We start from the raw sequence: 144,179 nt of genomic DNA, 5'->3' as shown, positions 1-144,179 counted from the left end.
TTATAACTAGATATTTTTATTCTATACATTATGTGTAAGTAGGCCTTTAAAAGGCATAGCCTATGGGGTGTTATGGTAAAAATCACTAAAAACAGTTTCCTATCTTTCCCTTATCTCCCTGTGCTGACCTGGTCACCCCAAATGGGGCTGTGCTTACAGGTGTCAGTGTCCTTGGTGTTTGTTATAGGTGTCAGTGTCCTCTGAGGACATGACCATGGACTTCAGCAGAGAGGAGTGGCAGCACCTGGACTCTGCTCAGAGGTTCCTGTACCAGGACATGATGCTGAAAACTACAGCCACCTCCTCTCACTGGGTAGGCACAGCTACCCTGTGAATCTATGAGGACCCTGTTATGAGTAAAATTGTGTCCGTCCAAGAAAATATGTTGACGTCCTAACCCCCACTATTTCTGAATGTTGCCTTAATTAAAAATAGGGCCTGAGATGGTAACAGGTAAGAAGGCCAGAAGTCCCAGAGCGGCAGGAGAAAATAAAGTGCAATTGGCAGAAGTTTCTTCCTCTTCTCTATATGTGTTGATGACACCTAGTTCTGTCTTGAGCTAACCAATAAGTTTTTCTTATGGAAACGTTTTTCTTAAGCTATGTTAATGAAACCATGTATTTGCTTTGGAACCTGCCTTTCTTCAAAATGGTTCTGCCTAAGACTAACTTTTTTTTTTTTTTCCCTTTTCTCAATCCTTGGGCTGATAATGGCTCAATAAAACAGTATTCATGTCAATTGTTTTATGGCAGGGGGATGATACACCTTGGGCCATTCTATCTCAAAAATGCATATTGTGGGAGAGGGGCCTGGTGAAACTCCCTCAGCCTGAGGTGTCACTCTTATCTGATTAATAAACTTGCTAACAGACATAAAACACCTTGCCAGAAACTAGCAAAGGGGCATTCTTTCTGCCCCTTTCTGATGTCCATGTCAGCAGCTTTCTCTATCTCTCTTATACTTTAATAAAATTCTGTTACCCAAAATGTTCCAGTGGGCAAGCCTCGTCTCTTGCCCTGGATCAAAGTCCTCTCCTCCAGAGGCCACGAATCCCGGCGTAGCACACGGCTCACAGCAGTAACCTTTCAGGTCTTTCCAGAAGTAATCAATCTAGAACGAGGTTGTTAGGTGGGCCCTAATCCAATATGCCTGGCATTCTTACAAAAAAGGGAAGGGTAGACACAGAGACACACAAACACACGGGAGAGACTGTGCAGAGGCACACAAGGAATAGATGACTGTGTGATTGGAGTGATGCATCTATAGGACAAAAGATGCCTGAGGCCCCCAGGAACCAGGAGAGAGGCATGGAACACACCCCTCCCTAGCACCTTCAACAAGAGCATGACCTGGCTGACACCTTGATTTTAGACCTCTGGCCCCCAGAACTGCAAGGCAAGAAATTCTTGTTGTTCTGAGCCACACGGTTTGTGATACTCTGTTACAACAGTCCTAGGAAACAACAGCTTTCTGTACTTGGGAGTGGAGTGCTATTGTAAGAAACACCTAAAAAGACATGGAAGTGGCTTTGCAATTGGGCAGTGGGGAGAGGCTGGAAAAATTTGTAGATGCTTGACAGAAAAAGTCTAGATTGCCTCAAGGAAACTGGTGGGGGAAATAGGAATAACTGTGTTTTTGCTGAGGTCTCAGATAGGCTTCCCAGGTGACGCTAGTGGTAAAGAATCCTCCTGCCGATGCCGGAGACTCCGGTTCCATCCCTGGGTCAAGAAGATCCCTCAGAGAAGGAAAGGGCAACCCACTCCAGTTTTCTTGCCTGGAGAATCTCACGGACAGAGGAGCCTGGCAGGCTACAGTTCATAGGGTTACAAAGAGTCGGGACAGGACTGAAGCCAATTAGCACACAGCACTGGCCAAAGAACCTAGCATGTCTGGTACCTACCTGTTTGAGAAATGAATTCTAGGTATTTCCTAAAAGAACTAGAAGATTTAGAAAAGCTAATTTAATCTTAATTTCTGAGTAATGATTTACTGATTGAATTTAACACATGATGAATAAGAGACATGAATAGCTTTAGATATTTCCACCCTGCACAATGTTAGGTATAACTAGGTGTTTAATAAGCATAGCGTATCATGGCGAAAATCATTAAAGACAACTAACTTCCTAGTTCTCTTCCATCCAACCCCCAGTGCTGACCATGTCACCTTGAACGGGACTGTATTGTAACAGGGGTCACCGAGGACGTCACTGTGGACTTCAGCAGAGAGGAGTGGTAGCACTTGGACCCTGTACAGAGGTGCCTGCACCAGGATGTGACACTGGAGACCTACAGCCAACTGTGCGCAATGGGTCAGTAAGCACAGCTGCCCTCTGCACCTTCCAGGGGCCTCAGAGAGGCTGCTTCCGTTCTCAGCTGCTGAATGCTCTGGGGCATCTGAAGTGTGTAATGGTGTCCGAGATACTTCAGTCCTTTTACACTTCTTTGATTACTACTCTATTCCCAGGGAAATGGGATTACTTTCCTGAAGAGCAAATAGGAGCGTGGTTGAAAGGCCCTGAAACCCAATTTAGTGGACCCAATCCTGTATCGTGTCCTGTTCACAGGGAACCAAGCTCCCAAACCAGAGGTCATCTTCAAGCTGGAGAAAGGAGACGGCGCATGGACACTGGAGGAGGAAAGCCCACATCACGGCTGCTCAGATGTGTGACCTGAGTAGCTGGGGGACGTGGAGTAGATCTGTTTTTCTAGGACAGGCTGATGCCTTTGAAAGGCTCTGAAGGTAATCTGTCTGGAAGGTTCTAAGAGCGCCCGTGATTCCTTTCCCAGAGTTCTCCGCGCCACGAAGCGCCCGCCTGGAGCTCGGGGCACTTTGTGTTGGCTGCAGCCGTTATAACAAGATGGCAGCGCCGGCGGAGTGACCAGGGGTTCCTCCTGGCGGGAGCCGGTGGCACTGGTGGCAGTGGTATCGCCGCCATAACTTCACGGCTCCCCTTTACCAGCCCCCGAAGTCGCCGCAGAAGCGAGGCCGCGGCCGCCGCCAGAAGCCAGAGGCTCAGCCGGCTAACGGTGAGAACCCCCTCAACGGTCGGTGGGCTGGTGAAAAGAAACCAGACAGTAGCGGTGGTCAGGGTCCCCTTGGCGGATTCTGGGCCCTGTAACGCTGAGAAACAGCCAGCATTCTCTGTTTCCTGCCTGCCTTCACGGCCTTGCTCCGTGGACGAGCCCGAGGGGCGTCCATCGTCCCCTTAGAGGTGTCGGAGCTTAACCCCAACCCCGTCTTTGTCTCTCAGGATGGCGAGCAGCAGCGGACCCAAGGCCGATTTCATTGTCGGAGGGAGATACAAACTGGTACGGGAGATCGGGTGTGGCTCCTTCGGGGACGTTTATTTGGCGATAGACCTCACCAACCACGAGGAAGTGGCAGTGAAACTAGAGTCACAGGATGCGAGGCAGCCCCGGTTGGTACATGAGAAGGAGCTCTATAATGTTCTTCAAGGTGGGGTTGGCATCCCCCAGATACGGTGGTTTGGTCAGGAAGCGGACTCTAATGTGCTCGTCATGGATCTTCTGGGACCCAGCCTTGAAGACCTCTTCAATTTCTGTTCAAGGAGGTTCACAATGAAAACTGTACTTATGTTAGCTGAACAGATGATCAGTAGACTCGAATATGTGCACACACAGAATCTGATACACAGAGACATTAAACCGGATAACTTCCTAATGGGTACTGGGCAGCAGTGGAAGAAGTTATTCCTTATTGATTTTGGTTTGGCTAAGAAGTACAGAGACAGCAGGACAGGGCAACACATATCGTACAGAAAGGGTAAAAGTCTCACTGGCACGCCTCCCTATGCTAGCATCCGTGCACATCTTGGTATTGAACAGAGTCGCCGAGATGACATGGAATCATTAGGATATGTCTTGATGTATTTTAATAGAGCCAGCCTGCCATGGCAAGGACTAAAGGCTGCAACGATGAAGCAAAGATGTGAAAAGATTAGCGAAATGAAGATGGCCACACCTGTTGATGTTTTATGTAACGGATTTCCTGTAGAATTTGCCATGTACTTTAAGCATTGTCGTGGGCTGTCCTTTGAGGAAGCCCCGGATTACACATACCTGAGGCAGCTATTCCGCATTCTTTTCAGGACCCTGAATTACCAACATGACTATGCATTTGATTGGATAGTGCTACAGCAGAAAGCAGCACAGCAGGCTGCCTCTTCAAGTGGGCAGGGTCAGCAGGCCCAAACACCTACAGGCAATCAGACTGACAAAACCAAAAGTGAAGTGAAAGGTTCATAAGCAGGAATCAAGGAACAGAGGACACAGAACAGGAGACTCGAGCAGCAAATTCATTTCCCTCTAAACTGGCTCTGGTCAGCAGAGATGGTCTCCTCTGGGCTGAAGGCTCTGTCATTAGTGAAACATGGTATCCAGTTTTCTATTTCACTTTTTCAAGTGGAAAAGTTCACTAAACGCTTGACACACACAAAATTGGTGGGAAAATTGTGCCTATGCCAATTTTAATTAAACTCTTTTATTTTGAACTATACTGCTTTGAGAGATCTCATTTCAGAAGAATAGCCTGTACAGTTGCTATGGTTGTTAATGCATTCTGAAGGTTTATCCATCCCTGGGGTTTGCAGGTTGTTCACTTAAAACATTCTTAACATGGTTGACTTCTTGTTTGCAAGCCAGCTGATATGGTCGTAATCAAGATTCCAAGTTTGAGCATATGAACAACTCTGCTTGCTTACTTGAGCTGGAAATAACAGCCTCTGAAGTGAAGACTTAAGAAAAACTTAGGGACTACTAGGTTATCCTTAGGACTCAGCGTCAACTCTATAATGTTCTTGGTATTTAAAAAACGCGTGTTTGTCACAGAATTTTAGTTAACATCTTAAACTGAACATGTATATATGTTGCTTACATAAACGTAGTCACTGTAAACATCAACATGACCTGGGATTTGTTTTTATTTTGAAATGGAAGCTTTTTGGTTTACAGATTCATTAAAAACTGTTAACTATTTCTTTAAAAACAAAAAACAAGCTCTAAACTTTTAGAATTGCTTGGACAGGGTTAACAGAAGCCCCTTTGATACTTAAATGCCATCTCCTAGTATGACCCTTGCCAATATCCACTGTCTTCTTTGCCTGGCTTTTCTGGCAGGAGAGCTATCTGCCCTTCCCCCATCCCTGTAGTTTCGATCAAGGTGCTACCGTCTCAAGCACCTTGCTTTCTTAGTTATTTTTTTCCTTCCCTAATATTTTGTGCTTCTTCTGTCCTGCCTGCCCCTCCCCCGCCATAGATTTTGTCCTTATGCAATGGGAATCCATGTATCTGCTTCCTTTCAAAACCACCAATTCCTGCTCTTGCTCCTGCCAATCCCTTTCCATTTCCTCCTCAGCTTCTCACCTGTCATCTAGAACCAGTCTCATTTTATTTCACACATGTCAAGAGTGACATCAGATTCTATACTCTTTGCTCATCACCCTATGTCTCATCCTCAGTTGCTAACTTCCTGGTGTTTGTGCTTCAGTTTCTCTTATAATCAGCTACTTTGAATGTTAATTGTCTTTGTTGTCCATGTGGCATTCCATTCTTTGAGGTGCTTGTTCTTATTGTTCTATCTACTTGTAACTGTAGAGTTTTTGTGTTTTCCTTGTTGATGAATACCTTGTTTTCTTTTTACAAGCTTTTTTCCTTCCATTCCCTCTAACTGAAGGGCCCTGTCTTCTGTCCTCTGCTCTTCCCTTCCTTAAGGGAATCTTCCATCCATTCTGAACACGTTCTATTTTCCTATTCTACTGACTCATATAGTGATCCCCTCAGTCCTTGCATTACGACTGTACCCTAGCACCAGAATTTACCTGTGTAGAGTGACAGTTCTCACAGCTGTGCAGTTCCTTCATTCTCAATATATTAATGACTGCAATCATCGTTGCCCAAATCAGATATTTTTCTCCAATATTCTTCACCCTGCAATTCCTCCTTTTTTCCTCTTTTTGAAATTATTTAAATACCCCCCGCTTTTTAAGTTTCATCTATGTCACCACAAAGCAAGTCCATGTTTTATCCTGGATGATTCTGTTCCTAATGGGATTAACTGATTCCATTTTTTAACAAGTTCACTTTAGGTGTTCATTACCTAAACCATGACATTTGTCTTGTACTCGCCTTATGAAATGAAATTGCAGTTACTCCCAGTTATGTAGTACATGATAATGAAACTTTCCTCTTAATGACAACAGGCCCGTTGTTTCCAAAAGAAACTTATCTTCCAACACTCATGTTTAACTCCAGTTTTCTTAATGCTTCCTACATAGGAAATTTCTGTGTCTAGGCTATTGATTATTTAGGGCTCTATTTAGATACAGGCTTCACCTGTTCTGTAAAATCGGGCCCTTAATCTCTCCAGTATCTAATATTCTTTTCCTTTTCTCACCCCCACCATCCCATAGAAACTCAGAACAAATAAAAACTTTTCCCCCCTTTATTTTAATTTTTAATTGAAAACGTTTGGAGAGATGATACATTCACAAAGATTGAAATTCAGAAAGTGTGAAAGAGTACACAGTAAAAAAAATCTCACTCTCACATCTACTCCCCAGTTCTCTTCCCTGGGGACTGCCAATGTTAATCATTTTTTACTTTCTTTCCAGACGTATTTCTTTACAAGTAATGCTTTTAGATTGTCTGGTATATGATTATTTTCCATCCCATATCTATGAAAAATCTTTAAGAATAGAAAAATAATAGTTTATTCTTAAATTTTCTAGTGGAAACATGGAGAAACCAGGTCAAGTACTGACATTAATAGTTTTGTGTAGATGTTTCAGTGGGTTTTTTTTTTAAAGTGTGTCAAAGAGAGTTCAAAGAATCAGATTGTTAGTAGGAAGGGGTGAAATGGCTTGAGAACAAAACAGAAATTCAGCCTTGTCCATTAATCACTCTAGTGAGGCAGACAGCTCTCACTCAGAAAGCATCAAGGTGGGCAGCATAGTGTCTTCTTTCAAAATTCAGAGAAAACTACGTCTCCCTAAAGTTGTGGTGAGACTGGACTAATTTTCAGAGCAGAGTGCGCTTAACGGATCTATGAATCACATATATATTTTGAACTGGCACAACAGAGCAGAAAGAGCCAAATTGATGGAAGAAGTGTATGTGGATAATTATTGGATTGGGGAATATGCTGGATCTTTTTTGAGGACATGTTCATGACTAGCAGAATGCAAACTCACATCCATAGCTATGGTTCCAGACTGATGACTCTATTTATGTGCTGATAAGGAAGTCTGTGGGCTCAGAAATGTTAAAGATAATTATTTTCAGCACAGGCATTAACTGTTTACATTGAATAGTGGTAGCTGTAACTAAATATTATTGGCTGTAGTGAATTTTGTACACATATACTAAATGAAGTAGAAAGTTGGAAGAAGTTCTCAATCCATGCCTATGAATCAGGATGCTTAAGACCTATAGAATAAATGAAATGAGGCTTGTGGATGTACAGAGCATAGCATAGGAGTGAAAGAATAGTGAAGTCTGGCAGAGATAAGGCAAAGTTCTAGATTTCACTATTTTAGCCTAACCAAAAGAAGAAAACAAACTGGATTTCATGATCTGATCAGGCTCAGTATTTTAAAATTTGGTATAATGGGATAATAGCATAGCTTATTCGTTCTACTTAGTATTATAAACCTATTGTATTTCATCTTCTGTACAAAGCATCAGTGGTTTCCCCTTCCAGCTGAGTTGGTACATTACTTAGGGTAAAGATGAGCTGCTGGAGGAACTAAATGGGTACCAGATCGTCTATGTAAGTGGAGACATGCCGTCTTGTTTTAATCTCTCCTGCATATGACCCATTCCATCTTGGGAAAATTATACACCTGTTCTGGGCTTTAGTTTCTCTTTTAAAAATAGGTATAACAGTATCTAGCACATATGGTTTCTGGGAGAATTAAATGAGTTTGTATGTGTGTACATACTTCTGTGTCACTTAGAACAGTGCCTGGCATGTCCTAAAAGCTATTTAAGTACATAGCATGTAGTAAGAACCATACCAGTGTTTTCTGTCGTCGTCATCGTCATCGTCGTCTCATCATCTGGTTTGCCTGTGTCCAACCTGGATCAGGTGCATGTAACTCCTCTATATTTGGCTAACTGTTTTAAATGTGAATTTTGCCTCCTTTTTCTCCTTTTAAGAGAGAAACATGGGATTGAAATCATACACTCGATAACTACTGTAAAAGCTTCATTTCACAATGAAAAACTGGATGAATTCAAGAGGAATTATTCATTGTTTCTTTTAATTAAAATGATTACTCATTTTAAATAAAAAACTGTGACAATGTGATAACCAGATAAACATAAGGAAAGCCAAAATAGACCTTTGTGTCATGTTGCTTTCATCAATAAGAACACATTGAATAAGTATAGAGATTGTGAACATAGGTACACTGGAGAAATAACTCACAGGATCCCATAGTTAGTTCATAAGAACAACCCCTTAAAAGTGATTCATTTGGGAATGGTTTGAAGTAAACCTTAAACTTACAAGGTCTGATATAAGTAACATAGGGAAACCTTGAGAAGATGATTGGTTGTAGTCAAATTCTACTTATTCCTTTTTCTATACCGTGTCAATTCTCATCTAAATGAGAAATTCTGTGAACCTAATCGGTGTGGGAAAGCCCTCAGCCAGAAACAAGAACACATTGCTCACTGAAAATTTCTTCCTGGGAAGGTAGCCTGTGTATGCAGTGAATGTGGAAAGGTCCTCACTCAGAAGCCACACCTCTTTGTCCATCCGATTAGTCGTGCTGTGGAAAAACCCTATGAATGCAATGAATGTGGTGAAACTTTGATTCATCAGCCAGTAGTGAGGTTGCATCAGAGAATTCATTCAGGAGAGAAACCCTGCATATGCACTGGATGTAGGCAGGCTTTTATCCCAAAGACCCACTTGGTTGCACATCAAAGAATTCATAGTGGACAGAAGCCATATGAATGCAGTGACTATGGGACATCTTTCCCTTCCAAATCAAATGCATGAGCATAGAAAAACTCACACAGGGAAAAAACCCATACCTGTACAAGATGTGGGAAGGTCTTCACCAAAAGATCAAACCTCCTTATATACCAGAAGACTCGGACTGGACAAAGAGCTTATGTTTATACTGAATGTGGAAGGGCCTTCACTTACAAGTCAGTCTTGGTGACACATCAGAGAATTCATACCGGTGAAAAATCTTATGAATGCAGTGACTGTAGTAAAATCTCTACACAGAAGTCACACCTCACTGTACACCTGAATGTTCATACTGGAGGGAAACCTTCTGTATGGACTGAATGAGAAACATCCTGAACTCCCTCATGACCACTCTAGTAACACCTCCCCACTCTTCTCTAATGCTGCCTTACCTTTGGTACCTTGTGAACCTTCCTGACTTCCCCATTCCTGCAGTGGTATATCTCAGAAGAGGGCTGTTCCAGCCTGAATTATCACCCTCTCACGTAATTGTATCTCTTAGTAGATAATTTCTCTCTTGCTCCCATGCCATATACTGCGGGCACCACTGTGGCACTGTAAATATCCCAGAACTCTATGTATCTCAGATCCAAACACTCTCCTATCCTACACTGGGAATCTTTCTGGACCAGGGATCAAACCTGTGTCCCCTGCCTTGGCAAGTGGATTCTTATCCACTGTGCAACCAGCGAAGTCCTTAATGAGTTTTAATCCTAGTAGTATAAAACATAGCATGCCTATTACTAAATACCTAACATAAAATCACATTTTGTAGAAGAACATATAATGAAAATTTCTGCTGTTCACTGTGTTCATGCAGTAATAGTCATTGTTTACTAAAAATGAGGACTACATAGACAGATGAATGGATAGAAAAGATGTGATATATACGCTTCCCGGGTGGCACTAGTGGTAAAGAACCCGCTTGCCAATGCAGAAGACGTAAGAGACGTGGGTTTGATCCCTGAATTGGGAAGATCCCCTGGAGTAGGCAGTGGCAACCTAGTCCGGTATTCTTGCCTGGAGAATCCCCATGGACAGAGAAGTCTGGCCTGCTACAGTCCATGGGGTTGCAAAGAGTCGGACATGACTGAAGCGACTGAGTATACTCAGCCATCAAAAAAGAATGAAATAATTCCATTTGCAGCAACGTGGATGGACCTAGAGTTTATTACACTAAATGAAATAGAGGAGGACAACTAGCGCATGATGTCACTTATATGTGGGGTCTAGAACATGAGAGTCCCTTGCACTGCAAGGAGATCCAAACAGTCCATCCTAAAGGAAATCAGTCCTGAATATTCATTGGAAGGACTGATGCTGAAGCTGAAACTCCAATACTTTGGCCACCTGATGCGAAGAGCTGACTCATTTGAAAAGACCCTGATGCTGGGAAAGATTGAGTGAGGGCAGGAGGAGAAGGGGACGACAGAGGATGAGATGGTTGGATAGCATCACAGACTCGATGGACATAAATTTGAGTAAACTCCAGGAGTTGGTGATGGACAGGGAGGCCTGGCGTGCTGCAGTCCACGGGGTCGCAACGAGTCAGACATGACTGAGTGACTGAATTGAACTGAAGTGAGAACATGACACAAACGAACTATTTCTACAAAATAGAAACAGACTCACAGAGAGACTTAGAGGACAGTCTTGTCTTAGGCAAGGGAGAGGGATGGATTGGGAATTTGGGATTAGCAAATACAAACTAGTATATATCCAATGAACTACCAACAAGGTCCTACTTCATAGCGCAGGGAACACTATTCAATATCCTGTGACAAACTATAATGGGAAAGAATACTTTAAAAATGGCATACAGCAGAAATTAGCACAATATTATATTAATAAATCAACTATACTTCAATAAAAATATTGATAAATATGAATCAATTTATCAGTGAAAATATTGATCAATATTGATAAAAATGAGGACTAAGTTAAGCCCTCTTAAGTCCTCCAGCTAGTTTGAGAACCACTAGAAACACCTTTCCCAGGCAGTAGAGTACCAGATGTTATGCTGGGAACTGAGTAGGGAGAACTATATCATACACACACACACTTGGCCCTGTAGCAACCCTGAAATGTGAAAAGCAAATACAGGTATAGGTAGGAAAGGTAAATTCTCCATAGGGGTGGGGGGCAGTTTAGCAGTGTTGGAGAAGCTTAAATTGGATGACAAGGAATGTAATGAAAAGTGCAAAAGTGTAGAAGTTTAAAAAACAAATGATGTCAAAGATGTGACATTCAGGGAAGCAAAATGAATTAAAAATCTGAGGACAAATGCCAGATTCCATCATAGAAAAAGTAAGCATTGTTTCCTTGATCTAATGGATCACCATGGAGGGATTATATATGCAGGGAAGATATATGAACTAAGTTTTGTACCTTTGAAGAATTATACTCACTGTTGCAATTGTATTTTATATTTCATCATAACATATTTTAAATGGAGATTTCTAAAAACAACATTAAAAGAGGAGCTGACCATAAACTGAGTCCTTGCACAGAATGTTAATTCCAGACTGAAAATGGCATATTCTAAGACCAATTTTTAAACATTTAAAAAAAATTTCCAGTTTTAGGCAGGAGTGGCTGAGAAATTAAAAATTATATATACTTAAAGTGTACAATGGTGTTGTTTTGATATAAATATAGTTTTTTCACTTTGACCTACCTAAGGCCCAAGTAGTGTCAAAAGTTCCAGAGGAAAATTCAAATGTAGGATGGTTTGCACCTATATGAAATGAAATCGTCAGTGAGGTGTGCACATGAAGAACCGTATCCACTGAGATCTGCTTTGGCCCTATGTCCTCAGCACTTTTGGCTGGTCCCAAGCCAGCGGTTCTCAAACTTGAACAGGTATCAGAATCACCTAGAGGGTGCGTCAGCACACATATTGCTAAACCTCATACCCAAAAGTCTGGTGTAGGACCTGAGAATTTGCGTTTCTGCCAATCTCTCAAATGACGCTGCCTCTGCTAATCCAAGGAACACACTGTGAGAACCATTATCAAAAAGACGGCTTTTTGTGTCAAGCCCTACTATAATACAGTTATGACAAGATTACTATCGACAACACTCTGTCTTTTTCATTAGGGCGACCCCTTGTCCAGTTTACACCTGTTATTCGGTATAACCATTATTACTACTATTAATGGCTGCAATGCACAGCTTGCGAGATCTTAGTTCCCTGATCAGAAATTGAACCCGGATCCTCAGCAGTGAGACCACAGAGTCCTAACTACTGGACCTCCAGGAAGGAAGTCCCCCAGCATAATGGTTAATGATGCCTCTTTCCCATTCTAAAGTGTCCTGATTTAGATGATAAAGTATAAGGTTAACACATCTACACTCCATAAGGAGATCAAACATGTTTTTGAAATTCAATTAGCATAAAACATTGACCTTGGAAGAATTGGCATATTTTATACCTGTGACCAATGCAAATCTTACAAAGGACTGTGTATCTTTTCCAGCTGCAGGTAAGAAAGAAACTTATAGCTCAATTTTAATTACTCTGCAGGACTATCAGGCACCAATGTCTACAGTCAAAATAGATGCTGGTGCTGACTTTGTTCATTCTCTCTATATCTCCTCTGACCTAAATTTATAGAGTCACACCTGGACATTTTGCTTCAGGGATTCTTAAAGGCCCCCTAAAGACACTGAGAAAGCAATGGGTGCAAAAGAAACAAATACAGGAATTAATGATAACTCATTAAAAATTTGGTTACTTCCCGCTTTCATTGGGAAGGAGCTTGGGTCTGTGAAGTCAGGAGCGTTGTAGAGATCAGACCCACCAGCCTGGAAACACCCACACTTCAGCTGGGGGTCGCATCCTGTGGGAGACCCAAGGAGCACCACATTTCTATGGCCACAAGCTGTGTATCTGTAACTGATATGATTGTGTGACACTTAGAAAAGGCAGGTTTCTCGCTGGGACCAAGTGTACAACTATCCGCTCCTAAGTTGTTAGGTATCTGTCCTTACACCCTGATCCACGACTTCAATTTCTATAAAACAGTCATGTATATGCACACATTTTAAACGCAGAAATGTCGCGACAGTGGTGTTAATTGTCAAAACCAAAACTATCCTTCATACATGTTTACTAACAGTATCTTGGTATTAAGAATTGTGCTACATGCAAAAACTCAATATTAAGAAACGGTTAAACTTGTACACAAAAGTATTTGCTGACAGAGAAATATTTAAGTTACAGTAAAGAGGAAAAAAAAGGTAAACAATTCCAGTTTCCATTTAAAGTGTGTGCATACATTAAAAACTCATGAGCAGAAACACTGAAACCCACACCCAGAAAAAAATGCCTGAAAGCATAAACATAAAAATGTTAGTAGAACTGATAGTTAGGAGGTAATAGAGTTAGTTCAATTCAGTTCAGTCAGTTCAGTCGTTCAGTCATGTCCGACTCCTTGCCACCCCATGGACTGCAACATGCCAGGACCCCTTGTCCATCACCAACTCCTGGAGTTGACTCAAACTCGCGTCCATGAGTCGATGATGCCATCCAACCATCTCATCCTCTGTCGTCCCCTTCTCCTCCTGCCCTCACTCAATCTTTCCCAGCATCAGGGTCTTTTCAAATGAGTCAGTTCTTCCCATCAGGTGGCCAAAGTGTTGGAGTTTCAGCTTCAGCATCAGTCCTTCTAATGAACGTTCAGGACTGATTTCTTTTAGGATAGACTGGTTGGATCTCCTTGCTACCCAAGGGACTCTCAAGAGTCTTCTCCAACACCACAGTTCAGAAGCATCAATTCTTTGGCACTCAGCTTTTTTATAGTCCCAACTCTCACATCCATACATGACTACTGGAAAAACCGTAGCTTTGACTAGACGGACCTTTGTTGGCAAAGTAATGTCTCTGCTTTTTAATATGCTGTCTAGGTTGGTCATAACTTTTCTTCCGAGGAGCAAGTGTCTTTTAATTTCATGGCTGTAGCCACCATCTGCAGTGATTTTGGCCACAGTTTCCACTGTTTCCCCATCTATTTGCCGTGAAGTGGAAACAGTGGCTGACTTTATTTTTCCTGATGTATGGATGTGAGACTTGGACTACAGAGAAAGCTGAGCGCCGAAGAATTGATGCTTTTGAACTGTGTTGTTGGAGAAGACTCTTGAGAGTCCCTTGCACTGCAAGGAGATCCAACCAGTCCATCCTAAAGGAGATCAGTCCTGGGTGTTCATTGGAAGGACTGATGTTGAAGCTGAAACCCCAATACTTTGGCCACCTGATGTGGAGAGCTGATTCATTTGAAAAGACCCTGATGCTGGGAAAGATTGAGTGAGGGCAGGAGGAGAAGGGGACGACAGAGGATGAGATGGTTGGATGGCATCATCGACACAATGGACATGGGTTTGGGTGGACTCCGGGAGTTGGGGATGGAGATGGAGGCCTGGCGTGCTGTGGTCGCAAAGAGTCAGACACGACTGAGCGACTGAACTGAACTGAACTGATGGGACCAGGTGCCATGATCTTAGTTTTCTGAATGTGGAATTTTAGGCCAAAGTTTTTTCACTGTCCTCTTTCACTTTCATCAAGAGGCTCTTTAATTCTTCTCTGCTTTCTGCCATAAGGGTGGTGTCATCTGTGTATCTGAGGTTATTGATGTTTTTCTCCCGGAAATCTTGATTCCAGCTTGTGCTTCATTCTCATGATGAATCTTCATTCCAGCATTTCTCATGATGTACTCTGCATATAAGTTAAATAAGCAGGGTGACAATATACAGCCCTGACATACTCCTTTTCCTATTTGGAACCAGTCTGTTGTTCTATGTCCGGTTCTAACTGTTGCTTCCTGACCTGCATACAGATTTCTCAGGAGGCAGGTCAGGTGTTCTGGTATTCCCATCCCTTGGAGAATTTTCCTCAGTTTGTTTTGATCCACACAGTGAAAGGCTTTGGCATAATCAATAAAGCAGAAGTAGGTGTTTTTCTGGAACTCTCTTGCTTTTTCGATGATCCAGAAGATGTTGGCAATTTGATCTCTGGTTCGTCTGCCTTGTCTAAATCCAACTTGAACATCTGGAAGTTCACGGTTGAAGCCTGGCTTGGAGAATTTTTAGCATAACTTTGCTAGCATGTGAAATGAGTGCAATTGTGCGGTAGTTTGAGCATTCTTCGGCATTGCCTTTCTTTGGAATGAAAACTGATCTTTTCCAGTCCTGTGGGGACTGCTGAGTTTTCCAAATGTGCTGGCATATTGAGTGCAGCACTTTCACAGCATCATCTTTCAGGATTTGAAATAGCTCAACTGGAATTCCATCACCTCCATCAGCTTTGTTCGTAGCGATGCTTCCTAAGGCCCACTTGCCTTCGCATTCCAGGATGTCTGGCTCTGGGTGAGTGATCACACCATCGTGGTTATCTGGGTCATGAAGATCTTTTTTGTATAGTTCTTCTGTGTATTCTTGCCACCTCTTCTTAATACCTTCTGCTTCTGTTCGGTCCATACCATTTCTGTCCTTTATTGTGCCCATCTTTGCATGAAATGTTCCCTTGGTAGCTCTAATTTTCTTGAAGGGATCTCTCGTCTTTCCCATTCTGTTGTTTTCCTTTATTTCTTTACATTGATCACTGAGGAAGGCTTTCTTATCTCTCCTTGCTATTCTTTGGAATTCTGCATTCAAATGGGTATATCTTTCCTTTTCTCCTTTGCCTTTAGCGTCTCTTTGTTTTCTCAGCTATTTGTAATGCCTCCTCAGGCTACCATTTTGCCTTTTTGCATTTCTTTTACTTGGGGATGGTCTTGATCAGTGCCTCCTGGACAATGTCACGAACCTCCGTCCATAGTTCTTCAGTCACTCTGTCTACCAGATTTAATCCCTTGAAGCTATTTGTCACTTCCACTGTATAATCATAGGGGATTTGATTTAGGTCAAACCTGAATAGTCTAGTGGTTTTCCCTACTTTCTTCAATTTAAGTCTGAATTTGGCAATAAGGAGTTCATGATCTGAGCCACAGTCAGCTACAGGTCTTGTCTTTGCTGACTGTATAGAGCTTCTCCATCTTTGGCTGCAAAGAATATAATCAATCTGATTTCAGTATTGACCATCTGGTGAGGTCCATGTGTAGAGTCTTCTCTTGTGTTGCTGGAGGAAGGTGCTTGCTATGACCAATGCGTTCTCTTGGCAAAACTCTATTAGCCTTTTCCCTGCTTCATTCTGTACTCCAAGGCCAAATTTGCCTGTTACTCCAGGTATCTCTTGACTTCCTACTTTTGCATTCCAGTCCCCTATAATGAAAAGGACGTATTTTGGGGGTGTTCGTTCTAGAGTTAGAGGTCATTTTAAGTTTCTTCTTTCTACTTAGAGCAGAGAACTTTACACTCTAAGTTACAAATGTTACACTCTATGTTACAAATATAAAACTTCTTAATATATCCATATATACAAATAAACATTTTATATATTTATATACATATATGATTCTATATAAAAATATAAAACACATTTAACTACTCCATATCCGTATAGTAAACAAAACTAACGTAATACAGTTTTGTAATACATACTCTCTCACTGAGCTGAGCCCCTGTGACAATCGCCTGTGTCTGGCGTTGAGCAGACTCAGGACCGTCAGCAGAGGGAGCTGTGGGGCAGGGGCAGTCTCCCTCGTCTTCCTCTGTCTACAGAATTTCAAGGGGAACTTCTAGCGGGAAAGCTGGTCTTGGCTGGAGTGTGGGGAGGGTGGAGGACACAGTCAGGAGACCTGGCTCCTGTCCACTACTGTTACAACCCCAGAAACCTTGCCAACTCATGTACCTTCTGAGGCCATTTAATTCATTTTTAGGAGGACGAGGAAGAACTAGAAGGGCCCTAGAGACTGTGCTCACCCTACTACCCTGCCATCCTCTAAGTTCCCCAAAATGGGATTTTTCTGCCCTAGATCAGGGTAGAGGGGAAGTCAGCAAATCCCCAAGGATCAGGAAAAAGGAAGCTCTGGTGGCGATCAGCTGAGCATGTGCACAGAGCCAGTGGGGAGTGCTGGACGTCAGGGGGCAAAAACGGTATGAAACTAAACACACATACACAAATGAATACATGTAAAAATGGGAAAATAAGAATAAGAGCAGTGTTTTCTATCAATGTCAATATGTTGGTTGTGATCATAGTTTGACAAGATGTTACCACTGGGGTGAAACTGGGTACTATGCCCTGAATGTCTGTGTCTCCCCCTCCCCAGATTTCATAGATTGAAATCCTTACCCTCAGGGTGATGGTCTAGGAGATGGGACCTTTGGGAGGTAATTAGGTCATGAGGTTGGAGTCCTCATGAATAGAGTTAGTGCCCTTATAGGAAAAGACATGAAATGGATGTGGGACACCAGCCATGTGTTTCTCACCCTCAGCAGGGGGACGGTGATGAATCTCAGGGGCAGCAAGTCTGGAATCTGCCCCACCTGCCCTTGCCCTGAGTCCCTAGTGCCAGGTCAGGGTCATCTCCTTACAGAATTCCTGTCGCTGGAGCCCTCTCCCTCCTCACCCCACACACACTGCCTTGTCCCTCTGTAGCCAGGGCTGGGGACCACTGGGGACTGCTCCAGTTGGCTGGCATCTTCTTGCTGGGCTCCAGGCCCCAGGCTCTCTTGCTGACAACTCTGGGAACCCCAGGTCAGGTGGGCACCTGTGTTTTCAACCAGAACTGCTGGGGCCAGAAGGGAGATTCTGCAGCCTTCACCATGAGGTCTGGCCTAGGGGCTCTGCAGAGACCCCAAGAAACCTGGAGAGACAGTGCACACATGCTCAGCTATTTAACATTCACCCCACAAACACTTCGTGCAGGCACTAAGGAGTAGCTAACTAGATTGGATACTATTGAAGAGAAAATTTGAGAAAAAAACCACTCTGCTTTATAGTCAAGGTGGAATACAGGGAAGATTATAAAATTTGGACAAAACTTAGTGAAGGTTTGAATCCCAAGACTCTCACATGTTAGCTGGGAGACTATGAAGAAGTTACTTGTTGACACAAGTTCTAAAGCCAAGAAAACATGCATATCTTAAGGAGTGAAATAAAGTACATGGGGGGCTTCCCTGGTAATCCAGTGGTTGTGATTTCACCTTCCAGTGCAGGGGTGTGGGTTCAATCCCTGGTCAGAGAGTTAAAATCCCAGGTGCTTTGCAACCAAAAAATATAAAACAGAAGCAAGGGCTTCCCTGATGGTCCAGTGGTTAAGAATCTGCCTTGCAATGTGAGGGACACCGGTTCAATCCCTGGTCGGGGAAGATCCCATATGCCTTGGAGAGACTAAGCCCGCGTGCCACAACTACTGAGCCTGTGCTCTAGAGTCTGAGAACCGCAACTCCTGAGCCCACCATGCAACTGCTGAAGCCCATGCACCTAGAGCCTGTGCTCCACAACAAGCGAAGCCACTGCAATGAGAAGCTGTCACACCACAGCTGGAGAGTAGCCCCCAGTCACCACCACTAGAGAAAGTCTGCATGCAGCAATGAAGACCCACCACAGCCAAATAAGAAAATGAGTAAATCTTTTTAAAGAACAGAGGCAATATGGAAACACATTCAACAAAGACTTCAATGGTGGTCTACATCAAAACAAAATTTTTTTAAGTACATGAAATGTACTTAATGGGTACTTAATGGGTGTGGTGTTATTCATGTCATGTCATGTCCGACTCCTTGTGACCCCATGGACTGCAGCATGCCAGGCTTCCCTATCCTTCACTATCTCCCAGAGTTTGCTCAAACTCATGTCCATTGAGTTGGTTATGCCATCCAACCATCTTATCCTGTCACCCTCTTCTTTTGCCTTGAATGTTTCCCAGCATCAGGGTCTTTTCCAATGAGTCAGCTCTTTGCATCAGGTGGCCAAAGTATTGGGACTTCAGCTTCAGCATCAGTCCTTCCAATGAACATTCAAGGTTCATTTCCTTTAGGATTGACTGGTTTGATCTCCTTGCAGTCCAAGGGATTCTCAAGAGTCTTTTTCAGCACCACATATCAAAAGCATCAATTCTTCAGTGCTCAGCCTTCTTGATGGTCCAACTCTCACATCTGTATATGACTACTGGAAAAAACCACAGCTTAGACTATATGGACCTTTGGCAACAAAGTGATGTCTCTGCTTTCTAATACACTTTCTAGGTTTGTCATGGGCTTCCCTTGTGACTCAGCTGGTAAGTAATCTACCTGCAATGTGGGAGACCTGGATTCGATTCCTGGGTTGGGAAGATCCCCTGGAGAAGGGAAAGGCTACCCACTCCAGTATTCTGGCCTGGAGAATTCCATGGACTGTACAGTCCATGGGGTCGCAAAGAGTCGGACACGACTGAGTGACTTTCACTTCACTTCACTTCTAGATTTGTCAAAGTTTTTCTTCCAAGGAGCTAGTGTCTTTTAATTTCATGGCTGCAGTCATCCTCTGCAGTCATTTTTGAGCTCAAGAAACTAAAGTCTGTCACTGTTTACATTGTTTCCCAATCTATTTGCCATGAAATGATGGGACCAGGTGCCGTGATCTTAGTTTTTTGAGTGTAGAGTTTTAAGCCAGCTTTTTCACTCCCTTCTTTCACCCTCATCAAGAGGCTCTTTAGTTCCTCTTCGCTTTCTGCCATTAGGGTGGTATCATGTGCACATCTGAGGTTGTTGATATTTCTCCTGGGGAAGAAATGAGCAGGGTGACAATATACAGCCTTGTCGAACTCCTTTCCCAATTTGGAGCCAGTGTGTTGTTCCATGTCCAGTTCTAACTGTTGCTTCTTGACCTGCATACAGGTTTCTCAGGAGGCAGGTAAGGTGGTCTGATATTCCCATCTCTTTAAGAACTTTCCAGAGTTTGTTGTGCTTCACACAGTCAAAGTTAAGCATTGACTAAATATTAGCAATTACTGGTCAATTGAATTACAATTAAAAGGCACATATCAAGGCAACTCATTTAACTTTCACAATTCTGACAATTAGTTCCAACTATTATTATTCTACCCATTTTACAGATAAGAAAATAGAGACTTAGTGATTTTAAAGTCATGTGCACTGCTGCTGCTGCTGCTGCTAAGTTGCTTCATTCATGTCTGACTCTGTGCGACCCTGTAGATGGCAGCCCACCAGGCTCCCCCGTCCCTGGGATTCTCCAGGCAAGAACACTGGACTGGGTTGCCATTTCCTTCTCCAATGCATGAAAGTGAAAAGTGAAAGTGAAGTCGCTTAGTCGAGTCCGACTCTTAGCAACCCCATGGACTGCAGACCACCAGGCTCCCTGTCCATGGGATTTTTCCAGGCAAGAGTACTGGAGTGGGGTGCCATTGCCTTCTCTGCATGTGCACTAACATCGCAAAACACGTGGAAAGACAGGATGCAAGCCAGATCTGTTCCAAAGTTCACAGTCTCAGCCACTATGTAATACTGCATCAAATGTCCAGTCCCTCACCTGCTCTCATCTATTGATAATTGGTTACCTGAGGTCCCAGATCCCTGAGAGCATGTCACTGTTACCTCTGGCTGATAGCACAAGCCACCAGTGACTGACTGAACCACATCAAATGCAGAGTGCTACTGAAAATCTAACAAAACTAACCAAACATCACCAGGGCCTAGGCTCTTAATATTAATTCATGTGGATTGTAAATTTCTTTTGCAAGTGGGAAATTAGCCTGGCGTTCAAAGGCCCCTCAAATAATCCCCAGCACACGATTCCAATAACATACTCCCACCAGGAATCCAATCATTGGTCTGTCTAGACAGCCCATAACTCATCCTTACAGTATCTGAAATGGACTCAAGGAGAGGCCAGATGCTGATCTTCCAAGCCCCAATTAACTTCCTCCACATGGTCACAATTCCTGATACCGATAGGACCCCAAATCACTGATCCCAGGTATTTTCAAAATAAGGCCCCTCAGAAGTCTCCAGTTGCTAAAGCTCCAAAACTCTTAGTTACTCGCTGACCACATCAGCCCTTCAATCATTATCTTGCAGAGGCCTTAATCACTAACTTCTACAATCAACAATTCCAAAGAGACGTCATTACTTCCCTGCCAAAATGCCCAAGTATTGTTTGCTAAGAGTTCCCTCAAATGCAAATTGACTGGTGACAAATTAGTAACCCAGCAGGACTTCCCATTACTGACACCATTAGGCCTGAAATCAGTGGTTCCTAACTGTGCCTACACATCAGTATCAAGCTAGGATCTTCTTCTTCTTTTTTTTTTTTTTTATTTTATTCTTTTCTTTTTTTTGCTAGGATCTTCTAAGAATGCTTATGCAGAGTTCCGCTCCTGAACAAGTGTAACTGAGTATCTGCGGGCCCAGGCATCTTTGTTTGTAAAAACTCCAGAAGAGATTCTGATGCATTGAGAGGAGTGGGAGCCATTCTTTTTGTCATTATCAAGCCATTATTGAATTCCTATGTTCAATAGGAGTATTAGAATGGTGGTTGTGGCTCAGCTGGTAAAGAATCCGCCTGCAATGCAGGAGACCTGGGTTCGATCCCTGGGTTGGGAAGATCCCCTGGAGAAGGGAAAGGCTACCCACTCCAGTATTCTGGCCTGGAGAATTCAATGGACTGTATAGTCCATGGGGTCGCAAAGAATTGGACACGACTGAGTGACTTTCACTTCCGCTTTCATTATTATTCTACAATTTTGGTTTCCTTAATGTTGGGTAACCTTATCCTCCACTCTCAGATGATTAATTTATCTTAAATTTTATTTTTGGCTGTTCTGGGTCTTCGCTGCTGCTTGGGCTTTTCTCTAGTTGTGGTGTGAGGGTTTCTGCAGTGGTTTCTCTTGTTTCAGAGCATGGACTGTAGGGCGCTCTGGCTTCAGTAGTTGTGGCTCCCGGGCTCTAGAACACAGGCTCAACAGTTGTGGCACATGGGGTTTATGGCATGTGGGATCTTTCCGGACCAAGGATCAAACCTACATCTCATGCACTGGCAGGAGGATTCTTTACCACTGAACCTCCAGTGAAGCCCAGGATCCAGTCTTAAATTTGATTTTCTCTTGCATGCATCTTCTCAGTATCAGACTTCTCTTACAACACTGGAATCCAGAGTCATTTAACATTTATGGACCATGGAGAGAAAAGGAATTCAATGTTAGCAGCCTATATCCTTCCCAAAGATACCCCATTTCTCAGCCAGAGTCAAAGAAGGTTAGTTTTAGACGTGAAATAATTTGAAGTGTTTCATCGATTTACCATATTGAAAGAAAACATTCAAGGAAGCTTTTAAATAAAAAGAAAATTGAATCAGAAGTGAGATCTCAAAAGAACAAAACAATGGGTATATATATATATACACACACAGACACGAGTTCACTTTGTCATCATGAGATCTTTGAAAACAACAGGAAACATATATATGTAAGTGTGTGTATAATCATAACAGAGGAAGAAAACATGACTGGGAATTTTAAATTAAAAATACTAGGTGTCTTTTTAAGCAGAAACCTAAAGAAAATATAAATGGCCCATAATAAAAAATTATCTTGAAAGGTCAAGAAGTATAACTGTTTGTCTTGCTGAAGAAAACTAAAAGGAGAGGGCATGTCTCTAAAGGAATAATAGAGATAATATTAACATTTTTATTTTAATATAATTGCTTTACAATGTTGTATTAGTTTCTGCTGTACAATGAATCGAATCAGCTATACGTATACATCTATCCCCTCCCTCTTGGGCCTCCCTCCCACCCCCTAATCCCACCCATCTACGTCATCACAGAGAACCAAGCTGAGGTTTCTCTGCTTTATAGCAGGTTCCCATTAACCATCTATAGCTATGGCTGAGAACCTGCTATAAAACACAGGAACCTTAGCTTGGTGCTCTATGATGACCAAGATGAGCAGGAAATAGCAACCCACTCCAGTATTCTTGCCTGGAAGATCCCATGGATAGAGGAGCCTGGTAGGCTACAGTCCATGGGGTCACAGTCAGACATGACTGATCGCATGCACGTGTTCACACACTCATGCATACACACACACACACACACACACACACACACGGTGTGTATATATCTAAATCATAATCTCCCAATTTGTCCCACCCTCCCTTCCCCCCTATCCACATGTCCATTCTCTATGTTTATTTCCAGGGCAAGAATAGAGATGCATATGAAGAAAATATAAATTTAATCATGCTTGATAGAAAAGGGAAGATATACCTTTAAAGATTTTATACAAGTTAAAATTCCCTGACTTAAAAAGTAAGTGGATTGGGGAGAAAGGGTAGGAATGATCATACCTGCATTAACTCATCAAAACTAAGAACAGAAAAAAAGAAAGTAGAAACTAATATAAATAGTAAACATGAAATAATAAGGCATAGAATTAGCATAGAATTGGTATAAGGTCAAGATTCTACGGGTTTCAGGAACGTTCATGACACAAACCATATTATCTAACCGCTGAGAAATTAGGTTAGAAATCAATTTTTTAAAAAGGATTCACTTTTTATTGCAAAGTAGAAAAGTGCTTCAAAGTGGTTACACAGGTGAAATGAAAAAAATAATCATAACTGAAATTTTAAAATACTTATTAATGAACAATAATGATAATACAATACAACATATCTTGTGGGTCTTAGATGGAAATGTTTAACCTTAAGGCTTAAATTAGAAAAGGAGGGGTTGACTAATAATTCACGGGGCATCTGATGTAAAAAAAATCCCATCATTGAATCCACAGTAGCCCTGACACCAAGGTAGATTCCCCCCATCACTCAGCTCAGAGTAGCCAACCAAACCCTCTCAAAATCACCCCGGACTGGCGCTAACCTGCAACCCCTGACAACTCCTTTGCTTCTGAGTTCCAACCTCTAACACCCTGGTATTTAGTGGAGAGGCAGGGTAAGGCGAAGGCTCATGCTCAAGAGCACTTGGGAAGCCATGTTCCCCAGTCAACAGGCCGCTTTCATGCAGAGTCCACTAGAGTTCCTTTACCCTTTGCAGATTTGCTGGGCTTCTAATATGACCGCACTCAAGTGTCATTGCTTCTTAGGGACCGCCATCATGGAAGGGTGTCCTTGCACTACAGTGGAAGAAGCTGTTGCCTCCAGTCTCACCCAGCAGGCCAGTGGGGCTGCCCTGGGAGAAGGTACTCTACCCTTATTTGGGTAGACTTCCTGGTGCAGGAAGGTCTTTGGGGATAGGCTCTGAGGGGCTGCTAAAGGCAATCCATGGGTGAGAGGGGCGCCATTACTAATGAAAAGAGTAAGAATAACCCAGAATAAGTCCAGGAGATACTATTATAGCAGAAACTGATAAAGGCTGCTTCTAATATGCTAGGTCTTATTCTTTTAAGCCCACTCAGCCATTTTCTCGGAAATGTTTCTGTTTTTCACTTAATTACATTTTTTGAAAATGATTATTTCTAACCAGAGCTGTACATTGCAGCTGGTGTTTGCTTCTCTGAGAAAGCACTCCCTTCTTTTGTAAGCATTCTTTATTCCAGAAAGAAAGTCACAGTGTGATAGCTTCAGTTCAGTTCAGTCCAGTCGCTCAGTCGTGTCCGACTCTCTGCGACCCCATGAATCGCAGCACGCCAGGCCTCCCTGTCCATCACCAACTCCCGGAGTTCACCCAAACCCATGTCCATTGAGTCGGTGATGCCATCCAACCATCTCCTCCTCTGTCGTCCCCTTCTCCTCCTGCCCCCAATCCTTCCCAGCATTAGGGTCTTTTGCAATGAGTCAACACTTTGCATGAGGTGGGCAAAGTATTGGAGTTTCAGCTTCAACATGAGTCCTTCCAATGAAAACCCAGGACTGATCTCCTTTAGGATGGACTGGTTGGATCTCCTTGCAGTCCAAGGGACTCTCAAGAGTCTTCTCCAACAACACAGTTTAAAAGCATCAATTCTTCAGCGCTCAGCTTTCTTCACCGTCCAACTCTCACATCCATACATGACCACTGGAAAAACCATAGCCTTGACTAGACGGAGCTTTATTGGCAAATTAATGTCTCTGCTTTTTAATATGCTCTCTAGGTTGGCCATAACTTTCCTTCCAAGGAGTAAGCATCTTTTGATTTCATGGCTGCAATCACCATCTGCCATGATTTTGGAGCCCCCCCAAAATAAATCTGACACTGTTTCCACTGTTTCCCCATCTATTTCAATAAACTGTGGAAAATTCTTAAAGAGATGGGAATACCAGACCATCTGACCTGTCTCTTGAGAAACCTGTATGCAGGTCAGGAAGAAACAGTTAGAACTGGACATGGAACAACAGGCTGGTTCCAAATAGGAAAAGGAGTACGTCAAGGCTGTATATTGTCACCCTACTTATTTAACTTATATGCAGAGTACATCATGAGAAACGCCGGGCTGGAAGAAGCACAAGCTGGAAAGAAGATTGCTGGGAGATATATCAATAACCTCAGATATGCAGATGACACCACCCTTGTGGCAGAAAGCGAAGAAGAACTAAAGAGCCTCTTGATGAAAGTGAAGGAGGAGAGTGAAAAAGTTGGCTTAAAGCTCAACATTCAGAAAACTAAGATCATGGCAGCTGGTCCCATCGCTTCATGGGGAAATAGATGGGGAAAACAGTGGCAACAGTGATAGCTTCAAGGTGTACCAAAACCCACCCAAGACTGCCTGACACCAACTTTGACCATGAAGAAGTTTTCCAAGAGGAAAGAAGAATGCAAGCTTGCATCTGCCCTACTCCTTGCCTGCAGCACTCCCTTCCCCTCCTGAACTATAAGACCCCCTTTCTATTTTTCCCAAGGGAGGGCACAGTCCTGAGGGCACTAGGCTACTGTGGCCTCCTTTGCCTGGCAAAGCAATAAAAGCTACTCTTTTCTACTTCACTCAAAAGCCTTTCTTTGCATTTCTATTCGGCATTGGAGAACGTGATAGCTTATGGTGAACGGTGTCGGATTCTTGATCTCCAAAGAAGTTTTAGCTTCGGGACCAGGGACCAGCTTGATCACTCAAGGGCCTTTGTGTAGCAGAGTTTCATTAAAGTATGAAAAGGGACAGAGAAAGCTTCTGACATAGACATCAGAAGGGGGAGTGCAGAGAGTGGCCCCCTGCTAGTGTTAGCAAGGGAGTTATATAGTTTTTAAACTAGTTATTACAATAAATCAAAAGAATCTCTCCAGGTTGTAAAGATCTTACTATACCCACTCCCGTAATTTACATTTTAAGATAACAGGATTAGCCAGAAGGTTTTCAGGAAGGAGAAACTGTCCTCAAGCAGGATACATTGTTATCATACAATCCTTAGCACAGAGTTTGAACCGAGTTGTTGTTGTGCAATCATCAGTTCTGGGCTTAAGGGAAAAAAACGTTTTATGTGACTAAGGAATGTAGAGAGAGGAAAAAAAAAGGTGTTTGTCCTTTCCTCCTCCTTGAGAATTCCAGACCCCTATCTCCACTTTGAGAGCCCCAGGCCCCTTTCTCCTCCTTGTGGACCCCAGACTTACCTGCCTAGGAATTGACCCTCTCATTCCCCCCCTTTTCCCTTAGGAGAATTATGTTGCCAAGGGAAAGGGGCATCGTTTTCATTCCATAACTACTTCCTGCTGTTGAGGGGCACGGTCCCTAAATTGTTGAGGCAACATATTCTCCTAACCCTAATATTGAGGGTTTCTGATCCAGGGACTCCAAGTAGTAGTTGGAGGAGGCTGTGGCACTGGTAGGAGCCTGGGCAATCATTTGTAATGTAAAAGCTTTCAAACAGTTAGAAACATATCCAGTTACACAGTTACAGATGCAGGGAGCAAACAGGAAAAACAGAACAATTAGAATGATTATGATTAAGATTGTTTTCCACCATGCGGAGCTAGTTAACGTTTCCCAAAGTGAGGTGACTGAGGCTTCGGGAGAATCCATAGCCTGAATCATCTTGTTCATGTGTTTAGTAAAGTGAGTAACATTAGTACTCATATCTGATATATATGTACAACATTGGGTATGAATAATGGCTCAAGTTCCTCCTTGTGCAGCCGTCGGAATATCTAAGGCCAATCTGTTTTGAAAAACCACCTTTCTAATTTGTATTTGTTCAGTATTAAGGGCTGAAAGTTAGTCAAAGCATCAGCTGATTGTAACATCTGATCTGTAGTTCCCAGAGAGGAAACGAATATTGTAGCCAGATAATCATACCAGTGAAATACAGATCTTGCCCAGTGAGTTTTAAGGTGTAGCAAATTAGTAGGCTTCTCTGAAAACTGAAGTGAAGTGACTCAGTTGTGTCCGACTCTTTGAGAGCCCATGGACTGTAGCCTACCAGGCTCCTCTGTCCATGGGATTTTCCAGGCGAGAGTACTGGAGTGGGTTGCCATTTCCTTCCCTCATAGCTCAGTTGGTAAAGAATCCGCCTGCAATGGAAGAGACCCCGGTTCCATTCCTGAGTCAGGAAGATACCCTGGAGAAGGGAAAGGCTACCCACTCCAGTATTCTGGCCTGGAGAATTCCATGGACTATACAGTGATTATACAGATGTGACGTTCACCTTCACTGAAAACTGAAGCCGTGGGTAAAAGTTAGACCTAGGGTACATCTTCCTATCCAGCCAGGGGGAAGCCACACCCACAGGTAAGAGCCACATATCCAGTAGGTCCCATTTGGAGTAAACCAGTGTGACTGAGGGATCCAATCCCAATCAGTTCCTGGCCAGGCAAAAGGAGGACCTAAGCTAGGATTGGAAAACACAGGAATGATTGTGCTGTATATTTCTTGAGGCAAACATCCCAGTTGCGTCCAATCATTATAATTAAGTTGTCGGCGAACTTCTGGGGATGGCTCTATTTTTGCCCCAGCATATGGGAGCATTAGATAGTAGGTATCCCTTTTTAGGAGTTAGCCATATGACCTCATCCCGTATCTGATCAACATCAGGTAGAAAACCACCAGATCTAGACCCACTTACCTTCTTATGTGCAATGAAATAGTCTAAACCAAGTTAAAACATAATCAAAATTAAAAGTTACGTTATGTCCATAGTTACATCCGTCCATCTTAGGATTGTTAGATGTCATCTGATCAAGAAGAGGGGTCACATATGATTATTGTTGGTCAAAGTATTCTCAGAGTTGAAGAAAGTCCTTTCCTTGAAGTGGAGAAACCCACCATGGGAAGTCTTCAATTGATGAGGAGGGGAGTGCTCAGCAGACCCAGCAATTAGACTGATTGTGGAATGCAACGTAGGGATGAGTCCAGGACAGGAAGACACTCTCTTGAAAATCAAACGGCAGACTCAGGACTTTTGGAGTCAGCAGAAGCAAGTCCATCTGCATTCTCGGGCCCATCTCGGTTCCTGGCTCAAACAGGGGCTTGATGGACTCAAAGGCTGGGTCAGGAGTCAACCTCCTGGTAATGTCTGTTGAAAAGCTAAACGCTGAGTCACATAGTTAATTTTAAGGCTTCAGGATCTATCACGATATCTGTGCACAAAAACAGTCTGTCATAGGGACAGATCAGATGTTACAGTCTCTTCTTCTTAGGGGCAGTTTGCATCCTCATTAAAGCTACGGGTAAAGCTTTAAACCAATTGTCTTGTGTTTCCTGAGTTAGCTTATGCATTAGCTTTTTTTTCTACTTTTCCCGAAGATTAGGGTCTCCAGGAACAGTGTAAGTGATATTCTATTCCTAGAGCTTTCAACACCCCTTGAGTTATACAGCAGCTTTAAAGGTGGAGCATGGCTGCTCTGCACTTTAGAGTTTAAGATCCCACTTACATCATGAGGAGTCAGTGCAGTAAGATTTTGCCCATTCAGTAACCTCCAGCTTTAGTGGATACTGCTTTTGATGTGAAAATAGGTGAGGGTCATTGAGCTTGATAAAGACAGGAACAGCATTTTGTGCTCGACCCACAGTTTTTGCATCAGTTCACACTCTAGGATTTACAGTTTGTTCCATTAAAAAGAGCTGGTTCTATATCCATGAGAACAGAGGCCTGGACCGGGAGACTCTGGCACGATTAGAAACTCGTGAGAAAACAGCACAGAGTCCTAGCTGCCACTTAAAGGATGACTGACATAATAATGTTTGGCTCACCCAGACAGTCCCAAGTGGGCCAGGGGTTTCAGTGAGCACAGAGAAAGTTGCCCCAGTGTCTAAAAGGAGTCAACTGATTGACCCACCAGTTATTAATACCCAGGGTTCCTCAGGTGTAATTAGGATGGTAGCTTGTGTGGGGACCCCCTGGCACCTTCAGTCCAGATTGTCTTTAGAGTCCGACCCCTAGGGCCTACACCTCGGAGGGCAGTCTCTTCTCTAGTATGGTCCTTTACAGACCAGACCTGGAGCCAGGGGCTGCTTGGATGCCTGAGGGCAATCCAGCTTGAGATGCCCTTCCTTTCCACAGTAATAACAAGTCTTCCCCTTTTCACCTGGGTTCCTCTGGGCATTTTTCTTCAGGCTGTCTCAGAGCAGATCTAACAGCCATTGTTGGGGCTTCAGTCTTTTGCCTGGTTCTTTTTTGCCTCTTATTTTCCCCCTTATATTCTCTACCATAATATACCGTCTGAGCCAGCTGTAACAGTTTTTCTAAAGACTGATTTGATCCAAACACCTGTTTTTGTAACTTATGTCAGATATCTGGAGCTGACTGAGTGAGAAATCTATCTTTTAAGATCATTCCTCCTTCTGTACTTTCAAGATTGACACCAGTAAACTTGTGGAGAGCCTCCCATGGTCTAAACTAGGAGTTTATCAGGAGTTTCCTTCTCTCCCTGGTCTATGTCAGCAAACTCAGCATAGTTTAAAGTCTTAGCAATCCCTCCAGTTCATTTCCACAGATTCCACAAAAGAATATCTAAGGAGTTGAGACAAAAGCCACCAGAGAGCCTCCTCTGGTCTACTAAGAGCTAGAGCTACCAAAGGAAGAAGCCCACTGTACTTCCCATCTGAACAGATCCTGCAGTTCCGAATCTGTGCCCTCAAAAACCTCATGGTCACCAACAGTGCTTCTATCCATATAGATAGGAGGCACAGCCATGACAAAGACTCACTTTCAGGTCGCTGGCCCCTGGGGCAGGCAGCCAAACTAGTAATCTCCAGCCTGAAAGACATTCCTGGAGCTAGAGTTCCACCTCGCTCCATACATGCTCCTGGTACCTTTCTAGCAAGGCTTGCCTAGTCTAGCAAGGCTAAGCGCTTCCATACATGGGGTCTAAGTAAAAGTACACAATAACAGCATGGATCACAAGTCCCTTGAAAGTCTACGGTCTGACAGATTAGCTTAGTAGTTCTAATTCCCCACGCAATTATGAAGTGGTCAAAGAGACCAGGAAAAGCTGACGAAGCAAGGAAAATTTGGTCCACATGCTTCGCCCATTTCTGCCTGCTCCCCTCGCAGGGATGTTGGGTGTCTCTTTGCATTGGCAGGTCGGTTAAAACCCCGATAAGTCTCCCCTTTGGGGTGCTGCCTTCAGTCATTACGAGGCCTTGTGAAACTGTAGAGCAAGGCTCAATGCTCGCTTCACACAGGGAGTGTCATTCATTCACTCAAGCACACCGTTGAGTTAGTAAAACAGAACACGTGTGTACTGAGAAAGCAGAGAGGCTAGAACTCTGAGTGTTCTTACCTTGTCCTGAAGATCCTGGACGAGCCCCCGAGATGATAGCTTATGGTGAATGGTGTGGGATTCTTGATCTCTGAAGAAGATTTAGCTTCGGGACCAGGAACCAGGCTTGATCAGTCAAGAGATTTCGTGTAGCAGAGATTTATTCAAGTATTGTCGACTACAAATTGGCACTTACCAAGAGCATTGCCAATGATTGAACAACAAACGCATTTGCCATCTGCCTCTACAGAGATTGAACCCGGTGCTGCTTATAGCTTTTGACCTTCAACAACCCCTGAGGGAGTTCAGGGTGGAGTGAGGCACTGTGCTCCAGGGAATCTGGTGGGACAGGTCTTTAGATAGTTGGATGTTTTTAGGAACAGACTTTATGATCTCAATCCTTACATCTCCTCATATCTAGAGAAGCAGTAAATCCCTTCATGGTGACATCAGATCCTCATGACTAACAAAAACCTTTCGTAAAATGAGTGCCTCACGGCACTGAACTGCCCCTTCACCAAAACCTTATGGATTGACTTTCCCCCACTGCCGCTTTGGAGCAGTCTCTCAGAGCTATCTGAAATGCTGCCTCCCAGGCTGTGGTGCTCATTTTGCCCCAGATAAAACTTAACTCACAACCCTCAAGTTGTGCACCTTTTTTTTTCTCTTGGTCGACAGTATGAGAAGGGACAGAGAAATCTTCTGACACAGACATCAGAAGGGGGACAGAGTGCCCCCCTCGCTAGTGTTAGCAAGGGAGTTATATACTTTTAAAATTAGTTATTCCAATAAATCAAAAGAATCTCTCCAGGTTGTAAAGATCTTACTAGACCCACCAGGAAGGAGAAACTGTCCTCAAGCAGGATACATTGTTGTTATATAATCCTTAGTACAGAGTTTAAACTGAGTTGTTTGTTGTGTAATCATCAGTTCCGGGCTTAAAGAAAAAAAAAAAAAGTTTTATGTGACTAAAGACTAAGGAATGTAGAGAAAAAAACAAGTGTTTGTCCTTTCCTCCTCCTTGAGAATTCCAGACCCCTATCTCCACTTTGAGAGCCCCAGACCCCTTTCTCCTCCTCGGGGACCCGGGACTTCTTATCAATCTGCCTAGGAATCGACTCTCTCAAACAGAGGCTGGGATTTTGGCAACAATACCACTGGAGTTAAGGGGAAATATGTCAGGATGGTATCCTCCCCTGGGCTATACTATGGAGTGTTGTAGAAGGGATAGTAGGAGCAGTACTGTGGCCTTCCCCCACCCCCATATCAAGAAGGGAGAGGAGAGAAGTCAGGGTGGGAGCATTGGCATTGATCTCAATTTGCCCCCACACTGAAGTAGGAGATTTGAGGTAGGAGATTGATGCGCACCAGGTTGGAAATTCACATTCAGCCAGTCTCTTCTTTGCGTTTCCTGATGCAAGAGTTAGGTGGGCTCCAGTTGAGGACTATACAATCAGTCCCCTGTTGGCTCTGAGAAAAGGAAGTAACAGAAACGGGGTAAACAGCCAGTCTTTGTCTCCTGTAAACATCTCCAGGGAACAATCATGGCAAGGACAGTTCAGTTCAGTTCAGTCCCTCAGTCGTGTCCGACTCCTTGCGACCCCATGAACCACAGCACACCACACCTCCCTGTCCATCACCAACTCCCGGAGTCCACCCAAACCCATGTCCATTGAGTCGGTGATGCCACCCAACCATCTCATCCTCCGTCGTCCCCTTCTCCTGCCCTCAATCCTTCCCAGCATCAGGGTCTTTTCAAATGAGTCAGCTTTTCGCATCAGGAGGCCAAAGTATTGGAGTTTCAGCTTCAGCATCAGTCCTTCCAATGACTATTCAGGACTCATTTCCTTTAGGATGGACTGGTTGGATCTCCTTGCAGTCCAAGGGACTCTCAAGCGTCTTCTCCAACACCACAGTTCAAAAGCATCAATTCTTCGGCGCTCAGCTTTCTTTATAGTTCAACTCTCACATCCATACATGACCACTGGAAAAACCATAGCCTTGACTAGACAGACCTTTGTTGACAAAGTAATGTCTCTGCTTTTTAATATGCTCTCTAGGTTGGCCATAACTTTCCTTCCAAGGAGTAAGCGTCTTCTGATTTCAGGACTGCAATCACCATCTGCAGTGATTTTGGAGTCCCCCAAAATAAAGTCAGCCACTGTTTCCCCATCTATTTGCCATGGGACAAATGGGACCGGATGCCATGATCTTAGTTTTTCTGAATGTTGAGCTTCAAGCCAACTTTTTTCCCCTCTCCTCTTTCACTTTCATCAAGAGGCTCTTTTGTTCTTCTTCACTTTCTGCCATAAGCGTGGGATCATCTGCATATCTGAGGTTATTGATATTTCTCCTGGCAATCTTGATTCCAGCTTGTGCTTCCTCCAGGCCAGCGTTTCTCATGAAAAACTTTGGCAAGGACAAAGTGAGGCAAAATCCCTTTCTGAGTAAAGGATAAGGGAGACACTGCACATGCGCAGAAAGGCTCCTTGAAGTCAAAAGTCAGGGGGATAACTACAGGCCATAATGAGTCTTGCTCCTTCCAGAAGCCTTCACTTCAAGATCCATCTTGGCTGAGGGGTATGTGCACACCCCAGAAGAGGGTTCCAGGGTACCTCAGGTGTGAAAAAAGGAACCAGGTAATTGGCCTGAAGGAAGACCAAGGACCCAGAAGAACTGACCTATATAAATGACTTAGCCACCTCTTTACTGTGCTTCTCCTCACTAGGGGGGACACCCACACCCTTTCTCTCCAGGTATGCATCTCTGCCTTGCTTCTAGCTCAAATAAACAAACTGTTTCTCTATGTGCTCTCCCACTTGTTGTTGTGCTATGTCTCTAATAATAAGCTTTACACCTGCATTTACAGTTTCTGCCTCCGTGATAAACGTGTTTTCCACTGGGGACAAAGATCCAGGGAAAATTAGCTTCTAGCCTCTAGCCCTTGCTGGTTTGGTGGCTAGGATTCCTGGTTTTCATCCAGGCTACCCAGGTTCAATTCGTGGGCAGGGAATTAAGATCTCACTTCATGCCACCGTTCTCTTCTGCCTTGCCAAGATCAACACCAGTCCCTCCAAACAAAATAGTTAAGTGCTATCAACAAAAATTAGTTTATTTATTTATGTTTTGGCCCCGCTGTGTGGCTTGTGGGATCTCAGTTCCCCAAGCAGTGATTGAACCTGGGCTATGGCAGCTAAAGCCTGGAATTCTGACCACAAGACCACCAGGGAACTCCCCCAAAATTAGTTATAAATTGATACGACCAATGGATGTTTTCTCTGTCTAATGTAATGTGTCAATAAAAACATCTTCTAGGACATTTTATTATTCATAATTCCTCATAAAATGAAATCTAATAATTATCCTATTTGAAATGATCTGGCCCTGCGCTCTGGTGTTCTTTATATCTTTGTGCCCTGAGATCAGTCACATCTGTTTTGGGCCCCAGTTCTACATTCTGGGCAGTAGAGGGCTGGACTTTGTGACTACCCAATAATAGTGTGAAATTTTTCCATTAGAAATCTGGATGTAAATTAAATAAACTATCATTGCTTTGTATCTACTGACACATGTAAATAATCGTAGCTGTTGGTTCAGAGGTCCCTGCTCAGTGGTTGTGGTTTAGTTGTTAAGTCGTATCTGACTCTTTGCTACCCCATGAAATATAGTCTGCCAGGCTCCTCTGTCCATGGGGTTCCCCATCAAGAATACTGGCCTGGGTTGCCACTTCCTGCTCCAGGGGACCTTTCCAACCCAAGGATCAAATCCAGGTCTCCCACACTGCAGGCGTTCTCCTGCAATGCAGGTGGATATTTGACCAACTGAGCCACCAGGAAACCCTGCTCAGTAAATACTGTAAAATATTTTCCACCTACTAAAGGAAGGCATGCAAGACAAGACTGATCAGAAGACTGGGTATTACTCCTTGCGTGTGTGTGTGTGTGTGTGTGTGTGTGTGTGTGTGTGTACTCAGTCACTCAGTTGTGTCTGAGTCTTTGTGACCCCATGGACTGTAGCCCACCAGGTTCCTCTGTCCGTGGGATTCTCCAGGCAAGAATACTGGAGTGGGTTGCCATTTCCTCCTCCAGGGGATCTTCCTGACCCAGGGATCGAACCCAAGTCTCCTTCGTCTCCTGCACTGCAGGTGGATTTTTCACCACTGAGTCATTGGATAAGCCCACTCCTTGCATCTACTGTAGGACAAAAAGGTACTCATTGTTACATCCTTAGCTGCAGATGTGAAAATATTCTGACCTTGTATTCGTCCTTGTTTTCAACTAGATACCCACATACTCGTGAAGATTTGAGACTGGCCTGCTCCAGAATGCAGGGCAGCCGGTGGTAGAGTTTAAGAGGAGACTGCTCTTCCTATTTAAAGTGGCAGTTCTCCAGCACTTTCAAGTCACATCACTCTGCCCCATCCAACTCTCTTTAGAAGTTATCACCTTTTAACAATGTTTATTGCCTTTCTTCTACATCAGAATGTCAGGTCCAGGAAGTTAGGAGTTTGGGGGTTGCTTTGTTCAACCAAACATTAAGTATCAAGAGCAGTGACTGGTGATCAACAGATTATTGTTGAATGAATAAATAGGGTCCTATATACTCAGAAGTTCTCCATCTCTAGTATTTTCTGCATTACTCTACAAAATCAAATTTATAACTAGTCGTGTCATCCAGAGATGCTCGCAGAGTCTTTTAGAGGGAATAATTAATCTTTTAACAAAATGAATACAGCACATACAGAGTTTTGTTGCACTCTACATGTGTGGTAAAGATACTAAAAATAAAGCATCTGAATACATATGTGAGAAGCAGAAATCACTGCAGTATCAGCATGAACAGAAATGAGCAAACAGGAAATGAATAAGATAATGTCTGATAAAAAGGAAGGCTATGAAGAAAACAAATGCATAGTGAGGAGTTAGAGAGTTGTGGGGTAGGTCAGGGAAGAAAAACATCTGAGGAAAATGCATTTGAGTGATAATATCTTTTATGTGGATTTTAAAAACATGATACAAATGAACTTATTTACAAAACAGAAATAAACTTACAGAGGTAGAAAACAAATTTATGGTTACCAAAGGGAGGTGGGGAAGAGGGTTAAATTGGAAGTTTGAGATTAAATTATACACAAAGCATAAGTGAAATAAAGAACAAAGCTCTACTATATTAATCAGGAAAATTAAACTGTTAGATGGTGAGATGGACAGGTAAGCCTGGTGTGTGGCAGTCTATGGGGTAGTAAAGACTTGGACACGACTTGGTGACTGAACAATGACAACTGTTAGATAAATATCTAAATGTAAAAAGAAAAAGTCTGCATGGAGAAAAGTACAGTCCTGTCCTTGAATGGGCTAAGAAAATCTTTGGGCCCAGCCCAGATACTCCACCCACTAGTGGGATGATCAAGAAGGCAGGTGCTCCGTGGCCTTGACAGTTTCTTTCTCTGTTTTCCTCTTCTTTTTTTTTTTTTTTTTTTTTACCAATAAAGACAGCTTTTATTTCTTAATAGAGGAAGGCAATTGAGAAAAGTAAGGCCTTGACGCTTTCTGTGGCCTCTGTCAAAGGTGCTCTGCCTCCAAGGCTCACCCCGTCACACCACTCATGCACCTGCTCAAATGTCTTTTATTTTCTTTTTAAAAAAAATTATTGAAATGCAGTTGATTAGCCATGTTGTTTTAGTTTCAAGTGCACAGTAAAGTGATTCAGTTATATAGTCATTATTCTTACATTCTCTTCCATTGTATGTTATTACAAGATGCAGGGATGGTGGTTCCACTACATCCTCATTCAATGTGCCTATTTGTCACGTTGCGCAGAAGACAAACGGATCTTGGAGAAGGACAGTGGATTATCAAAAACTTAACCAGGTAGTGTCTCCAACAGCAGCTGCTATACCAGATACAGTTTTGTTGCTTGACCAAATGAACACATCCTTTGGTACTTGGCATGTAGATACTTACCTGGTAAATGCCTTTTTAAAAATCAGTACTGTTAGTAAAGACCAGCAAAAGCAGTTTTCTTCCACTGGCAAGGCCAGCTATATACCTTCACTGTCCTACCTCAGAGGTAGATCAACTCTCCAGGCCTATGTCATAATTTAGTTTGTAGGGATTTTGGTCCACTTTCCCTTCCACAAGACATCACATCACATGTCTTCATGCTCAGTCACTTTAATCATGTCTGGCTCTTTGTGACACTATGGACTGTAGCCTGCCAGGCTCCTCTGTCCATGGGATTCTCCAGGTAAGAATATTGGAGCGGGTTGCTGTGACCTCCTCCAGGGGATCTTCCCAACCCAGGGATCGAACCCACGTCCCTTACATCTGTTGCATTGGCAGGCAGGTTCTTTACCACTGGGGCCACCTGGGAACCCCACATTGGTCCATTACATGGATATTATGCTGATTAGACCTAACGGACAAGAGTGAGCGACTACTCTAGACTTGTGGATAAGATATTTGTGTGTCAGAAGACGGGAAATGAATCTGAAAATAAACGTAGGGGCCTTCTATCTCAGTGAGATTACTAGGGGTCCAGTGGTGGGGGGGGGGCTTGTGGAGATACTCCTTCTAACCTCTTGAAGAATAAGTTTTGCATCTGGCTCGTCCATAAGCAAAAAGGAGGGACAACACCTAGGGCCTCTTTGGACATCAGAAGCAACACAGTCCTCATCTGGATGAGCTACTCTGGCCTATTTACCAGGTGATTCAAAATTAATGGCTACCAAAGTGGGAGGGCTTCCCTTGTGGCTCAGCTGGTAAAGAATCCGCCTGCAATGCAGGAGACGTGGGTTTGATCCCTGGGTTGGGATGATCCCCTGGAGAAGGCAAAGGCTACCCACTCCAGTATTCTGGCCTGGAGAATTTCATGGACTGTATAGTCTGTGGGGTCGCAAAGAGTTGGCGCCACTGAGTGACTTTCACTTTCACTTTTGAAGTGGGAGGGATTAATTGGGAGTATGGGATTAACAGATGCACATTACCATACATAAAATAGATAAACAACAGGCACCTACTGTATAGATAGCACAGAGAACTAACTATATTCAGTATCTTGTAATAACCTGTAATAGAAGAGAATGTAAAAATAATGACTGTATAACTGAATCACTTTACTGTGCACTTGAAACTAATACAACATTGCTAATCAACTGCATTTCAATATAAATTGTTTAAAAAGAAAAAAAGACATTTGAGCAAGTACATGAGTGGTGTGACGGGGTGAGCCTTAGAGGCAGAGCACCTTTGGCAGGGGCCACAGTAAGTGTCAAGGCCATGGAGTACCTGCCTTCTTGGTCATCCCACCACTGGGTGGCGTCTCTGGGCTGGGGCCAAAGATTTTCTTAGCCCATTCAAGGACAGGACTGTACTTTTCTCCATTTCTTTTTACATTTAGATATTTATCTAAGTTTGTTGTTGTTGTTCAGTCACCAAGTCATGCCTGAGTCTTCACGACCCCATAGACTGCAGCATGGCCGGCTTCCCTGTCCATCTCACCATCCACAGTTTAATTTTCCAGACTAACTGAAACATTAAGTTAGTTTTAATATGATTAGCACTGATGGCACCTACCACCCAAAAGAAAAGGTATGGCCTTAACAATAATTCCATCTAACCACGTGTTTCCTCAATTCCTGGCCCTGCCTGTCCTCAACTGAGGTAAACATCATCCTAAATACCAAGTTCACTGATTTTTTATTTCCTTTTAATATAATTTTATCACAACTATACAACATGCTAAATAATTCTTTTTAATTTTATAGAAGTGTGTTACGCTTTTTATACTATTTCGGGAATCACAGTTTCTTTTTTTTTCCCCTTAAATTCATCCCTATTGTTGGGTACTGTTCTGGTTCATTCATTTTGACTCCATTCACTTTTGTTTCCAGGTTTTGCTATCGTGAACAAGATACCAAGCATATTCTATGTTTCATGTGCAAGTGGTTCTCTTAGATATATTCCTGAGCACGGACAGGATAGAATGTGAGGACTGTAAATATTCACTGCAGGAGGAAATGCCAACTATTTTCTGAAGTGGTCACACTGATTTATATTCCTTCAACAGGGCAAGAAGATCCTGTATTTATATATCCTCTCCAACAGTCTGTTTTGTCAGACATAATTTTTGCAAGTTGAATGGGTGTTAAATGTTACCTCATTATTTGTATTTCCCTGATCACTAATGACTTTGAACATCTCTTCATATGATTATTGGCTCCGTCTTTCTTCTCTGAAATAGTCTAATAGACTTAGCTTTTTAAAAACATAACCATAGTACTATTATCACACTGACATTAACAATGATTCCTGGTGCTGTGATTAGACTAGTATGCATACCAAACATGCTTCCACTGATTCCATTTCTTCTTTCATGTATTCATTCAACAAACACCCAGACCAGGACTATAGGGGCAGAAAGAGAATCTGGGATAATCAGAGACTCTAACCATCTAAGAAAGTAAAAATTAGCTAAGAATGTAAAAGTATGCTCTGCCATTCGTAAGGCTGGGGGAACAGACACAGATAAAGTCAGATGAAAATTAATAGGAAACATTATTTCTTTCAAGGATGTCCTGTATCTGTAATGCCATAAAGAACTCCTGCTTTGAGGGACTGCTGCTTTTTCACTCACTGAGAAACTTTGTTCTGTACAATCATAAAGTATCAGAAACTGTTTGATATCAGTATAGATAAAACATCCCACTCTTGCTGAAGATTTTAAGTCACTTACACACAAAAGAGCAGCTAAGGTTTCCAACCCCAGTGCAGAGACAGGGGGTATCTAGATAGAAAATTCCATATCTATCTTAACTTTATGGTTTCCAAGGAAACAGGATTCTCAATTCACTTTATAGTCCACATACAGCCCTGCTTTGCTTTGAGTTTACCAAAACACTGCTTCATTCACATTTCATCTGAACTTCACCATTCCTCAGAATTTCATAACTCCATTTTTTCTTTTGTTCAGTGAACCACTCCTTGGTTCCTCTGGTGTGTGGTCTCCCTCACTGACTGATAAATTTGTCAGACTACAGATTAATCCCAGATGTTCTTAGGATAATTGGAATAGGACACCCGTATACTCCAGATTGTTAAACCGAGGCCCAGATGGAATGTCACTAGACTGAGCGCATCCAGCAAGTTCACACCTGAGCTCCTCCAAACACCTTCCTTACTTGAGGATTCAGAAGGGCCTGCAGTGGGATACAGAGCCCTCTACCTCTGTCAGGAGGATTCCATGAAGGAGATATTGGAACTTGGTTTTGAAAAATATGTAGGCATTCCCAGGAGAAAGGCAGCATGACTTCTTCTTCATCTGCCCCAGTGACATCTCCCAGAGGGCAAGGGCATCTCCAGGATTTCCTTACTGGAAGTGACAAGGGGCAACAAACAGGTTCAACGGCAGAAGCGGTCTTGTCTTATTTTTTAATTTTTTTATTTTCCATTTATTTTTATTAGTTGGAGGCTAATTACTTTACAATATTGAAGTGGTTTTTGTCATACATTGACATGAATCAGCCATGGATTTACAAGTATTCCCCATCCCGATCCCCCCCCTCCCACCTCCCTCTCCACCCGACGGTCTTGTCTTAAAGCTACATTTGCAAAGTAAGGGCACTATTGCTATATACATTTTATTTTATGAAAAAATAAAAGCAATTTTTCCTAAAATATTTTTATTGACATATTGTATTAGAGTAAGGGAAAATTTTTTAAAAATTGGTATAAACTTCTTTTAGCTGGGGTGGCTGGAGTGGGTATGTCGACAATGTCGATTTGGGAGCATCCAAATCCCACAGCCAACCCCACAAGCCCAGCAGAGGGGAAGCTTACACTGACTCCTTCCCCTTTTCCTCCAGTGCTGTATCCTAGGAGGGCCTGTAGGTCCCTGATTTCTTCCCTTTCGCCCCTCGTGGTATGTTCCAGGAGGAGCCTGCAAGCAGTCCGACTTCTCATCCCCTGTTATCTGCCAGGAGACAATAGCCACTGGCATCTCCGTGTCTTTCCAGAGGCCTCTCAGCTTCTCTGAACATCATTACACAGATCCATAGAGTTCAGAGCCAAAGACCCTTTCTCCAAGAAGCCCGCCAGAGAAACGCCCCCATTCTTGCTCCCCACCACCTGTGAGACAGGGCCACCGCTCCGCAACGTGAGTAGAGGCTTCCTCATCCTCTGTACGGAATGGACACTCCTCCAACATGGCGTACCCCACGGGGAATCGCAACTCTGGCGCGGCCACGTTCCCCGCCTGACCACGCTGCCGATGGGCACTGAAGGCCCCAGAACTTCGACTCCGTAACATGGCGATGTTGACTGTTGGTTGACTGCGGCTTCGAACGCGGTTTTGCGCCTGTGCAGAGCCACGCCCCTTCGTGTGTGAACCTCCCACCCAAACCCCGAGAAGGGGCGGTGCTAGGGGTGGTGACCGGAAGCGCCTGCAGTTTTCGGCCGCGGGTTAATAGTTGTTGTGAAGAGGATCCCGGTGCTCTGTGTCCGAGCGGTGTGAAGGTAAAGGGGACCCGGGGAGGGTGAGTGTTGGGGAATTCTGTCTGGTCAGTGATGGAGTCGGTTGTCTGGATATAGCTGGGTGATTCGCCTTTTATTTTTCAGGCTTTCCTCTTTTCTCATATCAATGTTAAGATCTTAAAGTTCACTCAGAGACCCACAGGGTTGGGTGCTTTATATTTTAAGTGTTTTCTAAGAGTGGATTTTTTTTTTTTTTTTTTGGGTCCATGAGTTATTTAGAAGTGTGCTTTCATTTTGCAAAAGTTTATCTTTTTACTAGACTTCTAAGTTTTCTTTGGTTAGAAAAATGTCTGCATGAAGCTCATTTCTTGAAATCTGAGGGGACTCATGGCCTAGTCCTTGGTGAATTTTTAATGAATGTTCCATGTATAATTCGAAAATAATATTTAATTGTTTAGCTATCACTTGTGTTGTACAAAATTTGTACTTTTTTGTTTGCTTATTCTCTTACAGAGAAGGGAGAGATTAAGTCTTCACTGTGATAAGGATTTTATTCATTTCTTCTTCCGCTGTCCATGATCCAGTTTGAATTGTTTGGTATGAAGTGGTGAGTCTTAGATCGAGGTGCATATATTTGATGCTCAGTTCCTTAAGCACTGTTTGTTAAAAAGACTGCAGTTCCTCCACTGACTCCTCTGGTACCTTTGTCAAAAATAAATTTGCCATACTTTTGTGCAGCTACTTCTAGATTCTTTGTTATGTTCCATTTGTCTATGTGTCTGTTTGCTTTTATCGTGAATGTACGTTGAATTTTGTCAATACCATGTGAATTTATATGGTTTTTCTTCTTCAGCCCGTTAATATGGGGGAATCCCCTTATTGAGTTTTGAATATTGAACCAGCCTTACATTCCTGGAATAAACTTCACTTGCCTGTGGTGTATAATTCTTTTTTATATATATTGCAGGAATTATTAATTAATGCTTTTTTTGAGGATTTTTGTGTCCAAGTTTGTGACAGAGATTGGTCTGTAGTTTTCTTTTTCTGTCCTGTCTTTGGTTTTAGTATTAGGATAATACTTATCTCAGTAACTGAGTTAGGAAGTGTTCTCTCCTCTTCTGTTTTCTGAAAGAGATTATGTAGATGATATTTTTTCTTTTAATGTTCAGTAGAATTCTCCAGTGAAACCATCTGGGCCTGGAGATTCCTTTTGGAAGCTTTTGATTATGGCTTCAATTTCTGCAGTAGTTAAATAACTGTTCAGGTTATCTATTTAGTGTCTGTTCAGAGTACCTACATATTTAATAGTGGGTAAATTGTAGGAGTCTATGTTTTGTGAGAAAATTGGACTATTTCATCCATGTTGTTGAATTTATGTGCATAAAGTGGTGTGCGATATTCCCTTACTTTCAATGACTACAGAATCTATAGTTATATCTCCTGTTTCATTTCTGATATTGGTAATTTGTGTCTTCTCTCTTTTTATCTTTGTCAGTCTTGCTAGAGGATTACCAATTTGATTGTCTTTTCAACAAACCAGCTTTTAGTTTCATTGATCTTTCTCTATTTTCAATTTTATTGATTTCCACTCTTACATTTATTACTTGCTTCCTTTGATTGCTTTGGGTTTTCTTTGCTCTTCTTTTTCTAGTATCTTATGGTGGGAGCTTACCTTATTGATTTAATACCTTAATTCTTTTCTGATATAAACATTTAGGATTATAAATTTACCTTTCAACACTGCTTTATCTGCATCCCAAATTGTGATATGTTGTATTTTCATTTTCATTCATTACTTTTTAATTTCCCTTGAGACTTCCTCTTTGATCCATGGGTTATATAGAAATGTGTTGTTTAATTTCCAAAGTTTGGCAACTTTCCTGTTACCTGTTATTGATTTCTAGTTTGATGCTGTTATAATCAGGGAACATAAGCTGTATGATTTCAATTTGTCAAAGTTTGTTTTGTGACCCTGGAGAGTGTCACACAGGTGCTTGAAGAGAATGCGTGTTCTATTAGTGTTTGGCTGGAGTAGGATGGATATGCTCAGTTAGGACTCTTTTCTTGGTCCTTTGATTAAGGGGTGCAGGCTTTTCTTAGAGCTTTGTTGTCTGTGCCTGTTGATGGTTCTGAGTTATAAGCTTCTCTAGTGGCCTGTTTGTGATACATGTCAGGGATAAGGAAACCCGGGGAACTCACTACAGTTGTTCCTTAGGCCCTGAGATCTGTGGACCGGGCCTTTTCTTTTTAACTTTGAGTCTTTCTATTTGTATTTGTTGTTATGTCATTTCCCCCGCCCCCTCCCCCTCCCGGGTCTCTTCCACATTCATTATTCTGTTCCATCTGTATTTTCCTGTATTGTTTGTAAATTTAAATTTTGCTAGGGAAGCACCTGTTTCACATCAATACAAACTATGTTGCTATACAGTTATGCATAATATCCTACAATAACTACTTTGAAACACTGCCTTATCTGGGAATGATTCTCATTCTGTCTTCCCTCTCTGTATATGTGTGCGTATGTGCCTGTGTGTGTGTGTGTGTGTGTGAGAATATATATGTCTTTTAACTCTTCTTTATCTCATTTGCTAGGGAGTTATCTATGACGTAGGTCATTTTAAAGGACCAGCTCTTTGTTTTCTTTAAACTCCTATTATATTCTTTTGATTTATTTAAGGCTTTTCTTAATTACTATTTTCCTTTGCGGGGGGGGGTTGCTTAATTTTGTTTTTTTTTCTATGTTTTAGAGTGAATACTTAGCTCTCTTTTGTTCTTGTTCGTTTTTTTATTTATTATTTTATTGAAGGGTAATTGCTTTACAGGATTTTGTTGTTTTCTCAGCATGAGAAAACCTCAACCTCAACATGAATCAGCCATAGATAGGTATATGTGCATCCCCTCCCTTTTGAATCTCCCTCCCAATCCCACCTCTCTAGGTAGATACAGAGCCCCTGTTTGAGTTTCCTGAGCCAGACAGCAAATTCCTGGCGGCTATCTATTTTACATATGGTAGTGTAAGTTTCCATGTTACTCTTTCCATACATCTCACCCTCTCCTCCCCTCTCCTCATGTCCTTAAGTCTGTCCTCTATGTCTGTTTCTCCACTGTTGTCCTGTAAACAAATTCTTCAGAACCATTTTTCTAGATTCTGTATGTGTGTGTTAGAATACGATATTTATCTTTCTCTTTGTTCTAGGTTCATCCACCTCATACACCCTGAGGAAACCAGGGTTGAAAAAGACATGTATCTATCTCTCTTTTGTTTTATCTATTTATTTGTATAGAATATTTACTTTGTTGGTCTTTGGGGGCAATTTGATACATCACCAGTGTATTACAGCTGAGCCATTAATCTTGTAGCTTCACCACTGTTAACTGGTTCATTTTTATGACACTGCTGAAAAATCAGCTGTTTCTATAGAGATTAAAGATAAAAACTTCTTGAGAAATGTGCAAGTTCCTTTTGTATACCTACAGAAGATTTTCCCACTCTATTAGATTTTTCATCTCTCACAATATGTATTTTCTTTAAATTAGTGGTAACTGGTTTTGCTGTATTTTTTACCTTGCTCTATGGAATACATTCTTGGACTTCTGCCCTTTTGGTTTGTCCATGGCCATGGGTATCAGAGACCCTCATGCAGCTGCTCAAGCTCCAGGTGACGCCATTTGCACCTGTTATATTTATTTTTAATTAAAAGTAAAGCCATTAAAATATATACATCTCACTCTGTATACAACTTTAGCATGTTCCATGACTTCTGGTAAAAATTGTGTAGCCTTTGTATTGATTTCTGACTTTGATCCTGGGTTATTTAGGAAAGTGTTCTTTTTCTTTTTTCTTTTTCCCTTGTGGCTCAGTGGGTAAAGAATCTGCCTGCAATGTGGGAGACCTGGGTTCGATCCCTGGGTTGGGAAGATCCCCTGGAGAAGGGAAAGGCTACCGACTCCAGTATTCTGGCCTGGAGAATTCCATGGACTGGATAGTCCATGTGGTTGCAAAGAGTTGGACACGACTGAGGGACTTTCACTTTCTTTTTCTTTTAAAGCAGATTTATTTATTTAGTTATATAAAAGAGACATACATATATATATATATATATATATATTCAGTACCTTAAAATTCATGAATTTGAAGTGTACGGTTCAGTGATTTTTAGTACATTCACAGAATTGTTTAGTCAACACCACAGTATAATTTTAGAATGTTTTCAATACCCCAGAGAGAAACTTTTCACGCATTAGCAGACATTCATCATTCATGCCACCCTACATCCCCAGCCCTAGGGAACTTCTAATCAGTTTTCTGTCTCATGTGTTTGCCTATTCTGGACATGTCATATATATGAAATCATAAAATATGTGGTCTTTTGCGACTGACTTCTTTCCCTTAAGATAATGATTTCAAGGTTCATTTATGTTACAGCATGTATTGGTACTTCTTTTTTTATTGCCAAATAATATTCCATTGTATGCACACAGCAAATTTTGTTTATCTGTTCATCAGTTGGTCGACATTTAAGTGGTTTCCTCTTTTTGGCTACTATGACTAATACTGCTGTGAATATTTGTGCACAAGTTCTGGAGTGGACATGGCCTTTCATTTCTCTTGGTAGATACTAGGAGTAGAACTGCTGGGTCATACGATGACTGTATATGGGTAGCATTTTGAGGAACTGCCAGCCTATTTTTCAGAGTGGCTACCATTTTAAAATTTTACCAGTAATGTCTGAGAGCTCAAATTTATTCACATCTCACCAGCGTTAGTTACTGTCTTTTTTTTTTAGCCATCCTAGTGTATATGAAATGGTTTGCTAATGAATAGAACATTTTTGGTTTTGATTGTATTTCCTAAGGCATAATGACGTTGAATATCTTATACTAGAAGATAACATCTTATATACTATATGCTTATATATACTATATATACATATAGTATATAAGTATATACTACAGTATAACATCTTATACTATAACATTCAGACATCTACCAGGTTTTTTTTCTGGCCATGTTATTTGATAGAATTGTGTAAAAAGTTCTATAAGCATAAGAAAAGAAAGCATATTCTCTCTTTCTCTGACACAACGTCTTCTTTACGTGTTTAAAATTTAACCTATTCATACTTTTCATTTTATTTTACTTTTTATTTTGTTTACTTTCTTGTTTCTTTTTCATCTTGTTTCTTAACTTCTCTTAAGTTCTTCCTCATTTTATGTGGTACTTTCCCTTTCCCAACAAGGATGACTAAATCTTTAGTGCCTGGATTAGTTGATCATAATGAAATTGTACCTCAACTTGGACAGGGAGACACCTTCCCCTCCCTAGTTCCCTCAACGGGAGAAACAGTTTCTCCTTCTGGATGTTGTTGTGGTAATTAAAAATTTTAGTCCCAGACTGTTAGTACTTTCCTTATGGCATATATCTTCTGTCTTAAGAAACTTTGCTTAATAATTTTTTCCAAATTATAATGTTTTCAACATGTGTTTAATAATAGAACCATGTTTATTTTGAGCCTCCCACATATAAGGTACCATGTGGTATACCATTGAGAATGTGAGCTTTGAAGCCAGGTAGACTGACTTCAATTTAACATCACTGAACCTCTGTTTCTATATGCATACTGTGAGATAATAATAATTACAGCAGGACACAAATAATGTGATTGATGTACACACTAAATGAGATACCTCCTTCTTCATATTACATGATTCCTTGTAATAAACGTACTTGCTAATATGAATTAAATATTTATCTGGGCCAGTCTGTTGCTGAGTTCCTAAAAAACATCAACTCATTTAATTCTCACAGTCCCTTGAAATAAATATTTTTGATTTGTTTTAGGGAAAAAGAAAACCTGAAGAAACATTTTCATATTCATATAGCTAAAGGATGACAGAGCTAAAAATGAAGCTTTTGTTAGTTTTAGTCTAAGTCTCATGGTCACACTCATATTCCCTTTTGATGAATGACTTGAATAGGTCGGTGTGAATAGGTTCAATAGGTTGAATAGGTTGATGTGACTGTCTACTCCACAGTATTCCGTGCCATGAACAATACTTTGGTGCTCTCAGGAAGCACTTGTGGGGTGAATGCAGAATAACTGGCCACGTGAACACTGTCTTTCCAGGTTTCTTGGAATCTCTGCTTAGCCCTTGGGACAGACCCTGTGGTGAAGGCTGCAAGATCTTCCATTTCCAGCATCAGCAGCTGTGGTTAAGTCCACAGGTGCCCACCTGACCTCGGGTTCCTGGAAAGGGCAGAGTTGTCAGCAAGAGAACCTGGGGGTAAAGCCCAGCAGGAAGATGCCAGGCAATCGGAGTGCTGCTGGGCCGTCCCTGACCCTGACTACAGGGGGACGTGACAACTCCTGTGAGGTAAGGAGTAGGAAGAGGCACCCAGGGACAGAAATTCTCCAGAATGAAAGATAGTATCTCATTATTTTAATTTGTATGAGTTTTTTTTTTAATCAAGCAACATAATCAGGGGACTTTTATTGCTGATTTATGTATGTGAATTTCTTTCTGTCCATTGTTGATTTATTTATATTAAGTTAAGGATTTTTACAGAGTTTTTTTGAAGAGTAAGTTTAATAAACTTTTATCATTCTTATATATTGGGTTGGCCAAAATGTTTGTTGGGGGTTTTCTGTACGATGTTATGGAAAAAACCCAAATGAACTTTCTGGTTAACCCAATATTTCTGTGAATATTTTTTGCCACTTTGTAATTTGAAATTAGCCTCTAGTTTAGTTATAAGTGACAAAAGGTGCCAAAGAGTTCTCAAAGTCTTCTTAAAACAATGACTCTTCCCTGATTTGTTTCGCCCAGATTCCAGCTCCCTAGAAGCAAGCTCTCTTAAACTTTTTAATGGATTTCTTTTTCGTTTTGAACATTATCTATTGACTTTCCACTATGAAGGGTAGAGATTTAGCTTTTCCCCACACCTCCACTCATTTACACATTTGCCTCTACCTATCACTGTTCTGATTAGATGTATCGTGTTTATTATTGTGACTGTTTATAGTTGAGTCATGTAGTATCCATGCTTACTGTTTCTTCACAACTTTTACTTTTCCCTGGAATTAACTATTTTTCAATGGATTGATCATTTCTTTGCTTTACTGTATACATATCAATAATTCAACTCCAAATTCTTTCTAGTTATTTAAATCTCCTCTCTGTATGTTCAGACATAGACGTTAAAGAATCTGCCTGCAGTGTGAGACTCACTTTCAATTCCTTGGTCAGGAAGATCCCCTGGAGAAGGGACTGGCAACCCACTGCGGCTACAGTCCATGGGGTTGCAAAGAGTCAGGCACACACATAGTGACATCACTTATAAATACTCATACCATGTTTACTATGAGCCCAGCACTGTTAAACGCACACTACATCTACTAAGTCATCTTTGTTACAATCTGGAGAAGTAGGTACCATTTTTATTCTCATTTTATATAAGGGGAAACTGTTGTTTGTTATTTAGTTGGTGAGTCGTATCCAACTCTTTTTTTTTCTAAAAAATTAATAACACTTTATTTCCTACCTTTACTTTTTTATTTGTTTATTTATTTTATATTGTAGTGGTTTTTGCCATACACTGACATGAATCAGCCATGGATTTACATGTGTTCCCCTTCCCGATCCCCCCTCCTGCCTCCCTCTCCATCCCATCCCTCTGGGTTTTCCCAGTGCACCAGCCCTGAGCACTTGTCTCATGCATCCAACCTGGGCTGGTGATCTGCCCCACCCTTGATAGTATACTTGTTTCAATGCTATTCTCTCAGAACATCCCACCCTCGCCTTCTCCCACAGAGTCCAAAAGTCTGTTCTGTACATCTGTGTCTCTTTTTCTGTTTTGCATATAGGATTATCGTTACCATCTTTTTAAATTCCATATATATGCGTTAGTATACTGTATTGGTCTTTATCTTTTTGGCTTACTTCACTCTGTATAATGGGCTCCAGTTTCATCCATCTCATTAGAACTGATTCAAATGAATTCTTTTTAATGGCTGAGTAATATTCCATGGTATATCTGTACCACAGCTTCCTTATCCATTCGTCTGCTGATGGGCATCTAGGTTGCTTCCATGTCCTGGCTATTATAAACAGTGCTGTGCTGAACACTGGGGTACACGTGTCTCTTTCAGATCTGGTTTCCTCGGTGTGCATGCCCAGGAGTGGGATTTCTGAGTCATATGGCACTTCTATTTTCAGTTTTTAAAGAAATCTCCACACTGTTCTCCATAGCGGCTGTACTAGTTTGCATTCCCACCAACAGTGTAAGAGGGTTCCCTTTTCTCCACACCCTCTCCAGCATTTGTTGCTTGTAGACTTGGATAGCAGCCATCCTGACTGGCGTGTAATGGTACCTCATTGTGGTTTTGATTTGCATTTCTCTGATAATGAGTGATGTTGAGCATCTTTTCATGTGTTTGTTAGCCATCTGTATGTCTTCTTTGGAGAAATGTCTGTTTAGATCTTTGGCCCATTTTTTGATTGGGTCATTTATTTTTCTGAAATTGAGCTGCAGGAGTTGCTTGTATGTTTCTGAGATTAATCCTTTGTCTCTTTCTTCGTTTGCTATTATTTTCTCCCATTCTGAAGGCTGTCTTTTCACCTTGCTTATAGTTTCCTTTGTTGTGCAAAAGCTTTTAAGTTTAATTAGATCCCATTTGTTTATTTTTGCTTTTATTTCCAATATTCTGGGAGGTGGGTCATAGAGGATCCTGCTGTGATTTATTCAGCTCTTTGAAGCTCCATGGACTATAGCCCCCCAGGCTCCTCTCTCCATGAAATTTTCCGGGCAAGAATGCTGGAGTGGATTGCCATTTCCTTCTCCAAGGGGAAACTGGGGCATAGAGAAAAACTATCTGGCCCAAGTTAACACAGCAAGTAATAGTGGGGAGTGCTATCTCAACTCTGGGTATCAGTGTCTTCTCTTTGAAAAAATCTCTCCTGGACCTTGTTGACTTGCTGAAGGCTGGTCTGGTTGCTCTCTCACCTTCACGCACAGCTATGATTTTGGTGTCTACTGTTCGCCATCTATCAGGAAATCCTTTTTACCTCTGTCTTGTATCAGATTCCCTTCCCTGAGAATCCAGTTTTTTCCTTCCTGTTTCCTAGATCCTGTGACTTCCTCTTTCTTGGTTTACCCCCTAATTTGGGGGGTGGGGTACATCCTTCAGTACGTCCTTGAAAATGGATGCATGACAAGTGAACTTTACAAAGCTTTGCATATCTGAAAATGTCATGTAAAATGTAGTTATGTAATATATATAATTGTATAATGTCAGGAAGCATTTAACAAGAGGGTTCCTGTGTGCTGTTTTGGATCTGTCGGGAACCCTCTGGCCCTTATTGATTCCTGAATATTCAGCAATTAAGAGGAGAGGCACGCCTTTCCCGGGGCTGAGGAATCCAGGCATTTCTCATTACAGTGATAAGTACCCTCTTCCTTTTTATGAGCCAAATGGTAAAAGGTGATTGTTTGCAACTCTCTCTTTGATAGGGATCATCTTATGTTTTGTAAGTCTGGAATTTTAATCTTTGTCTTTGCTGAGAATAACCACCTTGTAAGACAGTGTATATGCCCACGCCATGTTGATTAAAACACCTTTGCTCCATCAGAGCTTTGGTCCCCGTGTCTTCCTTCCTTCCTTCCTCCCTCCCTCCCTCCCTCCCTTTCCTTTCCTTCCTTTCTTTCCTTTCCTTCCTTTCTTTCCGTCTTTCTGTCTTTCTTTCTGTCTGTCTGTCTTTCTGTCTTCTTTCTTTCTTTCGTCTCTCTCTCTCTCTATTTCTGGCTAATTCCTTGGAGCGAGGAGGCCCGTTCAGCTCCCTTTCTTGCCAGGGCTTCTAAGACCCTCTCGAGAAGGCGCACTGTGCCTTCACCCACTGGAGAGGGCGCCCGGTGCCTACGTGCAGCAGCGCGAGCCCTAAGAACAGGACTCTATTGGCTTTCCGCGTAAACCAGGGGATGTCAGCCTCTTTCTCTCTAATTCTCCAGACCACCAGGTTCCGGTCCATGGAAAAAAAAAAAAAAGAAAAGAGAAGAAAAAAAAAATAAAGGACCAACAGTATAAATACCTTTATAAAAATAAAAAGTAATAAATACCATGGAAATATGTTTATTTGGCCCTGATAATAAATTTATCTTTTTGGCTGAGTGTAGAATTCTAGGTTGGAAATCATTTTTGTGTAGAATTTTACAAACCTGTTTCAAGTCTAGTCCTTTTCCCACTCATACACACATTTTTTCCTGCTTTTCAAAATCTCTTATTTCAGTTGTTGATCCTCCATATTTTAAATTCTTTGCTCTACTGATTTCCATTTCTTTCTCTTTTGCTCTCCTTCCTAAAAGTTTTTTTTTTTTTTTTAACTATCTCGCAAGTCATTTTCTGTGTCTCTCATTAATGCTGTTCTATATTTTTGGAAGATGGAGGGATACTCAAGATACTGGGATGGTATCTTGAGACTGAAAAGTGAGGCAGGCAACTCTATATAATCAATGGATCCGTTTATTGTTATAGGTAACTTACAGGGTGGGATCAGGGGGTCGATGAACCAGAAGCATTCACAGCTGCCTCCTACACAGCTGAGGGACGATTGGGACAATTTCACAGTTAACCCAGGGTCTGGGTGGGGTATGTGCATTCCTAAGTCAAGATTTATGAATGGGCAACTAGTCTCATGGGCACTGGGAATACCTCAGTGAAGGTCTTCATTATTATTTAAAGACTGATAGAGCCTAGAGGCCACAAGATCTAATGATCATTAAGCAATATCTATTAATTATCCATGCAAAGCCCTTGGTGACAGAGAAGAGACTTACTACACAGTATAGCCCTAGGCAGGGTCAGTGCGGAAGCCCAAGATGGCCTCTATTATGATAACAACTATACATATGTTTTTATATATATAATTTTATTTATTTGTTTGTTTAGGCTGTGTTGGGTCTTTGTTGCTTTACAAGGGCTTTCTGTAGTTGCAGTGAGTGGGGGCTACTCTCTACTTGCAGTGCTCTGGCTTGTCATTGCAGTGGCCTCTCTTGCTGTGGAGGAGGCGATCTAGGGTGCATGGGCTTCAGTAGCTGCAGTTCCTGGGCTCTAGAGCACAGGCTCAATGGTTGTGGCATACGGGCCTAGTTGCTTTGTGGCATGTGGAATCTTCCTGGACCAGGGATTGAACCCATGTCTCCTGCAATGTCAGGTGAATTCTTTACCACTGAGCCACCAGAGAAGCCCATGTTTTTGTTGTAAATAGCTCTTTTTCTTTTCAGAATTTTTGTTTAGTATCTTACCATTCTACTACTAATATACTAATATTATTATTCAACTACTAAAATATAATAGTTTTTAAATTTAATTTTTAAATGACAATATAGTCAGATGGCTCAAAAACAAAATTTTAAATCTATATAACATTTTAAAACATGAAAAGCTATATACAGTCTAAATTCTTCTTTTTCCTATCTATTCACATCTCTTTATTTTTTATTTTTATTTAGTTTTTGGCTGCACCATAGGGCATGTGGCATCTTAGTCCCCTGACCAGGGATTGAACCCACGCCCCCTGCAGTGGAAGCATAGAGTCTTAACCACTGGACCACCAGGGAACTCGCTGTTTACCTCTCTTTAATACATATAACCAAGTTAGTTTTCTCTGCATGAATTTCTTTATGTAAGTAAAAGCCATTGAGCGCACACTGTTATTTTTTTCTTTTTTTAGTTCAGGAAAGATATCCCATAAAACAAATTCTTATCAGTTTATGGTCATTTTAAATCTTTTGGTAAAATAGAATGTGAGTTATAAACCATGCTGCCATGAACGTTTTTGTTCATGTCATGTCTGTGTGTCCACCCTCTCTTGACTGTACACTAGGGATGGAGTTAGTGGGTCCTAGATTGAGCCTATCTTTTAAAAAATATTTTTGTTGTGAAATATACGTACAGAAAAGTGTGCAAAACAGACATGTACAGCTCAGTAATTTTTCACTGTGTAGGTCTAGAAAATGTCCATCGCTAGCATTCCAGAATTTCCCTACTTCCAAAGGTAATCACTGTCCTGACTTCTATGATAACTTATTTCCATTGAAAAGAGAATCACAAGCCGCAGAGTGGAAGAAGAGACAGACAACAGAGGACTTGTACCCAGGATGCATAAAGAACAGTAGAACAGTAAGAAAAAGCAGATGACCCTGTAGTCAGAGGGGTTATTTGAATAGGTGTGTGACAAAGGAAGAAATCCAAATGGCTAGTAACACCTGAGACGGTACTCAGGGAAATGCAGGGAAATCAGGGAAATGCAAAAGTGAAACCACAGTGTAATCCTACCATACCTCCACCAGAATGGCTAAAATTAAGAAGCCTGACAATGACAACTGTTAGCAAGGATAAGGGTTTGTATCAGTAGCTCATATAGTCATCTCAGCACATATAGTTGCTGATGTATTAGCTCATATGAGCAGTCCATAGACTGCTGGTGGGAGTGTAAACTGGTACAGTCTCTTTGGGAAACATTTTAGCTTTCTTCATCAAAGCATCTGTAGACCATATGAAGAAACTCTTCTAGAAAATACCCAAGAGAAATCCTTGGCTAGTGTACCAGGTTGTTGTTCAGTCGCCCAGTCGTGTCCAACTCTTTGACCTCAGGCATGAGGAGGCTCCTGGGCAAAGAGCTGGCAATGTTCTGTTTCCAGACCAGAGTGGGAATTAGGTAGGTATTTGCCTTGAATAATTAGTTAGGCCAAATATATAGGTTGTGTGAATTTTTGTGTGAATATTATATTTTGTAAAAATCTTTTGAAAGAGAATACATGCCCTCCAGTTTTGACCTTAATCTCCCATATACCCTTTCCAAGGGCAGCTACAGGGACACACACACACACACACACACACACACTGCTGTATCCATTTCTAAACTTCTAACACTTTTCTCATTTATTAATAAGTCTTAGTGATAATTAAATGTATAGATAATTAAATAAATAGATGTAAGAAGTTGCCTCATTCTTTTCAAGGATGAATCTTATTCAGTTATATGGATATATCACAATATAACCAGCCCCCTGTTAACAGACATTTAAGACATTTCCAGGCTTCCCTGGTGGCTCAGATGGTAATGAATCCACCTGCAATGCAGGAGACCTGGGTTCCATCCCTGGGTTGATTTTTGATTGTTATAGCAAAATGACCTTCTTTGTGGGTTTTTTCAATTGTATAAGAATGCCTGTTTTCAGCATACTCAAGACAGAACAGCATCTTGTCATATTTTTCTTTTTGGCCCATGTAATAGGTTAAAACATGGTATCTTACTACAGATCTAATTTGCATGTCTTGTATCATGACTGATGTTGAATACATGTAATTGTGTTTAAAGACCTATTTATATTATTTTTTCTAAGCTGATTTTAAATTTCCTTTGCCCATTTTTCTATTAGGTTGTTGCTCTTTATATATTAAAGACAGTGGCTCTTTGTCTTTTATGTGTGTCCCAAATATTTTCCCTCAACTTCTCAATTGCCTTTTAAAAGAAAAATTCTGATGTTTTCTCATGCGATTCACAAAATTGTGCTGATCAATCTTTTGTGTCCTCCAAGTTTTGTGCCATAAGTCGATGGCCTTCCCTATTGCTCATCTATATTTAAAAATAAAATTACTGCAATTTTCTTTTTTTTTCCTTCTGTCTTATTTTTTGGGGGGGGGTCATGCCATGTGGCATGCAGGATCTTAGTTCCCTGACCAGGGATCAAACCCGTGCCCCATGAATCGAGAGCACGTCATCTTAACCACCAGACTACCAGGAAAGTCCTGTGCATTTTCTTTTTAGTGCTTTCATGTCTTTGGTTTTGCTTTTACTTCTGTGACTGTCTGGATTTTTGATGGTTGTTGTAAAGTCTTAGCTGGGGATCAGTCTTCATTTTCTTCAACATGGTTACACGTTTGTCCCATCACTATTTGTTGAATAACCTAGAGTTTCCCCACTAACGTGCTGCACTTCATCATATATATACACATAATATATAATTGTGTGTGTATTTATGAACCTTATTTTCTTCTATTGATCTAATGGTCATAGTCTATATGATTCTAATTCCTTTGCATTTATAGTTTATTCTAATAAATATGTGGGCTAAGTCTCTGATTACTCTTCTTTTTCAGAAATTTACTGTTTCCTTGACTGTTTTATTTTCCATACACAATTTATAGTCTGCTTACCAAATTTAATAAGAATCCTCTTGTTGTCAGTGAATTTGTATTAATCTTGTATTTTAAGAGGGCCATTTGTCTCTTTATAATAATTCAGATTTATTACTAAAGTACAATGTATGTCTGTACTTTCTTCAAGTAATCTTTGCATTTTCGATTAGCGTGATAAAGTTTTCTTCAAGTATATTTTTGACCTCAGTGCTTGTTTCTGTTATCTAAATGAAAAATTACAGTGCAAATGTATATGAATGTATATCATTACAAATTGGAACTAAAATGAAGAGGGACACATAAGAGGGAGTTGGAGAGTGAGTTAAAGGAAAAGTGAAGAATCCTATGGTTCTCTTATTCTTGTTGAGGAGAACAATATAGTTAGACCTATCTATATTACGCATGTTAGAGAAACATGCGTACAGTTATGGTTCCCTTTCCTCCACATCCTCTCCAGCATTTACTATTTGTAGATTTTTTGATGATGGCCGTTCTGACTGGTGTGAGGTGATACCTCCTTGTAGTTTTGATTGCATTTCTCTAATAGTGATGTTGAGCATCTTTTCATGTGCCTGTTGGCCATCTGTATGTCTTCTTTGTAGAAATGTCTGTTTAGGTCTTCTGCCTATTTTTGTTTGGGCTTTTTGTCTGTTTTTTGGTTACTGAGTTGTATGAGCTGTCTGGATATTTTGGAAATTAAGCCCTTGTTGGTCGCATCATTTGTAAATATGTAAGGGAGCCAAATGCCTAATCTCAGTTAATCATTCATGAGACAGATAATGGGGAGTTAAAGGGTCTGTGTCTGGCCTTGTCCACAGATTCAGGCACAAGGAGAAAGCTCTGCATTTGGCCTTGTCACAGGTAAACAAGGGAGTCATTTCCAAGTTGTGTGGGGTCATGGGAAAGAGTGGACAGCCAGACTGACCTAAGTCATGTGGGAAGAATGGTTCTTTGTGGTAAGTCATTTCTGAAAAAGGAACACAGATGAGGGGTGAGGATTTCTTGACTGTCACTGTTTTGGGGGCTTAGGTGAAGCTCAGCATTGTCACAGGTTGTCAGTTCTGTCTGAAAACTTGAGTCTAGTCCTAGATGTCCATGCCATCAGACACATGGCATTCTTCTGCCCCATAGAATTGCTGAGCGATGGCCAGTGGAAATGGTTCAGGAAGACATTTGGAGGTGTTCACAGGGGTTCTGAGTGTTCGATGCAGGAGCTGAGGCCCTCCCTGCTGTTTGTGACAGACTTCTTAGCAAGATAAAGGGGAATGGTGATAATATCCCAGTCATAGGTGTTGCAAGACCTGACAGTCAGTTAACTTTAAGGCTCTTGCAATTTGGGGGAGATGTGCCAGGACATTCTTCTTTGTGAGGAAGGCTCCAGGGGGTGGTTCTGAAAGGCAAAGATCATTAATGCCTTTCACTTTCCTGTACTTCTGAGGTCTAAGGTGTTTCCTCTTCAGGTTCAGTGTTGTTGCTCGTCTTCTACTGACACAAAATCATGATGGCCCATTCTAGTAGCTATGAATTCACCTAACCCCCCAATTTTCTCCTACTACTTACCAGACCTTTTATCTGAACGGATCATGTACAAGAGAGACAAGGACATTTTTCATGAATTCACAGAGATCCGTTAGGTTGTGTACTTTGGCCTGTGTGGGTCGCTGTAGGGGGACATAGTAAGCAGTGTACTGAACCAAGTAGTAATTAGTCTTTCGATCTAGGACAGTGTCCATCCAACGGGAGAATCCAGGTAGCTGAACCAGAATTAAATTTCAGTCTCTCAGGCTCCCCCACTGCTGGCTGGGCTGCCATCCAGAGGGTTAGCAGCCAGGCTGGTCTAGGTCACTCGGTGAAAGAAAGATTATATCCAGGATGTTCAACAGGGGATCCCACGTTGTCAAAATATGTCCCTTTACTCCTGATCTTAGTTAACTACCCAGGGAGTAGCTGAAAAGAGCTGATTCTTTTCCAGCCATATTCATTGACCCAACTGCCACAATAGGGTGTATGAACCAGAAGCAGGTAAGGGTGGTAGACTCTGAAATCCTTTGGAGTCCATTTAAAAATTTTTTTAAACATATAAATTTTATTTTTCCAATGATCATTATTATTGCAAAAAGTGCTTAATAATACACAGAAAGTAAGAGCCTCTTTGTAATCTCATCCTGTAGAGTCTGCCAAAGAATTATCTGAAAATTTCCAGGAAACGTTTGGTTGATTCTTTCTGTGATATTAGAGATTGTTAGCCTGATCCATTCTTTATTAGGTTCCTCATTAGTTTTTTATCTGATGATTGAGTTTTATCATTGCCTAGATCATTAATTCACTAGGAGTTACAAAATCATAATATTCTAATTCTGTCATTCTTTCTGGATTTATTGGCTGGAATGTTTCTATAAAGAAGAACTTTCTCTCATCAACTAGCTGTATTTTCCCTTTTTCTTTAACTGATAAAAAGCTCAAGGGGCTTGCCCCCAGCCAGATTCTGGGTTTATGGATGCTGAACTTCCTCCTGTATTCCCCTTAACAGGAACCCACTGAATCAGAGCTCTATTCTGGCCTGTGTTGTTTTAGCACTGGCATTTGCACTGTGTTGTTTTTATGCATTTCTAGTATCCCCTAAAGCAGCATTTAGTCACACTGAACTGTCTGGGCTGCCATATTTTCTCCTGAGGGTACCAATTATTGTCTTTAGGGCTCCTACTACATAGGTTTGATTGATCAGTTCCTAATTTGAGTCCATTTTTGAGGAGGCCGTTCCAGTACTTGACCATACCAGATGCCAGTGGATGGTAGTGAGTGTGGAAGTCCGTCAGATACCTTGACTATCAGCCTATCATTGCATGACTTTTGCAGTAAAAGGCATACCACTCTCATGCTGCAAGTAAATAGTCCAGGATCCTGAATACCTGACACTGATTAATTCTAAGGGCCACAGTGGAGTGGCTGGCGTCAGCTGAGCAAACTGAAATAGCAACACTTCAACGTGAAAAAATATCAACAGTTGTATGCAACAGCATACAGTGAAATCCCTGAGAATGGGTTCTTGAGATGTGATGCTGTGTGGCAGGAGCAGGCAGGCCCACAATTCATGCAATGTGCTCTTCCTCATCCCAACAGACCATTTTTTAGAAGGAATCACAGTTTGGCCGGCCATGGTAAGTTCTGCATCAGTAAGATATGGTCTTGTAATTTGTGCCCAGTCTGTGATGATGGATGTGTTTGTTGCCATGTCCACGTGATGATGGATGCAGAAAAGCAATAGCAATGATTTGGGCCCTGAGAGCTCCATCAACAATATGGTGCTAGTCAATGGTATCAGAGAATGGACCCTTACCATGAGACCTACATAGGTGATCCAGACCATTCAGTTAGCAGCCTCGATTTGTTTCCATGACTCACCATACTAAGGAGGGCCATCCAGCCTCCCAGCCAGTAGTCTTCCAAGTGGGAGACTGAACAACTGGACATTGGCTGCAGCTTCAGAGTCAGTAGATTATCAAAGGGAGTATTGGCCAGAGTTAAAAGAATAGCCTTGAGTTCTGCCTGCTGAAGGGAGCGCCCACATCTATTCTCAGTTCTGCTAAGGTTGAAGAGCCACAGAGCCCAGAGTAGAGTGTTAGATTCCAGCTAAGCCCAGTGGTTAGTGGATCTGGTCCAGGCATTTGAGGAATCGTCTATGAATCAAGTGCCCCACAAAGCCCAGCAGCCTTGCTCTATGGTTGGCAGAGTGGGAAATAAATTTTCCCCCAAAGGGATAGCTGTCCCATTTTCCTCTGAAGCCAAGATGCTGCTGGAGCCGGGCCAGCTGTGCTCTTGAATATACTCTTTCCGTTTGACAAATGGAGGCTTGTTGGGTCCTCCCCACCTTGTCAGTCATCGAGTCTGAATTGACCTACCCCCAGATGGGACTATCACGCTAGATGGCCTCCATGGGTCAGGTGTTCAGTTTGGACAAGGGCCCAGTGGAAAACTAATAGCTGCTTTTCATAGGGGTGTAGGTAGTAGCTGTGTAAGGAAGAAGAAAAGCTGGTGCCCTAAGGAGCTTTTCCAGATGGGCTTCCCTTTGCTACTGGCCCCAACAGGCAACACCATCAGTTACACAGACTGGTAACTCAGCAGGGTCATTGAGGCTTTGAGGACCCTGAAGATAGAGAGCAGAGAATGTGTCACAGCATGCTGGATAGTCCTACACTGGCCTATTGGTTTGGCCCCACTCAAAGGACATCGCAGTTTAGCAAATATGAAGGATCTAGTAGAATGTCCAGGCAAGGCACATACTGTCTCCTTTTCCCAAAGAGCCCAGGATGGTGCTGGACTTCCTTTTTTTGCGTAGGGTTCAAAGAGGTAGGTCTTCTTTGACTGCAAGAGGAACAGAGCATCATGAATCCATCCAGAGGTCCCAGACACTTTATTTGCATTTTGTCAGGGTTTACCAGCCACCTCTGATGTGGCAAAGGCATAATAATACTGTGGGTGGAGTCATTAAGACTAAGGCTTCTGACTGGCTAACCAAGACTTCATCTATACAGTGAAAAGGTTGGACAGCAGAGGGTAGAGGCAGTCTTGCTAAAGTCTGATCCACTCACTGATGGTGCTCTCATTACCCCTGGGAAAGCACTGCCAGCGTGTATGGAAGGTCTTGCCATGTGAATGCCAACTGGTCATGGTGCTTGGTGTGAAGAACTGTGAAGGGGTGGAGATTTTAAGCTAACACACTGGTGTGCCACAGTTTCAAGTATGTTGACAGAGGCCATGAGACCCCTGAGTCAGTGATGAGATACTTTATAGTTGCAGAAAAATCAGTAGCCATAGTCAGCATGTTTGCAGTTTAGGGGAAAAAAAAGTTAAAGCTCTTGGCAACCCATGAAATCTCTTCAAATTTAAAATAGAAAGAAAATGGTTTTGTTATTGAATAAGCATCAAATCAGGGCTTCCTGGGTAGCTCAACTGGTAAAGAATCCACCTGCAATGCAGCAGACCCCAGTTCGATTCCTGAGTGGGGAAGTCCCCCAGAGAAGAAATAGGCTACCCACTCCAGTATTCTTAGGCTTCCCCAGTGGCTCAGATGGTAAAGAATCCACCTGCAATATGGGAGACCTGGATTCGATCCCTGGGTTGGGAAGATCCCCTGGGAGGGCATGGCATCTCACTCCAGTATTCTTGCCTGGAGATTCCCCATGGACAGAGGGGCCTAGTGGGCTGCAGTCTATGGGGTCACAAAGTGTTGGACACAACTGAGAGACTAAACACAGCACAGCACACAAGCATCAAAGCAGACCACAGTGTGCATCACAAGCAGTTAGCTAAAGAGATTGCAAAGACAGAAGGAAATCTCATTCATCCTTTTCTGTGACAGAGCATATAGAGTCCATTACATGCTGGTTTTCAAGACACATGATAATTTATCGAGTCCTCATGCAAGAGGACTTAACAGGATGATTTGTCCCACCTTCTTTTATAGTTCATCCTAAGTTCAGCTGATAATGGGAGTGGCTCTCTGTGCTAGTTAAAATTGAACTTCTCTTTTCTCTATGACAATCAGAGAGTTCCAGCTTAGAGCCAGGCACCTAGAATAAGGTGACAGGAAGATAGGGTACCATCTTCCTTAATGTTTACATGTCAGTGAGGTGGCCCTTAAGAAGACCTTAAGAAAATCCCAGGTCCTTAAGAAAAACATTCCTGGGTTATAATGCTGACAAAAGGCTTATTTAACTGTTTAAAAGATTTACATATATTTTGATATACATGTAAGTGGCAGAGGAAGCATTTACAAATACCAGTTTTCTCAAGGAAATACTCTAAGAAAAGGCAGAAGATCTTTTTCAGTAACAGGGAAAATTCCATTTTTAAAAATCCCTGAACTTTCCCTTTTATAATAATAGCACACTTTTCTAATTATCTTCATTGTAATTTCTACCCTTGTCTGGGCAGTGTGCGGCCACCTAAATATGTAGCAAGTCCATATAATAGCATAATTAAGCAGTTAGGAAAATCACCATAAGATGAATTTTAAAAGTCAGTGCAGCCTTCAGAATGGGAGAAAATAATAGCAAACAAAGCAACTGACAAAGATTTAATCTCAAAAATATACAAGCAGCTCCTGCAGCTCAATTCCAGAAAAATAAATGACCCAATCAAAAAATGGGCCAAATATCTAAACAGAGATTTCTGCAAAGAAGACATACAGATGGCTAAGAAACACATGAAAAGATGCTCAACATCACTCATTATTAGAGAAATGAAAATCAAATCCACATTGAGGTACCATCTCATGCCAGTCAGAGTGGCTGCTATCAAAAAGTCTACAAACAATAAATGCTGAAGCGGGTGCCAAGAAAAAGAACCCTCTTAAACTGTAGGTGGGAATGCAAACTAGTACAGCCACTATGGAGAACAGTGTGGAGATTTCTTAAAAAACTGGAAATAGAACTGCCATACGACCCAGCAGTCCCACTGCTGGGCATACATACTGAGGAAACCAGAATTGAAAGAGACACGTGTACCCCAGTGTTCATTGCAGCACTGTTTACAATAGCCAGGACATGAAAGCTACCTAGATTTCCATCCGCAGACGAATGGGTAAGAAAGCTGTGGTACATATACAGAATGGAATATTACTCAGCCATTAAAAAGAATACATTTGAATCATTTCTAATGAGGTGGATGAAACTGGAGCCTATTATACAGAGTGAAGCAAGTCAGAAAGAAAAACACCAATACAGTATACTAATGCATATATATGGAATTTAGAAAGATGGTAACGATGACCCAATATGCGAGACAGCAAAAGAGACACAGATGTAAAGAACAGTCTTTTGGACTCTATGGGAGAAGGCGAGGGTTGGATGATTTGAGAGGGTAGTGTTGAAACGTGTATATTGTCATATGTGAAGCGGATCACCAGTCCAGGTTTGATGCATGAGACAGGGTGCTCAGGGCTGGTGCACTGGGATGACCCTGGGGGATGGGATGGGGAGGGAGGTGGGAGGGGGATTCTGGATGGGGAACACATATGTGCCCGTGGCTGAATCATGTCGATTTTTGGCAAAAAGCACTGCAATAATGTAAAGTATTAGCCTCCAATTAAAATAAATAAATTTAGAAAAGAAAAAGAAAGACAAGAGAGACCATTTACCTTTCTCAGATTGAAAATAGTTGAAAAAAAAATATTGAAAATAGTAGAGAAAGTTTACCTTTCTAAGACATCTTTGCACTTCCTGATACCTCTCTTTCAACAGCTGCAAGGATCAGAAACATCATGTTCTCTTCTGACAGCACAAATATGTCTAATGTTTGAAGGGACCTCCACTACGATAGCTTATGGTACAATACTGTCTGTCCACTCCTATCTTTGTTAACTAGGGTTTTTGTTTACAGATATTGCAGGTGTCAACTAGGTGTAAGGAGGAAAGCCATATAATAAAGTTTACACCGGGGCGGGGGGGGAATAAAAAAATAAAAGTCAGTGCAAAGAACCTACTCTATAGCACAGGGAGCTCAGCTTGGTGTTCTGTGATGACCTAGATGGATGGAATTGGGGGAAGGCTGTGGAAGCGAGGTCCGAAAGGAAGGGGATATATGTATACATATAGCTGATTCAGTTTGTTGTACAGAGGAAACTAATACAACATTGTAAAGCAACTGTCCCGCAATTTTTTACAAAGTGCAATATACATGTTGGAGAAAAAAACCTTTAAATATGTCTTACCAGTGGTTATAGCACATTCTTGATTAGCAATTGTGAAGAAGTTCTCTATTACTCATATGTTACTTTTATAAATTGTTATGTTATCTTTGTTGCTTATTCTTTCAAATGATTACTTATTTAAGTACTACTTTGTAGTTCCTAAAGCACTCCTTTGCATTCCTTAAGCACTCCTTTGAAGGGTTCCTAAGTAAATGGCAACCCACTCCAGTATTCTTGCCTGGAAAATTCCATGGACAGAGAAGCATGGCAGGCTACAGTCCATGGGGTCACAAAGAGTGGGACCTGACTGAACAACTAAAAAAAAAAATAAAACTTATGAAGTCGTACCCAATCCAAGCCCAAGGAGTAGCTCTCTGGAGGCCTGATAATTAATTTTTAATTGAGTTTTTTCTTATAAGGTCCAATGAATTTCTCCTGAATTCTTGTCTTTCAATAATTAGCATCACACGTACATAACTTAGCAATGCAGTAATGGTTCCATCTCCCCAGATAATATTTCCCAGATGCAAAACACAAAGACACCCATAGTCATTTCTAGTTTATTATTATGAAGCACTCTTTGAAGGGTACAGATTGAACTTTCAGTGCTTAATGTATTTGGCTTTAATTATTTTTGGGCTTCTCTTGTGGCTCAGCTGGTAAAGAATCTGCCTGCAGTGCGGGAGACTTGGGTTCGATCCCTGGGTTGGGAAGATCCCCTGGAGAAGGGAAAGGCTGCCCACTCCAGTATTCTGGCCTAGAGAATTCCATGGACTGCATAGTCCATGGGATCACAAAGAGTTGGACATGACTGAGTGACTTTCACTTTCACTTAATTATTTTAAGTCTTGAGGAAGAACCCAGCCTCTGAGCCATTGCTTGCATTAGTCCAAATCAGTAACAGGCATGCAAATCTCCATGAATAATAGGCATCTTCTTTTGTTTATCCGTACCAGGACTGGAGAGAACATGCATCCTAAAATTAATTCAGTGTCATAAGACCTATCTGCTGCAATTGCCAGCTATAAATGCTAGATTTCTGTTCGTCTATTAATTGGGTGATTTCACACCATCCTTCTATCCCTACTGGTAAAGCCATAGTCTAACACTAATTCACTGAATGTTTGTTCCTTTGAATATGAATAGTGCCATAATTCTGAACTAATGATGCTATTCTGGAGTTATTTGATAACTAACTGCTTCTGGACTGTCCAGTTGAGTGGCTCTGAGACCTATATGGTGATTTTTGCTCTATTATTACATCATTCCAAAGAGTCCAATTCCCATATGTTTTCAATTTTTATTTGACTTGAGGTTCCACAGCTTTTAAACATTTTGCATGACATGATTCCATCCAGTTTGCAGTTGTATTATGTGCTTTTTTAATTATTCCGAAACACTTAAGTTTATTATTCAAAGTCTCACTGTCAAAAGAGTTAGCTGTACCTGTGCCTGTTCCTGTTTCTTCCAGGATTGTATTCTAATAAGCCTCCTTTTGCTCTTGTACAGCCCCAAACAGGTCCCTTACACAGACTTCATAATGAGAGAGCTCAAGAGATACATGTCTGGTTTTGAAGACTGGTAGTAGCCTCAGATATATTAAGAGAAACTATCCACCAATAATCCTGCGGGGCTACTAAAATAGGCTTCAGGGCATTGCCATGTTCCATATGTAGTAGGGAGATCTCTTTTATATATATGTATATGTAGATATAGATATAGGTATGAGTATGTTGGTAGGTTTCTCACCAGTTTGTATGAGGTAAGTGGCTCTAGGAGTAAAGAACCCACCTGCCAAGGCAGGAGACACAAGAGATGTGGATTCCATCCCTGAGTCAGGAAGATTCCCTGGAGGAGGGCATGGCAACCCACTCCAGTATTCTTGCCCGCAGAATCCCATGGACAGAGGAACCTGGTAGGCTACAATCCATAGGGTAGCAGAGAGTCAGACACGACAAAGAGACTTAGCACAGACAAGCAATTTACTATGACTGTCTTTACAGCTATCAGTAGTTTTATTGAACCAATCTCCTACAGTAGTAAAGGTGAGAGAGCAACAGTTCTCTTGATTGTAGTATAGTTAAGAGAATTCTTCTACAAAGATCCTTCCAATCAAAGTAGTTAGCAAAAACATTTTTGTGTCAAATTTAGGGCTGGAGTATCTTGATTCATATTAGTTACTTTGCTTTGGTATTATCAAAAATTACTCATGAAGATGGTTCCATCTTTACTCTGCCAATAATTGGGTTGTTTTAAATTTTAATTCCAGATTATGTCTGTTCTAGGAATACAGTATGGAATTTATCAGAAATATGTAATTGTGGAGACCATTAGTTGGAGCATAGAAAAAAAACAGTGTGATATATGTTTGCTAGTAAAATTTGATTCTTAGGTAATTGAAATAGTCCTCCTATGACAAGGACAGCCAGGCATCTATGAGAATAGTAATGTTTGCTTGTAGGAGATGAAAAAAAAATAATTTTCTTTCCACTCTAAGTTCTTGGCTGAGAGCTCTTTAACAAAAGACAAATTAATATGAGAAAACAAGTTTATTAACTTATATACCTCAAGTATACATGGCCGTTACCCAGGGAACAATGAGTAGTAACTCAAAGCTGTGGTTTACAACGCTTGCTCATATAGCATCTTTAACAAAAAACAGTAAATTTATGGGGACATGACAGGACAAAACAAAGCAGTTTTAATCTTCCAAGGGCAGCATACAGTGGGAAGGTAAATATATGGGAGGAGACTAATGGTAGATAAAGGCTAGTTAATAAAGTTTGTTATGTAGGTGCCATCTCTAGGCTGAAAGGATCTAAAGTTGCCTCCCATGATTAACTTTTTTTTTCTTTTTTAAAAAATTTTATTGGATATAGTTGCAAAAACAATGTGTTATTTCCGGCTGTGTGGCAAAGTGAATCAGCCATACATATACGTAATATCCCCTCTTTTTTGGACTTCCTTCCCATTTAGGTCACCATAGAGCTCCATGATTAACTTTTGTCCTCCTGGTAGAGAAGAGAGACATTGTTGAAAATTTATATCTTTTAAAAATGTTTATTGTAGTATAGTCAATTTACAATGTTGTGTTTGTTTCTACTGTACAGCAAAGTGAATCTGTTATACATATACATATGCCCATTCTTTTGAAAATTTTTTTCCATATAAGTCATTACAGAATGTTGAGTAGAGTTCCCTGTGCTATTCAGTAGGTTCTTATTAGTTATCTATTTTCTAAATAAATAGTAGTGTATATATGTGAGTCCCAGTCTCCCATGAAAATTTTTATTTTGCTTTTAGGCAAATGGGAGGGCAGGGAGCTTTTCTTGTACCTGCTTCTTCTCAACTGCATTCAGCTCAAAATAATCCTTATGCCAAAGTGGCGTATTCTGCTACCCTTCAACCTCTTTTCAGTTGAGCTCAACACCAGTATGAATCACTCTAGAAAACTTAAATTTCAAGTCCTTTGTGGGAGCAACAGTCCAGTCCTCCTGAGGTGCTGCCTTCACAGGAAAAGCATGGATCCATTTTTTTTTAACTTGGACAGCCTACATGGGGAATGAGCACTTGGAAAGGTTTCTCCCAGTGTGAGGACAGCCTGTCTTTTCCTGGGACACTTTTATGTAGATGAGATCTCCTTTTTGATAGGTGTGGCAGACTTTTTCCAGGGAGTCCTTCCAGGTTTTTATGACTTCATGTCTCAGAGTTTCTGAGGAAGAGAAACCCTGTTAAGACCTGAGTGTGATTATGGGAAGATTCGATTAAATTAGGCACAGGACATGGTCTCAGACCAAAATCTATAGACCTGCTATATATAAGTTCAAAGAGAGTGATTTCATGCTTGCTGGCAAGGGTGCTCTAATTTCTAACAAGCTAGTGGTAAAGTTGTAGGCCTTTTTACCCTAATTGGTTGCTGAATCTTGGCCAGTAAGTTTCTTCAGAGTTAGATTCATTTGTTGCATTAATACATGTCCACAGGATTAAGAATGATAGGGTATATGATAGCTTATAGAAATCTGAAAAAACATTTTATAATTCCTGAACAACAGTGGAAATAAAGTGACTTTCTGTCTGATTCAATATGCCTGGTATCCCTAAGGTGTAAATTATATTTATTAAGAGAACCTTTACCATTGCTTGAGCATTGTCTTTTTGAAGAAAGGAAAACTTCAGGCGATTCTGACATCATACACATCATAAGTAGACAAAACCTTCTGCCAGCATCACTTCTATGAACTCCAGCTACTAGCAGTTCCTGTTGGCCAAGTTGCTTGGGGAAGCGTCTGGTGCTTACCATGGGAGTAGCTTGTACAGAATTCTGCTGACAGATAACACATCTCTTTAATACATTTTGAGTAAGTTCATCTTTTTGATAGTTGTAGTGAGAGTCTCATGCCTTTAAAATTGCTCTTACTTAACTGATTTTGTTGATGACACAATGATACCAGCCAAGTATACAGACCATGGAATAGGAATTATATTGTTAGGTACTTTCCATAGTATAGTCAAACTTCTTTTTAGCCTTTTTCTTAACCCATTTGTTCATTTCCTTTTAGAAGGCATATTATTATTATTATTATTATGGTTTTGAACCTTTAATGAGAAAAAAATATAATATCGAGCTCGAAAACAGTGTGTGTGGTGTGTCACTGGGTCAAGGGTTAGGGATACACAGGATAGGACTAGCAAACAAGATATGTGTAAACAAAGATATACACAAGCATAGAGTGAAAAACCGGTGCCTGGCACAGTTTAAGTCTCAGTTTCCTCATTGCTCAGCAGCATATTGGGGATCCCACGGCTGATGGGGAGTAGATGTCCCAACTCTGGACATTGCAGGGTGCCCTCCAACACCTCCACCTCCAGCAGCACGTGGTGCATCTTTCTCAGAAATTCCTTGTTATGCTCGTATCCCTGAATCAGCTCTTTAGGCATCTCGATCAGATGCAGGGTGTCCACAACCTCCAGAAGTGCCACCCACTCCACTTTGAGTATCTTGCGCACTATGACGTCAGGGTTGAACTCCACAGGTCGGTGGCCTGGAGACATAGGGGGAAGCCATGGGGCCCCACCCCCTGCACTTGCAAGCTCAACAGGTTCAGAAAGCATATTATTTAAAACAGAATGAAAGTTTCTTGTTGTATTAGAAGTGGGGTTTCTAAGTTGAGTTGGCTATGTTTTAACAGTGACTTTTGCAGCTCTGTCAGCAAGATCATTGCCTTTAGAAATTTGGTCATTCTGCCCTATGTGGACTCTACAATGGATTACTGATGTCTGAACAGGTAGCTTCGAAGCTGCTAATTACTTGGATATTGATTTTCCATGAGATATTTTAGTTCCCACTGAAGTCAAGAATCCCCCCCCTTTTTTTTCAAATTTGTCTCATTACACAACAGACACCAAACACATATTTACTATCAGTATGTAGGCTTTCTTTGGGTCTTGAACCAAGATTTGCCGCCCTAGAGCTGCAAATTAACCTGGCTGTTAGTGCAGATTAAATTCTAGGCAAAACATAATCTTCCAAGATTTATTGAGCAGTCACCCCAGCATATGAAGCCTCGAGATGGACCCTTTTCATCTTGGATGTGTGGCACATCAGTAAACATCAAGTGTGCAATTTTTTTTGTCTGCACCACGCATCTTGCAGGATCTTAGTTACCCAACCAGGGATTGAACCTGCCCCCCCACCCCCCCACAGTGTGAGCGCAGTCCTAACCACTGGACCCTCAGGGAATTCCCTCATGTATGCAGTTTGAACAGGAGTATCAGAAAAATTTACTTGCTGCCTAGTGTCTTCTGCTACTATCATTGTACGCTTGTTTGGTCTTTTTTTATTTTGTTTGTCTTTTGGATTTTTGTATGTTTGCCATACTACTCAATATGCGGGATCTTTGTTCCCTGAAAAGGGATCAAACACATGCCCCCTGCAGTGGAAACTTGGAGTCCTAACCACTGGACTGCCAGAGAATTCCCACCATTGTACACTTGTGGTCGTTTCTTTGGTTAGGAGCTGGTAATAGAGTAGCAGGGTTTAGGAGATTGCATCTTTTGAACATAGCTGTGGTTGCCAATGGGGTGGGAGTGGGGAGGGAAGAAGGGTTGGAAGTTTGGGGTTAGCAGATGTAAATTATTATATATAGGATGGATAAACAACAAGATCCTCTTGTATAAGACAGCAAAGTATATTTAATATTCTGTGATATACCATAATAGAAGAATATGAAAAAGAATATATATGTGTATAACCAAATCACTTTGCTGTACAGCAGATATTAACACAACACTGTAAATCAACTATACTTTAATAAAGTTTTTTTTAAAGGAATATAACAAAAAGAGATTGCATCTTCCAAGTACAAGATTCAGATTGGATAGTAATGCTTATTCAGTTAGTCAAATGGCATAGTGATAAGTGCTGAATCTTAGGCACTTGTAGGATAGCTGTCACAGCCTGTGAGATGCACAAGTAAGTGACCCAGGGCAAGGGTGTGTGTCTTTTCACTAAGTGTGGTGGCTGTTACTACCAGTTGGAGGCATCCATGCACTCACAGTGTCACAGTCTCCAGAAGAACTGAGAAAGGTGTCTTTGGTCTATAGTCTAATCCTACCTTTTGAGTTAAAATTCCACTAGCAGTGCCTTTATTTTCATGACAAAACAAGTGGGAAGGTTTTTCAAAATTTGGAATCCTCAAAGCTGGGGGAGAGACTGTAGCCAGTTTCAGCTGTTCAGAAATCTCTTCAAATTCTAGGGGCCAAATCAGAGCCTTAGGTTAGTACTCCACCAAAAGTTTTGCCCTCTCTGCAGAAGCTGGAATCCACTGTCTGCAATGCCCTACCTGTGCCCCAAATTGTCTTAAGTCTTTTTATTGTAGTAGGCTCCTTGATCTACTAAATTACAGCCTTACCTGACAAGAGATAGCACAAGTATTTTCCTTCAGTTTGGCAGTATTTGAATTTGTCTAGGGAGGTATTGTGCCTCACTGAAGTAAGGAATTGTAACAAAGCCAAAATGCCAGCTTTGTGTTACTCTTCAGTTTTGGAGGCTACCATAAAATCATCTACATAATGAATAATTATAGATATCCCTCCATGAGCCAGATTCACCTCTGAGTGGCTAGAGAAAACAATAGAGAGTCTTGGAACCCACAAGTAATTCTTTGCCATAAATAATGGAGTCAGGGCTTCCCAGGTGGTATTAATAGTCAAAAACTTACCTGCCAATGCAGGAGACGTAAGAGACGCAGGTTCAATCCCTGGGTTGGGAAGATCCCCTGGAGGAGGGCATGTTAACCCAATCCAGTATTCTTGCGTGGAGAATCCCATGGACAGAGGAGCCTGCAGGACTACAGTCCACAGGACTGTCCGCAAAGAGTTGGACACAACTAAAGCAACTTAGCACATATTACTAAGTAAAAGTAAATAAGAATTTACATTCATTAGCTACAGAAACATAAAAAAGAGCAAAACACTGAGAAAAACTTTACAGACTATGGTCCCAAAGTCAAAATAACTTGTAGGGCTAGAAATTGAAGCAGTTAATGGAGCAACAGGTTTATTTATTTCTCTAAACTCTGTATGAATCTACATGGTGGTTGTCCATCTTCATCAAATTTACCTTCCTTCTTTACTGGAAGTATGGGTGAATAAGAGGGTGAATTCCCTTTTGAAAATTATTCCTGGCTTTTCTAATTCTTTTATAACTGATTTTATTCCCTTGAATTGGGCTTTCAACAAAGGATATTGTTTTACACATGGCCATAGCTTATCCTTTTAGTAAGCTTCTGTATCTTTTTTTTTTAAGCTTCTGTATCTTGAATTAAACCAGTATTGTTGTTCTCTAGGGCCCAAAGTCATATATTGATTTGTTTCCATTTGGGGTAATTTTCTAGCACAACCCTCTTTTCCATGCCCCTTTCCTCTCTGAAGGCACATAAATAACCAAACCAGTTGGGATAGCCATAAGCATTCCATCTAGATTACAGAATATGGTAGCTTTTATCTTGCACAGAAAATTTGCAAGCAGATCTCTTGCTAGTAGTTTTACAGGAGAAGGTGAGAAAGCATACTTGTCATCAGAGGACCTGTCTTTGTGGGAAACTGGAAGAAAAGGAGCGAGTAGAAGGCTGATTTGAAATGTCAAACTTCACCACTAGATGGAAAGTGACAAATTTCTCAGGAAACTGCAGAATAAACAGCACCAATTGTTTTTGTATAGTTGCTAAGTTGTGTCTGACTCTTTGTGACTCCATGGACTGCAGCACGCCAGGCCACCCTGGCCTTCAATATCTCCCAGAGTTTCCTCAAATTCATGTCCCTTGAGTCGGTGATGCTATCTAACCATCTCATACTCTGCTGCCCCCTTTTTCCTTTTGTCTTCAATCTTTCTCAGCATCAGGATCTTTCCCAATGAGTCAGCTCTTTGCATCAGGTGGCCAAAATATTGGTGCTTCAGCTTCAGCATCAGTCCTTCCAATGACATTTCAGGGTTGATTTCCTTTAGGATTGACTGGTTTGATCTCCTTGCTGTCCAAAGGTCTCTCAAGAGTCTTTTCCAGCACTGATATTTATCAGAAAAGGCAAGCATAGATTAACCTGAGGGCAAGGTATGGAAACTTGTGGTTCACCAGTTTCTACCTCCAAGAATCCTTCAATAAGTTAATTTTGAGCCTTTTGACTGTTATTCCCTAGCTGAGGGTTTTGTCCTGGCCTTTCCTGATTCCTTATTCCTGCAAGGTCTGCATTCTCAGGAGTCTCTTTCTACAGCCCCTCTTAAGTGTCTTGGCCTCATGTAATAATGGCATACAGGTTTTCCACCTACCTCAGCCCCCTTCACATGTTGTCCAGAGTAGGGGTTCTTCCCTTGAAAAATAGTTGAAACCAAGTGCCAAACATGCCTATCCCAGAACTCAGATGAAAAACAATCTACCTGGAGTGCAGGAGACCTGGGTCCCATCCCTGGGTTGGGAAGATCCCCTGAAGTAAGGAAGATCCCCTGGAGTAGGAAATGGCAATCCACTCCAGTATTCTTGCCTGGAGAATTACATGGACAGAGGAGCCTGCTGGGCTGTAGTCCATGGGATCACAAAGAGATGTTTAACTGCTTCTTTTCTTCTTCCACTTTCTCTAGATTATCCCAAAATTGAGCAGCTGCTGCTAAGTTTTATATAATAGACTGTAATATATAATAGACTGTATTATATAATAGAAAAGTAGATAGGAACACTGCCCTGGATCCATGCTGATAAATCTTGAGAAAGTATCAACAAACTGCCAATGAAAATCAACAGGGAACTCACTAGTCTTCCAAGTATACTGCTGTGATTTCTCCCAGCTCACTTTTAGCAGAAAGACTTCAAGTATGGCCATTTGCAGGCCCTCTCAGTGGGCCCTTCAAGACATTAGTTCTTCCATGGTTGTGGGAGGTGGCATATAGTCAGAGTCTTTTGGCCACAATTCCCTCTGATGTGATAGGTCACCTTCCAGTCCTGACATGCCTGCTGCTGAATCAAACAACCAAATCCTGCTGGTTGCAAAATTCTGTGTAGCAACCAGGGCACATCCCCATGTGTGGGGCTGTAAACTGAAAACACACTGCCAAGTTCTTGTGCAAACTTCTGTGGGTCTTCCCTGGGCACAGGAAAAGAAGGCCTCAATGAACAATCTTGGAGAGTTGAAGGGCATGTAGATTCATTCTGCTTCAAGTCTGGGTAACTACTTAGTGGCATCAGCTTTACTGGCAAAGTGGTTAGGGAGGGTCAGCTGTCTTGTCATTGAGTCAGGAAAAATGTAGAATTAGATGACTGTTGGATTTCCTTTCCCATACTGTATATTTCAGCCTAGCACCTTTATTGTTTGTCTATTCTAAGTGACTGCTGCAAACACTCTCCATCCTTTAGCCACCATGGGAGGTTGTGGGGGGCGGGACACATTCTTTTATCCAAGTCCCAGTTATTCCTTGATAATATTGCTTTGTCATCTCTGCTTTCCTAGCTATACAGTTCGTGGATAAGAAAATAATCTTGAAGGTCAAAATCTAGGCTAAGCACGGAATAGAATCAGAGCTAGAGCATGACATCACACACACCTCACACAGGGCAGATAATTCATGACTGTCTCCTTGTCCCTCTTTGCAGGGAAATCTACTGATTAACAGCCCATCTCGAAGATCATAGCTTCACCCTTACTAGGGGTCAGATTGAGGCATGAAGATGAAGAACTGCCATGGAAAGGAAGCAAAAGGAGGGGAGACAGTAGAGAAATGAGGAGGAGGGTTTGTTGAAAGAGAAAGTGACTTTAATTCTCCCATTTCCTCCATCTTCCCAAATGATTTTTAACCTTTTTCTTAGGATGATATTCATCCTATAAACATGAGTAATTCCTTTGCTGGAGATGAAGTGCAATTGTTAGTTGCTCAGTCATGTCCAATTCTTTGCAACACCAAAGACAGTAGCCTGCCAGTCTCCTCTGTCCATGGGGTTCTTCAGGCCAGAATACTGGAGTGGGTTGCCATTCCCTTCTCCAGGGGATCTTCCTGACCCAGGGATCGAACCCAGGTCTCCTGCACTTTAAGCAGATTCTTTACCATCTGAGCCATCAGGGAATCCTGAGAATGAGGTCCTAATAAAAACCACTGTATGTGTTAATTCATCCAAATTAAAGAAAGCATTCTCAGGCCAATATAAGCCTGCGTTTTCCTTTCAAATGGATTCCCTTCCAAATGTCATATAGAGCTGTATGGGCCATTCAAGAGAGAAGATCTGCAGGCAACATCTGGGCTTCCCATCTTTCCCACCATTAAAGCTGTTGGTGACCCTGATGGATTTTTAGGTCCTGTATTATGCATGCTTACTCAAAAAGAAAATCTAGAATTTGGAGAGTGAGATCCATCCAGGTAGTATTTGAAAAGAGCAAAGCGCTAAATGGGAGGCATTTGATAATTCACCTTCACTGGTCTGCTCAGTTCAGGAACTTTAAGGCCATTCCATCCTCATCAGCATACTGTTGCAGAAAATTAAAAATACAATCTCCTGACAACGCAGGACATCTTCTCCACAAATACAGAGTAGAAACAGAATGATTTCATTACTGAGTATTAAACCAGACAGTAATTGGCATCATGGGCAACCTGCTAACCAGACTGCAAAGACAGCAAGAAATTAACTATTTGTTTAACTGAGCAGATACAGTCTAGTACCTGCATGTTCTTAAGATGAATGACAACTAGTGGTCCTGTAAGAGGACCTGAGAGCACTGTTTTTTCTACATTCTTTCATAGTTCATCCTAAGATCAGCTAGTAATGGGAATGGCCTTCTGTGCTAGTTAATTGCCTTTGTTTGCCTGCTACGTCACTTCAGTCTTGTTTGACTCTTTGAGAGTCTGTAGACCTTACCCTGCCAGTCTCTTCTGTCCATGGGATTCTCCAGACAAGAATACTGGATGGAGTAGGTTGCCATGCCCTCTTTCAGAGGATCTTCCCGACCCAGGGATCGAACCTGTGTGTCTCTTATAGCTCCTGCATTGGGAGATGGGTTCTTTACCACTAGCACCACCTGGGAAGCCAGGTTAATTGCCTTTACCCAAAGGCAAATCAGAATTCTCCTGTCTCTTTATTACAAGCAGGTAGTTCCAGCCTAGAGCCAGGCCCCGAGGCTAAGCTCCCAGGGTGACAGTGAGACAGAGCACTGTCTTCTTTGGTGTTTATATTTCAAGGAGATGGCTCCCAGGCCCATAAGAAAAATATTCCTGGGTTGTAATGCTGACAGAAGGCTTATTTACCCTTTTAACATTTACATACATATCCAAGGGGCAGAGGAAGGTTTACAAATACCAGTTTTCTCAAGGAAATGTTCTAAGAAAAGTGAAGGAGGAAAAGGTCTCTTTCTCTTATATCAACAGGGAAGGTTCCTTTTTCTTTAACCTTATAGGCTATGAGTTCCCTAAGCCCAAATTCCCACAGGGGTGACTCAGATCATCCTTGACAAATGCCTGCATGTGCACTGAGTTGCATTACAGGAAAGACCCCTGAGCCTGGGCAACCTGCTGCCTAAGAGCAGCCTGGAAACCAGCCTTCAAGTCATTTGCTGTAAGCACAAACCTGAGACATGCCAGGGAAACAGCACTCGGGGCCTTGCTTTCCTGTCACACTCAGCAAGATGTGTAGGAGCACAAGAGCGCCATGGAGGAGTGTCTTCCAAGTCCAGTGGGACAGAAAAGAAGGCCTAGGCAGTGACACAGCACTCCCAGTGCCGTCAGTCTGTGCTGTGCGTTCGTTTACAGCCACAGACTCTCTGTGGCCAGGGCCACTGGAGCAACATACATTCCATTGGAGGTAATCCACAGTGAGCCTGCACCCCCTGCTAGTTTTTTCCACTGGCCATACTGGGCCATTGTATTGATGCTTTACTGTCGTCATCTACCTGCTGCATTTTAGTCCTAATCAAGGCTGTGACTTCTTTGTCCTCCAGGGATTCTCTGCTGTTTCTCTTCGGACACCTGGGAGAGGATAGGGAGATAGGTTGGGGAGTCAATTGCATACTCTGCTGTCATCTCTCTGCACGTGGCAGTCCCTTAGTCGGAGAATTCCCTTTGGTCTTTATCCAGCATTCCTATAACAAGCATGCAAAACACTGTCCCAGTGAAGTATGAGGTCGTGGAAGCAGCAATGACAGTTCCACTGCCCCATGAAAAACATGGGGGTTAGGGACATCAAGCCCCTTCTGAGTGGAAAATCCAAGTATAACTTTAGACTCTTCCAAAACTTGACTACTAAGTCTGCTATTGACCAGAAGCCTTACGGTTAACACAGTTGATTAACACCTATTTTGTGTGTTATATGCATTAACCGGGTGGTAGCAATAAAGAAGCCGCCTGCCAGTGTAGTAGATGGGCCACATAGGTGGGTTCGATCCTTGGATGGGGAAGATCCCCTGGAGAAGGAAATAGCAACCCACTCCAATATTCTTGCCTGGAAAATTCCACGGACAGAGGAGCCTAGCAGGGTACACTCCCTGGAACCACAAAGTCAGACACAACTGAGTACACACTCACACCCATGCATTATATCCTGTATTCTTAAGGTTAGCTGGAGAAAAAAAATGTTATTAAGAAAATTGATAAGGAGATGCATCTAGGATGGCAGCAGGAGAGATGGTGAAGGCTGCAGCCTACCCCTCTGGGCTCAGTCCTCAGTCCCCTGTCCCTTCAACCTTCCCTGTGGCAGCCCACATCCTGGCGAAGGCCCAGATGGTGGACCTCCACACCACCATATACAATGCAGTCCATAGTAGATGCTTCAGAGGCTGCCTAGTGGCTGGACAGGGAGGAGCTGGACAAGCTGACGGGGGAGGGCGGTGGGGGGTTAAGGTGGGGACACCGCTTGTTATCACCTCCCATTACAGCCATCTAGATGTGGTTGAGTAAAGTGGACTGTGCGGCGCCAGCTTGGAGGCAGGCAGCTTGGTACACTTCAATGACAAGACCATCAAGGGTGCGCAGCCGCCCTGGGCCACCTCGGCCACTGACGCCTTGGACGTGGTGCAGAGCCTGCTGTGCTGTGGGGCCTTGGTGAGCTGCACCATGCACATGTGCACGAAGCACCTGCGCGCTGACTGCTTCAGTGGGCACGTGGAGGTGGGGCACTACTCAGCAGGTGAACACCAGGTGGACCTGGAGGTGACCAACCGGTGCGGGCACACGTGCCTCATGATCTCCTGTTACACAGGCCCCTGCCAGATCGCCCACTACCTAATACTGCAGGGCGCCCAGGTGAACCTGTGCAGCATCAAGGACAATGTGGCCCTGCATGACTGCACCAAGGCCGGCAGCCCGGGTGTCCTACAGCTGCTATTCGCGGGTGCCAGTCTCACAGGGAATGGGATGGCTATGGCATGACACCACCTCTGGCTGCCCACGTGATGGACCACATCAGCATCGTGGAAGACCTAAGCCAGGAGCAGCCTGCTGGGGAGGAGACACGGCCAGGGATGGCCTGAGAAGGCCCCTCCACCAGCCAGGCATGTGTGCCGCCCCAGCGTGCTTGCTGCTGCAGCTCTTCCCAGAGGGAACACCTGAGCACCAGCTGGGAAGCTGCCCAGCAGCCTTGGAGTTTCTGGGAGCCACCTGCATGGCTAAGAAGCAGGATCTGCTCAGGGTCCTGAAACTCTTGGTAGGGGCCGTGGAGCTGCGTCACCAGGGGGCACGTATCTGCCTAAACCTGAGTCCTCGCCTCTGACTATTCCAGGGAGGTGAACACCACCGAGGAATTGGAGGTGCTCATCACGCAGGGGGATGAGAAGCACATGCAGGCACTGTTGACCTGAGAGCGGTCCTGGTCCCTCCCACCCGACACTTCCCACTATATGCGCTACCAGGATGTGGTATAGGCCAACTCGGACAGTGTCTATTGCTGCATCCACTAGTGGAAGTACACCTTGGACATGCAGGAGAACAACCTGGAGCCTCAGACCGCCAGAAGTTTCCTATCCTTTGATGAACTCTTCTCCTAAGTGCCCCAGAACCACTTGGCCCAGGGGTAGCCTGAGTACACCAGTTGGCTTTGCAGATCTAATGTGGGTGCTGTGCAAAGGTCTGGGAAGTTGAGCGGGCCCAAGGAGGCCAGGGACTCAGTCCAGTTCACCAAGGCCCTGGCCATCACCCTCCACCTGCTCTACCTGCTGGAGAAAGTGGAGTGCAAGCCCAACCAGGAAGACATGAAGCACCAGAGCTACTGCTTAAGTGTGCCCGTCACAGCAAGAATGTCTTCACTCCTGCACATGGCGGTGGACACCGACCACGAACGTGATTCACTTCTAAGTGGGCAGATTCCCTTCTATCCAGGTGGTCAAGGTGCCCTTGACTGTGGGGCCGACCCAGACAGCCACAATTTTGACAACACCCCCAATGCACATCACAAAGGAGAACAACTGCCTGGGGATCATGAATGCCCTGATAGAGGCGGGGGCCCACATGGACACCACCAACGCCTTTAAGAAAACAGCCTATGAGCTGCTGCATGAGAAGCTGCTGGCCAAGAGCACCATTCAGCCCTTCAACTATTTGACCCTGTAGTGCATTTCAGCCTGCACTCTGGACAAGAACAAGATCCCTTGCAAGGGCTTCATTCCCTAAGAGCTAGAGGCTTTCATCCAGCTGTACTGAAAGGGGTCGGGGAGGAGAACCCAGGAGGGGCAGAGCCCACACCTGTCCCCACCCTGTCTCTGGAGACCACTTCTCGTGGCTGGAAACCAGGGAAGAGCTCATGGGCCTTCATGGCCCCCTCCCCTTATCAGGGAGAGCGGACAAGAATTAATGAGATGTTGGTGGTAGAAGCTTCCAGACCACATGCTCCGAGAACTGACTCTTTATAGGGGTTAGCACACTCATGCTTCATAAGGAGAAGATGCTCAACCTCCCACACGTCCTGTCTGCCTGAGTTTCAGAGAATCTTGCCTCTGCCCTGGGGCAGAGGGATTGAAGCCTTCCTCCCCTACTAGAAACACAAGAAACTGAGAGTTGGGTTTGGCCTCTACCTTTTATGTATCAAACCAGATAGACCCAGCCACCCAGGGCAGTATTAGAACTGGAGGTCCTGAGGGGGCAAAGTGGGAGAATCAACCCTTCTGGCACATTTGCACCTGCTCCTTCTGCCCTGCTGTGGGTTGGACTCTGCCCCCGAGCCACCAGCCCCTTGGGTAGCTTTTGTGGCTTGGTGTTCTGTTTATTTACTTGGGGGAGGGGAGTTGGTGCTTACCCAGTGGCTCAGTGGTAAAGAACCCACCTGCAATGCAAGAGATACAGGAGATGTGTGTTCGATCCCTGGGTCGGGAAGATCCCCTGGAGAAGGGAATGGCCACTCACTCGAATATTCTTGCCTGGAGAATCAGTCCCATGAGCAGAGGAACCTGATGGGCTACAGTCCATGGGGTCGCAAAGAGTCCAAGAGGACTGAGCACACACCAGCATCGGCAGCTTACATGTGTGGTGCAGGAGGTTTTTCTGCCCTGCACTTTTAAAAATTAATTTATTTATTTTAATTGGGGACTAGTTACTTTACAATATTGTGGTGGTTTTGCCACACATTGACTTGAATTAGCCACGGGTGTTCATGTGTTCCCCCATTCCAAACCCTCCTCCCACCTCCCTCTCCCACGTTTTAAAAAAGATTTTGGTGTCAGGCTCCCTAAGTTAATTTCATGCAGCAAAGTTTTATCTTTCCTGAGACGGCCTCGGCCAGCAAGAGTGAGCTATATTTTGTGAGGAGTTCAGGAAGTAACAGTCCCCCAAACAAGGGTGACCATACATTTCTGAACACTTGACTCATTCGCCTTTCCCTTGTGCCGCCCAACTTCCCATTCTCACTAGAAAGAGAAGTCATTTTCCAAACCAGGAGCAAGCCAAATACGGAAGGGGTGGGCTTGCCGCCGCTTCCCACCCAACAAGAGCTATTAATAGGCTGGTTGGTTTGGGGTTTGATTTTCAGAGTTTCTGAGTTCAAACTGCAGGTCACCTCTGCCTCACAAATCATGCACAAGGATACAGGTGTGTGGTGAACAACCCAAGTGTCTGTAGCCGTTTTTTAGATGCTTGGAAACCAGGATCCATGTGACCCTGAGACAATTCCAGGTATTGACACACTAACCCACTGAGTCAGCTAGATAAGACAGTGGATGTGTGAAATAGGTTGTCAAATAAAGTAGTACAAAATCTTGGTCTTCCATCACTGGGGGTGGGGAGGGCGATCAAGTGCTCTTGCTAGAGAAGCCACCCCTGCAAGATTGTCTTGTGTCGAGGCTGGGTCAGGGAGTATCCTCCATGCACCATGGCCGCCAGCAGGAGAGTATTTTTGGCCTCTTGGGAAAGCAGTCAAGAGCAGAAGGGGACTGGAGCCGCCACCCCCACAGCTCAGGAAAGAGGCCATTCCCACCCTGTGCCTCTCCTCCAGCCCTGTCTCAGGGAAGCTACACAGAAGCCTCCAGAAGCCACGGTAGGTGCTTGGATATTCTGTCCCTCTAAGGCAACTAGGTCTTGTTTGGATTTGCAGTGTTAGTTAGGACGGTCTTTATTTTCTAGACCAGGTTTTTACCTTCTGTCAAGCCAGGAAATGCCATCACTGTCCCTCTAGTAGCCTGGAATAAAGAAACGAGGCAGTATCAAAAAAAAAAATCCATAAGGAAGAGAAAAAGCATTCACAGTACTGTCCTGTATTTATTGATACTGTAAGTTTATGTCATCTGCTTAGAAGAGGAGTTATTTGTCAGTAGCTACATCAGTATTGTTTTATGTGATACAAACATTATAGATTTTTTTTTTTAGTGGAGTGCAGTTTATTTTTTTTTTCATTTATTTTTATTAGTTGGAGGCTAATTGCTTTACAATATTGTAGTGGTTTTATTAACACTAGATATGACAAAAGATAACATGAAAAAGAAATTCATATTTATTTACAGTTATGATTCATGCCCTGATAATGAAGAAACAGCAGTATGATTGCTTTATGGTAGCTCAGCCTATATGCTAATGAGTGAATTGTTATAAAATCTTTGTGGCATACAGTATTATAGTCATATTCATAATCAGTATCAGAAGCATTTTTCTTTAAAAAACAAGTCTGATGACTGGCTTATATATAGTTTTCCCATTTACAAGAGAGAGTGAGGTATACCATACAATAATGTAATTCTTTCAGAGCAAAGTTGTAAAACAGTAAGAAAACTAACACACTAATAATTTTATATTGAATATCACTCATCTTCTGCCTATGTAAGGATAGGCTGTCCACTGCAATACATCTTGCACACAATATTCTATATGATGCATACCTAGAAGATGAGAATGGCCAAAAAACATCCCATACAGTTCTTGTTATACAGTTATTAGTTTTTCACATGAAGACACGCAAAACACATACACAACAGATATGTTTGATAACCGTAAGGCCTGATGATTCTTTGCTAAAGTGGACGTTGATCATCATGGTTTTCATGCTCCTCTTTGTGTTGAGCAGGTTGGGAAGGAAGAGGAAAAGGAGGAGTTCATCTCTCTGTCTCTGGGGCAGCAGAGGTGAAGGAAGTGGAAGGGAAGGCAGAAGATGCAGGCATACATGGTATAACTTTATGGAAACACATCATGATCTCTGAGTTTCTTGCTTTTTCTTTCTTCCAAAAATGTTTCTTTACCGTACCAACCCTTCTTCCACCATTTGCTTTAGTTTCAGTGCCTGTATCATAGAAGATTCCATATTATAAAAGAAGTCAAAAGCAGTTTGAGTCTGCCAGATTGTCTAAATGTCAGTTTGTCTTCTAACTCTGCTTGTTCTACGTCTTATCATCTTCTTCCTCCTCATTGTCAGGCATTGGTTGGGAATTAGGCACTCATCTCCATCAAGTAGTCTTCTGTGAACTCCTCTGGTGTGGTGTCTATTAGCACTTGAATTTCTCCAAGATCCACATCTTGAAATCCTTATCCTCTGCCCCCTTTTTTTGTGCCACATCCACAACTTCCTGATTTCCTTGATGGCCTGTGTTATAAATCCTGTGAAGTCATACACAACATCTGCACAATTTTCTCCAGCAGGATTTTATTGTTTTGGACTTGATGGCTTTTGTAGTTTTTTCTATAACAACAATGGCATCTTCAATAATGTAATCCTTTCAGACTTTAACGATGTCCTCTCTATTGGAGTTCTCTTCCATAGTGTTGACAATCCTTTCCATAGAGGACTGTGTGTAATGAGCCTTAAAAATCCTTATGACCACCTGATCTAGAGGCTGAACTAGAGATATATTGTTTGGGGGCACTTGAATCACTTTAATGCCTTCAGGTTTAACACCTGGGGTTCTGGGTGGCCAGGGTATATTGTCCAAGGTCAAAAGAACTTTAAAAGGCAGTCTCTTACTGGAAAGGTACTCCCTGACCTCAGAGACAAAGTATCGATGGAACTAATCCAGGAAAAGAGATCTGGTTCTTCAGGCCTTCTTGCTGTACAGTCAAAAGACTGGCAGCTGGTGTTTATCTTTTCCCATCAAGGCTTGCCTTGTGGCTCAAATGGTAAAAAAATCTGCCTGCAATGCAGGAGACGGGTTAGATCCCTGGGTCAGGAAGATCCCCTGTGGAAGGAAATGGCAACCCACTCCAATATGCTTACCTGGAGAATCCCATGGACAGAGCAGCCTGGAGGGCTAGAATCCATGGGATCTCAAAGAGTTGAGACTAACACACTCAGGTCTCAGGATTAGCATCTTTTTCGCTAAGGGCAGTCCTGTTCATAAACTCAGCTCCTTTTGAACAAAACAATAGCCTAGCCTATCCATTCCTGCCTTAAATCCTGGTGCTTGCGTCTCTTCCTTACTAATAAACGTCCTTTCTGGAATTTTTTCCCCAGAATAGGGCATGTTTGTCTGTATTCAAAAACTGCTCAGGCAGGTATCCCTCTCTCTCAGTGGTTTTTTCTACATGGTATCTGGAACGCATCTGCTGCCCCCTGGTGGGTACAAGCTGCTTCTCCTCTCATCTTGACATTTTAAGGCTTCTCTGATAGCTCAGTTAGTAAAGAATCCACCTGCAATGCTGGAGACCTGGATTCAATCCCTGGGTTGGGAAGATCCTCTGGAGAAGAGAAAGGCTACCCACTCCAGTGTTCAGGCCTGGAAAATTCCTTGGACTATACAGTCCATGGGGTCGCAAAGAGTCGGACACCACTGAGCATCCGTCAGTCAATCCTGACATCCCTGCCTTCAGTCCTGGTGCTTGCTTGTCTTCCTTACTAATAAATGTCTTTTTTTCACATATTTCCGGCAGAATAGGGCACTTTTGTCAGTATTCAAAACCTCTTCAGGCAGATACCCCTCTCCTCAGTGATTTTTCTACATGATATCGAACTCATCTGCTGCCCCCTGGTGGGTACAAGCTGCTTCTCTTATCTTAACATTTTAAAAGCCAAACAAACCTCTTTCTTAAAATTATCAGACCTTTCTTTGCTGACATTACATTGTCCAGCTTTAGATTCTTCACCTTCCTTTTGCTTCAGGTTGTTGTAGAAAGACTTTACTTTTCCTTGAATCGTATAGAGAGGCTTTTGGTATGCCTTTCTCAGAGCAATCCTGCATCTACATTAAAGCTACATTTTCAAGATGAGATAAGGTGTTTCACAAAATGTGCAAGGTTTTCATGCCTGTTGGTATAGCCACAGTGACAGCTTCATCAGTTTCTTCAAAAAAAACACGCAGTAGTCTTTATGCTGGATTCAGTTGTCTTGAGATGGTGGGAAACCACAGCTGCAGACCTCAACCTATAGCATATATCAAACAATTCAACTTTTTGTTGTAATGCAGTGGCTTTTCTCTGCTTCTTGGGAGCACTTCCAGCATCACTAGTGGTTTGGTTTGGTTCATGGTGTTATTCAAGGTTTACAATATTGCACTAAGCACAATGAAAAATACATGAGAACCACAGAAGATGACTTGTTACTTCAATACACAATTTGTTGGAGAGACAAACTGCTCACACAGAGATGATTACACATATCACACATATCACATGGTATTTTAAGCAGATACCTGCATCACTTGAGCTCATCGAAATTGCAAAAGGAGGTGGGTATGAAATGATTGCAGTTGTACAGTATGGATGACAGTTAAATTTATGCAGTTATAATTTATTGCTGACTTTTTCCATGTGCTTACATTTCTCTTGACTGTCAACAGTCGCATGTATTACTGTAACTGTGCATAAGTTTTGATAAATTACAACTTTTTATAATAGATTTGTGTACATTTTATGATAGTAAATAGCAAGAGAGACTGTTATCTACACATATTTGATGAATTCAGGACATAGCTAACAGTTTCTAAACGTTTTGATATTTCTAGGCTACAAGGTTCATCTGTGAGTTTTGCATATTCTTGCAAATCCCAAGAATTTTTTTCAATAGATTTTTAAAAAATAATCCATCTATAAGTGGGCCCATGCAGCTCAAACCCATGTTGGTCAAGGGTCAAGTGTACATTAAATTGGCTTAACAGACCACTTCAACCCCCAGGGACACTTTACACTTATCTGTACCTAAACCCCATGAACTGAGTCTGGGTACTCCCTCACCTTCTCAAGATCAGATAAAATGGTCTTAGGTGCCTGTATCCAACAGAGCCTTAAAAGTCTGATCTCTCCCTTCTCCAGAGTTCTCCAACATACTCGGGGGGGGGGGGTGTGCATGGCCTTTGGTCCCTCTTGGGAACAGGGACCCCCCTGCTCCACCCCAGTAATTTCTTCAAAGCAGTCGATTTCAGAATACAAGGGAAGGGAGGGACAAGGTGTTGAGTGAGAGGGCGGCCACAGGCCAGAAGGCACGTCTTTATGTTTAGTTTACAATGCAACAGTTGCTTGGGCCTCAACCAAAGGATCTCTTGTTTTCAGTATGCCCAAAGCTCTGTATCAGATGGCAAGGTCCTTGTGACTGATGCCATCTCTTTTAGATTTGAGGATGCCTTGATTCTGTTCAGTTCACTCAGTCATGTCTGACTCTTTGTGACCCAATGAACTGCAGCACACCAGGCCTCCCTGTCCATCACCAACTCCCGGAGTCCACCCAAACCCATGTCCATTGAGTCGGTGATGCCATCCAACCATCTCATCCTCTGTCGTCCCCTTCTCCTCCTGCCCTCAAAGATCTTTCCCAGCATCAGGGTCTTTTCCAATGAGTCAGCTTTTCGCATCAGGTGGCCAAAGTATTGGAGTTTCAGCTTCAGCATCAGTCCTTCCAACGAATATTCAGGACTGATTTCCTTTAGGATAGACTGGTTGGATCTCCTTGCAGTCCAAGGGACTCTTCAAGAGTCTTCTCCAACACCACAGTTCAAAAGCATCAATTCTTTGGCGCTCAGTTTTCTTTATAGTCCAACTCACATCCATACATGGCCACTGGAAAAACCGTAGCCTTGACTAGACGGACCTTTGTTGACAAAATAATGTCTCTGCTTTTCAGTATGCTGTCTAGGTTGGTCATAACTTTCCTTCCAAGGAGTAAGCATCTTTTAATTTCATGGCTGCAGTCACCATCTGCAGTGATTTTGGAGCCCAGAAAAATAAAGTCAGCCACTGTTTCCACTGTTTCCCCATCTGTTTGCCATGAAGTGATGGGACCGGATGCCATGATCCTAGTTTTCTGAATGTTGAGCTTTAAGCCCACTCTTTTACTCTCCTCTTTCACCTTCATCAGGAGGCTCTTTAGTTCTTCTTCACTTTCCGCCATAAGTGTGGTGTCATCTGCATATCTGAGGTTATTGATATTTCTCCCAGCAATCTTGATTCCAGCCTGTGCTTCCTCCAGCCCAGCGTTCCACATATAAGTTAAATAAGCAGGGTGACAATATACAACCTTGACGTATTCCTTTTCGTATTTGGAACCAGTCTGTTGTTCCATGTCCAGTTCTAACTGTTGCTTCTTGACCTGCATATAGGTTTCTCAAGAGGCAGGTCAGGTGGTCTGGTATTCCCATCTCTTTCAGAATTTTCCACAGTTTATTGTGATCCACACAGTCAAAGGCTTTGGCATAGTCAATAAAGCATAAATAGATGTTTTTCTGGAATTCTCTTGCTTTTTTGATGCTCCATTGGATGTTGGCAATTTGATCTATTGATTCTGTAGCCATGGCCATACTGCTTTCTAGTCATACCCATTGGCTAGCTTAGGCATTACTAGTGCAGTTGTTGCTGTTGTTCAATCACTAGTCATGTCCCATTCTTTGTGACTCCATAGTTTGCAGCACGCCAGGCTCCTTTGTCCTCCATTATCTCCCAGAGTTTGCTCAAATTCACGTCCATTGAGTTGGTGGTGCAGTCTAACCGTCTCATCCTCTGTCGTCCCCTTCTCCTCCTGCCTTCAATCTTTTCATTACCAGGGTCTTTTTTTAGTGAGTCAACATTTCACATCAGGTAGCCAAAGTATTGGAGCTTCAGCTTCAGCATCAGTCCTTCCAATGAGTATTCAGGGTTGATTTGTTTTAGAATTGACTAGTTTGATTTCCTTGCAGTCCAAAGGACTCTCAAGGCTGTGATCCATGAAGGGGAACTATTGCAATGGCAACCTTTAAAGTTGTTCACTTTAATTTGGGACATTTGCTACCCATTTTCATGAGAGTGGGGGAGGAAAAATGTTTTCTCCACCTTCTTAGGGTCCCTGGCAGGATCTAAAAATTAAACTGACAGAGACAGATTAACAGGAGAAAACCATACACATTTGTTTGTAAGCTTTATGTGACATGGGAACCTTCATAAGAAAAGGAAGACACAAAGAAACAGACTTCAGGAGTTATGGGCTGGATTTGGTGAAGACTGGATGGTTGTGGAGGAATATGATAAGTCAGAGAGTGTGAGGGAAGTTTAATAAACTGGGAGAGACTTAGCACAAAGTGTTTCTTAGGGTCCCTTTGGTTTTCTGAGATAAGGATGCTCCTTTCCTCTCAGTGTAAGCAGGGAACCTTTCACATAAAGGTTTAATGACCTGTTTCAGGGAAGAAAGGCAGGGGGAAAGGTCAGAGTGACCTCACTGCTTCTACTGTCTTCTCAAAGTCCTTCATTTTAAAGTATTCAATATAACAAGGTGCATATTTGGGGGTCACACATCCTGAAACACATCTGTAATACTGTATCTTAAGTTTTTGCTCACTTTTAAGATAAGGTCTACGGAAATTTTTCAGGGCAGTGGGGCTGATCTCAAAAGGGGAGATGGGTGGGAAGTTCAAGAGAGAGGGGATATATGTTCACCTATGGCTGATTCATGTTGATATTTGCCAGAAAACAACAAAATTCTGTAAAGCAAGTATCCTTCAATTAAAAACAAATTAAAATGAACAAAAAATTTATCTAGAATATTTTGGATTAGTTTCTCACTTGGCAGTAGGTTGTCTTCATCAGCATTATAGATCCAGTATAGGACTGTAAGAGCCCAGATGCCAGTCACTGCCTCATCTGTGGTTTCCTACAGAAGTTTGTCTTGGTGAAATCTCTCCAAGAAACTGGAATTATAGCTTGCAGGATCTACTGCAGAAAACCTCTTGAGTCCTTTGGTGTGGTTTCTTAATGGATCTGAGGTAGGCATGATAGACTGTAGAGGGACTGAGCCATAAGACATATCAGTTCTTCCCATTATTTTGCAACAAGCTTCTCATCCCCACCTGCTCTTTGCTCAGTCATCCAGCCAAAGCTGGAACCATGTGCTTGACTTCTGCTCATACTGGTCATGAGTTTCTCTCCCCCTGCCCTGTGTATGGATGCTCACCTCTGAAACTATTCTCTGAGTAAGTATTGCGAACCATTTCTGACCTTCCCTAACTCTTAGTACAGGCATCCCTCATTTTAATTGTGCTTTGTTTTGTTGTGCTTTACAGATACTGTGAGCTTTTCTTTTTTTCAGTTCTTTTCTATCATAGTTTATTGCAAGATATTGAATATATTTCCCTGTGCTATATAGTACGTGCTTGTTGTTTTATCTATTTTAGGTATGGTATGTGCATCTGTTAATCCCATACTCCCAATTAACCCCGCCCACTTTGGTAGCCATTAAGTTTGCATTCTGTGTCTGCTTCTGTATTGTGTTTTATTTTTTTAACAAATGGAAGGTTTGTGGGCAACCTGGCATTCAGCGAGTCTGCTGGCACCATTTTTCCAGTATCATTTCCTCACTGCCTGTCTCTGTGTCACATTACAGTAATTTTTGCAATATTTCAAACTTTCTCATTATTATTATAATTGTTTTGATTATCTGTAACCAGTGATCTTTGATGTTACTATCAATCCATGAGTCTAGGATGGCAAACTTAAATGATAAATATGTGTTCAAACTGCCCTGCTTCCTGTCTCTCTTCCTCTCCTCAGGCCTCTCTTTCCCTGAGACATAATAATATTGAAATTAGTCCAGTTGATAAACTTACAGTTGCCTCTTAAGTGTTCAATTGAAAGGGAGAGTCTCTCACTTTAAATCAAAAGCTAGAAATGGTTAAACTTAGTGAGGAAGGTGCATCAGAATTTGAGGCAGGCTGAAAACCAGGCCTCTTATACCAGTTACTGAAGTTGTGATTCAAATGAAAAGTTCTTGAAGGAAATTCAAAGTGCTGTTCCAGTGAACACATAAGTGATAAGAAAGAGAAACAGCCTTTTAGCTGATACAGAGAAGCTTTTAGTGGTCTGGATAGAAGATCAAACCAACCACAACTTTCCCTTAAGCCAAAGCTTAATCCACAGCAAGGCCATAACTCTCTTCAGGTCTGTGAAGCCTGAGAGAAGTGAAGGAAGCTGCAGAAGAAAAGTTTGAAACTAGCAGAGGTTGGATCATGAGGGTTAAGGAAAGCTGTCTCTGGAACATAAAAGCTCAAGATGAAGAAGCAAGTGCTAATGTAGAAGCTGCCACAACTTATCCAGAAGATCTAGTTAGAAAGCTAATAAAGATGGCTACACCAAACAGCAGTTTTTCACTGTACATGAAACAGCTTTATATCAGAGGAAGACAGCATCTAGGACTTTGATAGTTGGAGAGAAATGCCTGACTTCAAAGATTCTAAGGACAGGCTGGCTGTTTTTTAGGGGCTAATGCAGCTAGTAATTTTAAGAAGAAGCCAGTGCTCACTGACCATTTTGAAAATCCTAGGGCTCTTAAGAATTACGGTAAATCTACTCTGCCTGTCCTCTGTAGGTGGAAAAACAAAACCTGGATGACAGCACATCTGTTTACAACATGGTTTACTGGATATTTTAAGTCCACTGTTGAGAACTATTGCTCAGAAAAGATTATTTTCATAATATTACTGCTCACTGGCAATGTAGCAGTACACAAAAGCTGTAATGGAGATGTTATTCTTGCTCAGTCACTCAGTTGTGTCCAACTCTTTGTGTCCCCATGGACTGCAGCACGCCAGGCTTCCCTGTCCATCACCAACTCCCCAAGCTTGCTCAAACTCATGTCCATCAAGTCAGTGTTCTCCTCATTGACTGGCAATAAAGTGAAGGACCATTTATTGAACATACAATTTGGTTAGCATTTCCACTACTGATTCCAAAGACTTTTCTCAAATCTTCTTAATTTGCCTCTGTTAGTTTTCTATCACTGCTGTAACAAACTGCCATAAAGTCAGTGGCAGAAATTTTAAATCTTGTAGTTCTGAAGTCCTAAATGGATCTCACTGGGCTAAAGTCAAGATGTTGACAGGAATGGGTTCCTTTTTTTTTTAATTTATTTTGTCTGTGCTGGGTCTTCGTTGGTGTGTTGCCTTTTCTCTAGTTGGGGTGCGTGGGGGCTACTTTTCATTGCAGTATGTGGACTTCTCATTGTGGAGTCTTCTTTTGTTGCAGGGTACAGGCTCCAGGTGTGTGGGCTTCCTTATATGCGGCACATGGGTTCAGTAGTTGTGATTCCCAGGCTCTAGAGCGTGGGCTCAGTAGTTGTGGCACATGGGCATGTGGGATCTTCCCAGATCAGGGATTGAACCTTGTCTCCTGCATTGGCAAGCAGATTCTTTACCACTGAGCCACCAGAGAAATCCGGATGGGTTCTTTTCTGAAGGCTCAAGGGGAAAATCAATTTCTCTGCTCTTTCTAGCTTTTAAAGGCCACACATATTCCTTGATATTGTTCTCTTCATCTTTAATAACAGCAAAAGTCAGTTAGTTCTTCTCATGCTACATCATTCTAAACTTCTCTCCTGTCTCACTCCTACACTTTTAAGGACTCTTTACATTGCCCCCACCCAGACAGTCCAAACAATCTCCTTGTTTTAAGGTCAGTTGCTTAGCAAACTTAGACATCCTGAAATGTGAAGTCAAGTGGGCCTTAGGAAGCATTACTACGAACAAAGCTAGTGGAGGTGATGGAATTCCAGTTCAGATCTTAAAAGATGATGCTGTGAAAGTGCTGCACTCAATATGCCAGCAAATTTGGAAAACTCAGCAGTGGCCACAGGACTGGAAAAGGTCAGTTTTCATTCCAGTCACAAAGAAAGGCAATGCCAAAGAATGCTCAAACTACCACACAGTTGCACTCACCTCACACGCTCGTAAAGTAATGCTCAAAATTCTCCAAGCCAAGCTTCAACAGTATGTGAACCATAAGCTTCCAAATGTTCAAGCTGGTTTTAGAAAAAGCAGAGGAACCAGAGACCAAATTGACAACGTCCTCTGGATCATCAAAAAAGCAAGAGAGTTCCAGAAAAACATCTATTTCTGCTTTATTGACTATGCCAAAGCCTTTGACTGTGTGGATCACAATAAACTGTGGAAAATTCTGAAAGAGATGGGAATACCAAACCACTTGACTTGCCTCCTGAGATATCTGTGTGCAGGTCAGGAAGCAACAGTTAGCACTGGACATGGAACAACAGACTGGTTCCAAATAGGAGAAAGAGTACGTCAAGGCTGTATATTGTCACCCTGATTATTTAACTTACATGCAGAGTACATCATGAGAAACGCTGGACTGGATGAAGCTCAAGCTGGAATCAAGATTACCTGGAGAAATATCAATAACCTCAGATATGCAGATGAGGTTATCTGCAGATATGCACCACCCTTACGGCAGAAAGTGAAGAAAAACTAAAGACCCTCTTGATGAAAGTGAAAGAGGAGAGTGGAAAAGTTGGCTAAAGTTCAACATTCAAAAAACTAAGATCATGGCATCCGGTCCCATCATTTCATGGCAAATAGATGGGGAAACAGTGGCAGACTTTATTTTCTTGTCTCCAGAATCACTGTAGACAGTGACTGCAGCCATGAAATTAAAAGACACTTGCTCCTTGGGAGGAAAGCTATGACAAACCTAGACAGCATATTAAAAAGCATATTAAATATTAAAAAGATATTGCTTTCCCAACAGAGGTCCGCATAGTCAAAGCTATGGTTTTTCCAGTAGTCATGTGTGAGAGTTGAACCATAAAGAAGGCTGAGCGCTGAAGAATTGATTGTTTTGGAATAAGTCAGACAGAGAAAGAAAATTCCATATGATCTCACTTTATGTGGAACTAAGAAAAACAAAAGACAAACAGAGCTCAGAGATACAGAGAACAGTTGGTGGTTGCCAGAGGCAAGAGTAGGTGGTGGACAAAAGGGGAAGGAGTCAAAAGTTAACAAACTTTTGACAATATACAGCCTTGTCGTACTCCTTTCCCAATTTTAATTCAGTCCATTGTTCCATGTCCAGTTCTAACTGTTGCTGCCTGGCCTGCATACAAGTTTCTCAGGAGACAAGTGAGGTGATCTGGTATTCCCATCTCTTTAAGAATTTTCCACAATTTATTGTCATTCACACAGTCAAAGGCTTTAGTGTAGTCAATGAAGCAGAAGTATATGTTTTTCTGGAATTCTCTTGCTTTCTCTATGAGCCAGTGAATGTTGGCAATTTGATATCTGGTTCCTCTGCCTTTTCTAAGACTAGCTTGTACAACTGGAAGTTCTAGGTTCACATACTGCTGAAGCCTAGCCTGAAGAATTTTGAGCATTGTCTTGCTAGCATGTGAAATGATTTCAACTGTATAGTAGTTTGAACATTCTTTGGCACTGCGCTTCTTTGGGATTGCCCTACTTTTCCAGTCCTGTGGTCACTGCTGAGTTTTCCAAATTTGCTGTCATGTTGAGTGCAGTACTTTCACAGCATCATCTTTTAGGATTTGAAATAGCTCAGCTGGAATTCCATCACCTCCACTAGCTTTGTTCGTGGCAATGCTTTCTAAGGCCCACTTGGCTTCACTCTCCAGGATGTCTGACTCTAGGTGAGTGACCACACGATCATGGTTATCAAGGTCATTAAGACCTTTTTTGTATAGTTCTTCTATGTATTCTTGCCACCTCTTCTTATTGTCTTCTGCTTCTGTCAGGTCCTTACTGTTTTTGTCCTTTATCATGCTCATCCTTGTATGAAATGTTCCCTTGATATCTCCAATTTTCTTGAAGAGATATTTAGTCTTTCCCATTCTATTGTTTTCCTCTATTTCTTTGCATTGTTCACTTAAGAAGCCCTTCTTAGCTCTCCTTGTTATTCTCTGGAACTCTGCATTCCGTTGGGTATCTTTCCCTTTCTCCCTTGCCTTTTGCTTCTCTTATCTCCTCAGCTATTTGTAAAGTCTCCTTAGACAAACACTTTTCCTTCTTGCATTTTTTTCCCTTAGGTAGTTTTGGTCTTCGCCTCCTGTACAGTGTTACAAACCTCTGTCCATTGTTCTTCAGACACTGTCTACCAGATCTTATCCCTTGAATCTATTCATTACCTCCACTGTATAAGGGATTCAACTTAGGTCATACCTGAATGGCCTAATGGTTTTCCCTACTTTCTTCAGTTTAAGTCTGAATTTTGCAATAAGGAGCTGATGTTCTGAGCCACAGTCAGCTCCCGGTCTTGTTTTTGTGGACTATATAGTTAGAGCTTCTCCATTTTTTGCTGCAAAGAATGTAATCAGTCTGGTTTCAGTATTTACCATCTGGTGATGTCCATGTGTAGAGTCGTCTCTTGTGTTCCTGGAAGAGAGTGTTTGCCATGACCAGTGTGTTCTCTTGAGAAAACTCTGTTAGCCTTTGTCCTGCTTCATTTTGTACTCCAAGGCCAAATTTGCCTGTTACTCCAGGTATCTCTTGACTTCCTACATTTGCATTCCAATCCCCTGTGATGAAAAAAAGACATCTTTTTTTGGTTTTAGTTCTAGAAGGTCTTGTAGGGCTTCATAGAACCATTCAACTTCAGCTTCTTCAGCATTAGTGTTTGGGGCATAGACTTGGATTACTGTGATATTGAATCATTTGCCCTGGAAACGAGCTGAGATCTTTCTGTTGTTTCTGAGATTGTACTCAAGTACTGCATTTCAAACTCTTGTTAACTATGAGGGCTACTCCATTTCTTCTAAGGGATTCTTGCCTACAGTAGTAGATGTAATGGTCATCTGAATTAAATTCTCCCATTCTGGTCCATCTTAGTTAGTTCCCTGATTCCTAAAATATCAATGTTCACTCTTGCCATCTCCTGTTTGACCACTTCCAATTTACCTTGATTCATGGACCTAACATTCCAGGTTCATATGTGATATTGTTATAGCATCATTATTTACTTTCACCACCAGATGCATGCACAACCTGCCTCTTCATTCTTTCTGGAGCTGTTTCTCCAGTCTTCCCCAGTAGCAAAGGGTCCTACGGATTTGGGGGTCTCATCTTCCAGTGTCACATCTTTTTGCCTCTTTGTGCTGTTCATGGGGTTCTCATAGGAAGAATACTGGAGTAGTTTTCCATTGCCTCCTCCAGTGGACCACATATATCAGGTACATATAGACAAGGCTATGGTCTTCCCAGTAGTCATGTATGGAAATGAGAATTGAAACATAAAGAAAGCTGAGTGCCAAAGAATTGATGCTTTCAAATTGTGGTGCTGGAGAAGACTCTTTGAGAGTCCCTTGAACTGCAAGGATATGAAACCTGTCAATCCTAAAGGAAATCAATCCTAAATATTCACTGAAGGACTGATGCTGAAGTTCCAATACTGAAGTTGAAGCTCCAATACTTTGGACATCTGATGCGAAGAGCTGACTCATTGGAAAAAAACCATGATGCTGGAAAAGATTAAAGACAAAAGGAGAAGGGGGTGACAGAGGATGAGATGACTGGATGGCATCACTGACTCAGTGGACATGAGTTTGAGCAGACTGGGAGATAGTGAAGGACAAGGAGGCCTGGCGTGCTGCAGTCCATGGGTTGGAAAAGAGTTGACATGACGTAGCGACTGAACAGACTTATTTCACTTAGCATAATGCTCTCAGGGTACATCCATGTTGTTGCAAATGGCAAGATTTCCTTCTTTTATGGCTAAATAACATTGTGTATGTATACCACATTTTCTTTATCCATTTCTCCATTTATGGATGCTTAGGTTGATTTTATATCTCAGCTATTGTAAATAATATTGTAGGGACTTCCCAAGTGGTGTGGTGGTAAATAATTTCCCTTGCAATTCAGGGGATGCAGGTTTGATCCCAGGTTAGGAAACTAATATCCCACATGCCGCAAAGCAGCTAAGCCCATTTGCCACAACTAGAGAGCCCATGCACCACAACTACTGAGCCCAAATGCCTTGAGGAAGATCCTGAATGATGCAACAAAAATCCCACATGATGCAACTAAGACCCAACATAACCAAAATAAATAAAACCCAATCTTTAAAAAAATAATACTTCAATGCACATGAGAGTGCATTTATCTTTTTAAGTTAATGTATTCATTTCTTAGGTAGATTCCCAGAAGTAGAAGTGCTGTATCACATGTTGGTTCTGTTTTTAATCTTTGAGGAAGCTCTGTATTGTTCTGCATAATGAAAGTGAAAGTTGCTCAGTTGTGTCTGACTCTTTGTAACCCCGTGGACTGTATTGTAGCCTGCCACACTCCTCTGTCCATGAGGATTCTCCAGGCAAGAATACTGGAGTGGGTTGTCATGTCCTCCTCCAAGGGATCTTCCTGACCCAGGGATCAAACTCAGGTCTCCCTCATTGCAGGCAGATTCTTTACCACTGAACCACCCAGTAAGCCCAATTTTACATTTCTGCTGACAGTGTATGAGTTCCCTTTTTTCTATGTTCTCATTAACACTTGTTATTTATTGTCTTCATAATAGCCATTCTAACAAGTGTGAGGTGATAGCTCACTGTGGTTTTGATTTGCATTTCCTGATAATTAGTGATGTTGAGCACCTTACTACCTGTTGGCCATTTGTGTGTCTTCTTTTTTTTTTTTCTTTTTCTTTTTTTTTTCCATTTATTTTTATTAGTTGGAGGCTAATTACTTTACAATATTGTAGTGGTTTTTATCATACATTGACATGAATCAGCCATGGATTTACGTGTATTCCCCATCCCAATTCCCCCTCCCACCTCGTTCTCAACCCGATCCCTCTGGGTCTTCCCAGTGCACCAGGCCCGAGCACTTGTCTCAGGCATCCAACCTGGGCTGGTGATCTGTTTCACCCTTGATAATATACATGTTTCGATGCTGTTCTCTCAAAACATCCAACCCTCGCCTTCTCCCACAGAGTCCAAAAGTCTGTTCTGTACATCTGTGTCTCTTTTTCTGTTTTGCATATAGGGTTATCATTACCATCTTTCTAAATTCCATATATATGTGTTAGTATACTGTATTGGTCTTTCTCTTTCTGGCTTACTTCACTCTGTATAATGGGCTCCAGTTTCATCCATCTCATTAGAACTGATTCAAATGAATTCTTTTTAATGGCTGAGTAATATTCCATGGTGTATATGTACCACAGCTTCCTTATCCATTCGTCTGCTGATGGGCATCTGGGTTGCTTCCATGTCCTGGCTATTATAAACAGTACTGCGATGAACATTGGGGTGCACGTGTCTCTTTCAGATCTGGTTTCCTCGGTGTGTATGCCCAGCAGTGGGATTGCTGGGTCGTATGGCAGTTCTATTTCCAGTTTTTTAAGAAATCTCCACACTGTTTTCCATAGTGGCTGTACTAGTTTGCATTCCCACCAACAGTGTAAGAGGGTTCCCTTTTCTCCACACCCTCTCCAGCATTTATTGCTTGTAGACTTTTGGATAGCAGCCATCCTGACTGGTGTGTAATGGTACCTCATTGTGGTTTAGATTTGCATTTCTCTGATAATGAGTGATGTTGAGCATCTTTTCATGTGTTTGTTAGCCATCTGTATGTCTTCTTTGGAGAAATGTCTGTTTAGTTCTTTAGCCCATTTTTTGATTGGGTCATTTATTTTTCTGGAATTGAGCTGCAGGAGTTGCTTGTATATTTTTGAGATTAATCCTTTGTCTGTTGCTTCATTTGCTATTATTTTCTCCCAGTCTGAGGGCTGTCTTTTCACCTTGCTTATAGTTTCCTTTGTTGTGCAAAAGCTTTCAAGTTTCATTAGGTCCCATTTGTTTATTTTTGCTTTTATTTCCAATATTCTGAGAGGTGGGTCATAGAGGAGATCCTGCTGTGATTTATGTCGGAGAGTGTTTTGCCTATGTTCTCCTCTAGGAGTTTTATGGTTTCTGGTCTTACATTTAGATCTTTAATCCATTTTGAGTTTATTTTTGTGTATGGTGTTAGAAAGTGTTCTAGTTTCATTCTTTTACAAGTGGTTGACCAGTTTTCCCAGTACCATTTGTTAAAGAGGTTGCCTTTCTTCCATTGTATATTCTTGCCTCCTTTGTCGAAGGTAAGGTGTTCATAGGTTCATGGGTTTATCTCTGGGCTTTCGATTCTGTTCCATTGATCTATATTTCTGTCTTTGTGCCAGTACCATACTGTCTTGATGACTGTAGCTTTGTAGTATAGTCTGAAGTCAGTCAGGTTGATTCCTCCAGTTCCATTCTTCTTTCTCAAGATTACTTTGGCTATTCGAGGTTTTTTTGTATTTCCATATAAATTGTGAAATTATTTGTTCTAGTTCTGTGAAAAATACCTTTGGTAGCTTGATAGGGATTGCATTGAATCTATAGATTGCTTTGGGTAGTATAGTCATTTTGACAATATTTATTCTTCCTATCCATGAACACGGTATATTTCTCCATCTGTTTCTGTCCTCTTTGATTTCTTTCATCAGTGTTTTATCATTTTCTATGTATAGGTCTTTTGTTTCTTTAGGTAGATATACTCTTAAGTATTTTATTCCTTTTGTTGCAATGGTCAATGGTATTGTTTCCTTAATTTCTCTTTCTGTTTTCTCATTGTTAGTGTATAGGAATGCAAGGGATTTCTGTGTGTTAATTTTATATCCTGCAACTTTACTATATTCTTTGATTAGCTCTAGTAATTTTCTGGTAGAGTTTTTAGGGTTTTCTATGTAGAGGATCATGTCATCTGCAAACAGCGAGAGTTTCACTTCTTCTTTTCCTATCTGGATTCCTTTTACTTCTTTTTCTGCTCTGATTGCTGTGGCCAAAACTTCCAAAACTATGTTGAATAGTAGTGGTGAGAGTGGGCACCCTTGTCTTGTTCCTGATTTCAGGGGAAATGCTTTCAATTTTTCACCATTGAGGGTAATGCTTGCTGTGGGTTTGTCATATATAGCTTTTATTATGTTGAGGTATGTTCCTTCTATTCCTGCTTTATGGAGAGTTTTAATCATAAATGGGTGTTGAATTTTGTCAAAGGCTTTCTCTGCATCTATTGAGATAATCATATGGTTTTTATCTTTCAATTTGTTAATGTGGTGTATTACATTGATTGATTTGTGGATATTAAAGAATCCTTGCATTCCTGAGATAAAGCCCACTTGGTTGTGGTGTATGATTTTTTTTAATATGTTGTTAGATTCTGTTGGCTAGAATTTGTAAAGGATTTTTACATCTATGTTCATCAGTGATATTGGCCTATAGTTTTCTTTTTTTGTGGCATCTTTGTCTTGTTTTGGAATTAGGGTGATGGTGGCCTCATAGAATGAGTTTGGAAGTTTACCTTCTTCTGCAATTTTCTGGAAGAGTTTGAGTAAGATAGGTGTTAGCTCTTCTCTAAATTTTTGGTAGAATTCAGCTGTGGAGCCATCTAGCCCTGGGCTTTTGTTTGCTGGAAGATTTCTGATTACAGGTTCGATTTCCTTGCTTGTGATGGGTCTGTTAAGATCTTCTATTTCTGTCTGGTTCAGTTTTGGAAAGTTATACTTTCCTAAGAATTTGTCCATTTCTTCCAAGTTGTCCATTTTATTGGCATAGAGCTGCTGGTAGTAGTCTCTTATGATCCTTTGTTATTTCAGTGTTGTCTGTTGTGATCTCTCCATTTTCATTTCTAATTTTGTTAATTTGGTTCTTCTCCCTTTGTTTCTTAATGAGTCTTGCTAACTGTTTGTCAATTTTGTTTATTTTTTCAAAAAACAAGCTTTTAGCTTTGTTGATTTTTGCTATGGTCTCTTTAGTTTCTTTTGCATTTATTTCTGCCCTAATTTTTAAGATTTCTTTCCTTCTACTAACCCTGGGGTTCTTCATTTCTTCCTTCTCTAGTTGCTTTAGGTGTAGAGTTAGGTTATTTATTTGACTTTTTTCTTGTTTCTTGAGGTAAGCCTGTAATGCTATGAACCTTCCCCTTAGCACTGCTTTTACAGTGTCCCATAGGTTTTGTGTTGTTGTGTTTTCATTTTCATTCGTTTCTATGCACATTTTGATTTCTTCTATGATTTGTTGGTTTTTCAGAAGCGTGTTATTTAGCCTTCATATGTTTGAATTTTAAAAAATTTTTTTCCTGTAATTGAGATCTAATCTTACTGCACTGTGGTCAGAAAAGATGACTGGAATGATTTCAATTTTTTTGAATTTACCAAGGCTAGATTTATGGCCTAGGATGTGATATATTCTGGAGAAGGTTCCGTGTGCACTTGAGAAAAAGGTGAAGTTGATTGTTTTGGGGTGAAATGTCCTATAGATATCAATTAGGTCTAGCTGGTCCATTGTGTCATTTAAGGTTTGTGTTTCCTTGTTAATTTTCTGTTTAGTTGATCTATCCATAGTTGTGAGTAGGGTATTAAAGTCTCCCACTGTTATTGTGTTACTATTAATTTCCTCTTTCATACTCGTTAGCGTTTGCCTTACATATTGTGGTGCTCCTATGTTGGGTGCATATATATTTATAATTGTTATATCTTCTTCTTGAATTGTTCCTTTGATCATTATGTAGTGTCCTTCTTTGTCTCTTTTCACAGCCTTTATTTTAAAGTCTATTTTATCTGATATGAGTATTGCTACTCCTGCTTTCTTTTGGTCTCTGTTTGTGTGAAATATTTTTTTCCAGCCCTTCACTTTTAGTCTGTATGTGTCCCTTGTTTTGAGGTGGGTTTCTTTTTTTTTTTTTTTAACCTCCATGTCTCCCCATTCACAATACAGACCAGGTAAAGGGCCTGCCTGGGCTGAGGTGTATATGGGGTGGATTTACTCTGCCTCCTCTTTCTATACAGTCAGTGTAAGAACACAGCCTGTGGTAAGAATCGGGAGGCCTTGAGGTGGGTTTCTTGTAGAAAGCATATATGGGGATCTTGTTTTTGTATTCATTCAGCCAGTCTTTGTCTTTTGGTTGGGGCATTCAACCCATTTACATTTAAGGTAATTATTGATAGGTATAGTCCCGTTGCGATTTACTTTGTTGTTTTGGGTTCACGTTTATACGGCCTTTCTGCATTTCCTGTCTAGAGAAGATCCTTTAGCATTTGTTGAAGAGCTGGTTTGGTGGTGCTGAATTCTCTCAGCTTTTGCTTGTCTGTAAAGCTTTTGAATTCTCCTTCATATCTGAATGAGATCCTTTCTGGGTACAGTAATCTAGGTTGTAGGTTATTCTCTTTCATTACTTTAAGTATGTCCTGCCGTTCCCTTCTGGCCTGAAGGGTTTCTATTGATAGATCAGCTGTTATCCTTATGGGAATCCCTTTGTGTCATTTGTTGTTTCTCCCTTGGTGCTTTTAATATTTGTTCTTTGTGTTTGATCTTTGTTAATTTGACTAATATGTGTCTTGGGGTGTTTCGCCTTGGGTTTATCCTGTTTGGGACTGTCTGGGTTTCTTGGACCTGTGTAACTATTTACTTCCGCATTTTAGGGAAGTTTTCAGCTATTATCTCCTCGAGTATTTTCTCATGGCCTTTCTTTTTGTCTTCTTCTTCTGGGACTCCTATGATTCGAATGGTGGGGTGTTTCACATTGTCCCAGGGGTCCCTGAGGTTGTCCTCATTTCTTTTGATTCTTTTTTCTTTTTTCCTCTCTGCCTCATTTATTTCCACCATTTTATCTTCTACCTCATTTATCCTATCTTCTGTCTCCGTTATTCTACTGTTGGTTCCCTCCAGAGTGTTTTTGATCTCATTTATTGCATTATTCATTTTTAATTGACTCTTTTTTATTTCTTCTAGGTCCTTATTAAACATTTCTTGCATCTTCTCAATCTTTGTCTCCAGGCTATTTATCTGTAACTCCATTTTGTTTTCAAGATTTTGGATCATTTTTATTATCATTATTCTAAATTCTTTTTCAGGTAGATTGTCTATCTCCTCCTCTTTTGTTTGACTTGGTGGGCATTTTTCATGTTCCTTTACCTGTTGGGTATTTCTCTGCATTTTCATCTTGTTTAGATTGCTGTGTCTGGAGTGGGCTTTCTGTATTCTGGTGGTCTGTGGTTCCTTTTTATTGTGGAGGTTTCACCCAGTGGGTGGGGTTGAACGATTGGCTTGTCAAGGTTTCCTGGTTAGGGAAGCTTGTGTCGGTGTTCTGGTGCATGGAACTGGATTTCTTCTCTCTAGAGTGCAATGGAGTGTCCAGTAATGAGTTTTGAGATGGGTCTATGTATTAGGTGTGACTTTGGGCAGCCTGTGTGTTGATGCTCAGGGCTATGTTCCTGCGTTGCTGGAGAATTTGCGCGGTATGTCTTGCTCTGGAACTTATTGGCTCTTGGGTGGTGGTTGGTTTCGGTGTAGGTATGGAGGCTTTTGGATGGTCTCTTATTACTTAATGTTCCGTGTCGTCAGGAGTTTTCTGGTGTTCTCAGGTTTTGGGCTTAAGTCTCCTGCCTCTGGATTTCAGTTTTATTCTTCCAGTAGTCTCAAGACTTCTCCAACTATACAGCACTGATAATAAAACTTCTAGGTTAATGGTGAAAAGATTCTCCACTGTGAGAGACACCCAGAGAGGTTCACAGAGTTACATGAAGAAGAGGAGAGCGAGGAGGGAGATAGAGATGAGCAGGAGGAGAAAAAGGGGGACTCAAGAGGAGAGAGACAGATCTATGCAGTTCTCTATTCCCAAGGTGTTCTCCGTAGCCCAGAGACCCACAGAGATTCACAGAATTGGATTGGGAAGAGAAGGGGAAAGGAGGAAACAGAGATGTTCTGAGGTAGAAAACAGAGAGTCAAAAGTGGGAGAGAGTAACAACATCCTCCTGAGTAAAAATGGGAACTGAATATTGGATTCTTAAATGTCCAAAATTGATATATCAAAAACTAAAAAACAAAGATTAAAAACCTAGAGTAGAGGTTAGACTCTTAAAAATACAATATTAAAAACAAAAACAAAAACACAAAAATTTTAGAAATATATATGAAGTTCAGTTTAAAAATAGGGCTTCTCCCTTTATTTTTTTTTTGCAAGGTTATAGTGAAATGAAAATGAAAATTAAGGAGTAATAGAAGAGTAATAGAGGACTTTAAAAGAAAATAGAAAAAGAATAAAACAAAAAAATTTTTTTCCTAATTAAAAAAAATAGTAAAAATATATGAAAATGAAATTTGAGGAGTAATGGGGGAGTATTAGGGAATTTTAAAAGAAAATAAAAGAGAAAAAAATTAAAGAAAAGCAAAAAAAAATTTTTTAATAAAAAAAAAAGTAAAAATATATCTAGGAATTTCTCTGGACCTGTTGCGGTCAGTGTGGGTTCGGTTCAGTTTCAGATAGCTCCTCGTTCCAGTTTACACTTCTTGATATCTATAGGCCCCTTCTGGTGTAGTCGGTGTTACCTACAGGGATTTTAATCTGTTGTACCGGTCCCTTCTGAAGCAGTTCCCTTTGTTTATTTGGCTTCTGTTTGCCGGTCTCTTCAGTGTCTGATTTCCTCCCTGACACAGGCGGGTGGAGGTGGTCTCTTGTTTAGGTTCGCTTGTTCAGTCGTGCTGTGGGGAGAGAGGTGCGCTCCTTTCGAAGATGATGGGCTGCTTTTCTGGGCGCCTGATGTCTTCTGCTAGCGGTCAGAAGTTGTTTTGTGAAGTTTGCTCAGCGTTCAAATGTTCTTTTGATGAATTTGTTGGGGAGAAAGTGGTCTCCCCGTCCTATTCCTCCGCCATCTTGGCTCCTCCTTCCATTTTTATTTCTGACTCTGGCAGTCCTGACGCTCCACTGAGCAAGAAAAGGACTAGGTACACTAAGGGCAGGAGTCTGCATTAAGCAGCGAAGACATCTAATTGGGATGGGAGTCTGTTTTTGTGCTGGTGATGTTGAGAAGAACCATTTCACTGGAGTAGTGAGACCAAACCCCGAGTGCTCGGCGAGTGAGTGGGCCAGTGATTGTGCGCTGCCGCCTTGGAGTTAATGTCGGGAATATGAGCGTGGAGAGCTGCAGCAGCAGGGGAAGGGATGAGGAGAGAGGTAGGGCTTGTGTGTCTTCTTTACAGAAATGTCTATTCGGATCCTCTACTGCTTTTTAATCAGATTTTTTTTTTTTTTTTTTGCTGTTGTATGATTTCTTTACATATTTTGAATTTTGTTGTTGTTGTTGTGTTAGTCACTCAGTCATGTCCCACTCTTTGCAACCCCATTGACTGTAGTCCACCAGTCTTCTCTGTCCATGGAATTCTCCAGGCAAGAATACTGGAGTGGGTAACCATTTCCTTCTCTAGGAGAATTTCCCAACCCAGATATCAAACCTGGGTCTCCTGCATTGCGGGCAGATTCTTTACTATCTGAGTCACCAGGGAAGCCCCACATAGTCTGGATATTAGCCCCTTATCAGACAGAGGCTTTGCAAATATTTTTCCCAGACAGTAAGCTGCCTTGTCATTTTGTGGAAGGCTTTGTTTGCTGTGCATAGACTTTTTAGTTTGGCATATTCCCACGGTTTATTTTTGTTTTTGTTGTGTTTGCTTTTGGTGTGAAATCCAAAAATTCATCTCCAAGACTTACATCAAGGAGCTTACCACCTATGTTATCATCTAGAAGTTGTATGGTTTCTGGTCTTATGGCTAAGTCTTTAATCCATTTTGAATTAACTTTTGTGGGGGTGTAAGAGAATGTTCCAGTTTCATTTTGTTGCATGTGGCTGTCCAATTTTCCCAAACCATTTATTGAAGACACTGTTCTTTCTCCCATTTTATATTCTTGGCACCTTTCTTATAAATTAATTGACCGTAAATGTGTGGGTTTATTTCTGTCCCATTGATCTGTATGTCTGTTTTTATACCACAATCAAGTTAGTTAACACATCCATCACCACACAGAGTTACTTTGTGTGTGTGTGCTTGTGAATGTGGTGAGAACACTTGAGTTAATTTTTGTATATGGTGTGAAGTGTGGATCATGGTTTGTGTTTTCCTCCAAAACTTATTATACCTATTTGTTCCAGCAGTTTTTAAAAAAGACTTTCCTTTCCTGCATTGAAGCACTTTGCACCTTAGTCAAAAAATAGTTGTCCATATGTGTGCAAATCTGTTTCTGGACCCTCTGTTCTGTTTCATTGATATATGTGTCTCTACTTACATCAATACCATTCTGTCTGAATTATTGTAACTTTATAGTAAGTCCTAATATTACATAGTATAAATCCTCCAAGCTAATCCTTGCTTTGTGTATTCTAGTTCCTTTGCATAGCCATATAAACTTTTAACATCTCTGCTTCAGTTTTTAACAAAAGTTGACAAATAATTGGTTGAAGAAGTAGAAGACAAATGAGTAAAGTGATATAAAATCAACAATACTCAATCAAGTTGATTTAAATATTAGAGAACACTGAACCTATCAGTAGCTGAATATATATTCTTTTCTAGGGACACCTGAAACATTCTTCTAGATAGACCATATGTTGAAATCATACAGTGTGTGTTTTCTGACAACTGTGGAATTAAAATTGATCAAACAAAAGGGCATCAAGAGAAAATGCCTATATTTTTGAAGGCTAAATGAAAGCAGTAGTACAGGGAGCTATGTAAAGTGAGAAAAAAGTGTACATGCTGGACTTCCCTGGTGGTCTAGTGGTTAATAGTCCTCTAGTCAAGGCAGGGGAGCGTGTTCATCTGACCCTGTGCACCACAACTACTGAACCCTTGCTCTAGAGCCCAGGAGACACAACTTCTGAGCCTGTGAACCCCAACCACTGAAGCCTGTGTACTCTATAGCCTATGCTCTGCAACAAGAGAAACCACTGCAATGAAAAGCTCTTGCACCACAACTAGAGAGTAGCCCCCACTTTGCCACAACTAGAGAAAGCCCACACAGGAACAAAGACCCAGCACAAACATACATGCCTCCTTCAAAAAGCAATAAAACACTAACTTCCCATTAAATAAGCAATTAAATAAGATAAACTTCAAATCCTGGACAAAATTATCATTTTTCCCCTTTTGATCACTTTATTTTTATTGGAGTATATTTGCTTTGCAATGTTTTAGTTTCTGCTGTACAGCAAAGTGAATCAGCTATACACACTACTATGTATAAGTAGTTATATGCTACTATAGAAAACTAATGAAAATTCATTTTTTAAAATGAAAGACTCATACAATGGGTGGCAGAAATTTATGAGTAGATATTTTTATTCTATACATTACATGTAAGTACGTATTTTAAAGGCATAGCCTATGGGGTATTATGGTAAAAATCCTAAAAGCATTTTCCTCTTTCCCCTATCCCCTCATGCTGACTCGGTCACCCTGAATGGGATTGTGTTTACAGGTGTCAGTGTCCTTTGAGGACGTGACTGTGGACTTCAGCAGAGAGGAGTGGCAGCATCTGGACTCTGCACAGAGGCGCCTGTACCAGGATGTGATGTTGGAAATCTACAGCCACCTCCTCTCACTGGGTAAGCCTAGCCAGAATGTGAATCTGCGAGGAACCTTATGGGTAAAGTGTTGTCCATTCAAGAAAACATGTTAATGTCTTAAACCGCACTGTCTCTGACTGTGACCTTATTTAGAAATAGGATCTTCCCAGAAGTAATCCAGCTAAAACAAGGTCACTAGTTGGGCCCTAAACCAATATGACTGGCACTCTTACGAAAAAGAGAAGTGTAGACACAAACACAAACACTCAAGAGAGACCGTGCAGAGGCACTCAAGGAAAGGATGACCATGTGATTGGAGGGATCCATCTATAGGACAAGAGGTGCCTGAGGCCACCAGAATCCAGGAGGGAGGCATGGAACGTTTCCCTCCCTAGCACCTTCAGAAAGAGCATGACGTGGCTGACACCTTGATTTTGGACTTCCTGCCCCCAGAACCGCAGGACAAGAAATTCCTGTTGTTCTGAGCCACCCAGTTTGTGGTACTTTGTTAAATAGCCCTAGGAAACTGCAACTTTCTCTACTGGGAAGTGGAGTGATATTATAAGAAACACCTAAAAAGACATGGAAGTGGCTTTGAATTGGGCAGCAAGTAGAGGCTGGAAAGATTTGTAGGTGCTTGATAGAAAAAGTCTAGATTGCCTCAAAGAAACCTGTGGTAGAAGTAGGAATGTTAAAGGCGTTTTTGGTGAGATCTCAGATGGTACAGTCCATGGGGTCACAAAGATTTGGATACAAGTGAACACACACACACACTGCCAGATGGAAGATAGGCATATGTTGTAGAAAATTGGTATAAAGGTAAATCTTATAAAGTGGCAAAGAATTTGGCTGAATTTTGTTCTCTTTGGTGGAAAGAACTTGTAAGTGATGAACTGGGATATTTAACTGAGGAGATTTCTAAGCCAAGTATTAAAAGCGAGACTTGATTTGTCCTTAATGCTTATAGTAAAATGCTAGAGGAAAGAGAGAATTTGAAGAAGGAATTGTTAGTAAAAAGGAACTATAGCATGAAGATTTTGAAAATTTTCAGCCTATCCATATTGCAAAAAGCGAGATGTACTCTGGAAAGGGCACCGAGTGTGTGGCTGGAGAACCAGTTGCTAAAATGATTAGACATGTGACTTGTAGATCCAGTCAGCCATCTCAGCAGAAACACTGCCAGCTTGGGATGAACAGGGCAGAGGCAGGAAAAAGGAAGGAAGGAAGGCTGGGTTTCTGGGATTCTCCAGCCAGGAAACGGGCCAATAAAGCTATTTGGCTGTGAATATCTTTTAAGAAAAGCGATGAGTGACCCTACAAATGGTTCAGAAGCCAGCAGAGCTCTCACTGCCACCACAGGCCCAGAGAGCATAGCCTAGGAAGATGCAGGGTGACAAGCTGTCACCTCTTTGCTTCCAGAAGGTGAGCCACCCAATTGATTCCAGGGCTAAGAGGGCAAGGCCACCACCCAGGGTTGAGGGTGTAAGGTCACCACATAGGATCTGAGGTCACATCTCTTAACAGTGACATGCTCTGTTGAACTCTATCTTCAGCTTTCCCTTATGGTACTTGTTGACTATCAGTTTTGTTCCAGTATTTAGCTTTCGGTCTTCCCTGGTGGCTCAGATGGTAAAGAACCTGCCTGCAATGCAGGAACCTGGCATTAGATCCCAGGGTTGGGAAGATTACCCTGGAGAAGGGAATGGTTACCAACTCCAGGATTCTTGCCTGGAGAATTCCGTGGACAGAGGAACCTGTCAGGTCCATGGGGTCTCAAAGAGCCAGACCCAGCTGAGCGACTAACACTTTCGCTTCCTTTTATTTAGCCTTACACCAAGCCCTGGTGGCTCAGTTGTAAAGAACCCACCTGCCAAGCAGGAGATGCAGATTCGATCCCTGGGTGGGGAAGATCCCCTAGAGTAGGAAGTGGCAAACCCACTCCAGTGTTCTTGCCTGGGAAATCCCATGGATAAAGGAGCCTGGTGGGCTACAGTCCGTGGGCACAGAGTCAGACATGATTTAGCAACTAAACAACAACAATATTTAGATTACATGGAGTTTACTGCCCACTTTGGGCACATTCTCAAGCAATTAAACTCTGGGAAGACCCAGTCTCAGTGCTCCAAGGGTGGCTCCTGGCCTCACACCATCCATAGGCTGAGCCTCCATCAGAAGAACTTGGGCCCCTTACAAGCAGCACTGGAAGTCAGGTCTACCGTTTGCCACATTTTCTGTCAGCACTGCCTTCTTCTATGTTCACTCACCATTACTGAGGGAATCCTGGGTAAGTTTTATTTTCCTCCACTAACTAAAATGCTTACATTCTGTGAGTAAATCGAGACTTCATAGGAAACCAAAAGTTGTTTCTCAGAAGGAGAGCAGAGGATGGCAGAGCTTAACTCCAAAATCCTAGGACTTGTGCTATGATTCATCTCAGGGGAACTGCCAAAGGCTCCATCCCTGTGTCGCTGACGCTTCAAGCACCACTGGATCTGATGGGTCATGTGACCCAAGTGGCAGGGTAGCTTGTATGGCTGTCTGGACGTGTCACACAGGGCCTTCTCCTATTCTGATCTCCACTCAAAATGGCAACTTTTTGAATGACCTAGTAAATAGGCCAGAGTAGCTCATCCAGATAAGGACTGTGTTGCCTTTGATGTCCAAAGAGGCCCTAGGTGTTGGCCCTCTTTTTACTTATAGAAAAGCCAGATGCAAAACTTATTCTTCAAGAGGTTAGAAGGAGTATCTCCACAAGCCCCCCACCACTGAACCCCTAGAAATCTCACTGAGATAGAAAGCCCCTAAATTTATTTTCAGATTCATTTCCCATCTCCTGACACACAGATGTCTTATCCATATGTCTAGAGTAATTTCTCACTCTTGTCCACTAGGTCTAATCAGCATAATATCCATGTAATGGACCAGTGTGGGGTTCCTAGGTGGCGCTGGTGGTGAAGAACCTGCCTGCTAGTGCAAGAGATGTAAGGGATATGGGTTTGATCCCTGGGTTGGGAAGATCCCCTGGAGGAGGTCACAGCAACCCATTCCAGTATTCTTACCTGGAGAATCCCATGGACAGAGGAGCTTGGCAGGCTGTAGTCCATGAGGTCTCAAAGAGTTGGATATAACAAGTGACTGAGCACACAGACATGTGATGTGATGTCTTGTGGAAGGGAAAATTGCCCAAGATCCCTACATGTTAAATTATGACATAGGACTGGAGAGTTGAGCTACCTCTGAGGCAGGACAGTGCAGGTATATAGCTGGCCTTGCCAATGGAAAGAAAACTGCTTTTGCTGGTCTTTGCTAACAGTACTGTTTTTAAGAAAGGCATTTGCCAGATAAATATATACATGCCGAGTATCAAAGGATGTGTTCATTTGGTCAAGCAACAAAACTGTATCTGGTATAGCAGCTGCTGTTGGAGACACTACCTGGTTAAGTTTATGATAATCCACTGTCCTTCTCCAAGATCCATCTGTCTTCTACACAGGCCAAATAGGCATGTTGAATGTAGTGGAATCACCATCCTTGCATCTTTCAAGTCCTTGATGGTAACACTAACCTTTGCAATCCCTCAGGAAAGCAATACTGCTTTTGGTTTACTGTTTTCCTAGATGGAGACAGTTCTAATGGCTTCCACTTGGTATTTTACACCACAAGAGGCCTCACTCCATAGGTCAGGAGACCAATATGAGGATACTGCCAGTTGCTGAGTATTTTAATTATGCATTCCTATACCAGAGAAATTGCTGAGTATTTTAAGTATGCATTCCTATACCAGAGAAAATAACCACAAGATGGGTTTAGGAATCCACTGAGCTCACTGTGTGATGGACCTGAGCTAAAACTCCATTGATCACTTCACTTTTATAAGCCCTTACTCTGTCTGGTGAGCTACAGTAATGTTTTGGGTCTTTTGGAATTAGTGTCAGATCAGAGCCAGTGTCCTGTCTGGTAATATCTGGAGAGCCTCATTACTTTTTCCCCCAATGCAGAGGTACCCTGGTAAAGGGCTATAGGTCCTTTTAGGAAAAGTTGGGAGAAATATTAGTGGTGTAAATTTTTGGCAGTGTCATGTGTTCGTTCCTCCAGGGTCCCAGCCTCTCCTTCATTCAGAAGTGTTCATTCTCAGTGTATAAACTGACTCAAGTCTGAGAGTTGATTGAGGAGCTGGGACTCTGTGTTTGTATGTTTCAAGTTAGACTTCTTTTCACTTGACCTAGAACTCTTTTCCTTATACAGATCAAGTAAGATTTTAGTAGATTGCCCACTTATTTGTTTCCTATGGAAATCATGATCAACTAGCCAAACTCACAAGTCTCTGTGAATCAGACTGACTACCTTTTTGACAGCACAGAAGGTTTGGTTCATCCCTATCTAATATATATTAAAGACATGTACACTTTTTTTTCTGTTTGGTAGTAGGATAGCATAAGAGAAAGAAGTTTAAATCTCTAACTGGCCACTTGTTGTATGAATAACTAAGCCACTTACTAGCTGTGTGATTGGAATTTTACCTCTCCAAGGCTCAGCTTCCTTGACTGCTACAGGGAATAAGAGGAGAGTTGGTTTGAAGATTAAATGGATTAATTCATCTAAAGTGCCCAGGGCAGTGTCTGGTGTATAGTAAATACTCAATATTCTTTTACTTTTTGCTGTTAATTTGTTTATATGCATGTCTGTGAGCAGGTGAACCACTCTGAAACAGGTGTTATATTTAATGCTATCCCCCCATTCTCATATAGTGTTAGAAGGAGAGAGGTATAGACATATAACACATAAATATATGGGTGTGTAGCATAGTTTCTTAAATATCTGAAAACTCTCCTTTGCAAATGTTCATACACTGTTTCTGCCCTGCTTTTCTTAGACTGTCCTAACTCTGCTGGCTTCAAAGAACGTTATCTCTTAAATAATGAAACACCAAGGTAAACATTTGGGCTTCCCAGGTGGTGCTAGTGGTAAAGAACCCACCTTCCAGTGCAGGAGATGTAAGAGACCCAGGGGTTTGATCCCTGGGTTGGGAAGATCCCCTGGAGGAGGGTATGGCAACCCACTCCAGTATTCTTGCCTGGAGAATCCCATGGACAGAAGAGCCTGGTGGGCTACAGTCCATGAGGTCGCAAAGGGTTGGACATGACTGAAGTGACCTAGCATACACACACAAGGTAAAGGTTTGTTTTGAAAGATGTTTGAAGTCTAATGAGTTGTAGCATGAATTAAAACAGTATTATAAAAATTTCTACTCTTATTTGTGAATTGGACTGTTCTGATTACTACTCTGACCCTGTGCTAACCACATCCACCTTGTATTTGGCAATCCAGTGCCTCCATTTGGCCCATGCCACACCAGGTTTGAGGTTCCCTTGTGGTTCAGCTGGTAAAGAATCTGCTTGTAATGGGAGAGACCTGGGTTCAATCCCTGGGTTGGGAAGATCCCCTGGAAAAGGGAACGGCTACCCACTATAGTATTCTGGCCTGGAGAATTCCATGGACTGTATAGTCCATGGGGTCACAAAGAGTCGGACATGACTGAGCAACTTTCACTTCACTTCATTTCACTTCACTTCACCTCAGGTTCCAATTACTCCCACTGCATTTAGGTTTTCCAGTTCAGTGGCAGCAGTTCCCACTGAAATTTCTGACGTACAGTGAAGAACAATCATAGATTATCAGGGGCCCCCTAACAAATTTATTTGTCACAGTTGTCATGACTGGTGTGTCTCTGGACCATCCTGGTGTGAGTGAGCACATGTTTCATGATAAATCTACTCTTAACATTCCAATCTCCCTAAGCCTTCAGATACCTTTCTCTGTAGTACACCAAAGCAGTCCTGGAATTCCAGCTGCATTTATGTGGGCTGCAATTTGGTTCATGTTCCAGCCAACCATCCAGATATACTGTTTGTACCCTTCCTAACCCCTCAAGTGGCAACATGAAATTCAGAATCTGCTTAGTGTGCACATATTAAAAATTTCAGTCTGATCCAACTTTGTTCCTTCCATTATCCCACACATATCACCCAGATTTCTGTCCTTATAAATTGGACAAATCATGCAATCATTTTGGAGTATCTCATATCTCCTCCTGGGTCGCACTTTGTACCTTACCCTTTGGGCCTTTGTTGTTGTCACTAAGTCATATCCAACTCTTTTCAACCCCATGAACTGCAGCATGCCAGGGATCCCTGTCCTTCACTGTCTCCTGGAGTCTGCTCAAACTCATGTCCATTGAGTTGGTGATGCCATCCAACCATCTCGTCCTCCATCGCCTCCTTCTCCTCCTGCCCTCAATCTTTCCCAGCATCAGAGTCTATTCCAATGAGTCAGCTCTTTGCATCAGGTGGCCTAAGTACAGGAGCTTGAGCTTCAGCATCAGTCCTTCCAGTGAATATTCAGGATTGATTTTTTTCTTTTTTTAGGATTGACTGGTTTGATCTCCTTGAGTTGGGGCTTGGTGAACTTAAGTTTAGTTATAGGTCTAGAAGCAAAGACAGGTGGTGTCGTAGGTCCTGAGGGGAATCAGCAGTGCCTTACAAGGCAAGTCCCTCAGGGGAGGCCATTGCAGGCTCCTCAGGCAGACAGGGGTTTAACTTCTCAGTTGAAGGTGGAAGGGCTGCTTCTACTGGCAAAGACTCATCAAAATTTAGAGGTTCAGTGTCCTCATATGTTCCCATTCCACTTTTCAGGATCCTGTTCCTTCCTCATCAATGCCTTCCTTTAACAGCAGACACCCTGTGAGGTTGGGGATTTAATTTATGTTGTAATTTAGCCACTCACAGGTTGAGACTCTGGGTTTGGTTTTCAGTAAGCTCAGCTCTGCAGCTCCAGAAGCTAACAGTTATTTTCAGGACAGACTGAGAAATTTTTAGGTCATTCATGTTATGCTTGATCTGGAAAATCAGACCCCTGAGCTCATCCTTTTCTTTCCCCACTTTGTCCAGTGCAATTAGGAGCAACCAGACAATCTTACTATACTTGTAAGTTTGACAAAATTTCCAAGTGTCAAATACAAGGTCATCCAGAACCTCACCTCTTATGAGCATTCAATTAGGAGTATCCAATGTTGATAGTTTGCATATCTCTTTTTTTTTTTAATTTTTTAATTAATTTTATTTTTTTTCCATTTATTTTCATTAGTTGGAGGCTAATTACTTTACAGTATTGTAGTGGTTTTTGCCATACACTGACATGAATCAGCCATGGATTTACATGTGTTCCCCATCCCAATCCCCTCTCCCACCTCCCTCTCCACCGGATCCCTCTGGATAGTTTGCATATCTCTTTTGTCCTGTCACACCTCTCTCCTTACTACTGGAAATAGTCATTAGTGCTTTTGAATTTAATCAGAATAAAGAATCAATTCCAGAAATCCCATAACCAATTCAGAAAACTCATACTTGAGATTCTGTTCCTCAAGAGCAGGGTCCCCAACCCCCAGGCCATGGATTGGTACTGGTCCATGGCCTGCTTGCTGTTAAAAACTGGGCCACAGAGCAAGAGGTGAGAGGCAGCGAACAAGCGAAGCTTTATCTGTCTTTATAGCTGCTCCTCATTGCTGGCATTACCACCTGAGCACCACCTCCTGTCAGATTAGATTCTCATAAGAGCGCAAATCCTAGTGCGCTTGAATCATCACAAAACTATCCCCCCACCCCCATCCGTGGAAAAAATGTCTTCCACGAAACCAGTCCCTGGTGCCAAAAGGGTTGGGGACCACTACTCTAGAGTCACCCTTAGTATCAAACTCTGTATTATGGTTCTCCAGAGAAATGGAACCAATAGGATATAGGTATATACATATAGAGAGTATACACACACTTGTGCATGCATGTGTGTACATAAAGACAAAGTAGGGGAGAGAGATTTATTTTAAGGAACCAGTTCACCCAGTTGTGGGGACTGGCAAGTCTGAAGGGTAGACATGGTTGAGTGACTTTCACTTCACTTTACTGCTGAAACAAGCACTAAGACATATTCTTCTTTATTTCCATTGTGATATAGCAGGCCACGGTTTTCCCTTGGTACTCAGGATCAACCACCCCAGCCAGCACGGTAACTCACTTCTTTGCCTGTTGATTCAGAGACGTGAAAAGACCAAGATGTCCAGGTGGCAGACTTATCTTCCAGTTTAATAGAATCAGTGTTGTGTCTCTTGGTAGAAGTATTCCTCCCTTTGGAACTAAGGCATGTGGAACAGCAGAGCATAAGATTGCCAGTACAGGAAACAAAATTTTTGCTAATGGGCCACTAGGAGTGATAGTAAGTGGTGCCACTCCTGGCCCAGGGCTGAGGGGATGGGGCTACCATCTTGGTGGGCTTGGAGGACAGAGCATTGAACCAGTGAGGATTATTGTCAAGCTGCGGCTCAACTGGTAAAGAATCTGCCTGCAATGCAGGAGACCTGGGTTCAATCCCTAGGTTGGGAAGATCCCTTGGAGAATGGAAAGGCTACCCACTCCAGTATTCTGGCCTGGAGAATTCCATGGACTGTATGGTCCATGGGGTTGCAAAGAGTCAGACACGACTGAGTGACTTTCGCTTTCACTTAAAACCTAATGGAATTTGCCCTGCTCGGTTTCAGACTTGCTTGAGACCTGCCATACCTTTCTAAATTCTAATTTCTCCCTTTTGGAATGGGAGTATCTGTCCTATGCCTGTGGCACCATTGTGTTTGGAATATTTTAGAAACAGATAACGTATCTGCTTTCATAGATATGCATGGAGAGGAATTTTGTCCCGGAATGACTCATACACAAGCCTTACCCATAAGATTCAGATGATTTAGATGATGAGATCTGAGACTCTGGGTTGATGTTTAGATGAGATTTTAGACCTAAGAGTTGATGCTGGGATAATTAAGACTTTGGGGGATATTGGTATGGGGTTAATGTATTTATATATGTGAAAGATGTGAATTTGGGGGGATCAAGGGGCATGTTCTTATTTGGTTGAATAGTGCCCCCTCAAAAAAAGATGTCAAAATCTTAACCCCCAGTACCTGAAAATGTGCCTTTATTTGAAAGTAGTATCTTTACAGAGGGGATCAAATTAAAATTAGGTCATTGGGGTGGGCCCTAACCTGAGTGGTATCGTTACTTTTTTTTTTAAAAAAAAAAAGGGAGATTTGGGCACAGAAATAGGCACACATAGAGGAAAGACAGTAAGAAGACACACAGGGAGAAGATAGCTGTGGGACTGGATTAAAATACATTTACAAGCCAAGGAACACCAGAGATTTTGGCAGACAGAAGAAGCTAGAAGGTGCAAGGAAGGATTCTCCCCTATATCTGCTGGAGTGAGCATGACACTGCTAACCCCTTGATTTCAGAATTCTAGCCTCCAGAAATGTCAGATAATACATTTCTGTTGTTTAAAGTCACCTGGGTTTTGGTACTTTCTTTCTTTCTTTTTTTTTTTTTAAGTTCTACCAGTTTATTGCTACCAACCCACCTCCCTCCACCCTCATGCCCGCATGCTCAGTCATGTAACCCCATGGACTGCAGCCTGCCAGGCTCCTCTGTCCATGGACTTTTCCAGGCAAGAATACTGGAGTGGGTTGCCATTTCTTTCTCCAGGGAGTTTTTGGTACTTTCTTACAGAAGCCCCAGGGAACTAACACAGAACCTCAGTGAGGTTGTTTCTATTCTCAGCTGCTAAGTGCTCTGGGACATCTGAAGTGTGTGATGGTGTCATCCTTGATTTGCCTGAGATTCTTTAGTCCCTTTGCCCATTCATGCTTATTACTCTTTTTCCAATGAAATGTTACTTTTCCAAAGAACACATGGAAAGCAATTAGCTGGACCCCATTTTCTATCATTTCCTGTTAACAGGGTATGAAGTTCCCAAACCAGAGGTCATATTCAAGTTGGAGCAAGGAGAGGAGCCTTGGGCACTGAAGGAAAAAACCCTACATCACAGCTGCTCAGGTGAGTGTGATCCTGGCAGAAGGGAGACATGGAAATACTTGAGACCAATACCTTTAAAATGCTGTGATTGCTGCCCTTCTTGAAGGTTCAAAACTTTAGAAACTCCTTGACCTCTGAGGTACCAAACTGCTCTTCCCTGTATTTCCTTTACTGCTATCAACTGTCTTCTTGGCTTAGCTTCCCTCCAGGAGAATTGCTACAGTACCTATACTCTGGATCATATGCCAGATTTCCTCACTATGGATCTGGCTTTCTTGGATGTTTTCTCCTTCCATCATATTTTTATGCTTTAGTACTGAAACCCCACTCCCAAGGTCTTAGATCCTTATTGTATACATTCAGGTTTTAATGGATTTGCCTTCTTTGAAGATCAGTTGGTTGCCTCACTCCTGTTCTACCTGGTTCCCTTTCAGCTTCTTTTCTCTCTTGTTTTCATCTTCTTACTCTAAGATATCAACAAACTGTCATCTACAACCAGCCCCACCTCCTTTTCTCTTCATAGATATTGCTTTCAGATTCCTTACTTCTCTTCACCTCCCCTAATCTCCATGCCTGTCTTCCATCTTCTCACTTTATGATCCCTGTCACCTAGCATTTTCTTTTAAAATCAACTTTATTAAGGTATAATTTACATACCATAATAGGTATCCATTTTAAGTGTAGAGTTTGGTGAGTTTTGACAAAGGTACACACTGGTATAAGCACCACCCCAGTTGTGATACTCCATCACACAAAAATGCACCTTCATGCCCCTTGTAGTTAATACTCAACACCACTTCGGCCCCAGGCAACCACTGAGTTACTTTTTGTCACTATAGACTAGATTTGCCTTTATTAGTGTTGCATATAAATGGAATCATTCCATATGTACCTTTTTGGGTCTGGCTTTATTTGTTCAGCATAATGATTTTGCAATTCATTCATGTTATTGAGTATATCACTAGTTTCTTTCTTTTAAATAGTGGATACTATTCCATGGTATGACTATTAAATAGTTCCTTTTAAATAGTGAATACTGTTCCATTATAATTTTTTTATCTCTATGCCTGTTAATGACAAGTGGTCATTATTTGGTTATTAGGACTAAAGTTGCAGTAAACATTCTGATTTGTCTTTGTGTGAACATATGTTTACATTTTTCTTGGGTAAATGCCTAGGGTTAGCGTTGCTCTTATATTATAATCAATGTTTGCTTACCTTTCTTATAATTTCATAGAATTGCCGAACTGTCTTCCAAAATGGCTTTACATTCCCAACAGCAATACATGAGAAATTCTATTGCCCCAAATCCTTGCCTATACTTGTTATCATCAGTCTCTTTAAACTTTGCAATTAGAATGGATATGTAATGGTATCTTATGAATGTAAGCAGCATTTCTCTGATGAGTAATAATGTTAAGTATCTTCATGTGCTTATTATCATTTGTACATTTTTTGTGAAGTGTCTATTGAAATATCTTTCCCATTTGGTGGGGGGGGGTGGTTGTGTGTCTTCTTCTTATTGAGGTATAAGAGTTTTTTATATTTGCTCGATACAAGTTCTAAGCCAGATATATGTACTGCCAATATTTTGTTGCAATCTGTACCTTACAGTTTTATTCTTACTGGTGCCTATCAAAGGAAAAAAATTTTAATTTTTATAGAGTCTAATTTATCATCTTTAAAAAAGGTTTTAGTATTTTTTATCATCTATTTAATAAATCTTTGCCTACTGCAAGGTCTTTGCTCCTTGGAAGAAAAGCTATGACAAACCTAGACAGCATATTAAAAAGCAGAGACATTATTTTGCCAACAAAGGTCCATATACTCAAAGCTATGGTTTTTCCAGTAATTATGTATGGATTTGAGAGTTGGACCATAAAGAAGGCTGAGTGCCATGATGCTTTTGAACTGTGATGTTGAAGAAGACTCTTGAGAGTCCCTTGGACTGCAAGGAGATCAAACCAGTCAATACTAAAAGAAATCAATCCTATATATTCATTGGAAGGACTGATGCTGAAGCTGAAGCTCCAATACTTTGGCCACCTGATGTGAAGAGCTGACTCATTAGGAAAGACCCTGATATTGGGAAAGATTGAAGGCAGGAGGAGAAGGGGATGACAGAGGACAAGATGGTTGGATGGCATCACTCACTCCATGGACATGAATTTGAGGAAGCTCCAGGAGATGGTAAAGGACAGGGAAGCCTGGCGTGCTGCAGTCCCTGGGGTCTCAAAGTCTAACACGACTGAGCGACTGAACAACATTGCAAGGTCACAAAGATATTCTCATATTTTCTTCTATACAGTTTATCATTTTAGCTTTTTAAGTTTAGGTCTATGATCCATTTTTGTGTTTAATGTAAGGGTTGATGTTCATTTTTTTCAATACGATATTCAGTTGTTCCAGAACCATTTGTTGAGGAGACTTTTTTCCCACTGAATTTCCTAGGCACAGTTATTAAAAATCAATTGATTTCACATATGTGAACCTATTTCTGGACTTTCTGTTCTGTTTAATTGAGCTGTTCAACTCAGCTCAACTCGTGCTTGTACTCAGCCATGTCTCACTCTTTGTGACCCCATAGACTGTAGCCTGCCAGGCTCCTCTGCCCATGGCGTTTTCCAAGCAAGAATACTGGAGTGGGTTGCCATTTCCTCCTCTAGGAGATCTTTTTGACCCAGGGGTTGAACTCACGTTTCTTGTGTCTCCTGCACTGGGAGGCAGATTCTTTACCGCTGAGCCATTTCTATTTTAAAATGAAGGTTTTATTATTATTCAGGTATGGTGAGGCCAACATATCTGGAGACAGCTGCCATTGAAAATAGTTTGTAACAGCTTCCAAGAGGAAAAGGCATACCACACCATGCAGAGTCACACCAGGGAGCACTAAAGTCAATCAGGAGGTAGAAGTTGTAGGGGAAAAGCATGGGCAACAGCCTTTATTATGATTTTCATAGGAAAGGATGGGTGAGGTAGAATAAGCAGGCTGGAAAGGTTTAGAGTTAGCTAGTTTGAGTAATTTCAGTGGACTCTGGGGTGTAGTGTAGAGACTATCCTTAGTTGCCTGGTACCCAGCCTGAGGTGATTAGGGCAGGGGTCTAGTGGCTCAACCTGTGAGATCTTGAAAAAGGAGATAGTTGGGGATATGGGCTCTGGATTTGTTGGTTTGCATATAGTAGGTATACTTACAGGGAAGTCACTTGCTGTCTCTAGGAAATAACTAGGTCTGGGAGAGGCAGTCTCTCCAGGATCAGCTAGGCGTCAGATGCTAGAGCATCAAGAATACAGAAAATAAGAAAATATAGGTAACACACTGTCCTTTTGGCAGACCCCTATTTTAATTGTTGTTGTTCATTCACTCAGTCATATCCAACTCTTTGCTACCCCACAGACTGCAGCACGTCAAGCTTCCTTGTCCTCCACCATACTTTATTACTATAGCTTTTATAATGAGTCTTGCAGTCAGGTAGAGTAAGTTCTCCAGGTTGACTTTTTAAAAAAATTACTTTGACTCTTCTAGGTCATTTGCATTTCCATATAAATTTTATAATCAGTTTTTAATTTTTTGGAAAAAAACTTGCTGGGATTTGGTTTGGCATTAATTCTAAGATCAGTTTTAAGAGAATTGACATCTTAACAATATTGAGCCTTCTAATCTGTGAATATAGCAACTTTCTACATATATTTAGATCTTTGATTTCTTTCAGCAATGTTTTATAATTTTCATATAAAAGTTTTATGTATCCTTCATTAAATTTACCCCTAGGCATTTAATGTTTTTGATACTATTATAAATAGCATTTTAAAATGTTTTCAGATTATTTATTGCTAGTATAAATTGCTAGAGATTTATTTTTGTACATTGACTTTATATCCTGAGGCATTAATTTATTTATTTACTTTTGGCTGTGTGGGGTCTTCGTTGCTACTCACAGGCTTCTTGTAGCTGTCGCTTCTTTTGTTGTGGCGCACAGGCTCTAGAGTGTTCGGGCTTCAGTAGTTACAGTGTGTGGGCTCAGTAGTTGCAAGTCGTGTGCTCTAGGGTGCAGGCTCAGTAGTTGTGGCACACAGGCTTCATTGCCCCATGGCTTGTGGGATCTTAGTTCCTTATGGGAGTGAACCTGTGTCTCCTGCACTAGCAGTCATTTCTAAATCCACCTATTAATTCTCTTGTAGATTCCTTGGGGTTTTTCATGTAAGTAATCATCACTTTAAGGGCACTTCTACTTCTTCCTTTCTAATCTCATGCTTTTATTTCTTTTCCTTTCCTTATTTCACAGTCAAAGACCTTTATTTAGCTCAATGTTGAATAGAAGTGGTGAGCGTGGACATGCTTGCCTTGTTCTGATATTTGAGGCAAAAAAATGTACCATTAAGTATGATGTTAGCTGTAACTTTTTGAAGCTGCCCTTTATCAGGCTATGTAAGTTCCTTTCTAATCCTAGAATTTTTAAGAGGTTTTTTCCTTATTATGGTTATTTGTTGGATTTTATCAAGTGCTTTTTCTTCATCTTATTAGAGCGATCATATGAGTTATTTGCTTTTATTTTGTTAATATGTGTATTTATTTTTTATTTCAATAAATAAACAATTGAAATTTTTTATTTCAATAAATAATTTTAAATTTACCTTACATTTTTGAGATAAATACTAGTTGATTATGATTTATTATCCTTATTATTATATTGTTGGATTCCATTTACTGATATTTAAAAAAATATTTGCACTTTTCATGGGTGATATTGGTTTGTAGTTTTCTCTTTTTTTGCAGTATCTTTGTCGGGTTTGGGTATTAGGGTTATGATGGCCATAAAGAAATGAGTTGTGAAGTGTTCCCTTCTCTATTATCTGAAATAGTTTGTGGAAGATTTTTACTTCTTTTTTACTGTTTCATGAAATTCACCAGTGAAACGATCAGCCCTCAAATTTTCTTGATGGGAAAGTTTTAGTAACAAATTTACCAGTGAACTCATCTGGGTCTCAAGTTTTCTTTATGGGACTATCATTTCAAATTCAGTTTCTTTACTAGATCTAGGGATATTCGTATTTCTTCTTGCTTTGATAATTTTTCTTTCAGGAAGTTTGTGCATTTTATCTAAGTGGTCAATATTTAACATTTAATTGTCTCATAATATTCCTGTATTATCATTTTACTTATTTAAATACTTATTTATTTATTTAACAGAAGGAAAAACGGAATACATATTCATAATCGGAGACTTTGACATTCCTATCTCAGTAATTGATTTTTGTCTGTTTACAGACAAAAGAATCTGTAAAGATTTGAACATGATATACCAGTATGACCTAATTGACATACATAGTTCTCTACATCCCACAACTGTAGAATACACATTCTTTTCAAGTGCATGTGGCCCACTAACAAAAATAGACCATATTTTGGGACATAAAACTAATGGCAACAAATTTCAAAGGGTTGGAATCAATGCATTATATGTTCTGTAATTACTATTGAAATAAATCAAATCTCTGAACAGAGAGATAATTAGAACATACCTGAATGTTTTGAAAGTAAGCAACATATATACAAATAGCCCATAAGTCAAAGAAAAATCCATAATAGAATTAGGAAATATTTTGAGCAGAATGATAGTGAAAGTATGACACATCAGAACGTGTGGGATGAAGTACCACCCAGATAGAAATTTATTGCTTTAGATCAAGAGAAAATCCTGAGCTCATCTCTTCCCATTTGTTGTTCAGTCACTAAGTCGTGTTCGACTCTTTGCAACCCCATGGACTGCAGCACACCAGACTTCCCTGTCCCCTTCTCCTCCTGTCTTCAATCTTTCCCAGCATCAGGTGGTCTTTTCCAGTGAGTCAGCTCTTCACATCAGGTGGCCATAGTATTGGCGCTTCAGCTTTAGCATCAGTCCTTCCAATGAATATTCAGGGTTGATTTCCTTTAGGATTTCCTTTAGGATTGGTTTGCTCTCCTTGCAGTCCAAGGAATTCTCAAGCACCTTCTCCAGCACCATCAATTCTTCAGCACTCAGCCTTCTTTATGGGCCAGTTCTCACATCCATACATGACTACTGGAAAAACCATGCTTTGACTATGCAGACCTTGTCAGCAAAGTGATGTCTCTGCTTTTTAATATGCTGTCTAGGTTTGTCATAGCTTTTCTTCCAAGGAGTGTGTGTCTTTTAATTTCATGGCTGCAGTCACCAATCCTCAGTGATTTTGGAGCCCAAGAAAATAAAATCTGCCATTTTTCCCCATCTGTTTGCAATGCAGGAGACCCTGGTTCGATCCCTGGGTGTGGAAAATCCCTGGAGAAGGGAATGACTACCCACTCCAGTATCCTTGCCTGGAGAATTCCATGGGCTACAGTACATGGGGTTGTAAAGAGCAGACACGACTGAGTGACTAACACTTTCTCTTCCTATGAACACACCTAAACTATAACTACATAGAGAACAACTGTCTCTGAAAATGACATGAAGACTAGCAGAACAAATTTTCCACATCTAAGGATATAAAGAAAAGTCCACATTGAGATATGTAGGAGGGGCAGAGACACAGTCTATTCAGAACCCACACACCCAGTGTGACAGCCTGCAAGCAAGAGGGATATCATAACTGCAGAGGTCCCCCTTGAAGAGCAAGGGGTTCGAATCCCATGTTGGACCTCTCAGCCCAGAATACCTGCCCTAGGAAAATGAATCCCTACAACATCTGGCTTTGAAAACCAGTGGCACTTACATCTGGGAGAGCTGGATGACTGTCAGAAACTAAGATTTTACTCTTGATGAGCTCACATACAGACTTTCTCTCTCTGAGTCCCAAAGGCAGCAGCTTGGAAGTGCCTGGGCTATATGAGAATGAGATTCATTGACTAGTTTTAGAGCATGTGCCAGAGGGGCAAGGATCTGGTGAAACTTTCTCTAGGGACAGAAGTGCTAGTGGGCACCATTTTTTCACTCTCCTTCTACCTAGCTGGCCTGGTGCTGGCAGGTACCATTTCTGTCACTCTCCACTCTCCACCAGCCTCACTAATACCATGCATCCAGTATTCCTCTGAAGACATATCACACTGCACCCAGTGAGCTGCCTTGTCTGGCCCTAGTGCCCCCTGAAAAGTGGCTCCTGCTCCAGGGGGCCAATCCATCCACCAGCATGCTCACACCAATTATGGCCCAACCACCGTAGGTGGGTACATGCAGGCCACACAGGGGATACCCCTGGAGCACCTGTTTCTGGTGACCAGGGGTAATTGCACCACTGAATATTAAGAAAATATCACGACCAACTTTATGCTAACAAATTTGATAACTGAGATGAAATGGACACAGTCCTAGAAAAACAAAAATTACAAGAAATGTCAAAAACAGAGAAGTTTTAGCAATCTTTTTATCCATTAAAGAACTTTAACCTCGAATTTAAAACCTCTCCTCATTGGTGAATCCTTCCTGTCATTTAAAGAATCCCAGTATTGTACAAGTTATTTTTTATTAAGAGTACTTTTAAAAAATTTTTGGGCTGTGCTGGGTCTTTGGGCTGTGGCATGTGGGCTTTCTCTAGTTGTGGTGTGTTGGCTTTCTGTAAGTTGCCCCGTGGTTTATGGAATTGGGATCTTGAATGTGGAATTGGAATCTTAGTTCCCTATTCAGGGATCAAACCCATGCCCCCTGAATTTAAAGGTGGATTCTTAACCACTGGACCACCAGGGAAGTTCTTTTGGATAACAACAAAAACAAAAAAATAACATTTTCTATCTCATTTCATAGTAAGTTGAACTATATTAGAGTAAAAAAAAATATATTCTTCTCCAAAAGATATCATTAAGAAAGTGAATAGGCAAGCCACAAACTGGGAGAAGATATTTACACTACCTAGATTTGAGAAATGACTTACATTCAGAATATATAAAGAACTTGTAGAAATCAAAAAGAAAAAGGCAGACAACCCAGTAGAAAAAGACATGGGTAAAAGACTTGAACAGGTACTTTTAGAAAGAGGTATCTGCATGATAGTTGTGTATATGAAAAGGTTGAACATCATTATTAATCAGGGGAATGTAAGTTAAAACCACAATCAGACAACCCTACACACATAAATAAAACAGAACAATGGCTAAAATGTAAAAGACTGACAATATCAAGTGTTATCAAGATTTTGGAGCAACTGGAATTTATATGCATTGATGGTAGTAATGTAAATTCTTTCAGTCAATTTGGGAAACTTGCAGTACGTACTAATGCTAATGTATAGCTATTCTGTATCTCAGGAATGTCACTTCTAGGCATTTATTTAAGAGAAGTGGTATGGACCTAACAGAAGCAAAAGACATTAAGAAGAGGTGGCAAGAATACACAGAAGAACTATACAAAAAAAGATCTTCATGACCCAAATAACCATGATGGTGTGATCACTCACCTAGAGCCAGACATCCTGGAATGCAAAGTCAAGTGGGCCTTAGGAGGCATCGCTACGAACAAAGCTACTGGAGGCAATGGAATTCCAGTTCAACTATTTCAGATCCTAAAAGATGATGCTGTGAAAGTGCTGCACTCAATATGTCAACAAATTTGGAAAACTCAGCAGTGGCCACAGGACTGGAAAAGGTCAGCTTCATTCCAATCCCAAAGAAAGGCAATGCCAAAGAATGTTCAAACTACTGCACAATTGCACTCATCTCACACACTAGCAAAGTAATGCTCAAAATCCTTCGAGCTAGGCTTCAACAGTATGTGAACCATGAACTTCCAGATGTTCAAGGTGGATTTAGAAAAGGCAGAGGAACTAGAGATCAAATTGCCAACATCCACTAGATCATTGAAAAAGCAAGCGAGTTCCAGAAAAAAACATCTGCTTTGTTGACTATCCCAAAGCCTTTGACTGTGTGGATCACAACAACCGTGGAAAATTCTTAAAGAGATAGGAATACCAGATCACCTTACTTGCCTCCTGAGAAATCTGTATGCAGGTCAAGAAGCACCAGTTAGAACTGGACATGGAACAACAGACTGGATCCAAATCAGGAAAGGAATATGTCAAGGTTGTATATTGTCACCCTGCTTATTTAACTTATATGTAGAATACATCATGTGAAATGCCAGGCTGGATGAAGCACAAGCTGGAATCAAGATTGCCAGGAGAAATATCAATAACCTCAGATATGCAGATGACACCACCCTTATGGCAGAAAGTGAAAAAGAACTAAAGACCCTCTTGATGAAAGTGAAAGAGGAGAGTGAAAAAGTTTGATTAAAACTCAACATTTAAAAAACTAAGATCATGGCATCCGGTCCCATCACTTCATGGCAAATAGATGGGGAAACAATGGAAACAGTGAGAGACTATTTTTTGGGGCTCCAGAATCACTGCAGATGGTGACTGCAGCCGTAAAATTAAAAGACGTTTGCTCCTTGGAAGAAAAGCTGTGACCAACCTAGACAGTGTATTAAAAAGCAGAGACATAGTCTGTTCTGTACATCTGTATCTCTTTTTCTGTTTTGCATATAGGGTTATCATTACCATCTTTCTAAATTCCATATATATGTGTTAGTATACTGTAATGGTTTTTATCTTTCTGGCTTACTTCACTCTGTATAATGGGCTCCAGATGTACAGAACAGACTTTTGGACTCTGTGGGAGAAGGCGAGGGTTGGATGTTTCGAGAGAACAGCATTGAAACATGTATTTTATCTAGGGTGAAACAGATCACCAGCCCAGGTTGGATGCACGAGACAAGTGCTCGGGCCTGGTGCACTGGGAAGACCCAGAGGGATCGGGTAGAGAGGGAGGTGGGAGGGGGGATCGGGATGGGGAATACATGTAAATCCATGGCTGATTCATGTCAATGTATGACAAAAACCACTACAATATTGTAAAGTAATTAGCCTCCAACTAATAAAAATAAATGAAAAAAAAAAAGAAGTGGAGAACAAAATAAAACAAGACAAAAAAAAAAAAAAAAAGGCAGAGACATTACTTTGCCAACAGAGCTCTGTCTAGTCAACCCTATGGTTTTTCCAGTAGTCATGTAAGGATGTGAGTGTTGGACTATAAAGAAAGCTGAGCATCAAAGAATTGATCTTTTTGAACTGTGGTATTGGAGAAGACTCTTGTAAGTCCCTTGGATTGCAAGGAGATCAAACCAGTCAATCCTAAAGGAAATCAGTCCTGAATATTCATTGGAAGGACTGATGCTGAAGCTGAAACTCCAATACTTTGGCCACCTGATATGAAGAACTGACTCACTGGAAAAGACCCTGATGCTAGGAAAGATTGAAAGTGGGCAGAGAAGGGGACAGCAGAGGATGAGATGGTTTGATGGCATCACTGACTCGATGGACATGAGTTTGAGTAAGCTCCGGGAGTTGGTGATGGACAGGGAGGCCTGGCATGCTGCAGTCCATGGGACTGCAAAGAGTCGGACATGACTGAGCGACTAAACTGAACTAAACTGAGCACATACATCCACTAAAATAAATGTACAGGAATGTTCGTATCAGCATTATCATAATTGTCAAAAACATGATGCTGTTAAAGTGCTGCACTCAATATGTCAGCAAACTTGGGAAATTCAGCATTGGCCACAGGACTGGAAAAGGTGTTTTCATTCCAATCCCAAAAAAGGGCAATGCCAAAGAATGTTCAAACCACTGTACAGTTGTACTCATTTCACATGCTAGCAAGGTTATGTTCAAAATCCTTCAAGCTAGGCTTCAACAGTACATGAATCGAGAACTTCCAGATGTACAAGCTGGGTTTCAAAGAGGCAGAGGAACCAGAGTTCAAATTACCAACATTCGTTGGATCATAGAGAAAGCAAGGGAATTCCAGAAAAACATCTGCTTCATTGACTGCACTAAAGCCATTGACTATGGATCACAACAAACTGTGGAAAATTCTTAAAGAGATGGGAATACCAGACCACCTTACTTGTCTCTTGAGAGACCTGTGTGTAGGTCAAGAAGCAATGGTTAAAACCAGACATGGGACAATGAACTGGTTCAAAATTAGGAAAGGAGTGTAACAAGGCTGTATATTTTCACCATGTTTATCTAACTTATATGTAGAGTACATTATGCAAAATGCCAACCTGGAAGAACCACAAGTTGGAATCAAGATTGCTGGGAGAAATATCAACAATCTCAGATATGCAGATGATACCACTCTAATGGCAGATGGTGAAGAGGAACTAAAGAGCCTCTTGGTGAATGTGAAAGAGGAGAGTGAAAAAGCTGACTTGAAACTCAGCATTAAAAAAAAAAAAACTAAGAGCATGACATCTGGTCCCATCACTTCATGGCAAATAGAAGGGGAAAAATTAGAAACAGTGACAGATTTTATTTTCTTGATATTCAAAATCACTGTGGATGGTGACTGCAGCCACAAAATTAAAGGACACTTGCTCCTTAGAAGAAAACCTATGACAAACCTAGGCAGAGTATTAAAACAGAGAGACATTATTTTGCTGACAAAGGTTCATATAGTCAAAGCTATGGTCCAGTAGTCATGTATGGATGTGAGAGTTGGAACATAAAGAAGGCTGAGCATTGAAGAATTAAGGCTTTTGAATTATGCTAGAGAAGACTCTTGAGCATCCCCTGGACTGCAAGGAGATCAACCAGTCAATCCTAAAGGAAATCAGTCCTGAATATTCATTGGAAGGAGTGTTGCTGAAGCTGGAGCTCCAATACTTTGGCCACCTGATGTGAAGAGCCAACTCATTGGAAAAGACCCTGATGCTGGAAAAGATTGAAGGCAAGAGGAGAAGTGGGCAGCAGAGGATGAGATGGTTAGACAGCATCACTGCCTCAACGGACATGAATTTGAGGAAACTCTGGAAGATAGTGGAACACAGAGGAGCTTGATGTGCTATGGTCCATGGAGTTACAAAGAGTCGGGCACAATCTAACGACTGAACAGCAACAGCAAAACCATTTAATTAAGCACACAAATATTTTTAAATGACACAAAAGATAAAAGCAGGAGTGGAGGAAGAGGATATTAACCTTTCCTTTTATTTGAGAATAAACTGGACTTTTGTGAGCCATTTTATTGAGTGGCAGTGAGAATGCTAGCTTGCATGCTCAGCTCTTTCTAAACAGATGACTCTCCATTTCTGTACGGTTCACTGAATCTGTGGGCTCAGTAAAGGGCTCAGGAAGCTTTTCACTGCAGAAGCAAATGTTTATGATGAATATTGGTACTGTGATCTAACTGTTGTCCAATACAGCAATGGTTTAGAAGTTATGTTTTATTTACAACTTAGACATTTTATATACATTTAAGTGTTTAATAAAGTGAAAAGTAAAACCACGTCTGAAATCTAGCCTGGGAATCCAGGGGTTAGTAACTTCCAAATAAATTAAAGCCAAATATATGAGAATACAATGCAACTTAAGAATAAGAGGATGAGATTTTTGGACTGGACATATATTGAGAGTACAGTATCTAACTGACTAACAGGGGAAAACTGGATTTGATGACTCAGAGCATTCTAAATATCTAAAAACTCTTGCTGATGAGATAGTGTACAGTTCTTCCATTTTTCAGTTATTATTGAGAATATAATATGTCTCATGAACTGTATTGGTAATGGAAAATCTGTGATTCACTCTTGGCAAGAATAGTGTATTAATTGTGTTAATTCACACAGTGTTAATTCACAGTAATAAAGACAGCATTAGATATAATGACTTAAGTATAGAATTTTATTTCTTACATATAAAGTCTCTAATATCACAGGCCATTGGAAAACCTAGCTGCTTCTGCTTATTCATGAATCCATTACTCAGCTCCACCATCTCTTGAATTTTTGTGGCATCTGCATGTTTGAATCCATGTTGCTGTCAAATCCAGGTTTTAGTAAGCATGAAGGTAAAAGGTATAGAGAAAATATGCCTACTGTTTCAATGCTTTGGTTTGAAGGTGGCACCCAACGTTTTCTCTCATATTCTGTGAAGAACATTGTCACCTGGTCACAATTTTCAAAGGAGGCTGAGAAATGTCATATGACTGGGCAGCCATATTCCTGGTTACTAATCCATTAATGCAAAAGAATGGTGAAACAGATTGTAGTGGTCAGCTTTCATTCTACCACAGATGGCTTTTCATTTTGTACTTCTTATTAAATATATTTAATTTTATTTCCAAGGAAACAGTTACACTTGGATGGAGAGTTGGAGTATAGGCATCCATTTATTGTTTGTATAGGTCAAAATGGCTATGACCACAGTATTTTTCCTATAGACATGAATAAATTAATTTTTTAGTTTTATTGAGGTATAATTGACATATAGCATTGTATAAGTTTAAGGTGTACAGCATAATAACTTGACATACATATATTGTGAAATGATTGCCACAGTAAGTTTAGTTAACATCGTATTATATAGATACAAAAATGAAAAGGAAAAGATTTTCTTTGTGATGAGAACTTGTAGGATCTACTCTCTTAGCAAAGTTAACTATTTTTATCACATTAATTTGATATTGATGGTGATAAGCAAGAAGCAGTGAGATTAGTGAGGATTTAGAATGGAAAGCTAATGAGGACTTAGACTCGGAGTTAACCCATTCAAGCCTAGGCTCTCCACAGATGTTTCCCCTTAAAACCCTTCTCTGTTTAATCTTCAGTCCACCTTACTTGACATCCCCTGCCAAAACAGAGCTAGATTGCTTATGTTGAACTCCAATCTCCAATACTGAATATATGTGTAATTATTCTGAACTTCACTTTCCTTATCTACAGTGGTGTATAAGATACTTCATAAGACTTTTGAAAGGACTAAATGAGTTCATGTGTATATATTTTGTAGAACAATGCCTGTACCACCAAATAATATAAGAGCTTTGCACGTAATAAGTGCTACTTATTTATTTTCTGTTATTGTCATGATTGTCATCTTCATCATCATCAGATTTACTGGTTTCTCTGTGACCAATTTGGATTAACCTAAGTGTACCTCTTAATCTTCTGCTATGTATTCTTTGTGTCATTTTACTTTTTTTCTCTTTTTAGATGGAAAGTTTGGGATTAAAACCTTACAAAAAAGAATTTCTGGAAAAGTTTCATTTCATGGTGAAATGGAAGGTGAAGATGCAAAAGATGATTCATTGTATTCCATTTTAGAAGTACTATGGCAAGATGCTGAACAGATAAAAAGCTACCAGGAAAAGCAGAACAAACCTCTGAGTCATGCTGCTTTCACCAATAAGAAAATATTGAATACAGAGTGGGATTATGAATATAAAAACAGTGGAAAATTTATTCATCCAGGCCCAAATTGTATTCCTTCACAGAAAAGACCCCATAAATGTAACTCATTTGGGAAGAATTTAAAGCATAATTTAGATGTACATATTCATAGTGAAAGCAATGCAACAAAGAACTTTGATAAAATTATTGGACACAGTCAAGTTTTCACCCAGAGCTCTTCTTATACTAACCATGAAAATACACATACTGGAGTGAAATTCTGTGACAGCAATCAGTGTGGAAAAGTCCTCGGCTTCAAACAAGCACTCCGTCACAATCTGAAGTTTCCTGTTGGGGAGAAAGCAAATATGTGTACTGAACTTGGGAAGATCTTCACCCAGAGGTCACAACTCTTTGCACCTCAGAGAATTCATACTATGGATAAACCTCATGAACTTAGGAAATGTGTAAATGTTTTTACACAGAAGCCACTACTCAGTATTTATTTGAGAGTTCATAGAGATGAAAAGCTATATATATGTTCTGAGTGTGGAAAGGCATTCATCCAGAATTCAGAATTAATTATGCATGAGAAAATTCATACTAGAGAAAAACCCTATAAATGTCATGAATGTGGAAAATCATTTTTCCAAGTGTCATCTCTCCTAAGGCATCAGACAACCCATACTGGAGAAAAGCTTTATGAATGCAGTGAATGTGGGAAAGGCTTCTCCCTGAACTCAGCCCTAAATGTACATCAGAAAATTCATACTGGAGAGAGACACCATAAGTGCAGTGAGTGTGGGAAAGCCTTTACCCAAAAATCAACACTCAGAATGCATCAGAGAATTCACTCAGGAGAGAGATCCTACATATGTACCGAATGTGGTCAGGCCTTCATCCAAAAGGCACACTTGATTGCACATCAAAGAATTCATACTGGAGAGAAGCCTTATGAATGCAATGACTGTGGGAAATCTTTCCCTTCTAAGTCACAACTCCAGATGCATAAGCGAATTCACACAGGAGAGAAACCCTACATATGCACTGACTGTGGTAAGGCCTTTACCAACAGGTCAAATCTGAATACTCACCAGAAATCTCACACTGGAGAGAAGTCTTATATATGTGCTGAATGTGGGAAAGCCTTCACGGATAGGTCAAATTTCAATAAACACCAGACTATTCATACTAGAGAGAAACCCTTTGTTTGTGCTGATTGTGGGAGGGCCTTTATCCAGAAGTCAGAGTTACTTACACATCAGAGAATCCATACTACAGAGAAGCCTTATAAATGTTCTGACTGTGACAAATCCTTCTCAAAGAAACCACACCTCAAAGTACATCAGCGAATTCACACAGGAGAGAAACCGTATATATGTGCAGAATGTGGGAAAGCTTTCACAGACAGATCAAATTTCAATAAACACCAGACAATTCATACTGGAGATAAACCCTATAAATGTAGTGACTGTGGAAAAGGCTTCACTCAGAAATCAGTTCTGAGTATGCATCGCAATATTCATACATGAAAGTAACCCTGTTTCTTGAAAATGAGAAAGCCTTATCACAGAAATCAGGTCTAAGTGTGTATTATAAAATTTAACCAAGACAGATCATATATTAAATGCATTGCATAATAAAAAGAATTTGTCAGGCTCTTTCACCTGAGATGAGAAAAATTATTCAGAAGAGACCCTCTAAGAATGCATTGAATGACGAGGAATTTCCATATTTGCACAGCCTCACAAAATATAATTGAATTCATACTGGGGAAAATGTTATCAGTTTGAGATATTAGGAAAAGCCTTCCTGTAGAAAGTATTATAAGGCAAATTATTACCAAATTCTTTATAGATTATGAAAAATTATATGAATGACAGTAATGTTTATTGTGTTGTATTAAGCAATTTAAAGTGACAACAAAATGAAAGGTAGGGCAACAAAATAATATATTTGATGTGTAGACCTGCTCTCAGATCTGTTCGTAGCAAAACACATTGCACAATGGGAGGAATAATTGAGTTGAAATTCTTTTTTTTATTTAATGTATTTGTGTCTATCAAATATGTTTGCTACTGAATATTTTGCTCATGTGAATCCACAGTTTTAAATTCATTAAGGTTTTATACATACACTCGTCTGCTGATATAATTTTACACAAACACATAAATATAATCATGTCATATATGTTGATTTCCATGACATCATATTTCTATCTTCCTTCATTGTGGTACAATGCAAAAATAACCACAGCTCTCTCCCATCCTTTTATGCACCCCTGTTTGTAATATTACCGTTGCTTCTCTTGTTAAGAGGCAGAGCTCTCTCTCTACTCCTTGACTCTGAGTTTGGCCATGTGAATTGCTTGGGCCAATATACATTAACAAAGAGATTCAAGAAGATGCTGGAGAGGTGTGAAAAGCCTGCCTTGAGACTTACCCTTTCTTGCCGCTCTTTGGAATTTTGAGACCTTCATGTGAAGAAGCTCAGATTACTAAGGGATGCGAAACCACGTGGAACAGAGATGAACCAACCCAGATGAAGCCCCTTAGACCAAATGCCAGATGTGGGAGTAAGGCCTTCTTCAGTCTCCAGCCCCAGCCATGCCAGGCCACACCAGAAGAGCCACACTAGTCATCCCAACCAACCTGGAGAATTATGAGATAAAATGATTATTGTTTTAAGCTACTAAGTTTGGTGTAGTCTGTTACACAGCAAATGCTGAGTAATACATAAAAGTGTACACCTACTGGGGGTGTTGTATCAAAATATAAAACATGTGGCATCAGCTTTGGGCCTGGGCAGCAGGTGGAGACTGGAAAAGCAATGAGGAAAACTGTTAAGAAAGTCTGCAGAAGATGGCAGTCCATGTTGTCTAATGAGGGAAAAGATAACAAAACAGCTACCATACTCTGTGGAAAGATAGAGAATATACCAAATGAACTTGTGGATCGGGCTAAAGAGATTTCCAACAGAATGTTGAAGTATCTGTTTGCTTCTTTTAGCTGCATATGATAAAATGCAGAAAGAAAAATATGAACTAAGTTAATAACTGTTCCATTTGCAATCAGAGTTCAGAAGAAACACCCAAAAAAAACAGGACTTGGCTGAGTTGGAAAATAACTGCCTCACATCTCCAGTCTCTCCAGCCATCAAAATATTCTCAAGGTGAAAAAGTGACCTCCAGAGTAGAGATCAAATCATAGATGTGGCTCTAAAACCCTTTGATAAAATGTGTAAAATATTTTAAGTTGGTGTTTGGGAGACCCTGTCAGCTAAGCTAAACATCTCCTAAAAACTTGTCAACAGTGTCCCAATAGCCTGACTCACTGTTCAAAGTAGAGAGGGGCCCATGTTAAAAAAAATTGTTGATGTTGCGTTTGGGACATATAGTAAATACAAACCAGATTCATAGAAAACTTGCAACATTTTTAACAGAGTTTTACTAACAAAACTACCTCCAGGTTGGACTTAAAAAGACTGAAAAAGTCCAAAGTGAAAAATGGACTCCCCTCTCTTAACTTCTGTGAACAGGAAGCAAGCTGTGAAAGTTACTCAGCTGCAAACATGGGCCATTTCTTATGGGAAAAGAAGGCCGTCTCAGAGAGAAGATCCAAGAACAGTGTACTAAAATGGACTGGGAAGCCATTCCCAGGCAGAACTATGACTTCAACAAGAAACATTTTTTGCCCCTGGAGCAGAGAGACCTGACAGTATTTGCTCTGTGGGATTTCAGAATTATTATTGAACAGTGATTGATATATGCCTCTTTTTCCTTCCCTTTTTGAATGGAAGTATCTGTTACAGTTATCCTGTCCCTATCTCACTATTGTATTTATATTTATGTGTATGCATGTGTGTGAGTATGTGTGTGTTGGGTTTGGGAGGTGGTCATATAACTTGTCATTTAGTTCACAGGTCTCTGGATTAAAAAAACTGAGAATCTGCACCCAAGGAACCTCAACCATATCTGAATCTGATATAGAAGTCTTAGAGGTCTTGGAATGGGGGTGAATATATTTTGCCTGGTGTGATAATGTAAATAATTTATTATCGGAAGAGAGACTGTGATAGAAAATACTACAATTTTCCATCCCTATATGTATGCCTATTTTCAGTCATTATTTTGCTTTGTGTTTCAGTTGGGATAATTTCTATTAACCTATCTTCAAGGTCACTGATTTTAACCTCTACCCTGGCTCTGTTAGATCTACTGATGAACCTATTGAAGGCAGTCTTTATCTCAGTTATGTTTTCTTTTTATTTCTAGATTGTCCATTTGAATTTGAAAGAGTTTTCATCTCTGCTGAAATTCCCCACATGTTCATACCTGTTGTTTACATTTTCCACTACCCTCTTTAACATACTAATCATTGTTATTTTAAACTCCTTGTTTGACAGTTTCAGCAACTAGATCAACTAAACCTGGATCTGTTGATTGCTTTGTCTCTTGACAGTGGATTGTTTATTCTTGCTGTTTTGCATGTAATATTTGGCTGAATGCCAGATGTTATATGTAGGATAGTAGAAACTGAGGTGAATATTTAATTCCTGGGAGTAGACATGTTACTTTCCTTATAGGTCATTGGCATAGGGGAATTGAGGCCAGCTAGTCAGGATTTGTTCTGGTGTTCAGGTGTTGTTATTGCTCTCTTTACCTGCAATGTATCAATGACTTCAAACTTCTCTAGTGTTACCTAGTGCTTCCAGTAGGCACTGATTTTCCAGATAATTTATCTCAGTATTACTGCACCACCCTTGCCTTTAGGCCTTTCTTAATGTGCTTACACGTGGAGAGTCTCTCTCTCTACCTCTTGCCTCTCCCTTAGTAGCAGACTTTTATTATTACCTGGGTCTTGGTGACCTGATAAGTGGGAGGGCAGGAGTTGTCTGGGGCCAGCCTCCGTCTTAGACAGGCCCTATATCCCTAGATCTTGGAAGGTGAAGCTTTTTCAGTGATCCTGCCCTTCCCATTAGTATTAATAGAAGGCTTTAAATGGTCTGAACCTAGGGAGGTTTCCTGCCCTTTCCTTTTCCTTTCCTCTAGCTACAGTAGATCTTTAACTATGTCTTGGGGGCAACAAGGTTTGCTGCACTTCACCCAGTGGCTTAAGGTTTTTATTCTGTGAGGGAGTAGGGTCCCATCAGGGCTTTGGCCATTTCTGTATCAGCAGCTGTGCCCCTAAAGGCCTACACCACTGAGAGAGGCTTTCTCCAGTCTCCCACCCTACCGCTAATGTTTCTTATGAGCAACCAGTGGAGGTCTATGGAGAAGAACCTGCAAGTGGGGGCCTATGTCCCCAGCTCTCAGAGCTCTGATATCCTCACACTATCCCACACTCAACTTTTAGAACTGTATTTAAGATTCTTGCTGAATTCTTACTTCTGGTGTGGTGGACCCATCTTCTTTCCTGCTCTGCCACAGATAACCCAGTGATAACTTCCTGCCTTCTCTGAGGCATTTGTCTTATATATCAAACTAATTTGTTCCCCTATGACATTAGCTCCCTGATGAATTCAAGGAAAGTTATGATTTTGTAGATTACCAGGATTTTTTCTAATTGTAAGAATGGGAGCTAAGCTCTTTCCAAGTGTCTGCATTCTAGCCAGAATCCAGATGTCTGGATGGTCTCCTTTGGCCGCTACTATCAGAATATATGCCCCCTTTCCACATGACTTTACCACTTTACCCAAGAGGTAGAGTCCATTTCTCCAGCCCTTGAAACTGGATTTGGTCATTTCTTTGGTCAACGGGATATTAACAAATATGACACTAGCAGAGGCTTGAGAAGTACTTGCACATTGAGGTTTGCCCACTATTGCTGCTCTTTGAAATCCTGAGCCCAAGTGTGGAAAAGCCTGAGTTATGCTATGAGAGACCTTATGGAGCAGCAGTGGAGCAGAGATGCGCCATCCCAATTGAAGTACCCTAAACCGGCTAGATTTCACCTGCAAGATATGTGAATGAAGCCATTCTATCCATGTAACCATGGTCAAGCCATCTGTGGTCAGCAGCCTCTGGGACGACCTTGTATCATGATCCCCACCTCCTGGTATCTACACCTTTGTATAATTCTGTTCCGATGAGTTTGCACCAGGTTAATGACTTGGTTCTAGTGAATAGAATGAGGCAGAGGTAATGGGATGTCACTTCCAAGATTAGGTTACAGAAAGACTGGGGCTTCCATTTTGGATGCTCTCACTCTCAGTTGGTTCACCTTAGGGGAAGCATGAGGCAGCTCTATGGAAAGACCCATGTGAGTGAGTTTGGGAGCATATTCTCCCAATCTGGTCTTCAAATATGACCATAGCTTTAGCTGACACTTTGACTGCAACTTCATGAAAGACCTTCAGCCAAAGGCACACTTCTGAGCCTTGCCTGAATTCCTGACCCACAGAAACCACAAGAGAGTAAATGTTTTAAGCTGCTGAATTTTAGGGCAATCTGTTTTTAGACTAGAAAAGGTCTGCCATCGACCCCACTGATCCCAGACAACTCACAGAATCATTGATTAAAATGTTTATTGTTTTAAGCCACTAAGTTTTGGGAGGCTTGTTACCCAGAAAAAGCTACCTAATACATTTATTATTTACTGACTTTCCTCCACTATTTATCCAGAACAGATAACTAATACTAATTAACTACTATGAACGCTTTCATGTTTTAATCTGTGCTCATATAAATTATGTATAGATAAACATATGTTACATGCTTATAATCAGAAGCTATATAAGGATTGTTTTCTTCTTTGACTTTCGAATATGGGATCATGTCACACAATTATCTCTGCTTGCTTTATTACTGAATAATAACTTTTTTGAATAATTGCATCATAGTTTGCAGGGTGGATATGCAATAACTTATTCAACTATTTGCATATTAAGATTTATTTATACACCCCTTTTTCAACTTAACAATGCTGTTCAAAATATTAAGAGGCAGTTTTCATAATGGCTGTGTAGATAGGCTCAGGAACCAATGGCTAGGGTTTCAATCCTGACTCTACCAGTTACTAGCTCTGTGACCTTAAGCAAGTTAGTAATCTCTCTGTACTGATTTATTCAGCTGTAAAGGATATTCACAGTAGTACATATCTCATAGTTTCAACGTGAGATGAGTATAAACTTCCTAGGGCTATTATAATATAGTTCCACAAACTGAGTGGCTTCAACAGAAATGTATTGTGAGGCCAGAAGTCTGAAATCAAGGTGTCAGCAGGGCCACACTTCCTCTGAAGGCACTAGAGAAGGAATTGTTTCCTGCTTCTCTCCTAGCTTCTGATAGTCTCAAGTATTCTTTGACTTGTGGATGCATCACTCCAGGCACACAGCCATTTTCTTCCTGAGTGTCTCCACGTCGTGTTCCCTCTGCATGTCTGTCTCTGTGTCTAACTTTCCCTTTTTTATAAGAACACAGTCATACTGGATTAGGCCCACACTAATGACCTCATTTTAACTTGATTACTTCTGTAAAGACTCTATTATCAAGTGAGTTCACATTCTGAGGTACTGGCAGTTAGGACTTCAACATATATTTGCTGCTGCTACTGCTAAGTCACTTCAGTTGTGTCCAACTCTTTGCGTACCCTATGGACTGTAGCCCACCAGGCTCCTCTGTCTACAGGATTCTCCAGACAAAAATACTGGAGTGGGTTGCCATTTCCTCCTCCAGGGGATCATCCCGACCCAGGGATCGAACCTGCTTCTTCTGCATTGCAGGTGGAATCTACTGCTGAGCCACTGGGGAAGCCCCTCAACATATCTTTGGGGGTACACAATTACTCAATAAATTAATGCATTTTTCTATATAAAGCGTGGGGAGTTCTTGATGAATACTAGATAGACACCACTTCCTGAGTCTGCCAAGGTCCCCCTACCATTCTCTATGATTGGGCAGGATTTGAGGGCTTTATCTGTGGTGTCTTAGTCTCCAACTACCTAAAGAAAATGTTTAGAGGGACAGGAAAAGCAGGCCAAGAACCAAGGCTTGTTACCACAGTTTGAGGGCCAGGCCAAGAAAGATTCATGTATAGAGGATAATGGGAAGGAGCAGCCAGAGAGAAGAAAACATACCAGATGAGAGAGTGACTCATAGACAACAGAGTGTTTCCAAGAAAGGTTTCAGTGGAGGAACTTTCCAGACTAAAGGTCAATTCACATGAGGATGGAAAACTGGTTCTTGGATTTTGTGACAAGGAGGTCATTATTACCTGTGGTGTTATTTAGAAGTGAATTTAAGGAAAACAACTGAGCAAATTTGAAGGGATTTCTGAATTCAGGTGGTACTTGACCACAGAATTTTTCCAGTAGAAAAAAATATTAGGCTATTGGGCTGCATTACTCTATTGTTGTCTAGGTTATACTTAGAAATGTGTTTTCAAGAGTCCTTTGTGATTCCAAGTTAGAGTCAGCCAAAAGTAGAAATTGCATGAGATTTGGGAGGTCAAAATGAAGGAGCAACCATTACTCCAAAAGTTTGAGATTAGATTCAGAGAAGGACAAATGCAGAGATACCTAGGTCTTAACATTTCTTCACTCTCTTCCACTCTGTATTCAGCCGTTTCTATCTCCCAGCCAGGGCTTCTCTGGTAGCTCAGCTGGTAAAGAATCTGCCTGTAATGCAGAAGACGCCAGGTTCAATCCCTGGGTTGGGAAGATTCCCTGGAGAAGGGAATGGCTACCCACTCCAGTATTCTGGCCTGGAGAACTTCATGGACCAGTATAGTCCATGGTCTGGCAAAAAGTCAGACAAGACTGAGCAACATTCACTTGTCTCCCAGCCCTGCTGACCTACAGTGGCCTTCGGCCTGCCAGTCAATGCCTGGCTGCAGCCCACAAAGGCAACAGCTCTTCATAGACTTCTTCATCAGCTCCCCTTTCACAGTCTTACTTAAGCAGCTGAATGTGCCTGGCTTCTCAGATTTTCTTGCAAGCACTGACTTATCCACCCATGCCAGTGTTTCAAAAACACTGGTTTAGTGACTGCTCTAATCTTCCAGCTTCCCCTTCCATACCTTTACTTCCCCAGCTACTCCCACAATTGTGCATGATCTAATTCATATTTTAAAATTCCTTATTTCATTATACTCATAATTAATCCACTTCCCCAAATGAACCCTGATTGTTAATGTTACACTTTTTTTTCCTGAGAACTTGGTAAGCATCACTCTTCTAAAATTGAGTGGTGCCATTGAGAAGTCTTAGATTAACCTGCTATTTTTCTTGTATGTTTCTGCCATGTGATTCTTTTTTTATGCTTGAAGTTAAGGATCTTTAGAAGTGTGTGCCTTAGTCTTGATTTTTGTAAACTGATTTTGACTGGGTTATAGTCAGCTGTTCCAATCATGATTCATGCCTTTTATTTCAGGGAATTGTTTTGCTTAACTTTTTAATCTGGTCTGTCTTTTCTTCATGGACATCAGTTATGCATATGTAATGTGTCTTTGTCATCTTCATCCATTTCATACTGCTCTACATTCATTTCATATCATTGTTATTTTTGGTTGTTTATGGTTGGCTCTTCTCCATGAATCTCATGTTTCTTAATGTCTAGGCATTAATAGCCAGTGTGCTCAGATTTATTTACATTTCAGGACAATGAAGATAGACGATGTCTCCCTCCCTGGAGACAGTCACAGAGATTTACTCACATTCTAGGGTAATAAAGATCATGGCTCTCTTCCTAAGAGGATGGGCAATAAATCAATATAACAATATTGTGTTTTCCCTACATTTTAATTATGTCAGTTTTCAATCATGTACAAACATCAAAAGAACAGTACAATTAACACATAACTTTCATCTAGATTCAACAGTGTATACATAAATTTTTTCCTGAGTAACTGATGGCAAATTACAGACATTACAACATTATACTCAAATAATTGAGCATCCATATCCTAAAAATAAGGACATTCACCCCCATACATAGATTATCATTATCAATCTAGTTCTCATATGATATCAAATATGATATTGCATATCCAGTCCATTTTCAAATTTCTCTCACTGTCTCCAAAATATATTTTACAACTTTATTGAGGTATAATAACATATAGTAAATGGAAAAGTGTACAATTTGGTGAGTTTTGGCGTATGTATGTACCATTAAAACCATCACTACAATAAAAACGATGAATATATCCATTACCCCTAACAATTTCCTTATGACCCTTTGACACCCATCTCTCCCTCCCTACACCCCCCCCCCATCCACAGGCAACCACTGATCTGTTTTTCATTACAAATTAGTTTGAATTTTCTACAGTTTTATATATATGGAATCATATTGTAGGTATCCTTGTTTTGTTTGGCTTCTTTCAGCATAATTATTTTGTGATTCATTTTTGTTGTTACATGTGTCTGTATTAATTACTTTTTACTGCTAAGTGGTATTTCATTGTATAGATATACCAAATTTGTTTATCCATTCATGTGTTGATAGAAATCCATGGTGTTTCTAGTTTTTGGCTGTTACAAATAAAAGTGATACGAACATTTGAATGCAAGTCTTTGTGTGGACATAGCTTTCATTTCTCTTGTGTGAATACCTGGGAATGAATAGTTTTGTTATATTTTGAGTGTGTATTTAGCTATTTAAGAAATTACTAAACTATTTTCCAAGGTGGCAAACCATTTTACATTCCCACCAGCAGTATGTAAGTGTTCAATTTGCTTCATATCTTTGCCCTCACTAGGTATAATTATTCCTTTTAAATTTTAGCCATTTTTGTGAGAATGATATGGTATCTCACTGTGGTTTCAACTTACATTTTCCTATAATGCTATGGAGCTTCTTGTGCTTATTTACAATCTATATCATCTTGGTTGATGTATCTTTTATTTTGCCCAATTGTAAGAGCTCTTTATATATCCTAGATGTAAGTCCTTTGTTGGATATATATTTTGCAAATATTTGCTCCCAAGTTTGCCTTTTTATTTGAATAACAGAAGAGTAAAAGTTTTTAGTTTTAGTTAAGTCCAATGTATTTATACTTTCTTTCATAGTCCATGCTTTTTGAGTCATTGTTAAGAAATTTTTGCAAATTTCTAAGTCACTAAGATTTTATCCTTTGCTTTCTTCTAGACATTTTATAATATTGGTTCTTACATGTAGTTCTATCCATTTTGATTTAATTTTGTATATGGTCTTAAGAAAGGATTTAGGTTCATTTTGTTTTGCATATGGCTGTCCAGTTGTTCCAGAACCATTTGTTTAAAAAAAAGTCATCCTCCCACCATTGAATTACCTTGTCATTTGTGTTAAAATCAATTGATTGCTTGTATTTCTGGAAATACTTCAATTCTTATTTATTTGGCTGCACCGGGTCTTAGTTGTGGCATGCAGAATCTTTAGTTGTGGCATCCAAACTCTTAGTTGTGGCAAGTGTGAGCTAGTTCTCTGACTGTGGATCAAACCCAGTACCCTTGCATTGGGAGTGTGGAGTCTGAGCCACTGGATCACCAGGGAAGTCCCTCTGGAAGTACTTCAGTTCTGTGTTTCTGTTTGTCTGTCTTACTGCCAGTACCACTATTGGCATTGTAACTTCTGTATTACCATAACATCACTGATTACTGTAGCTTTATAATAAGTCTTGAAGTCAAATAGTATAAGTTCTTCAACTTTACTCTTTTCCACAATTGTTTAGGCATATGTGAGTCTTTTATATTTCCAAATGAATTTTGGAATCAGCTTGTCAGTTACTATAAAAAGCCTGATTGGGTTTTGATTGGGATTGAATCAAATCTATGGATCTATTTGGAAATAGTTGACATTTTAATAATACTGAGTGTTCAGATCCATGAACAGGATATATCTTTCCATTTATTTAGGTCTTCTTTCATTTCTCTCAGAAGTGTTTTCTAGTTTTTAGTATGCAAATTTTACACATTTTGTCAAATTTCATAAGTATTTCATATGTCTATATTATTTTAAATGATATTAGTTATTTTAAAGTTTCCAATAGTTATTTGCTAGGATAGAGAAATGCAACTGACTTTTGCATGTTGATCTTGTATCCTATAACCTTGCAAAGCTCATTTATAAGTTCTAGTAGCTATTTTTGATCCTGTAAGCATTTATACATAGACAATCATGTCATCTGTAAGAAATGGTAGTTTTGCTTCTTTCTTTCCATTTTATTTATTTCTTGTCTTATTGTACTTGCTAGAACCTGCAGTACAATGTTGAATAGAAGTGACTAGAGTGGAAATATTTGCCTTTGTCTTGATCTTAATAAGAAAACAGTTTCAATCCCTGGGTTGGGAAGATCCCTTGGAGTAGGAAATGGCAACCCACTCCAGTATTCTCGCCTGTAATATTCTGTGGACAGAGGAGCCTGGCAGGTAAGAGGAGCCTGGCGGGCTACAGTCCATGGGACTGCAAAGAGTCAGACAAAACTGATCACACACCCTGATGGCCTATGTGGGATCTCTCACCTCACCTCAATACATAATGTAGTATTGGATTATAATACACTTTGCTATTCCCATCTATTGTTATGATTTATAATCCAATTCCATTGTGATCAGAGAAAATACTTTACCATTATATATACATAGCCCTGCATCCATGTCCCCATCCCTTCACATACTCTACGCATCACTCCTGCCTTGTATTCCACCTGTGCCTCCCTCGTCTCCACCATCATTTGAAATCCACTGAGCCCCTCTCCTGCACAAGGTATGCTCCCTATGGGCTCCATACACAGCCCTCACAGTGTCCACTGGTCCGTTTCTTTTCCTCCTCTCCCTGCTTGCATGCTAGAGTTCTCCACAATCCCATCTAATTCTGTAAAACACGGCCCTTCCCATCTCTCCATCGGTCAATCTGGTTCCACTCAGTCTCGCCCTGGAAGGGCGATAAGGGCGGTGCTCAGGTACACTGAGGTTATGGGAGTCTCAGTGGCTAATCCATTCTTGGGACTAAAAATGCTAAATTTGGGCTCTCTGCTCAGGTTGAACTAACTAAACAAGATATATATTCACTCTTCATTCACACAACAGTTAAGCGTGAGTTACCTCCAAAATCTCTGTGGTGTGCGGGCCTTGTGGGGTGGTCTATGCGGTGGACGGGGTACGAGAGACATAATCAGTGATGCTACAGTAATACAGAAGTTGCAGCAATGCCAGTAGTGGTACTGGCAGTAAGACAGAAAAATAGAATTGAAGTACTTCCAGAGGGACATCTATGTGGAGGGCAGGGTGTTTGTAGAGGTTTCCCACATGCCCCGCCCACTACGGCTTCTTTTGGCCCGTTATAGGTGAAAAGGGTGGGTCCAGAACACAACCTAAACTTGGGCTTCCTTTTGTGTGTGTCTTTCGAAGCGACGGCTATTTGCAGTTGTTGGCTTGCTGGCGGCGGGTCACCTCCCTTTTAGAAGTTCAAGCTTTGGACAGACCAAACGTTTGTTGTTCGTGTAAACTTGAGCACTTTGTCCTTATCCTCACCATTTCTCAGCTTCTTCATTTATGACATAGGGATGAAGACGGTAGCTACATCATGACTGGTGCAGAGCATTTGGAGCTAGGCTCTGAGCATACTAGAGGGGTGTGATGGGTTTTCTAGGGCATCCTGATTAGTTAGGGATAGAAATATGCTGAGCCACCAGGAAAGGGGGCCTCCCTGGTGGTGCTAGTGGTAAAGAACCAGCCTGCCAATGCAGGAGATGTAAGAGACTTGGATTTGATCCCTGGGCGGGGAAGATCCCCTGGAGGAGGAAATGGCAATCCACTTTAGTATTTTTGCCTGGAGAATTCCATGGACAGAGAAGCCTGGCAGACTGCAGCCCATGGGGTCCCAAAGAGTTGGACACGGCTGAAGCGACTTAGCACACAGACATGTGCTAACAGAAATAACAACTGTTAGCATTCTGCCCTTATGAGCTGGCACTGTGCTAAGTGCTTTACTTTCTTCAGCTCCTTTTCTCAGCCTAACACTGTACCAGGTGAGTACTATCATCATCTCCATTTTATCATTCCAAGCTGGGTGGTGCATGAAATACTTCCAGGTGCTGGGCCTCTCTGCTGACCTCTGCCCCTTCCTGTGTCCACAGCCACTTGCTTGTGATTCATCTGCTTTCCAAGTCCCCGTGGGATGTGGAGAGTTCCTGCTGCAGCTGAGAAGCGGGTGGCCTGACTGTGGGGACTGCACAAGAAGATCCCCATGAATTACAAGGTCAGTCAGACCTAGTGGTACTACCATGATACCTAAGGCCATAGTAGAAAGAACCCTCTCCGGCTGGACTCAGACCCACCACAGAGCAGTGTGTGGGTTTATACACACTGCACTTATATGGGTTATTTATATGGGTTATTTCACTTTCTGACCTCTCCTGGGCCCAGAAAATGGGGGCATGGAACACTCCCCCTAAAATTATATCAATTACTCCACTTTCTCATTTCCCATACCTAAACCTTCACAACTATATCAGTAGTGATTTCTCCAGCTTCAATTATCTGGGATATGCAGAGAAGCACCAGACTCCCTTCAAATGTATATACCTTTTTTTCTTGACTTACTCTTTTAGTTAGAACCTTCAAAACACTATTAATAATATCTTCTAAGCATCTAAACTAGTCATTTGACCCTAGGTTTCTCTTGTCACTGGGCTTCCCTGGTGGCTCAGACGGTAAAACCTGGTGGGCTACAGTTCATGGGATCCCAAAGAATTGGACACAACTGAGCAACTTCACTTTCTATTGTCACTACCAGACCATCCTGAGGTGCCCCAGATCCACACTGAGTTCCCATAACCCAGAACTGGGAGCCCTCAATATTTATACCAGTTCTTATCTTAATGTGCCCCTCAGGGACTCTGCTGGGCCAAGGGGCTGGATCTTCTCTGGTCTGCTTGGCTGGGTCTTTGTCCACTCTTTTGGTTGCTTTCCAGAAACCTGTTGTGCTCTCACAGTATCTCCTTTGTTCACATGGTGAGTTTATGTATCAAAACAAACATTTGTTTACAGTTGCTATTTTTGTTTCTTAGAAAAAATCTGACTTAACTGCTTGTGGCCAGTCTACCACATTTAATTGGAAGATTCACATTGTGTTTTCGTCCTTTAAAAATCTCCTCTGGATGCGTTAATTATGTTCCCTTTCTCACTCCTGATTCTATATCAGTTTTAAGTTTATTTTAATCAAGTTTGAGTGGTCTGTAGACTCTTTCCTATTTCAGTGGTGTTTTGGTTTCATGTGTCAAGTATAGTGTATATTTTTAGAAAATGTCTCTTTATTCACCTTTCTCCTATTATTTGAAATCACTTTGTTGTTTATAACTTCTTGAGGAGGACACTTAGCTAGCAAATTTTTATTGTTCCCAACATATTCATTTAAGATTATAAATTTTCCTCTATATGTTCCTTTAAGCCCATAAGTTTTTTCTATAAACTTTTTTTTGTTGTTTTTCATTTATTTTTATTAGTTGGAGGTTAATTGCTTAACAATATTGTAGTGGGAGCTTCTATAAACTTTTAAATCAAAGTATAACATTTATCCAGGAAAGCATACACATTTTAAAAGTATAGCTCAGTGAATTTTAGAGCACAGCCTTGTAACCACCCCTGAGATCAAGAAGTTAAACATTCTCAGTGACCCAGGAGTGCCTTTCTCGGCTCCCCGTGATGTAGACTTGTACTGCTTTGGAAATGTGAAGAGGCATTTTCAATTGTCACAAGATGAGGCAGGACTGAAGGCATTTGTCCGATAGAGGTGGGGAGATGAAACATCCTGCAGGGTGTGGGATAGATCTGCCCAGC

At 41.3% G+C, this 144,179-nt stretch overlaps 2 protein-coding genes, 1 non-coding gene and 3 pseudogenes across 6 annotated transcripts; 3 read left to right on the top strand and 3 right to left on the bottom strand.

Annotated features, from left to right (window-relative positions):
• Positions 1-3,254: 3,254 nt before the first annotated feature.
• On the top strand, positions 3,255-4,268 carry LOC133051814 (casein kinase I-like). The gene has a single exon (XM_061136450.1). The coding sequence runs from the start codon at positions 3,255-3,257 to the stop codon at positions 4,266-4,268; it is 1,014 nt and encodes a 337-aa protein (XP_060992433.1).
• A 36,412-nt stretch (positions 4,269-40,680) lies between these two features.
• ZNF81 (zinc finger protein 81) lies at positions 40,681-142,100 on the top strand. Of its 4 annotated transcripts, none has more exons than XM_061137415.1 (6): positions 40,681-41,013; positions 41,485-41,578; positions 47,100-47,346; positions 104,242-104,368; positions 114,166-114,261; positions 128,244-142,100. In XM_061137415.1, the coding sequence occupies exons 3-6, from the start codon at positions 47,275-47,277 to the stop codon at positions 129,950-129,952; spliced, it is 2,004 nt and encodes a 667-aa protein (XP_060993398.1). In that variant the 5' UTR covers positions 40,681-41,013; positions 41,485-41,578; positions 47,100-47,274; the 3' UTR covers positions 129,953-142,100. The 4 variants fall into 4 exon arrangements, with proteins under 4 accessions (XP_060993398.1, XP_060993400.1, XP_060993399.1 ...); XM_061137417.1 differs by having other exon boundaries at positions 41,485-41,595; XM_061137416.1 differs by lacking the exon at positions 41,485-41,578.
• On the bottom strand, positions 44,284-45,823 carry LOC133052499 (ribosomal biogenesis factor-like; annotated as a pseudogene).
• On the bottom strand, positions 66,303-67,967 carry LOC133052118 (multifunctional methyltransferase subunit TRM112-like protein; annotated as a pseudogene).
• Positions 74,967-78,022, top strand: LOC133052440 (protein fem-1 homolog A-like; annotated as a pseudogene).
• Positions 98,684-98,819, bottom strand: LOC133053331 (small nucleolar RNA SNORA51). The gene has a single exon (XR_009692246.1). It is a non-coding gene; the product is annotated as a small nucleolar RNA SNORA51 (small nucleolar RNA).
• Positions 142,101-144,179: the final 2,079 nt, after the last annotated feature.

The sequence above is a fragment of the Dama dama genome, chromosome X, assembly GCF_033118175.1.
Source record: "Dama dama isolate Ldn47 chromosome X, ASM3311817v1, whole genome shotgun sequence".
Classification (NCBI taxonomy): domain Eukaryota; kingdom Metazoa; phylum Chordata; class Mammalia; order Artiodactyla; family Cervidae; genus Dama; species Dama dama.
Note: the sequence above shows the minus strand (reverse complement) of the source record. Positions and strands in the feature narration are given on the sequence as shown.

What these genes read in the sequence shown, in the direction of transcription:
- LOC133051814 (XM_061136450.1), top strand. Translation starts at nt 3,255, where the DNA reads ATGGCGAGCAGCAGCGGACCCAAGGCCGATTTCATTGTCGGAGGGAGA.
- ZNF81 (XM_061137416.1), top strand. Translation starts at nt 47,275, where the DNA reads ATGCCAGGCAATCGGAGTGCTGCTGGGCCGTCCCTGACCCTGACTACA. An exon ending in GACGTGACAACTCCTGTGAG is followed by an intron (nt 47,347 to 104,241) that starts GTAAGGAGTAGG and finishes TTGTGTTTACAG; the next exon opens with GTGTCAGTGTCCTTTGAGGA. An exon ending in CAGCCACCTCCTCTCACTGG is followed by an intron (nt 104,369 to 114,165) that starts GTAAGCCTAGCC and finishes TCCTGTTAACAG; the next exon opens with GGTATGAAGTTCCCAAACCA.